The sequence below is a fragment of the Cornus florida genome, unplaced genomic scaffold, assembly GCF_030987335.1.
Source record: "Cornus florida cultivar Cherokee Brave unplaced genomic scaffold, ASM3098733v1 CherokeeBrave_3.0.0_Hap2_Chr08, whole genome shotgun sequence".
Lineage (NCBI taxonomy): Eukaryota > Viridiplantae > Streptophyta > Magnoliopsida > Cornales > Cornaceae > Cornus > Cornus florida.
Genome location: NW_026775578.1, coordinates 4,489,528 through 4,633,706, shown reverse-complemented (window position 1 = coordinate 4,633,706; position 144,179 = coordinate 4,489,528). Strand labels below are relative to the sequence as shown.

General features: G+C 34.5%; 12 protein-coding genes across 25 annotated transcripts; 3 read left to right on the top strand and 9 right to left on the bottom strand.

Moving 5' to 3' along the window:
* The first annotated feature begins 7,575 nt into the window (after positions 1 to 7,575).
* On the top strand, positions 7,576 to 11,108 carry LOC132269014 (uncharacterized). 2 transcript variants are annotated; one of them, XM_059769995.1, is made up of 3 exons: positions 7,576 to 7,707; positions 7,898 to 7,926; positions 8,614 to 11,108. In XM_059769995.1, exon 3 carries the CDS (start codon positions 8,713 to 8,715, stop codon positions 11,014 to 11,016), a length of 2,304 nt encoding a protein of 767 aa, XP_059625978.1. In that variant the 5' UTR covers positions 7,576 to 7,707; positions 7,898 to 7,926; positions 8,614 to 8,712; the 3' UTR covers positions 11,017 to 11,108. The 2 variants fall into 2 exon arrangements, with proteins under 2 accessions (XP_059625978.1, XP_059625979.1); XM_059769996.1 differs by lacking the exon at positions 7,576 to 7,707 and having other exon boundaries at positions 7,917 to 7,996.
* Positions 11,109 to 12,125: 1,017 nt separating this feature from the next.
* On the bottom strand, positions 12,126 to 22,412 carry LOC132269015 (flowering locus K homology domain-like). Of its 2 annotated transcripts, none has more exons than XM_059769997.1 (7): positions 22,301 to 22,412; positions 21,083 to 21,358; positions 18,355 to 18,604; positions 17,908 to 18,056; positions 15,883 to 16,167; positions 13,209 to 13,403; positions 12,126 to 12,676 (listed from the first exon to the last, which is right to left on the bottom strand). In XM_059769997.1, exons 2-7 carry the CDS (start codon positions 21,353 to 21,355, stop codon positions 12,491 to 12,493), a joined length of 1,338 nt encoding a protein of 445 aa, XP_059625980.1. In that variant the 5' UTR covers positions 21,356 to 21,358; positions 22,301 to 22,412; the 3' UTR covers positions 12,126 to 12,490. The 2 variants fall into 2 exon arrangements, with proteins under 2 accessions (XP_059625980.1, XP_059625981.1); XM_059769998.1 differs by lacking the exon at positions 22,301 to 22,412 and adding an exon at positions 19,987 to 20,164 and having other exon boundaries at positions 21,083 to 21,220.
* A 1,904-nt stretch (positions 22,413 to 24,316) lies between these two features.
* Positions 24,317 to 31,231, bottom strand: LOC132269013 (putative pentatricopeptide repeat-containing protein At1g12700, mitochondrial). Of its 5 annotated transcripts, XM_059769994.1 has the most exons (4): positions 28,543 to 28,940; positions 27,551 to 27,733; positions 26,208 to 26,456; positions 24,317 to 24,756 (listed from the first exon to the last, which is right to left on the bottom strand). In XM_059769994.1, the coding sequence occupies exons 2-4, from the start codon at positions 27,653 to 27,655 to the stop codon at positions 24,742 to 24,744; spliced, it is 369 nt and encodes a 122-aa protein (XP_059625977.1). In that variant the 5' UTR covers positions 27,656 to 27,733; positions 28,543 to 28,940; the 3' UTR covers positions 24,317 to 24,741. The 5 variants fall into 5 exon arrangements, with proteins under 5 accessions (XP_059625977.1, XP_059625976.1, XP_059625973.1 ...); XM_059769993.1 differs by adding an exon at positions 27,994 to 28,054 and having other exon boundaries at positions 24,317 to 27,733; positions 28,543 to 31,231; XM_059769990.1 differs by having other exon boundaries at positions 26,208 to 27,733; positions 28,543 to 31,231.
* Positions 31,232 to 39,346: 8,115 nt separating this feature from the next.
* On the bottom strand, positions 39,347 to 40,602 carry LOC132269012 (histone H1-like). The gene is made up of 2 exons (XM_059769987.1): positions 40,301 to 40,602; positions 39,347 to 40,184 (listed from the first exon to the last, which is right to left on the bottom strand). Exons 1-2 carry the CDS (start codon positions 40,484 to 40,486, stop codon positions 39,558 to 39,560), a joined length of 813 nt encoding a protein of 270 aa, XP_059625970.1. The 5' UTR covers positions 40,487 to 40,602; the 3' UTR covers positions 39,347 to 39,557.
* A 17,984-nt stretch (positions 40,603 to 58,586) lies between these two features.
* LOC132269010 (probable WRKY transcription factor 21) lies at positions 58,587 to 61,047 on the bottom strand. The gene is made up of 3 exons (XM_059769986.1): positions 59,665 to 61,047; positions 59,444 to 59,569; positions 58,587 to 59,102 (listed from the first exon to the last, which is right to left on the bottom strand). Exons 1-3 carry the CDS (start codon positions 60,438 to 60,440, stop codon positions 58,958 to 58,960), a joined length of 1,047 nt encoding a protein of 348 aa, XP_059625969.1. The 5' UTR covers positions 60,441 to 61,047; the 3' UTR covers positions 58,587 to 58,957.
* Positions 61,048 to 76,931: 15,884 nt separating this feature from the next.
* On the bottom strand, positions 76,932 to 88,230 carry LOC132269009 (signal recognition particle 9 kDa protein-like). Its single transcript, XM_059769985.1, has 4 exons — positions 87,972 to 88,230; positions 87,761 to 87,829; positions 77,827 to 77,920; positions 76,932 to 77,183 (listed from the first exon to the last, which is right to left on the bottom strand). Exons 1-4 carry the CDS (start codon positions 88,041 to 88,043, stop codon positions 77,107 to 77,109), a joined length of 312 nt encoding a protein of 103 aa, XP_059625968.1. The 5' UTR covers positions 88,044 to 88,230; the 3' UTR covers positions 76,932 to 77,106.
* A 3,456-nt stretch (positions 88,231 to 91,686) lies between these two features.
* On the bottom strand, positions 91,687 to 92,613 carry LOC132269008 (PRA1 family protein E-like). Its single transcript, XM_059769984.1, has one exon. The coding sequence runs from the start codon at positions 92,466 to 92,468 to the stop codon at positions 91,935 to 91,937; it is 534 nt and encodes a 177-aa protein (XP_059625967.1). The 5' UTR covers positions 92,469 to 92,613; the 3' UTR covers positions 91,687 to 91,934.
* A 726-nt stretch (positions 92,614 to 93,339) lies between these two features.
* Positions 93,340 to 97,680, top strand: LOC132268597 (uncharacterized). The gene is made up of 6 exons (XM_059769426.1): positions 93,340 to 93,445; positions 93,553 to 93,623; positions 95,100 to 96,002; positions 96,160 to 97,212; positions 97,501 to 97,560; positions 97,654 to 97,680. The coding sequence occupies exons 1-6, from the start codon at positions 93,340 to 93,342 to the stop codon at positions 97,678 to 97,680; spliced, it is 2,220 nt and encodes a 739-aa protein (XP_059625409.1).
* Positions 97,681 to 100,624: 2,944 nt separating this feature from the next.
* On the bottom strand, positions 100,625 to 114,356 carry LOC132269007 (E3 ubiquitin protein ligase DRIP2). 3 transcript variants are annotated; one of them, XM_059769983.1, is made up of 9 exons: positions 114,164 to 114,356; positions 113,820 to 114,053; positions 110,248 to 110,347; positions 106,939 to 107,140; positions 106,206 to 106,654; positions 106,041 to 106,091; positions 102,442 to 102,514; positions 101,088 to 101,246; positions 100,625 to 100,974 (listed from the first exon to the last, which is right to left on the bottom strand). In XM_059769983.1, the coding sequence occupies exons 2-9, from the start codon at positions 113,932 to 113,934 to the stop codon at positions 100,933 to 100,935; spliced, it is 1,191 nt and encodes a 396-aa protein (XP_059625966.1). In that variant the 5' UTR covers positions 113,935 to 114,053; positions 114,164 to 114,356; the 3' UTR covers positions 100,625 to 100,932. The 3 variants fall into 3 exon arrangements, with proteins under 3 accessions (XP_059625966.1, XP_059625965.1, XP_059625964.1); XM_059769982.1 differs by having other exon boundaries at positions 106,807 to 107,140; positions 113,820 to 114,077; positions 114,164 to 114,354; XM_059769981.1 differs by having other exon boundaries at positions 106,807 to 107,140; positions 114,164 to 114,354.
* A 1,873-nt stretch (positions 114,357 to 116,229) lies between these two features.
* Positions 116,230 to 122,238, bottom strand: LOC132269006 (magnesium transporter MRS2-I-like). Of its 3 annotated transcripts, none has more exons than XM_059769977.1 (11): positions 121,705 to 122,237; positions 121,580 to 121,609; positions 121,343 to 121,493; positions 121,105 to 121,226; positions 118,936 to 119,010; positions 117,791 to 118,012; positions 117,672 to 117,716; positions 117,419 to 117,463; positions 117,215 to 117,295; positions 116,825 to 116,944; positions 116,230 to 116,665 (listed from the first exon to the last, which is right to left on the bottom strand). In XM_059769977.1, the coding sequence occupies exons 1-11, from the start codon at positions 121,945 to 121,947 to the stop codon at positions 116,579 to 116,581; spliced, it is 1,221 nt and encodes a 406-aa protein (XP_059625960.1). In that variant the 5' UTR covers positions 121,948 to 122,237; the 3' UTR covers positions 116,230 to 116,578. The 3 variants fall into 3 exon arrangements, with proteins under 3 accessions (XP_059625960.1, XP_059625962.1, XP_059625963.1); XM_059769979.1 differs by having other exon boundaries at positions 117,215 to 117,244; positions 121,705 to 122,235; XM_059769980.1 differs by lacking the exon at positions 118,936 to 119,010 and having other exon boundaries at positions 121,705 to 122,238.
* A 12,813-nt stretch (positions 122,239 to 135,051) lies between these two features.
* On the top strand, positions 135,052 to 135,724 carry LOC132269005 (photosystem II reaction center W protein, chloroplastic-like). Its single transcript, XM_059769976.1, has 2 exons — positions 135,052 to 135,242; positions 135,330 to 135,724. The coding sequence occupies exons 1-2, from the start codon at positions 135,149 to 135,151 to the stop codon at positions 135,638 to 135,640; spliced, it is 405 nt and encodes a 134-aa protein (XP_059625959.1). The 5' UTR covers positions 135,052 to 135,148; the 3' UTR covers positions 135,641 to 135,724.
* A 905-nt stretch (positions 135,725 to 136,629) lies between these two features.
* On the bottom strand, positions 136,630 to 142,826 carry LOC132269003 (U3 small nucleolar RNA-associated protein 18 homolog). 4 transcript variants are annotated; one of them, XM_059769973.1, is made up of 3 exons: positions 142,657 to 142,826; positions 141,275 to 141,471; positions 136,630 to 138,582 (listed from the first exon to the last, which is right to left on the bottom strand). In XM_059769973.1, the coding sequence occupies exon 3, from the start codon at positions 138,571 to 138,573 to the stop codon at positions 136,867 to 136,869; it is 1,707 nt and encodes a 568-aa protein (XP_059625956.1). In that variant the 5' UTR covers positions 138,574 to 138,582; positions 141,275 to 141,471; positions 142,657 to 142,826; the 3' UTR covers positions 136,630 to 136,866. The 4 variants fall into 4 exon arrangements, with proteins under 4 accessions (XP_059625956.1, XP_059625957.1, XP_059625958.1 ...); XM_059769974.1 differs by having other exon boundaries at positions 141,275 to 141,464; XM_059769975.1 differs by having other exon boundaries at positions 141,275 to 141,405.
* Between the last annotated feature and the right edge of the window lie 1,353 nt (positions 142,827 to 144,179).

Sequence of the window (144,179 nt, the reverse complement as noted above, 5' to 3'; positions counted from 1 at the left end):
TAGTTGGTTTTGCCTGTGCTGATCTATGGTACATAAGCCTGCAAGCCAACAGAGCGTTATTTGCGTGTGAATATGAGATTCTCAACCAAAGTAGGTAGAATTCTACATGCCAAATTTCATTGGATAATGCATCAAGGAAATACAAGCTGTTGGTCCACATAAATTAGTCAAGTACCAACAATTGTGGACAACGGTGAAGGTATCCATCACTGTATATATATCATACGTGATAATCCTCGTGGTCAGGGCTCTCCACTTCCACTGGGATCTCAACCAAGTTTTGAGTCAAAACATCTAATAAGGGGAACAAAAATACGGGTTATTAAAAGAATGGGCAAAGTGAGAACACCACCCCTAATATTTACATTTTCATTTTCGGCAAATAACATCACCTCGTATATAAATTTGTTAAGTTTGAAATATGTGACAAAGAATGACTTAATATCTATATACAATAAGAAAATAACCTTTAAGAAATCACATGACTATTTTACATTATAAAATTCCTAAAACGCCCTTTTGCTCTCCCCAAGATGCCCTCTTATACCATTTTATATATAAATCACATTTTTCTCTCCTTTTGCAAACCCATAAAGGAACTTTAGGCTTTTTATATTTACTAGGTTATCACATTTTTTTTTTTTTTTTTAGTTTTTTAATCGTTCCACTAATAGCATGCCCTTATTCGCACCAAAAGTAATTATCAGAGATTTTTAAGAACCCTAAAAGAAAATTTGATAAAAACATTTTTTATCTTTTAGCTTAATAGAAATTATTTATTAAATTCCAGATTGAAACTGATCCACCCTTCTATTCATTGTAAAGTATTACCAGTGTAAAAGCACTATGGAAACAGCAAAGATCCTGGTAACAGCTCTATTATTAACATGAATTACAGTGAATTTCCGAATAAAAAACCAAAATTTAAAAGGACAATGAACAACTAACAGTAAAGTTTGAAAAGAAAAGACAATATAATGAAAAAGTCCACATGTAGTCATCATGTACACGTGTTTGTGTTTTTAAAAACTGATTCACCACCCTTCCATTTATTGTTAATTCTTACCAGAGTTGTGAAACAGCAAATATCCTGGTAACATCTCTATTATTAACAGGAATTACAGTGACCAGATATACATTTTTTTTTTGTTTTTAAAAATATACATGTGATTAATAAACCTTGCAACATTTCCATAAATATGTGGCATCAAAACAAAGAAATTCTTCATCCTTTTAACATCCCTCTGAACTCCAATCTGCATCAAGCAGCACAGGATATGCATGTCCCTCAGCACCGGAGCCCAGGATTGGTTAATACTTCCCCAACATATTCACACGCAACTGCACCATTTATCCTTCACAGAAAAAATTGGGTCGACAAGTTTGTAAGCTCTGAGGCATTTGTCCTCCACCAATTTCAAACTTCATCAAGACTAGGCATGTGAAAGTCAGGCTTACCTAGAGCAGAGTTACAAATTTTAACCTCCCCAAAAGACAAGCAAGCAATCTCTAAGTTAGCACAAGATTCATTGTTGATGTCTGTAAGCTCAGTTAGTCCTTGTTTCACTTGCTCATTTTTATCTTCAGATTGAGATACTAGGGTTTCAGGACCATCTAATTCTCTGATTGAATCATTTCCAATTGAAGAATTTCCTTTCCACGATGGCTCTCATAATTTTGAACAAAACAAAAACTGATCTTCACTCAGGGATAAATTAATATTTTATATTCAACAAAATTTATGTCAGAGCATTGCCTTCGAATTGCTATATATTATATGTAAGGACAACTCATGTTTCTCGCATAGGATTATTCAATGATTGAAACACACGGGGGATTTGAAAGTCAAAAATTGTTCTTAAAACTGAAATTTGGCTAAACTACGTGAGAATTAAAAAAGAAAGAGTCTCCTCTTACATGGTAAAAAAAAAAAAAAAAAAAATGGTGCTTTCTCTTTTCCCTCAAAAACAAGAAACTAAAAACTCTCCAAAATTGAATATTTACAACACTTCTTTTCAAGTGTCACCTTTCGTAAAATTACTCTCAACCCCTACTTTTTTCTTTAAAAGACAAACATATTTTTTGGAATTTTAATAGAATGAATAAATTATAGATTAAAAATTCCTTAATATAAATTTTAAAACAATAAATTTTGGTTTATACAAAGTATAGATAATACTGTATTTATAAATTTGAATTTATAGAACAGGGAACAAGTAATTTTCTTTTGTAATTATTTTCTTTTGCTCCCTCCATCTAATTTTGGAGAATTTTTTCTTTCCTTTTTATTTTTATTTTTATTTTTATTTTTAATTCTAACATGGCTAAGCCAAATCAAATTCGGGGGTTTTCACGTTGCCTATCATTAGTCGATTACGAACATTTTTTTTTGGTTTTTTCTTTTTTCTTTCCAGAAGGTAACAAATAGCAACATTTCAAACAAAACATACATGGAACAATCACCTGATTTGCTTTGAGCCCTAGGCCCATTAAGTGCAGTACATATTGGTCAAAAAATATAACTTAGGGGTGAACACGGTCTGATTTGGACTGGATTAGGAGTATTTTAGAACCAAATCATTTATAACGGTTCCATTATTTTTGAAACCAGACCGAATCATAATATTCATGAAACCAAATCAAACCAAATCACAAAAAACCAGTTCGGTTCGGTTCGGTTTGTCGATTTCAATTGATTTCTTTTTTATTTTATTTTAATTTAGAGGGGGCAAAGTTATATATATATATCATCAACTAACATTGATATAATATGCAAAAAAAAAAAAAAAAAAAATGAATTTTAAGAAGAAAAAAAGGAAAGAAAATTGAGATATATTTGAAAAGGGGAATTGGACTTTTTTTTTTAAAAAAAAATTTAAGAACAAAAGAAAGAAAGGGGGCACGTAAGAACTTTAATTGATTTAGGTTTAGGATATAATATACATATATAAATATATATTATATAACATGGTAACGGTTCAGTCTAGGCTGGTCCGGTCCAGCACGACCCTAAATCAGGACCAGACCGAAAAATTACAGTTTCATAATTTTGGGCCCAGGATCAGACCAAACCGCTATACAAGTAGCTCAAACCGCACAATTCAGTACGGTTTGATCCAATTTTTCGATTTACCGAATTTTTTGAACACCTCTAATATAATTGGCTTTTCTTTTCCTCTTTTTTGGTAAAATATTATTGGAAGAGATTGGGGAAACAAGGAAAGGAAAAACAAGTATTCCCTCCAAAAGGAAATTAGATTTACAAGCAGATGTTATGAGCATATATATATATATATATATATAATTAAAGTTGAAAACTGATTGATTGAGAAGTTGACAGGTGTTCTACAATAATTTTTTGTTCCCGTGGCTATAGACTTGAGTCTAACAGAGAATGATTCGTAACTACTAAACAAAACTATTACAGCCCATCAAACTAGACATTGCTTTCCCATTTACATTTCATTCATTTTGTTTTGTAATTCCCTAGCAACATTATTGATGATAAAAATAAAAAGAAAAAGAAAAGAAAAAACTAGTTACAACTTACTCCTTAAATTAAGAGGTCAAGTATTTATATAAATGCTCATGCAATTTGTGTGTGTGACACACAGAGAGAGACGTACTTCCTCCTTGGAGAAGCAATTTTTTACTCATAGTGAAGGCCGGTTTTAACAGATTCCTGGGCGAGGCAAGAAAATTAGGTCAAAAACTATAATATGAACCACAGCAAAAACAACTCACACAATCTTCAAGTATAAACATGGCCTAGTTTTGCATCCATCAGTTTTGAGATGATAAGAATCTAGCAAAAGGTTGTGATAATAGCTTAAAATTGCATAATATTCATAGGTTTAGTAGGCATTATTGCATATATCTTTCATTAATTTTTATGTTTTACAGAAAAATATAATAACTATTTTCTTGATTAAATTAGCATATTAATGCTTGAAAATATATATATTTAATTATCCATCATATTAAATCTTATCATATATTTTACTTTGTCGGATTTTTTTAAAGGATCAATCGACCAAATATCACTTTATTCCTAGAAAATCCAATTGCCTTCACTCTAAACCTGCAGTAGCCTCGATGGATCGATGGTGCATTACAGAAAGGAAAAACGACTAGTTCGCAGGAGGTCAAAGGTTCAAATGCATCCAATGGCCAAGATCATTCAAGAAGGATTTTGGAAAAAAATTTCAAAGAGGTTTCTGGAGGCAAAATTCGCAATTTATTTTGAAGAAATGAAATATCCATATTCAGATTTGGAAAGAAAGTTCTGCACCAGCCTCAATGTTTTTGTCATAACTTTTGACTCGGATATTGGAATGACGCATATTCAACGGCTCTTCAAAAAAAAAACTTGCCCATCATTTTTGTATCGAATAATAATTTCATGAATCGCACTCCAAGTATAGGTCAAAATAGGGATGCAAGTGGAAACAAATATGTAAGGCAAATTTTGGTAGATTTTATTTTCCTCGGAGAAAACCCTACCCCAACTCTATAATAGAGGGAGCCGTCCAGTAGAGATTATCATCTGTATTGTTATTATTTTTTAGTTTTATATTTTTCTTTTATGGGTAATTAAACTATTTGATAAAACTAGAACCGAAGACACAAAATTGATATGGTGTTTGCTTAACGACATTGTTCGTATGAATTTCAAATGAGTTATAAAATAAAATCATTGCCAAATACCATAGATTTGTAGTGTGTGAATTTCTGAAACCTTTGTGTTTTAAAAGTATTATATTTTATTTGAATCAATTCTATACTATTAACTTTACAAATATCCAAAGCCATTTAAATATTTTTTTTATCTGCTTTCACCATTAGTTATTGTTTCCCTTTTTCTGTGATTCAACCTCGCACTCACCAAGTATATATTACTTCGCAACATCATGCACTTAGGAGCATTTTTCATGTCGCAGCATAATGTTTTCAAAGGACTATGCAAATTGCATAAGACTTCAAATGGATCTCATATCAAGCTCATTCAAAATCGAAGTGTCATTGCTACCTCTTTATCCATAATTACAGAAAAAACAATAATCTAATATTTGACTCTATTTTTTTTTTTTTTTTTGTCTCCCCCGGAAAGTTATTTTATTTATTCTGGTGTTAAAGGATCAACACAAGTAGCATAATGAAAAGAAAGGTTTAAGCCAATTCTACTTCATGAAAGCAAAATTTGCCACTGGCTCTTTACCAATGGGTCGTTAAGTTGCCTTGGATTTGGTAAAATAGGGAGAGAGTGGGAATAAACCCTTGGATTGATCAAAATTCCCCATAAAACCATAAATGAAGCCGTTGAAAAGAGGTACTGGTACAGAATTACCCTTGTACTGAACTGCTGATGGAATTTACCTCTCTATTGGTTTTAATCATACACCCTTGCAAAAATATCTTCACTTGAATCGATCTTCTCTCTCAACTGCTTTCTTACATAGGTTTAAAAAAAAAAAAAAAAAAAAAAAAAAAAAAAAAAAAAAAAAAAAAAACTGCTTTCATAAATGGTTATGTAAAGAAATCTAAATGGTATGCTATATATTATTTTCTGAGACAAATTTGTAATTGTATTTTTTTTTAGATGTGAGTGGGATTATGGGAAGGTGATGACTTCGTAAGTATGATAATATCATATCATCGTTCGAGAATTTATTTGACTTTCACTCTGTATCACAGTTTGATGAACAAATAACAAGAATTTGTTATTTCATATAAATGTAGTGTGACAATCATTGTAGTTTCATAATTTAGTATAGACATTGCATGGATACGCCAAGTATTAATATACTTATAATTATCACATGATTACAACCATCACATATTTTTTTATTGATGGAATTTGATGGTTTTGTGCCTTTAAAAGTATTTTATTTTTATTTTTTTTGTAGTTTTATCTTTATTCTTTTAAAAACAATGTAGAATTTTAAATTAATACGATAAGTCAAGGAGATAATATAAAATAATACCTGTTAATAATAATAATAATAATAATAATAATAATAATAACATTGCTTATTAAATTGCGAACTTATAAGTTCACCCTAAATCACTTTAAACTTTAAACATTTCACAGCTATGTAATTTATAATAATAATTAATATATTTATATAGATAGGGCAGCAATATTGGCACTCCACTTTTGTCATATTTCACTACATTTACCTTTTTCTTTTAAAAGAAATGAAAAGAAGATCATTCAATTCATTAATATATTATCCCTTATTTTTTAATACCATAACTACCCTTTATACAATTTTAATTTTTTTTTTTTACCTTCTTTAGTTTCTTTAATATTTTTTTCCTTGTGTTATACTTTCTTTTCTTTTTCTTTTCAGAAGTCCTCTCAAAGAAAATAATTTATTCTGATAATTTAATTTTGGCAGTTAAAAGAGATAATTTATTCAATAGTTTTTTTTTTTTTTTTCGTCCAAACAAATAATTTATTCAACAAAGTTAACTTCTTTTTTCAGTTTTGTCGAAAGAAGTAACTTTTTTTAAAATCTTTTACATCCAATATTTAGAGATGATTTAAGAGGCCAATTAATAAATACGCATAACTCTAATGGCATCCAAAATTTTAAGATTTATCACCACCTATTGCAATCTGAAGCGAAATTAATTTCCTTAAACTCCATTGATAATTAGAGTCTTACAATTGTGGTTAATTTACCATGTTTGGACTAATTGTTTAGCGTTTTCTATAATGGAGGATTGCAATATAAAGGATTTTTGGAATAGAAAATATCAAACATATGAAGGAAAAAAAATCTTTCTTTTTGGATGATCGCAAAAAGATCCAAACAATTTTTATTAATTATTTTTTAAAAAAATTTGACACCATATTTTTATTGATCCATGTCAGCATCAAAAAGACATTCCTACTTATGCGACCTGAGACAAGCATTCTTCTTTTTTTATTGATGAAATTTGATGGTTTTGTACCTTTAAAAGTTTTTTTTTTTTTTTTTTTTTTGTAGTTTTATCTTTATTCTTTTAAAAACAATGTAAAATTTTAAATTAATATGATAAGTCAAGGAGATAATATAACAATAATACCTGTTAATAATAATAATAATAATAATAATAATAATAATAATAATAATAATAATAATAACAACAATGCTTATTAAATTGCGAACTTATATGTTCACCCTAATCACTTTAAACTTTAAACATTTCACAAGTATGTAACTTATAATAATAATTAATATATGTATATATTAAAACACTTTAGCAAGAAATACTCTTACATTTATGTAAAGAATTGAATCCTGAACCATTACTCTTACAAATGTTTTAAACTCGTATCAGTATATTTGTCTTGAATTCATGGCAATTTGTTGCAATTACAGGCAAACAATGACTTTTTCCCACCAAAATTAATGGGTAAAAAAACTATATATATTAATGGGTTAAAAAAACTATGTATAATATCAATAATGCCATGGTGAGCCCACGAGCCCACGAGATATGATCAAACGGTTAGGATAAATTAATAGTATACAAAGAGATATATATATATATATATATATATAGGGAGCAAAGGGATCAGTTGGGATGACCTAAATGCCCTCTTTTTTTGGTGTGAGCCCTAGCTTTTGACCTTCGAAACCTCCGATATCCATCGTTCTGCCCTTTTGCCCCTGCAATTTCTCAGCTCTTCCCCTTCTCTACCCTTCACTCTTTCAGGTATTTTCTATTTTCATCTATTTCTTTCTTTCTTTCTTTCTCTCTCTCTCTTACCCGCCAAAATCAAACTCTCTCTTTCTCTCCCTCAGTTTTATTCTTCATTCATATATATATAAACCCTAATTGAAGATAGGATCCCGCTTTTGATCATTATTCTGATGTTTCGTTTTGTTTTATCTCAATTTTGCAGGTTTCTTGGTGTCTTTGACGCTCCAAGTTGTAAGTTCTTCGAAACTTCAATTCGCATTCGGAATTAGGGTTTTCCGGTCCTTCAGATTTTTAGTTAGTAGTTGAGTACCGTAAAACGAATTGTGATTTTATGCAATTTTCTTTGATTCTATAATCTTGTGAGGATGCAATTTTTGAATCTAATGCTTAACTAAGATATAAGTTTTTGTATCGTTACGCTCTGTTGGATTTGGTTGCTCTGTTCCCGGGCTCCACATAATGAATACTGTCGGATTTTTATATTTCAGAATTCTTTTTCTGCAATCAAATGGAGACTGTTAATTCAAAGGTTTTTTCTGTGGTTTATCCATGTTATGCCGCTTTCATTGTATCTTTGTGGGTTGTTTAGCTTGATGGTAGAAACAATAGCGTTCTGTTAGACAGGAACAAATTGATCAATACTGATAAATCTAGATAGAGTATATCACGGCTGGGAGCAAGTGTAAATAGAAAAACTCCCATGTCCGTTGAAATCTAGGACCAATTTGGACTGTATTTTCTGTTAGAATTCCTTAATTCCCAAATAAAGTGATGGAAAAACTGGATGTAAAAAAAAAGAAAAAAAAAAAGGTAAACCTGTAAATTCTTTCACTCTTTTGTTCCTTTATAGTAATTTTTTGTAGGTTTGATGGACAGAGTTAACTTTGATTTATAGTTTTTTTTTTTGTATTTTAACAGGTTCTCTTTGGAACTCAGGAAGAGGAATTTTAAATTGCAAGTTGAGCATTTTTTTTGGGGATTGAGAGGTTGATTAATAGATATTTGACTGGATTATTCATGGCGAATCACGATATGATTCTTGGTCAAAGACAGGACCTATCGCTGGTTCAGAACCAACACCTCGGTCTAGGGCATAATCAAAGTCTGTTAGTTGGACAGAGTCAGAATTTAGGATTGGGACAGTCACGTGAACATGATCTGGATATAGGGCATACCCATGATCATGATTTAGGTTTAGCTCATGCCGATCATGAATTAGCAGTAGCTCAGGCCCACAACCATGAAATGGCTCTAAGACATGCTCATGTCCTTAGTGGTGATGAACATGATAATGGAATGAATCTGGGTGAAGATACTGAACCTGATGGTGATCAAAACAATACCGATGTTGACAACCATGATCATCAACTGCCTCTTACTGCCCAAAATCACGAGTTAGGTTTATCAGAGAATCACGAATTGTCCATTGTAGAGAACCACGACCTTGATGAAAACATGGAGCTTGTTGTGGACCAAAACCATGAAATGGGTATGGTACCTGCTGCGGATATGACTGGTCCTGATGGCGAGCTCCTAGTCAGTCCCCCTGTTATTCAAACTCGCACCCTAGTTCCTACTCCTACCCATGAATTGACTGTTGGGCAAGAGTTTCCTGATGTCCAGAGCTGTCGTAGGGCATTGAGGGACACCGCAATTGCTCTACACTTCGAGATACAGACAGTTAAGTCTGACAAGACTCGTTTCACTGCCAAGTGCGCAAGTGAAGGATGCCCTTGGCGAATCCATGCTGCTAAACTTCCTGGCGTTCCGACCTTCACAATTAGGACAATTCATGAGCAGCATTCTTGTGGTGGAATTACTCATCTTGGTCATCAGCAAGCCTCAGTCCAATGGGTTGCAAATTCTGTGGAACAACGCCTTAAGGAAAACCCGAATTGCAAGCCGAAGGAGATACTTGAAGAGATTCACCGTGTTCATGGGATCACCCTATCATACAAGCAAGCCTGGAGAGGAAAGGAACGGATCATGGCTGCTCTTCGTGGGTCATTTGAAGAAGACTATCGCCTTCTTCCACAGTACTGTGACCAAATTAGACAGAAAAACCCAGGAAGTATTGCATCAGTATATGTGAATCCAGTGGATAGTTGCTTCCAGCGCCTATTTGTTTCATTTCAAGCTTCAATCTATGGGTTTCTGAATGCATGTCGACCACTTCTCGGGCTTGATAGAACTGTTTTGAAAAGCAAGTACCTTGGGACCTTGCTTTTTGCTACTGGTTTTGATGGGGATGGTGCTCTGTTTCCTTTAGCATTTGGGGTGGTTGATGAGGAAAATGATGATAATTGGATGTGGTTCCTTTCTGAGCTACATAACCTGCTTGAGATTAATACAGAAAACATGCCAAGGCTTACAATTTTGTCTGATAGACAGAAGAGTATTGTGGATGGTGTGGAAGCCAACTTCCCAACTGCTTTTCATGGGTTCTGCTTACGACATCTTAGTGAAAGTTTCCGAAAGGAGTTCAACAATACTGTGCTTGTCAACCTTCTCTGGGAAGCTGCTAATGCTCTTACAGTCATCGAGTTTGAAGCAAAAATCCTTGAGATTGAAGAGATATCGCAGGAAGCTGCTTATTGGATTCGACGAGTTCCGCCTCGCTTGTGGGCCACAGCATATTTTGAGGGAACACGGTTCGGACATCTGACTGCCAACATAGTTGAATCGTTGAATGCTTGGATACTTGAAGCTTCTGCACTTCCAATAATTCAAATGATGGAGTCTATCCGTCGTCAACTAATGACTTGGTTCAACGAGCGACGCGAAGTAAGTATGCAGTGGACATCTATACTTGTTCCAAGTGCTGAAAGACATGTATCAGAGGCTCTTGAGCATGCACGTTCATATCAGGTGCTCCGAGCAAATGAAGCAGAATTTGAAGTTATATCCCACGAAGGAACAAACATTGTGGATATTCGAAATCGTTGCTGTCTGTGTCGAGGATGGCAGCTGTATGGGCTGCCCTGTGCCCATGCTGTGGCAGCTCTCCTTTCTTGTAGGCAGAATGTTCATCGCTTCACTGAGAGTTGTTTCACCGTGGCAACATATCGCAAAGCATACTCTCAAACAATACACCCAGTTCCAGATAGAACCCTTTGGAAGGAAATGTCGGATGGATCTCAAAATAATGAAGGCAATGGTGCTGAGATCATCATAAACCCACCAAAGTCGCTTCGTCCGCCAGGACGACCAAGGAAAAGGCGAGTTCGTGCCGAAGATAGGGGACGTGCGAAGCGGGTTGTGCATTGCAGTCGCTGCAATCAGACTGGGCATTTTAGAACAACATGTTCAGCGCCTATATAGATTATCAATTTCAATGTTAAGCTTTTTCTTTATTTCTATGTAAAGAATTTAGGTTTCTCTATATATTTTAAGCTTCTCTTATTGATGGACAAGTGACATTTAATTCTTGTGCGCGCACATTATGCTTAGATAAACTTTACCTATTTGCAAATGTTATAGGGAATCAAAACTGTCCCTTGAGTTTGATACTTGTAGTAGCATTCTTTTAATGATTCTCCGAGTTATTGTACCATTCTTTTTTCTTTTCTTTTTTTGGGAGGGTTGGTTGAAGATGTTCCAAAACTTTCAAGGAAGATATAGTTGATTGTTGTGGTGTTGACACTAATTCCATCTGATGCAAACAAGCCGACCTCCTCTCGGATGTTAGGTTGAAGTCATGCTATGCTCTTGGTGATGACTTCCATACGCAGAAAGTGTTGCCCAGGTCTAAAAAGTTTGCACTACGAATCTAAAATAATCATTACCATTTGATCAATAGCAAAACCCTGTTGATCCATGGCAATCCCCTGCTAAGGAATTCCGAAAAATACATTCTAGATCTGATCGAGGCACATAAAGCAACAGTGTAATTACAAATCAATCACCTCTTGATGATTTTCTGTGGCCAAAACCCTTATATAGGTTCCATGATACCCATAGCGTTCTTATGAGTTCATTTTCATATTTTGCGCGTCATCAGCACAAGAGAAAAACCATTGCATCTCTACCAACGCTTGGTCATAAATAACTAATGTTACATGCCAAGTTCTACAAATTAAGACCATCCATGCATCTTTTCCGTTTCTCAGTCATCAATTACTCTTGTTAAATGCCAAGTTCTACAAATTACGGGCTATCCATGCATCTTTTCCGATTCGTAGTCATCAATTACTCAGTTCCAAGTTCTACAAAATAGTCCTGTGTGATACCAAAACAAGAAATAAAATCCATGCTTCTTCCCAAAACGATTATATGGATTATATAAAATCAATGCATCAAAACAAGATAGCTCATCAGCTCATCCCTGCACTAAAACATAACTAGAACAGACACCGCATATACCCATCTTATATCAAATAATATGACACCTTAAAATACAATGCTGACGCCATGGCATATCAAAGGCATGATTAAAGAAAGCATTCATAGACTTGCACATTAAATCAAATGTTTGAAGAAGTTGCCAAATACTCTGGCACATAAAGCAGTCACATATCCTACAAGACAGATGAAAATAATCACAATAACTATGATGAACAAGCCGAGCAGCCATGGGACAAGTCAGGAGAACAAAGGGTTCAAACAGGTCCAACTAGCCAACTAATGTTTCACCTAGGGCGTTGAGAAAATTTAAACATCAAGAGCGTCTCTGATCAGAAAAATGTCAATACAACATCACTAACTTCCCTGCCAAGACTCATCTTGTACTTCCCTATGATAACTATCAAGTCCCAAATGTTGACGCCAATCTGACTACGACCAGAACTCAGCTGCTTTAATAACCATAATTGGTTCCATACACGGAACCATAGTCTCCAGTAGGCGCATGCCCGGGATGACCACTAGGGTTGGATGGTGGTGATCCATAAACAGGTCCATGACCCGGATAGGTATTATACCCTTGTCCAGTTGGCGCACCTGTAGGGTTCTGTGCAGTGCTTGCAGCTTCAGCAATGAAATTCTGTAAAAAAGAACAAGTTCTATTAAAAGATAATAATGGTGGTTGCCAGCTTCGACAAAGAGCAGTTCAAGCCCCACGTGCGGAATTGAAGAAAATGATATTACAAAACTTACTATGATATTACAAGACTTAATTGTGCAATTGAAAATATATATACATATTATCAGTATCCAAGAACAGTAAATAATCAACTATTTCATACATTAGTAGTAAATTAACAATAGTATTCACTATCCAAATGCACCCAAATAGTAGTGGAACTAGTAACTAACCACCAAATAATGATGTTACTATAGACACTAAAGGAGTTAAGCCCATACAAAATTCTCCAATGCTCCATTCCAATCTAATAAAAGTAATACTAGAGCAAAAAAAATGCAAGCATAACTCAGTTAAGAGTTAAGAAGACACTGAATGCTTGGGTCAGAAATATCAAAAAACAACTGCATGCTAGCACAACCTTAGCGATCCAAATAAATAGGAAAAAGGCAGAGCAGCAGAATTGAAATATGATAAAGGAAATTGTAGGTGCCTGTATCAATTGTTGAGCTGTTTGGACTTGTGATGCAGATCCATTTATCTCCACAGTCATCTCCCCAGGCACACCCCTGGTTTCCTGTATTGCAATACTAGCACCACTGGCCCGACGTATATAACTAATGTTCGCACCAGAGTTTCCAATTACTGCATCCGCATATGACAGAGGAATTTGCATGTTTTGCGTAACCTAAACAAGGAGTAAAAAATAAATTAAAAAAATACATTAATACCAGCAATAAAATGACAAAGAAATAATAAAATAAAATAAAGAGATGTTTGTAGGGTGGTCGTCAAAATTGAAAACAATATTAGCCAAGTATGGAAAAAACTATTGCCAATGATATGAAAGAACTGGTTGCAATTTACAAGTAAGCAGATATAATGGTATTATTGAGATTCAATAAAAATCCCTTCCATAGAATTATAATAGCCTGCAGTTTTAAGCAGAGATTCTAACATGCACTTCAGTATAAATACAACAGCTATTTGGAGAAAAGAGAAAAAGATAAAAAGGGAACCATCTCACATTTGTAAATATCCCTCTAGATAATTAATTTGGCAAAAAAAAAAAAAAAATCCTGAAATTTACTTAACTGTTGCAATTACCCCCTTGATGCCAGTCTGCTTTGAAATTGAACAGAGATAGTCAGGTGCATTGCATAACCACGAAGTAACACAATCGTTTGAAGGTTAGGTGGTTTTTTGTCATATCAATGGATAACTGCAAAATCAAGATAGTTATAGAGTGTTTTTGCAATTTACCACTTCTTCATTTTCTAAAAGGCAGCCTGTAATTCTTTTACTCCATCAATGGTTTGGTGACAATTGATCTGTGTAGGGATTGCAATTAGTCCCGATCCGGCAGGTTTCCGCCCCGTCCCAACGCTAATGGGACTGGTATGATAAATAGAAGGGGTGGGTTTGGGTTATGAAAACTAATCCTGACTAGGGATCGGGGCAGGTGCAGGGTTCATGAGTCTTCCGCCTGCCCACCCGGTGCCCACCCTGATGATATTACATACCCATACATATTTTCCCTTCCAAAATTTATATATTACATAATACCCTTGTATTTATATAGACATATATGGAGTAGGTAGGGTTTCACTATATTCCAAAGAAATCTCTTTATCTATCTCATCACTCTGCCCCTCACCCATCTCCCCACTACAATCGCAAAGTCCTCCAACAATTTTCACCATTCCTTCTGCCAGTGATTGGCACCAACTCTTCCTCGCTCTTCATTAGTTCCTCCATGAAGCTTTGCTGATACGTAGCAAGTGGCAATCACTGGCATCCTAATTGCACAGCACTGAACTCCACAAAGTTTTCCGATCTACATTTCGTCATATTTCTTTTGTTTGCCGAACAATATTTTGTTGTTCTCCATCTATTTTCACTTATTTTTTGTTCATTTATTTTCAATTGGTAGTTCTTCATCTATTATTATACTTATATGTACATCTGTGTATTTCTCTCAATTCAGATGTGCGAAACAAGTGTTTGTTTTTGTAAAACGGGACAGATTCTTACATTTTTTCCTTTTTTTAATGGTCGGGGATGGGATCAGAATATGAAACCCAACCTGGGTTGGGGAAATATGGGACACTCTGATCAAATGGGGCAGAATAGAGTTTAGTTTCAGGAAAAGGGGAAGAGGAAAGAGGAAAGAGAGTCGGGGGAAGGGCAGATTACTAAGCAGAACATGTAACACACTGGCTTTTGAAACGGGATGGCCTCCTCCAAGGCAGTCCATGTAAAACCTTTAGCAAAGAAATAGATTGCCATCCCTAGGTCTCTGCAAATCTTTTGCAGTTTTGGGTTTTTGGGGGGGGGGAGGGGGTTGTGGGGGGTGTTTAATCAGTATAGGGGGTTATTTTCAAATGTGTGATAGTCTATTGGAGCCTTTTGCATTTTGCCCTAGAAATGGTATCAACATTAGATTTACTGAATTTTCCAATTTCATCCCAGTTGTGGCTTCTCAACTGTTTATCCATAGATAATAATTCTCATCTCATTAATCTTATAAAACAACTAAATCAACACAACTTACTGTCACTTTTGGTCTGTAAGACTGTAAACTGCCTTAGACACATCAATACTGGAAGTATTTGCAGAACAGTGCCACCAGGAAAGGGGAGGAGGAAAGAAGGGAGGGGGAAAGGGCAGATTACTAGGCAGAACATGTAACACACTGCCTATTGAAACGGGATGGTCTCCTACAAGGCATTCCATGTAAATCCTTTAGCACAGAAATAGCTTAAAGAGCCTTTTTGATGAGCTACAATTTTGTAAAATCATACATCAGCCTCAAGCTCACAACCGCCTGGGCCTTGGGAATTTGTAAAGGACAGGTCTTATTTTAGCTTAAATAGGTATTGAAAATTAGGTCGTCATTTCAGTTGTAAAAAACAAAATGACAACTCAATCAACTGTCACGTGAAAATTTATTTAGTACCTTTTCACCATTGACTAATATTTGGATTTCCACTACTCATTTTATCATTTGGACAAGGTAAGATAGAAAAACGAAGTTGAGTTATCAAAAGGTTTAGCGCACCCATCCTCTAGGGAAATATTCCCGTCTTACATTTTTTCATAAGCAGGTAATATTCCCTTCTAAAATTATCTACAGCAAAAAATAAAGATGAGCAAAGAAATATCACCTTTGTAACCATCGACTGTTGTGGCTGTGCACTCATGTTAACACCCATAGACACATCTCTTCCGTAAGCAGGAGGACCCTGACGAGGCTGCTTGTCCATAGGAGGCAAGTCTGCTGGTGGATAATAATTGTCAAATTGACGTGGAGGGCCTGGAGGCGGCATGTATTGTGGATCAGGCGCAAAACCAGGTCCACCACCAGTGTTCATCGGAAAACCTTGGGGAGGGGGGCCCCAAGATTGTTGTGGGGGCATGGTCTGGTTTTCTCGGACATTTGGCATTTGCATCTGAGCAAAACAATTTATAAGCATTATAGATACACTAAAAAACAACAAAACTATAAATGTGGTGAAACTAGTGAGTTCTCCATAAATGTAGGATTGCACCAAGGATTGGTACTAAGCCCTTATCTATTTGCTATAATCTTAGATGAAATAACAGAAGAGTTCCAAAACAAGAGTCATTGGTGCAAGATGTTTGCGGATGATATAGTGTTCTTAGACACTTCTAAAGAGAACCTTTGCAAAAAAACAAAAAATGTGGAGAAATGCATTAGCATCGGAAGGATTGAGAATTAGTTAACTAAAACTGAGTATATGGAGTTCGAATTTAATAGTGACTCGTCATTGATAATACTTCAAAACAACCATTTTCGATATCTAGGATCGATAATACAAAAGAATGGAAAGATAGATACTGATATAACTAGTAGAATTGGAGCGAGTTGGACCAAGTGGAGACAAGCTAGTGGAATTTTATGTGATAAAAGAATAACACAAAGGATCAAAGGAAAATTATATAGGACCGTTATTAGACCAACTATGTTGTATAGAGCATAGTGTTGGGCCATAAAAAAGAAACAAGAGCAAAGCCTTGATGTAGCGAAAATGAAAATGCCAAGATGGATGAGTGGAGTGACTAGGAGGGATGGGGTCACTAATGAGAGAAAATTTAGGGGTGGCTCCAATTAATAAGAAATTTATAGAGGGTAGACTTAGATGGTTTGGACACACCTACATCGGAGACCTAGAAGCACACCAGTCAAACGAGGAAGATTAGTTATAATAGAAGGTAAGAGACACAGAGAGCGACCAAAAATAACATGGGATGAGGTTATTAAAAATAAATTTAAAAAGCTAATTATAGTAGGTGAAATGGTATGCAATAGGATGGATTGGAGAAACAGAATTAATGTGGCCAAACCCATTCATATGGGATTAAGGCGATGATGAAAATGAAAAGTACACTAAAAAACACACTGACTGACGTGCTTTGGAAATTAGATGAAGCTATTAGACAAATATCTGTTATTTCAGGGTAACGTACCATGCTAAACAAGTTATGGAGCATCATCTCTTAAAAAGGAGTAAGGTCAAATAAATATATATATATTCCAACTGCAATTTGAATCTGGAAAAGCGGAACTTCATATTATCCAGTTTTTCTCTTTTCTTTTCCGGTTTGAGGTAAGTAGGGTGGGTAAATGTTTCAACAACCCACCTCAGCTTTGCCTAGCCGTTGGCTTAGAATTGAAGCCTAATTCTGAATGAAACAATACATCCCCCAAAGCCGAAATTGGTACTCCACATAACTACATTAAATTTTTGATATTGTGTTTGTAATATATTATATCAGCATGGCTTAATTAGAAAGAAATTTAACACCTAACCCTAATGGAGTAGGGCAAGCCACCATTTTATTAATTTGTAAATATGTTTGTTCTGATAAGTATTAATTTGTAAATATGTTACAACAATAAACGTACCAAGTTATTCAAAATAAATGGTGGAAGACATCTTTTCCCCCACCTTTTGTGCATTAGCACCTTATACACATGACCCAATCTCCAACATACCATTATACCCACTCGCACCAAGCCCACTAATGCATCAGTAATCATTAACAAGAGCAGGAAAGTATTGTAAAAGTACAATAAGGGTATATTAACCTCGCATTCATATGCGCCCATCTAATTAGCACTCTTAATAGCCTACACTGTTCTAAGAATATACGAGGAGCAAACTTACTTGCATCTCAAATACTGCAATAACACTGCGATCAACTAAAAACTTCCTGAGATGGTTTGCAATCAGTTCAACTGCTTTATGCACACCTCCAGGCTCCCCTTGTATCTCAACAATGCTGTCATCTGGCAGAGCAAAGGGTGGCAGGTTTTCTGCAGTAATGAGGACCATATACATCATTCAGAAACTATGAAAATAATGTCCCTTTAAAATTTCTAACTCTTGCAGCAAATATGAGAAAACAAACTATAAATATTTGAACAGGTAAGAATGGTATGGGTGAAGTAAATATAAAATAGGAAAATTCACAAACAGAAGTTCTTAGCAACATTAAGAAACAGAAGAAACAAAGACAAAAGAAAGACATTCCATAGCAGATAAATGCAATTTTTTAAAATACAAACAAACTTCAAACGATATTGGATGCAATTGAATAATCTGTTAAACTACCTGCTCCAAGAACACGAATAGTACAACCAGAAGTTTCTTGAATAGACTTTATAGTGCCACCCTGCTTTCCAATCAAGCTTCCAGCTTGTGTGGCTGCCACTAGTAGCCTTGTAAAAACCATCCCACCTGCACCAGGTGGAGCATGAGCTGGATCACTGTCCACATCAATAATGCGTTTATGAACCCTCAGCAAACCATCCAAGGCAGGAGGAATAGGAACATCTGGCTCTTCCTTTGCAGAAACCATTACCTAATAAAAGAGCAAAAATCCCAAAAAAAATAGTCAGCAAACTAAATTTCGTATTCAAACGCTAACCTGACCAGAACCATTGCACTACAAAGTAAAGAAATTAAGCAGTATATATTCCACTTAGGATGCATTACTAAAATTAAACATTAAACAAACAAACAAACAAGAACATTGCAGATACAAAAGGAAGAGCACAAAACAGTGAACAACGAAAAATTCAAACTCAACTTTTATTTAACCTTTTCAAACATTTTAACCAAGCTAAAAGGGCTTCCAAGAAATTCTCTCAAGTCCCAAATCCTAAGGTCCGGTAGAATTCAATGGCTTATTTGCAGGCAGAAATCAACACACTCATCACAACCATGACTTATGCCCCCAACTCAGTAGAGCGAAGGCCTAGTGAGTTGCATGTGTGTGGATGAGTGCTATGTGAAAGAGAATGAAAGATACACAGTGGCTGAGAAAGATGGTCGATATCATAATAGATGATGGTGGTGAATAAAGGATAACTTATTGTCACTGCAGCCAAAGAACACAAACTCATCTTTTCTAGGCCGCCTCCAACTAAGATTACAAGGAAGGTGCACAACGGGGAAACAAAGAGACATACAAAAATGCTGCCGTGAGATGTAAAATTGCATTTTACTGAAAATGATTCTCTACTAACATTCACCAAGAAACAAATTGAAAGTAACTTTTTCAAAATAATATTGTAAATGATCCTACATTTAGGATAAATAAAAAGTATTCCCTACAAGGTTCTGGGAGGGAAAGACTAGAGATAGACCTAACTTTGTATTTGTTTGCACAAAAAGGCTGCCAACTGACTATTTAAATAGAAAATCAATTATTAGTGCCTTTCAGATAGAATTTTTGCTTCTTATCCTACTCCCAAGTCTATACAGTAATCAAGGACATATTAAAGGAAATCCACTATTAACTTCCTCAATATTCTTAATTTTTTTTCTTGAATACCTAGTTCCATATACGCTTGTATGCTCGAGTCTTTTAGTATTTTAGATAGATGTATCTGTAAGCATTCATTCCATTTTACATTTTAGTTACTTTAACCTGTACAAATATTCTATTTACAGGAAATAAGGGGACAATAATTTCCAAATGACATTTAAAAAATCTATGAAGAATGTTGCTCGTATAGTATAAAGATAAAATATTTATATCACCTATAGATTTTAGTCAACTTTTAATCGCGCTATATTAGGGGGTTTTATACTGATTGTTTCTACTAATTAAATAATCTAAAACAAATCTGATTTGACATTTAGGATACTGCATCTTATTATTACCAATTATGGTTTTTTTTCTTGTATTAAGTTCAACAATGTGTGGCACGACACCAATCGACCAAGTTCTGAAGTTACCAGATATAATGCAAAGCTTCTTGGTACCAATGTCCGCACAATGTATTTCTGACAGTCAAGTCAGAAGAACTTTTCAGGAGTTGTAATGCTCAACGCTGATCCCTGCAATCTGGATCTTTGGCTCTTCTAAATTGAAGCCACATTGGTGATTGAAAGTTGCCTTAAATTTGCGGAGAACCTGCACACATTCATTTTGGTTATTCGGATGAATAAACTCTACTTTAACCTGCTCGTTAAATTTGATATTTCCATTTCTTTTCTCTCGTTGTTCATCTTACTACTTTTCATCTTTTCCATAACCAATTCATCTTGAAGGGAATGTGTCTTATTATTATATAATAATACTTAATAGTTGACAGTTGTTTTGATACTCCTAAACAACAAATTTTCAGCTTTTGTGGTCAATTATTAAGTACCAATTGACAATGTAAAAAATCCTTTTTCCTTCCTTAACAGCTGAAGCTAAACAATGATAGGCGAAACAAAAGGTACTAAAAGGTTCCACCAACATGTAGCTAAAGTTATAAAAAGTAATATAACATTTAACAAAAGAACATTGTTAAAATGTGAAAGGTAATACTCCAATGGTTACCTTTCATCGCATTATAATGGTTAGATCAAGATGAAGTTTCGTGCATCTTACATATGTTCATAAAGATACAAATTTGAAACAATATAATCAAAGTAACAATCTTTCTAGCCACCGTCAAAATATTGACTACATAAAACCAATTCAGTAGACAGTTTGTACAATATCATGGCAATATACTAATAGACAACTCAACAATATACATTGATATGTATATATCTACAGAGGGAGATGGAGAGAAAAGGGGAGAGATGAAAGGGTAAAAGAAAAGAAAAAATGTAAAGGGACAAAAAATAAACTCTGAGAATGCATCGCAACCAGATTAAACATAAGTAAGCACCATTTGATTGACTAATATCCATGACACCATCAGCTCATCACTCTACAAAATGACCAACAAGAAGACATACTAAGATCTTTACACTATCAAATAGTACTTTATCCATAATATTCCCATATGGGATACGTAACACCAAATAAGAGATATATATGTGTGTATAAACTCACAGTTCTTTCTGTAGTCCCAGGAGGACCATCAAGAATTTTAATGCGAGCCTTCGTCTCCTCACAGATTTTCTTAATGAACTCTCCCTTGCGGCCAATGATACCACCAACCTTCTGTACAGGAACCATCATCCTGAAAACGTTCTCTCCAGGCCATCCAGGCCATTTCTTTTCTCCACCTACCCCTGAATCATTTTCAGAACCTTGTACATCTGGAGGTTGCGAGTTCTCAGGTATACTTCCCACGTCATGTTCATCGAAATTTTCCTCTGCCATTTGCTGAACAAGCAAGCAAGTAGAAATAATCAATATAAATGTACCAAATAATATACAAAACAAACAATTATCATCTACATTTTCATTCGGAAGGCTAGAAGTGACCATATTCTCGAGTTATAGGGAACAAACAATACAAAAAGATTAAGACGAAATGTATGCATGTGTGTGTATATATACATGTCCAGTCATTCTTCATCAAAGAACCAAGTTCGAAATTGTTTTACCTTCTAATATAAATCTATATATAAAGAAAGCAAAAACCTATCAAGTGTCATCAACAAAATAATCTAACCATGAGAAAAGGAGATCAATACTAGTGCATGGAATTACAACTTAACAGATGATAAAACACTCCAATTAGTTGCTGAAAAAAGGGAAGTGATGAACCACTATTTTATGCTTTTGGCTTTCAATTTCTCAAGGGAAGAAAGAAACCTAATGAAAAATGATAGTTGCATTATTTTCAAACTCACAGGTGCCAACAAATGGAGTTCGTAAATCCAAGGGAAAAAAAACCCCAAAATTTAAGATTAATACAAATACTTCGGAGCTCCGACCTATAAGCACAAAACAACCCATCACTTTCTAGTATATGGAGAATTGTTTTGTGTTTCTTTTCTTTTCCAATCCTTTTCTCATCAATAAAACAGATAATCACATATCCAGGAAGGGGACAATAAAATAAAAAGAATATAAGAAACAAAGAATGAAATTATCACCCAACGACGTTCCCACCAACACTTGCATCAAATATATAACAGAAATCCCAACAGAGCTCTCAAATCTAAATGCGTATATATACATGTAACGAAACCCTAGAAACATCTTGAGCATACAAATGAACAAAACCTAAAGACGTAAGAAGTAATGATATAAGTATTGTGTAAAGCCTAATTGAGTTTCGATGCATGATCATATATAGATATAGATGTGAACACTTACAGAAAAAAAGATTGTTTAGAGGCCACGAACAGAGAGAGAAGCGGCAAGCGAGCGGGAGAGAAGTGGAGGGAGGCTATACGTGACGATAAATCGAATAGGTTTATGGAGAGGGATCGGGCATGTTTGGATAATTGCCTTTCAGTCCTTCTTACATGTTTTATTACTGGATTTGCCCCAGCTTTCATGAGTTCTAATCCACAATAAGTCAACGAAAATAAAAATAAAAAAATAAAAAGGAAAAATTTCACCTAGTCCTACTTTTCAAGACAAATAAATCCTAAAAAAAAAATTATAGAATAAAGAAGTCCAATACTGCATAAATATTTCCAATTAAGTTCTAAATTAAGTAGAATTCCTATTTTACCCTTTCCATATCTCTCAACCCCTTTCTCCCTTAAGCAATCGGTACGTCAAGCTTGCGAACCCAGAGCCAAATAGAGACGTCCAAGCAATCTGCCCCCACTACCTCGAGCCATCTTTGCAAAACGCGACGGTGAGCTCCATTACAACTTCACATTTTTACATATTGATTCGCCAATAAAGACAATCTGTAGTTGTTTCCAAACCCAACCCTACGACCTCGCCCACCAAAGTCAATTCGTTCCTCCACAAACACACTGTAGATTGCCGCCGGAATCAATGGATGCCTTGGTCACCGGAATCCATAAAGCCCCATAGTTGAATATATGTTTTGAATTTAGCTTTTGTCCTTTTTAAGCGGCTATGAAATAAACATCTGTTACTATAGCATAGAGGAGGAAAGGGGCTACTGAATCAAACTGGGTTCGCAAGCTTGAACTAGTTAAATGTGTGTGTTTTCCTTTTTAAGCGGCCATGAAATAAACATCTGTTTGATATTTATGTATTACTTTTCTTAAAACCTTTTTATGTTGCTATAGCAAAGGGGCTAGTGGGCTACTGAATCAAACTAGTTCAAAAAGATTTTTAATTGCAAATGTAAAAACAGCAAAACATCATAGCGTAGAGGAGGAAAGGGGCTACTGAATCAAACTGGGTTCGCAAGCGTGCGTCGGGAGAAAGGGGTTGAAAAGGTAAAATGAAAAGGGTAACATAGAAATTTTATTTAGTTTAGAACTCAATTGGAAATATTTATATGAAGTATGATTTTTTTGTCCTATAAATTCTTTTTTAGGACTTCTATGTTTTTGGAATTGAAACGGAGGAGTGAATACTCTTTCTTTTGCACTATATCAACCATATATGGGTTTGAGGCCTAAACAAAGCTTCAATACGAATCAACTCTATGGTTTTTATGTAAAATCCTTTTTTTGTACTTTTTTATGTGTAAAAAATAAAAAATTGAAATGTATCAAGACATAGGACCTTTTAAGAACAATCAATCTTTTTTCAAATGGGGATCTAGAAAAAAGAAATAATTAATTCTGAAGTACATTATATAATAGTAATAAATAATAATAAAACCTTAAAGTTGTCCTACTTTTGGTAAATATAATAGGCATTTTTCAAATGCACATTACATTCTACATGAACCTTTGCAAATGATACATATGTGCGCATATATAATATTTTTTAATCAACACATATATATTTTTTTTAATGCGTAATCATTATAATGCCACTTGTGCATTTGATATTGGTCAAACCAATTAAACCAAAATTTGAACTTAATTAAATATTTAATATACAAAGATCTAGTTAAAAAAACAAACAAACAAACCACAAATAGAAAGGATAAATTATCACAAATTCATATCATGTTTTGCCAACTTTTTGATGGTGAGATAAAGGGCAAAAAGAATATTAAGGGCCGAATATACCCAAGTGAACTAAAATCAGTTTTGACCATGTATAATTTAGGCTTAATATGTTAATAAAATATGTATGGATATTTTTGTGTCGGTATGTTGTACCATGCAAATTTTATTAAAATATGTTAATAAAATTGATGAGCTAACCAAAGAACTATAAGTCACTGATCTTCATATGGCTGGCTTGTATGGTCAACCTCTAATTCTAGAGTTAGAGGAATTGGTAGAGAGGAGAAAATAATAATAATAATTGATTTTTTCAACCGCAAATTATTCCAAATAAGTCATGTACCGTTCCTAATACATGACTCTAAACTCTAAAGTTTGCCCAAATAAGTTACCTCCTTGGGTAGCTTCTCATTATGTCACTTTCGGTGCGCCATGGCAATACAAGTGACTGATCACCTTGCTGCCTTCAATTTTTGCTATCCAACAAAATCCATCCACTTCCAACAGAATCAGCATACTGTTCACTTTTCAAATGGCAGCATTTGCCCCTTGAATCATCACATCACTTCCGTTTATAACTAATGGAGTTTTTAACATCTCACACCATTTTATGTCGTTTCTACAATTGTGGTCACGCGGAAGCTCCAGACAAATGCCCCATGGTTGGGATAAATACATACCACTACCAATTGCTGTTGGGCTTCATGTCTTGTTTACCTACAGCAAACTCACATAATACACCACACTTAATAATATATCAGCAGTCAGTTCACTCATTGCCTGTTTTTCCTACAGCATTTGAACTACATGGCATGGTTAGATTCCAACATAAAGTACAAAACCATAAGGTAAGAGATCAATAGTGAGATTACACCAAATTTGTAGAGATTGGTTGTACTACTATATGCAATTCTAGCTGATGCAAATGCAATTTGAGTATGACAGATAGAGCAGCTCAAAGGCCGATAAAAGTGCAACATGCAGTAGTTTTGAGATCAGAATCTTGTGTTTTTTTCATTTTTAAATGGTCGGGGATGGGATCTAACTATGAAACCCGACCCAGTTTCAGGACGGGTATGGGAAACTCTCTGATCAAATGTGGCAGGGTAGGGTTTAGGTCAACCTGTCCCAAACCCACCCCATTGCCATCCCTAGGTCTCTGCAAATCTTTTGTAGTTTAGTTTTCTTTTTTCTTTTATTTTTTGTTAAAAAGAAAATATATATATATATATACACACACACACTATAGGGAGTTATTTGCAAATGTGTGATATAGTCTAGCAGAACATTTTGCATTTGCCCCAGAAATAATATCAACATTAGATTTACTAAATTTCCAATTTCATCCAGTTGTGGGCTTTCTCAACTATTTATACATAGATAATAATTCTCAAATCATAAATCTTTTAATACAAGTATATCAACACAACCTACTGTCAGTTTTGGTGTGTAAGACTGTAAACTGCTTTAGACACATAAATACTGGAAGTACTTGCATAATTGTGCCACCAGGAAAAGGGGAAAGGGGAAAGAAGGGAGTGGGGAAGGGCAGATTACTAATTGAACATGTAACACGCTGCCTTGTGAAACAGGATGGTCTCCCCCAAGGCAGTCCATATAAAAGCATATATATATATATTTTTTTATCAGGTAAGTACTCACACACACATTTCCCACGCCCCTCTTTTTTTGAGGGTAGGGAAGTTATACCATTGGGCGTGTAAAACCTTTACCAAATAAATAGTTTAAAGAACCTTTTTTGGTACGGTATAATTTTGAAAAATCATACCTTGGCCTCAAGCTCACACCCACCTGGGAATTTGTAAAGGACAGTCTTATTTAGCATAAAATAGGTAATGAAATTAGGTCATCATTTCACTAGTAAAAATCAAAATGACAACTCAATCAACTGTGACGTGAAAAATAATTTAGTAACTTTCCACTGTTGATTAATATTTGGATTTCCATTACTCATTTTAGCATTTGGACTAGGTAAGATAGAAAAATGAAGTACTTATATCATTTTTAATAAATAAATAAAATGAGGAAAAAAAAAAAAAAAGTGAGTTATCAAGAGGGAAAAAAAGTTTAGTGCACCCATCCCATTGGGAAATATTCCCTTCTTACACTATCTACAGCAAAAAATAAAGATAAGCAAAGAATATCACCTTTGTTGTGGCTGTACTCATGTTAACACCCATAAACACACCTCTTCCATAAGCAGGAGGACACTGATGAGGCTGCTTGTCCATAGGAGGCAAGTCTGCTGGTGGATAGTCAAATAGACGTGGAGGCTGCATGTATTGAGGATCAGGCGCAAAACCAGATCCACCACCAGTGTTCATCGAAAAACCTTGGGAAGAGGGGCCCCAAGATTGGGGTGGGGGCATGGTCTGATTAACATTTGCCGTTTGCATCTGACCAAAATAATTTACAAGCATTATAGATAAAACTAAAAAGCACATGACCGAGGTAAGTGAAACTTCATGTAATCCAGCTTTTCTTTTTTCTTTTCGGTTTGAGGCAAGGAGGGTGGGTTAACATTTCAACAACCCGCCTAAGATTGCCTAGCTCAACTTAAGCTTAGAACTCAAGCCCGATTCTGAATGAAACAACACACAGCCCCAAAAGCCAAATTGGTACTTCACATTACTACATTAAGTTTTGATATTGTGTTTATCAAATATTATTTGCCCCAAGGGAGTAGGGCAAACAACCATTTTAGTAATTTGCCAATATGTTACACCAATATAAGTAGTAAGTCATTCAAAATAAATGATGGGAGACTTATTTTCCCCCATCTTTTGTGCATTAGCACCTTGTATGCTTGACCCATTTTCCAGTATACACCAAGCCCGCCATTCATCAGTAATCATTAAGAAGAGCGGGAAAGTATTGTAAAAGTACAATAATGGCATATTAACCTCTCATTCATATGCACCCATCTAGTTAGCACTCTTAATAGCCTACAATGTTCTAAGAATATATGAGGAGCAAACTTATTTACATCTCAAATACTGCAATGACACTGCGAACAACTAAAAATTTCCTAAGATGGTTTGCAATCAGTTCAACTGTTTTATGCACACCTGCAGGCTCCCTTGTATCTCAACAGTGCTGTCATCTGGCGGAGGAAAGGGTGGCAGGTTTTCTGAAGTAATGAGGACCATATACTTTACTCAGATACCATGAAATAATAAGTTGGATATTGAAAACACCTAATTGCAGCAAGAGCTAAAATGAGTTTCAATGATTATAAATGCTCCTTTCACACATATAACTCTAGCAGCAAAAGATGAGAAAACAAACTATAAATATTTGGACAGGTAAAAGGAATGTATGGGATGAAGTAAATATAAACAAGGAAAATTCACAACCAGAAGAAAAAGACAACATTAAGGAATAGAAACAACAAGGACAAAAGAAAGACATCTCATAGCAGATAAATGCTTATTTTGTAAATACAAACAAGATTCAAATGATACTGGATGGAATTGAACTGATAAACTACCTGCTCCAAGAACACGAATTGTACAAGTAGAAGTTTCTTAAATAGATTTTGTACAAACCATCCCACCAGCACCAGATGGAGTATGAGCTGGATCACTGTCCCCATTAATAATGCTATTACGAACCCTCAGCAAACCATCCAAGGCATGAGGAATATGAACATCTGGCTCTTCCTTTGCAGAATCTAATAATAAAAAGAGAAAAAAAAATCCCAAAAAGTATTGTCAGCAAACTAATTTCCGTATTCAAATGCTAACCTAACCAGGACTGTTGTACTAAATGGCAAAGAAATCATGCAGTATATATTCCGCTGCTTTGGATGCATAAAGATTAAAAGTCAATTTACTAAAATTAAATAAATAAACAAACAAGAACATTGCAAATAAAAAAGGAAGAGCACGAAACAGTGAACAGCCAAAAATTCAAACTCAACTTTTATTCAACCTTTTTTGTCCTTTCAACCAAGCTAAAAAGGCTTCCAGGAAGTTTTCTCAAGTCCCAAATCCTGAAATACGGTAAAATTCAATGGTCTATTTGCAGGCAGAAACCAACACACTTATCAAAACCATGATTTATGCCCCCAACTCAATACAGCAATAGCCTAGTGAGTTGCATGTGCGTACATGAGTGCTATGTGAGAGACAAAGAAAGATACACAGTGGCTGAGAAAGATTGTGGATATCATAATAGATGATGATAGGAGATAAATGATAACTTATTGTCATTGAAGCCAAAGAACACAAACTCATCTTTTCTAGGCTGCCTCCGAGTAAGATTACAAGGAAGGTACACAACAGGGAAACAAAGAGTCAGAGAGACATACAAAAATGCTGCCATGAGATATAAAATTGCATTTTACTGTAAATGATTCTCTACTAACATTCACCAAGGAACAAATTGAAAGTAATTAACTAGGAAAAAAAAATGAAAGTAATTTACATTCAAAATAATATTGCAAATGATTCTACATTTAGGATAAATAAAAAGTATTACCTGCAAGGTACTGGGAGGGAAAGACCTGTCAAACCTAACTTTGTATCTGTTTATCACCCTTGTTTGATAAACCATTTGTTTTTACCGCTTTCTCAGTTCATGAGAGCAAGAGGAAATATTCGACACGTACTGTGTTCCATGCCCATGTTTCTGAACAAACATCTTGATTCATGGAGTTTCACATTACATTGCAGATGTATAACTAGTCATCTCAAAAGATTGCCCATATCAGAACATCGTTAGATTGACCCATCAAGGTATTCTTCAAAATTAAATATGATTTCCTTTGGGACTTTGGTAATGCACTTTCATGCTGCCATACTTCTGGTATGACCTTAATCCAGAAATTCTTTCAAATTAGGGTCGTTAACGAAAGCCCATGTTAGTGACTGCGTTAAACATGTCATCTGTCTTTTGGCCCCTCAGCAGGAAATGTCGGAAGCATATTCAAATATTCATGGTATTTTTCATCCTTTGACAGTAAGTCCACTACTATGGAGACTGTGGATGTATCTGGTGTGACTTCTCTCTCTACCATTTTTTGAAGAAGTTCTACCACTTTTGGTGCCTCATTATTCTCACAAAAACAACGCATAAGAGTATTAAATGTGACTATGTTTGGAGCACAACCCTTGTCTTCCATTTCCAGAAACAAATCATTTGCCTTTTCCAACTGCCCTTGTTTACAAAGTCCATTAATTATGATGGAATATGTTACAACAGTTGGCACCAAACTTTTTTGAGACAATCTGCTAAATAGCTCCATGGCAATATCAAGCTTTCCTGCTTTGCACAACCCATCAATAATGCAGTTAAAGATTATAATGCTCGGTTCAAACCCTCTACTATCAAGCGTCTGAAACAATTCCATTGCCTCCACAAGGCAGCCATTCTTGCAAAGCCCATCCAAGAATATATTATATGTAGATGAATTTGGTATCATGTGTTGGACTTGCATTTTAGCAAAAAGCTCTCGTGCGTTCCTAACATTACCTTGCTGAAAAAGACCAGCTAATAAAGTGTTGCAAGTAATAATGGTAGGTCTGATTCCCTTACTAAGCATTTCCCTGTAGAGCCCCATTGCTTCCCCTGTCCTCCAACTCTTGCAATACCCATTGATCAACACATTGTAACTAATAACATCAAGCCCATGGCTCTTAGTCTCCATCACAACAAACAACTCCCTGGCGTCATCAACTCTACCCTCCAAACAGAACCCATCCATCAAAGTGTTATATGTAAAAGTATCGGGCTCCTCACCTCTCTGAATCATTAAGTCTAACAACCTTTGTGCTTCTTGGATCTTCCCCTCCTTACAAAGTGCACCTATCAACACATTAAACGTTATTACATTAGGACGAATGCCTTGATCCAACATCTCATTGAAGAAACTTTTGGCCTCTTCCCACTTATCTGCATAACACAAACCATGAATTAGGGAGCTAAAAACAACTACATCTGACGAAATTCCCCTATCCTTCATCTCCAAGAAGAGTTGTTTAGCCCTATCTATCAACCCATCTTTACAAAGACCATCAATAATGGTACTATAGCAAACTAAATTCGGTTCATACTTGAAACGGAGACCACCATTCCCATTCAACATTTCGTCATGCAACTGAAGTGCAAAGCTTGTGTTGCCCGATTGACACAATCCTTTAATCAAAGTCCCATACGTAATTATATTGGGTCGACAACCCAATCCCACCATTTTCTTCAACAACCCAACCGCCTCACCAATCTCACCCTCCATACAGAACCCCTTCATCAGTGATGTATAAGTTACAGTATTCGGGGCATAACCCCTCTTCAGAATTCCACCCAAAACCCCGAAACCAAAACCAACCCGACTCAAATTGCAATAACAATTAAGCAAAATGTTGAGCGTAATGAAATTAGGCAATACACCGACTGATATGATTTGATTATATAACAACAAGACATGGTGATGGTTCTTGATTTTGGCAACTGCAGCTAACAATAGATTGAAGGATGAAGTAGGAGGAATGGGTTGCATGAGAAGCATCTGATCAAAGAAGCTTAATGCATCGTTGAGATTGATGTTGCCTGATTTACAGTTTGATTTTAAGAAATTGTCAAGAGGGAGATCTGGGTTGGAAAGTGAGGCATTGAATTTTGTGTTCGTTAGTTTGATATCGGAGTTATTAGTGTGTCTTAGTGGTGGGTATGAAAGCTTACCTCTTGGAGTGCTTCTTGCTAAAAGAGAAGCGCAAGTTCTGAAAACCATCTGTACAGTAACGACGACTCTGAGAGGGAAAGACTGTGTCTCGATATTTATTTGTAGGGGTTTTTTTTTTTTTCGTGTAAATATTTTTTGGGGGCAATAAAATCCTATCAATGTCTAAAATGAATAATGAAATTCATAAATTCTCTTTTTCTATACTTTTTTTCTCTTTTTAAATTTAAGTTTTTTTAAATCATTTTTAATAAATCCTAAAGGCGGGTAAATTTTTTTTTTTCCTGGACAAAAAATCATGAGAGGGTGTGTCTACATTTGAATAAACTTCTTAAAAAGATTAAATAAAATAAAAGTCATAAAGTCTCTTTGAATTAATGCAACCTAATACCCATATAATCCTGGTTGATTTAATGACTTCTTCATATAACCCAATGACCAGTTTGACACTACCTAGTTAAGCTGCTAAACCAAGCATGGTGTTACGCGCCGCAACCAAGAAGTTACGCCACGCAAACGTTATGCAGACGCCCAACAGACGATGACATCATTTTCAACTGTCTCACTCTACATCATTTTTCTCAGAAATTTATATCACTTATCCAAGCATGCTAGACCTCGCCATCTTTCACCATAGCTCTTAATGGAGAGTTTCAGGGATACTTCAAAGGGAAAAGAGGATTGAGGCAAGGGGACCCCCTTTCCCCCTTTTTCTTTGTCATTGCAATGGATGCCCTCTCTTCCATTATCAAGAATTATGTGGACAGGGTTCACACCTTCAAGTACCATTGGAGATGCAAGGATCCAAAGATCACACACCTGTCATATGCTGATAACTTGTTCCTGTTTTGTCATGGGGACATTTCTTCAGTCTCAGTTCTTAAATGTGCCCTTGACCATTTCTATTGCATGTCAGGTCTTGAGGTAAATTTGAATAAAAGCTCAGTTTTTCTCTCTCGAGTTGAGGCTCACACCCAGGAAGCCATTATCTCATTACTGGGTATTGAACAAGCTGACCTCCGAGTGAAATACTTAGGAGTGCCACTGATTACAACATGCCTAAAAGCCTCACATTACAACTTGCTTATCAACAAAATCACCCAAAGAATCTCCCACTGGACTTCAAGGTCTCTCTCATATGCAGGCAGGTTACAATTAATCAAAGTTGTTTTGGTATCAACACAATTATATTGGAGCAATATTTTCATCTTACCAAAAGGAGTCATTGAAGAGCTCAACAGAGTCTTTAGATCCTTTCTTTGGTTTAGGGTTAAGATGAAAGCTTCCAGTTCTAAGGTTGCCTGGCACAAGGTTTGCAAACCTAAAAAAGCTGGAGTGCTTGGCATTCCAAACTTAGAGCAGGCAAACAAAGCAGGAATCATGAGGCACATTTGGGATATACAATGTGGAAACATGGATAGAATTTGGATTAGATGGTGCAACTCTCACTCTATCAAATCCAAAAACTTGTGGTCACTAAAAATTCCACACAATTGCTCATGGAGCTGGAGGAAACTACTGCAATTAAGGCATCCAACTAGGCTCTTAATCAAGCACAAGGTTGGTAATGGAACTGGCACATCATTTTGGTTGGACAATTGGGCTCCAGGAGGTCCACTTTGCACTAGGTTTGCATCTTATGTTCTCACTGCAGCTGGCATAAATGAAACCGCCACTCTTGACTCATTCATTGACAGAAACAACACATGGTCATTCCCACAGTCACTCGCAACTCTTATCCCAGAGCTACTGCATATTCAACCTCCATGTCCAGCTAACACTGATAAGAAGATTTGGACTGCCTCTCCTACTGGACGCTACAGCTTCAAGCATACAACAGCTCACTTAGCAGGGCATCTTGATAAAGTTCCTTGGTTTAATTTGGTATGGAGTTCCCCTATCATACCTCGGATGAAATTCAACTTGTGGTTGGCAGTCCAATCTAGATTGCCAACACTTGACTGCAAATCCATGAGCAAATTCCAAAACCTGTGTCCACTCTGCTCTAATGCAATGGAATCACATAACCACTTGTTTTTCACCTGCTCATTCATCTCGCCAATTTGGAGGTTCATCAAGGACAAGGGTCATTTCTCAACAGTGATCTCTAACTGGAGTATGTTGGTGCAGCTGGTAAGCTTCATGTGGAAGTCCAATTCTCCACAAAATCTAGTTAAAAAAATATGTCTCTCTTCAATTGTCTATCACACTTGGGAAGAACGCAATAGTAGAATCTTCAAGAAGGGAAGATACTCACAAAGAACTCTTATAGCCAAAATCACTTACTCCATCACCTCAATTATGAGAATAGGAATTCTAAAGGATTGCACAGCTTCGAGATCAATCCTCTTAGAATGGGATCTTCCTCCGTCGTGCTGCAGACCACCTCCTCGACCTCCTGATAGCTAGACATAGCTGTTACTTCAGCTACAAACGCTTACCGGAAAAGTTTCTAGTGTTCTCATTGCTATGGTTTCAATACAGCTAGTATGAGTCATTTTGTTATCGAAATGGGCCTATGCCTTGTTTCCCCTTTGGGGCTGTCTTATCCTATGTATTTGGGCTTCGGCCTCAAACCTTGTAAATTTTTTTTATATCAATGTCAGTTGCTTTATTTTCTAAAAAAAAACTTTCTGGAATTCTTTAGATTAATGTGGAGTTATCTAATCTTTTCTAGACTTGTCTAGAGTTGTATAGAATTCTCTAGACTTGTCTTGTACATTGTAAATAGTTCTAGAATTGTATAGATATATCTTTGGAGGATCCTAGATACATATTTTAGGCCAAACATTTGTACATATCTAGAATGTTCTTGTAAGGACCAAAAGCCTATAAATAGGAGGTGAGAGTTCATTTACTCATCACCAAGCAACCTAAGTTGTAATCTCCTCTCAAGTAATACAAGTGTTCATACATTCCCAAACTCTATTGTTCACTTGCCTAAATCTCTTCCTACATACCTAAGTAAGCAAAGCACTTGTCTAGCCTTAGTCTTCACTAAGCTAACACACTCGGGTAGGCTGACTTAGGCTTAAAATGATCTAAGGCCACACGGGAGCTTGGAAAGGTCCAAGTCCGTGACATTGGGCTTAGGCCCTCATGCATGACTCCGACTAATAGCCCAACCCGAGTAAGCATTCATTTTTTTTTTCTTTCAAATATTTATTTATTATTTATCTAATTTTGTCTCATCAATTGAACAAACTCTTCTAATTATTTTTTTCCCCTTAGAGCACGTATATCGGCCTCACAATACACACACTATTCAAGTTAGGAATGATTTGAAAACGTACGACTATTCAAGTCAGGAGTGATTTGAAAACGCATGATGATAATTCAAATTTTTTTAGAAAAAATATGTAATAAAAAATCGACTGAAAAAAACGGAAATGTAAAATTTCAAATACAAATACGTACGTATATAATACGTTACATGGATTAAAAATTCAGGATTAAAAATTCACTATTATATACATTTTTTATTTTATTATGTATAATATCCTCATAAAGACATTAAAAGAAAATGCAACAAATAATAAAATAAATAATAAAATGTTAGAAATAATAAAATAAATTTTCATTTTATACAAATTGACACTATCACAATAACCATGAAATAAATAAACTAATTAAATATAATTAATCAATATTATCATCATAAATTCATCACAAATACTAAAAAAATATAAATAATTCAAATAATCAACTAAGTTTATCTAAAAATAAATAAATAAATCATCCCTTTTTCAAATCTTTTCTTGATAAACCTCTCTCTCTCTCTCTCTATATAATTAGTACATAAGCATAATTAATTACAATTAAATTAGATTAGAATATCACATAATACATTAACAAGCTTAAATCTTAGAAGTGTTTTCCATTCATTTTATCACTAAAAAGTCAATAAACTTCCAAAAACAAAATAAATATCTCCCATTACAAACAAAATTTAGAATATATATATATATTCCATTACTTAATTGAAGACCATCCATTTGGAGTTCTAAATTCAATTTATTTAGTAAAAAAAAAAAATGTATTTTAGAAAAATATAGAATTAGAATTTTACTGATGGTGCTAAATGCATTGAATTTGGTATATAAATATTTTTGATAAAAATAGGAAAGCAAAATAGTGGGGATATGGGATATTAAAAAAAAAAGTGTAGGGACTGACTAGTATCAAAATGTTTGAAATCATTTTATTTGGAAGTGACGATAAAATTAACGTATTTTACAGTATCTTTGAAACCTAAACGGCCAAATGAGAGTACTTTTTAAAAAATCGTCATATGCAAAGGTAAGGTAAAAAAACTATTTATAATACACAAATGGTACTATAATTTTTTTTTTTTTTTTTCCTCCCTTAAAATCAACGGATAATGATATAAAATCAGTAAAAAATTAGCAACAACAATATTCTAAAAACGCGGCCTTCAAGTTAGGGCTTAATCAATGTGAAGCAATGGAACTATCATCGCGGATCTTTGACTTCATTTCATAAGAAACTATCATTGTAGTCTCAACAACTCCTGTCATTTCCTCCCCACCCGAGGTAGTCTCAACGACTTCTGTTATTTCCTCCCCACCCGAGAGTTAGTCTACTTCTCCAATCTTTAGTTTGCTTATAATGGTAAAACAATCTTAAAATTCTTCGCTTGAATCTTGCCCATACCGTTATAAACTTCAAAAATATGTCAGCACTTTCGGACCAGTTGGAAGGGAGAGAATGAGGAAGAGGAAAAGGGAAGGGCTGGAAGGCCTTTCTTTGTTCGGTAGGGAAGAAAAAGAAGATGGAAGTGAGGAAGCCAGGCATACAACAGTATCCCCTCCTCCCAAAAGTGGGAGGAAAGGAAGGAGGCCAGTCATATAATTTTGCCCTTCCATAAAGTCTTTTCTTTATTATGGAACATTGTAATGACCAAATCATGCAATACCTCTTTTATTTTTCTCAGGGATACCTCTTTTACATCTTCCTACCTTCTCTTCAAAATTTTCATCATGGTACAAAAAAGACCACTGTTTCTAGGCCTCATTACCGCACTGATTATCTCTACCCCTCCTGCTGTATTCCAGAAAACAGATTTATCCGTGAAAAGCAAATAGCATTAGCTGGACATCTCTTAATCTGCAAGAAAATTAAGTAAAAACCACACTCAAGCCTTAGCGACAAATAGCTTGGGTAATGAATATAGAAAATAAAAGAAATTAATGAAAAAGAACATGCGGAATGGGATTTATAGGGTGAAAAAAGATAACTAGAAGATCAATTAACAGTTATCTAAATTTTCCACAAAAGTATAGGTTTCAAATCCACAAGATAGAATTTCAACTTAATTCAGCTCATTGAGTACCCCCAATGCGATCTAGCCCAAATGACCAAAAAAACTAACTAAATACTCAACTCTAAGTTGGAGTCCGTGGTCGAACATTTTCTAATCCAAATTTCTACGGTAGGAAAATAATAAGCTTCCAAATCTAAAAGCTACTACTCCCTAGCAAACCATATTATACTACTCCCTAGCAATCCATGTGAAAAATATAAGATAAATTTCAACTTCACAGAAAATGTTTACAGTTGGGGCCCTTCTGTTTCATGTTTCAAGTTTCAACTTCTAGATAATGAGAACTCGGATGGAGAAACAAAATGATTCTTGTACTGCCAAACTAATTTTGTAGAATCCTCGAGCTCGCCTAGTTTTGTTCATGTATGGAATAATCACCAGCTAATGTATAATTGGATTATGAACCAAGCTTTGGCGCTTGTTGGAAACTGATCAAGGTTGGTCCGGTAAGAGAGAGAATCAAAACTGAGAAAAGCCTAGGCTTCACCTCTCATACAAAACTATAATCCAGGTTGTTCCAGTAGAAAATCATAACTGATTATAGACAAGAACAAACTATCTAGAAGGAGAAGAATCAAACCTTTTAGTTTCTATATTACATGAAATCTTTACAGTAGGTGAATTGCCTCACAGAACACTAGGACATGGGTAAGGGATATGTGTAACACACTTTTGATTGAAATGCAACTACAAAGCATATCCAATAATCCAATACTATTATTCTACCATTGCTTCAAAATGAGTGAACATCCTATATTGAACACTCCGTTACATAGAAACGGTATTGTACTCTAAAATAAAATAAAAATATTAAATAATAACACTATTTGTAATAGGGAATTTGGCATATCTAACACATGGATACAAACCTACTCCCTACGCTCGTAATCAATACTACAAGACATGCATTTCAAATTGGTTACGAGGCATTCCCATTAGATGGAGATTTAACAAGGTAGCAAGCATGCTAAAAAGGAAGAAGAAAAATGGGAAAAACGCTGCTTTTCTTAACCATGTATTGATGTGAAGTGGATCAATCACGCCAATAGATTTAAGACCACACCATTAAAGGGATTTGCAAGTTAATCCCACTGATGAACTCACAATCACTATATTGTGACCAGCAAAACATATGCCTCACAAGCAAGCCCATCTCCAACAAGTTTATCTTATCTAGAACACGCACCTATTATCAAATTTATCTCTGCCTCTTTTTACAGGCTTATTGCCTATCACTTTTTTCCACTTTTATGGTCTTCAATAGAATTTTATATTGCAGTTCTCCCGCTGTACAATCTCTCTCTCAACAACAAGTCCCCAATTTTATTATTACCGTAATCTACACGAATCTGCAAAGATCTCGCAGCCTTCTACACAGGCATTTACATGATATTGTGATGATCTCTCCTCAAATAAGTCTTGTTAACCTTTTCCTTAGTTCTTTGACACGTACATAGCATAATTTTATTTTGGAGAATTGCAAGGGAAGTCAGACTGAGAATTAATTCAATTTCCTCTTAAAATCCATTTCTTTTTACTTCTACTGGAATATGATGACCAAAGTCCTTTTCCGTTGAGACCGCAGACCGCAGTTTCAATGGCTCCCAAATTTCCTGTCCAAGTCCTCGACAAAATTACAAGATCCTCTTCCCATGTAAGCTTTCCTATGAGGATCTCTTACTACTTCTTCTCATCCATCTTTTAGACAAAAACCATTGTCCTTCGCGACACAACATGCACTGCTTGATTAAAAAAGCAAGTCTCATGGAGACTCTATAACTTGATAGACAAACATGTCAGATCCCTCTATACAATTGTCAAAATATAACTGGTAACTACAATCCAAGGATCTACCAAGTGACCTCCTCTTAAGATCTACACATCACGTCATGTATTGAAAAGAAAAATACGTAACTCTTGGATTGCGTATACACTTTGTGATATAGCAACACTATATAAGACCAAACCCACAAGTAGTCACACTACCCAAGAGTGAATTGCATCATGATGGAGGGCTTTCACAACACTCAATTACAGTGAGGCTTGCCGGAGATGTTCACCATCTTGGTACCATCCAAGTGTCTCACTGGACCGCAATAGCCAAGGGTGGTATGACTACGTGAGACCGCCACATTATTGTGAGCATCACAGCACTCTAACCCATGAACAATAGGTAAACCTCCATTCCAAAACTGAAAGAGAATTCAAAATTAGCTAAGGCCCTAGGGTGAAACCCCATTAACTCTATGCTACTTCTTAGATCCAAATCAACCCCTGCCAAGTGCCAATGTTATAACCTCAATGAGTCTACTGTGAGTCTGTGACCTAATAACCTTCAATACAACCACTCTCTTTTAGAAGTAAGCCACAACTTCCGATAACCTAGCCCACTAAAAACCTCAACCAGATTACGTATAATACAATTATATCTTACCCATCAACAGGAAACCCATATTAAAGGATGATTCCAACAAGTATCCGATGATATAGCAAATAAAGAATCCATATATAGCCACTCTCATTGGAGTGCTGCCACCAATCTATCATATAATTCATCTATGAGGCACAATATAAATCCATATGAAAAGAAGAATTCAAGTCACCATTTAAAACACAATACCTATTGAGCCCCAAAACTTAATCTAAACCGAAGAAGCAGTCAATGACAAATGAAATTTTTAAATAGCGACCGTATTAGCAGCTCTCATTGGTGTGCTACCACAGCTAGAACACATATATGATGATGAAGGTAATCCTTATTATTGAAACAGAAAACTAATAATGAAATAAAATGTAAGTTGTGGGTTATTGAAACTATCAATGTACAAGAAGTTAATACCACCAATCGATCATAATTCATCTTCAATGCACATAATAAATCCATATAAAAAATTATCAAGTCACCATTTTAACAGCACAAACTATATGGATTTGAATTCTCAAAATGAATCTACACAGAAGCAGCAGTCACTGACTCACCTCTCTAGCATTAGTACTTTGTCCCCCAATTGGTATGATTCAGAAATTCTCCTCTGGCTTCTCCTTCACAGTCAGTAAAGGCATAATTAATTCAGACCAACCAATTCATAATACAAGCATTTCAAAAAGGAATTATTTGTTTACCTCTCATTAACCAAGTGTGTAGCCATATCTCCTTTCTGAACACAAACCAATGGAAAATAGATCCAACAAAATTTTGAAGTGCTCACCAAGGATGATAAAGGAGAGATGCATCTTTGATACAACATAAGCGCAAACACATCTAATTCTAATTCACCTCAGATAGATTAAACTGATTAAAACATTTACCACTGTTTCAAATCCCTTGAAAGAAAGAGAAATGTGGGGAGGAAGAGAGAGAAAAATTACAGAAAATTAGAAAACAAACAAAAGACAAGCAAAAATCCGATGCTATTACTTTGATCAGCATACAGCCAAATTTACAGTACTACCCTACAGAAAACTCTCTCAACCTCACTTCTTTCCCTTCTTTGCCGCTGCCTTCTTGGTCGGAGACTTCACTGTCTTCAGCTTGGCCACTGCCTTCTTAGCCGGAGTTCTCTTTGGTGCCGGCTTGGGAGCTGCGACTTTCTTCCCCGGAGTTGTTCTAGTCGATGTCCTTGAGGCCTTAGCCGGAGGCTCCTTAGTCTTTGGCTTCGTAGCAGCTTTAGTCTTCTTCACAGTAGCCTTGGGCTTCGGGGCAGCTTTAGGCTTTGCAGCAGTCTTCGGCTTGGTCTCAGCGGCTTTGGGCTTCGCAGCCGGCTTGGCCTTAACAGCCGGTTTTGGCTTCGCAGCGGCTTTAGGTTTCGCCGGTGCTTTCTTTCCCTTTGCGGGTTTGGCAGTCTTCGGCTTCACCGTAGCAACCGGTTTCTTCTTCGCAGGAGCAGTAGCCGCTGGCTTTGGTGCAGCAGACGATGGAAGCTTAAACGAGCCCTTGACCTTCACAAGCTTACCGGAAGCCACAAACTTCTTCAAATTGTGCAGCAACAGCTTCTTGAAGTTCGCCGGAAGTGACTTCTGCTTTTCCTCAATGAACTTTGTGATCGCGTACTGGCTCGATCCACTCTTCTCTTTCAAGGTCACGATCGCCTCTGTAATCATCTGTAAAATAATCAATCAAGAGAGATCAGATCATCAGATCCAAAAATTAAAACAACGAATTAAAACTTCAAAGGCCAATAAGACAAATCGACGGTAACGCATAATGTTTACAGTACCTCAATGTATGGAGGATGCGAAGGAGGGTTTCTAGGTTTCTTTGGGGCGGCTGGCTTCTTAGCTTTTGGCTCCTTCGCTTTCTTCGACTTTCCGGTTTTCGCCTCTGGTACTTCCTCCGCCGCCGGCTCAGTCACCTCAGGTTCAGGTGCGCAGTCGACCGCCACAACCGGTTCTTCTGTGGCCATCTGATAATAAGCGAAATTGAATCGCACTAACTAGGGTTAGGGTTTGGTGTTGGACAGAGAATGAAACTGAGAGAGAGAGCAAATGTATCTACTGGTATTTCCGTTGGAGTCGATGACGGAAATGAACGATTTAAATAGTGAGCGTATTCGAGGTCATATTCCAAAACTGGGCTTTGATTGGTTGAAAACTGAGCAGGAGGATCGCTCCAAATGGAAAATTTTAAATGTAAACCACCCGATTAAAGAGTTATCGACGGTTGGGAACGCTGGAGTGTTGAGACTTGGATGTTGTTCTAAGAAAGTGGGCTTTGTAGGTGACTTTAGGTGTGTTTTTAAGCTCAATTGATTTGGGCATAACTTGAGCTACAAAGGATGGATTTCGATGAAATTTTGACGTCCCTCTAGGGTTTTCTATTAGCTTTCTAATGAGTATTTACATGGGTCATAAAGGTAAGTAATTTTGGACAAATTTGGATTTGAAGCTACAATGGTCAGAATGAGGGTTTACTTGGAGTTTGTTGAGGTTTCAACACATTTTATTAAAATGCTTGTTAAAAAAACCAAATTTTGGCAACGGATTAGATAATAGATTAGTAAACGAATCTATCGGATCAAGAATCGTGAAAATCCGACCAAATTTGAGTGCAAAATTATTGGTTCCAATGTCACTAAAGATGAACACATTCAACAAGGGTCACAACATTTTGCATCGGATTATATAATAGATTAGTAAAACCCTAATTTTTGCATTGAATTATATAATAGATTAGTAAACGAATCTATCGGATCAAGAATCGCAAAAATCCGACCAAATTTGAATGCAAAATGATTGGTTCCAATGTCACTAAACATGAACACATTCAACAAGGGTGCAAAATGTGTCACAACATTTTGCATGGGATTATATAATAGGTTAGTAAAACCCCAATTTTGGCATCGGATTATATAATAGATTAATAAACGAATCTATCAGATCAAGAATTGCAAAAATTCAACCAAATTTAAATGCAAAATTATTGGTTCCAATGTCACTAAGGATGAACACATTCAACAAGGTGCAAAATGTGTCACAGCATTTTGTGATATGTATCCTTTCGCAAAGAAAATAGTTAGGCAAATTATCTCCTTAGTTGTGCACTTGTGCCTATTTATCAGTGGAAATCATAGAATCTTCATTCACAAATATAACAAGGTGATTATCATTTTAGCATACGACAAATTTTCAATTATAAGTGTAATTGTGTGATATGTATCTACACATAACATGTGGTGTCACAAGTGAATAGAATTGATCCATCCATTATCTTTTCTTCACCTCTTCATTGATCAAAATATATACATACGAATGAAACATGTGGTGTTAAAGTGAGGTTGTGATTGAATTATAATGCTGAGAATTTTAGTACAATACATGGAAGATTATTCATTAGCCCCACCCATGGTTTATAAATGTGTTTGAGAAAGAAACCTATGATATGAAAAAGTTGTGCAATACTAACAACTCTGGCAATTTTTTCTTTTCTTTTTTTCCTTTTAGATAAGTTAAAAAATGCTCATCCAACTAATTAATCAGTAGCATAATGAATTTTTTGGGCATAGTTCTATATTTTATGCATACCATATGTAAATTGTTTTTATGGATAGGTGTATAAGCCACTCATATGATCAAATGGCTACTCATGAGCAACACTTATTTAGCCAGTTTTAGATTGTTAGCCAGATAAACTAGATAAAAGTTTAATTCCAACTATCTTGTTCGACTATATGAATCATGTTTTTCGTTTCAATCTATATGATGTTGTACGTTTTCTTGGTATCATAATTCATATTATTTTCCATCATTTTCTTTTCCCATCTGCATTTTTACAAGTCGTTGTTGCACTTGGTGAGCCATTTTAGATGATTGTCTATCACTTTTCTCATAACTCATGTCTTAACTCAAAATTAAAATCATCCACACATCCCATCACAATGGAAAGGAACACATATTTAATCTAACTCAAAATTAAATTACATGTGATAAATAAAAAATATACAAAAATGAAACATTTAAAAGTAAATATAGGTTACAAGATTCGAAACTTATTTTATGGAGGTGAGATATATTCAGATGGAAGAAAATTGATAGATTTTACTGAAACGATAACCAAAACGTTATGAACATGAAATAGAATTGCAACAAGACTTTTTTTTGTTTTTTTTAAATGAAAATTCTTATAGAAGTTGAAGTAGAAAAATTAAATTCGAATTGTTACTCGAAAATCAAATTTGATCAGGAGGTTAAAAGTGGCTACACTGCAAAACTCCTCTTTTGTTGCATCACCAAGCTGACGCACCTCGATTTTAATTGAAAAGCTTTTGTGAAACTCATCATTACCATTGCCTAATCCTGTATTGGATGGGTTTAATTCGCTCCCAAAGTTACATGTCATTTCACTTATAGTATTTAAATTTTTAACATTTTTAATAACCTCTGTCTTATAGTATTATTTTGTCTTCTATTACAATTATTTTTCATAGACAATTATGAAAATATATATAAACTAGTTTTCTTAGTGTAAGCTTCAGCAAATTTTGTTAGGAATAGACATTGAATAACATTATACTGTATCGAATGAGATGATGAATATAAGAATACAAAATGATTTATATAGGAGAGATTAGGGACGAAGCAAGAAAAAAATTTCAGGGGCACATTTGTTTGCACCCTAAAAATAAATTATAATTCGACCACACAACATATTTTTCATTTTTTGCAATTTACTTAAGTCTTTTCATTGTATTACACTTCTTTTGCTTATGATTTTTCATTTCTGCAATTTTCATACAGTGTTTTCCTTGTACTTTACTTCTTTTCATAGGATTAGCCTAGTGTTAGATTTACAATTCTTGTACTTTGTATGAGAATTTTACTTATGAAATAAAAGTCGACATTTAGCTTCAGTCCCCTCTACTTTTATTTTCTAAGTCTCTTGGAATTAATGAATGCTTGTGTAATTTGTTTTATAGTACTGAAAGTCCTCTTTATTGAGGTGTCGAAGAACCTGAAGGAAGGAATCATCCTTGCCTTCCAGCAGTCGTCTGATTCATAAAAAGGCCGATTACTAATTCGGTCAGCACCAATGATAGTTTGGCTATCCAATCCCTTGGGTCGAAAGACTCTGGCACGCCCCTAAAAAAAAAAGCCAAACAATTTGGCATGCCCGGTGGGACACCGAAAAGGCCTAAATTTAACATTTATCTATGGCATTTACTCGGTCTCAGTCACAAAATTTGCCTGAGAAATAGCCTCAACATCAAGAATAAAGGGCTGAAATCGAAGTAAATCAACAGCCAAGTAATCAAATGTTGGCTGAGGATATTAATAACTTAGTGCAATGGATGGAAATTTCCAACCGTACTTTTCATGGAGAACTAGAGCCAATCCATAACATATTGGCTAATTTGAATAATTCTTTGACCGTCCTATCAACAAGGTTTGATCAACACCTTATGACACGATCAAATACTATAAACACTTTGTTGCATGCACAGCAACAAGTTCCAGCGCCTGTTGGGGTTCAACATAATTACTACCAACAACAGCGATAAGAGTTTCAACCCCTTCTGCAGCCGTTGCATGGACAGTATTAACCCCAGGCTAATCAACTGTTGTAATACCCCAATATTTTAAAGGATTTATTAATTAAAATTAATTATTTTTATTTCATTTAAAAAATGAATTGTTTGATTTAATTGGGTTTAAATTGTTTTTATGTTATTTTTAAATGAGTTATTTTGTTTAATTGAGTACTTAGATTAATTATCTTATTTTTAATTAGATTATATTTCGTGATTATATTTGTTGAATTGATATGGTGTTTTGCTTTGTGAAATGTTATGATTGAATTGTTTATTTAATTTGTGTGTATTTATACTTATGTGAATTAATTATTTGTAATTATTATATTTAATTTAATTATTTTATTTTAATTGGATTGGGCTTAAGGGAAGTTGGACCAAAGGATGTGGTATTGGGCTTGGATGAGCCTTATTGGGTTAATTAATAAGGCCCATGGTTACAAAAATATTTAAATAATTATCTTTGCATAATTATATATATAATTATATATATATATATGTAATTAATTAATTAATTATTATGGAAGGATATATCTGTATATATTTATTGATTTATATATATATGTGGATATGATTTAATTAATTAATTATTATTATGGAAGGATATATCTGTATATATTTATTGATTTATATATATATATGTGGATATGATTTAATTAATTAATAATTAATTATGAAAGGTAATGTACATACATATTATATAATATGTGTATATATTTTATATTATTTGATAATTATTATTTATTAGTTTTCTTCAGCGTATTTCTTATTCTTTTATTTCATTTTGTAATCTGTACTTGCTTAAAATACTTTAATTGTTTTGATATCCCCTGATTTTGTACGTGAACTTGATCAACCCGTATTCCAAAATTAGGGGGTATCACAGTTGATATCAGAGTACTCCAGGTTCAAGTGTCCATAGGGTGTTTTTCGTTATGTGACTTCCGCATTGTGTACTCTTTTACTTAGAGCTTAAGGTTAGGATTCATTGTATTCTATATTCGGTCTGTTAGTGCATCCTAATGGTAAATCGTTGAGTCTTATCAGAAAATGGTAGGACACCAATTTGGAAGGTATTTGAAGAGGTAAGAACATAGGTGCTAAGATCGTATACTAAATCAGTATGTTATGAGATAATATTTATTGTGAAAACTGATTGAATGACATAGACTACGACGGTCGATAGTTTACGTTCACACACTAAACGTAAATGCGAGATAGAGTAGATAACTGAATTATGAGAAGCTATTACTTTTACACTCAGTATTGTTCAGGGAGGATGAATGTAGTTTCAAGATATTCTCGAACATTAACACGATACAAAATGGTTTGTATGTTTAGAAGTAATCTGGTTTAGGGGTTTGATCAAGATCGATTGAGAGTATTAAATAAAGCTTTCAGGGTTGCACGTTGGGATGACATTGCTTAAGGATTTGTATGGATGATTTTTTAAGATTTTTTATTCGTGGATCGTTGTTTAAAAGGAGTTGAATTATGAGTCCTACATTAATTAAAGACATATTTATAGAAGTTACTCTTATTAGAGATCTTTTGTGCGCTTCCAGAATGGACGAAAATAGCTAGGTTATCGTAAACTCGTATATTAGAGTTCGATAATGGGAAGTGGGTTATTTTCTAAAGCATTTTCCGTGAAGGGTATAACAATAAAGAGGAGGTTATTACCTCATTATGTGAGTTATTCATATTTTGTTTGATTAGGCAATTTCTTATTGTTGGCGATATTATATTTTTCGCGTCATGTGTGTAAAGAGGTTTTATTTGTTTTGCTACAAGAAAATAATGGGGATAATTCCCAACACATGTAAGTTGGTAAGGTTAGGTTCAAAATAAATGCAACAAGTATGTGTTAGCTTAACATAGTCTTAATAAATTACGAGATATGTCTGTTAATTATGAGTAGATGTGGATGGGTTAATTACACACAGAAAAAAGAAGAATGAAAATTTGGATTAAATAACCAGAGTTTCATGTCATGGATTCGTGAATTCCGATGACGGAATTCCTTTTGTTAAGGGGGAAGAATGTAATACCCCGATATTTTACAGGATTTATTAACTAGAATTAATTATTTTTATTTCATTTAAAAATGAATTGTTTGATTTAATTGGGTTTAAATTGTTTTTATGTTATTTTTAAATGAGTTGTCTTGTTTAATTGAATGCTTAGATTAATTGTCTTATTTTTAATTCAATTATATTTCGTGATTATATTTGTTGAATTGATATGGTGTTTTGCTTTGTGAAATGTTATAATTGAATTGTTTATTTAATTTGTGTGTATTTATGCTTGTGTGAATTGTTTGTTAATTATTTGTAATTATTATATTTAATTTAATTATTTTATTTTAATTGGATTGGGCTTAGGGGAAGTTGGACCAAAGAATGTGGTCTTAGGCTTAGATGAAGCCTTATTGGGTTAATTAATAAGGTCCATGGTTACAAAGATATTTAAATAATTATCTTTGCATAATTATATATATAAATGTAATTAATTAATAATTATTATGGAAGGATATATCTGTATATATTTATTGATATATATATGTGGATATGATTTAATTAATTGATGATTAATTATGAAAGGTAATGTACATATATATAATATAATATGTGTATATATTTTATATTATTTGATAATTATTATTTATTAGTTTTTTTCAGCATATTTCTTATTCTTTTATTTCATTTTGTAATCTGTACTTGTTTGAAATACTTTAATTATTTTGATATCCCCTAGTTTTATGCGCGGACTTGATCAACCCGTGTTCTAAAATTAGAGGGTATCAAAACCGCAGGCTAATAAGCCGTAACATCAGATACCAGCGGAATATCAACCAATCAGAGGGGCCAATCAGAATATGAATTAGCGCCCACTTAATCCGATTTATCAACACCAACCGCAGGTATATCAGCCCAAAGAGGAGCAAGATAATTTTAATGTTGGTTTTAATTTTCCAGCGCTTCATCCTAAGGCGCCATATGTGCCTTAGGCTCAGGTACCAAACATGCCTCAGCCTCAAGTACCGTATGCGCCTCAGTTTCAGGCATCTTATATGCATCAGCCTCTAGCACAACAGCCAAATCATCGACCCCTTATGGTTGATAGAAATCAATTAGCTAATTTAATTCAAGAAACTTATGGACCAGCCCCAAAAAGAATTGGTCACCTTACATATAGGAAGCCATATCCGGGTTATATAGACCGATGTACGTTTCCAAGATGCTATAAAGTTCCCGATTTCGGTACCTTTTCGGGAGAAGACTCCACTTCGACCATCGAACATATTGGTGGGTTTACCATTCAATGTGGTGAGACTGGAGCAAATGAATTCTTAAAATTAAGGTTATTTGTTAATTCCCTTAAAGGGACTACATTTTCTTGGTATATAAGTTTACCGGTAAATTCAGTCTATACTTAGCAACAATTGGAAGAAATGTTTCATACCCAATTTTATAAGACCGAACTAAAGGTGTCGATGACTGACTTATTTAGGCTGTCCCAAATGCCTGGAGAGACTGCTGAACCCTTTATTGATAGGTTTAAAAAGGCGAAACACAAATGCCAAGTAACCCTTCCAGAAACTGAATATATGAGTATAGCCTTGAATGGTTTAGACTTTGAATTACGAAAGAAATTTGAGGGAATGCAATTTCAAGAATTATTCCAACTAGCCTTTAGTGTTACAAGATATGAAAAGATCCTGAAAGAAGAACAAGATAGAAGGAATGCCTTTAGGGGTACCTATTATAGGAACCCAAACTATGAAATCCATGTGATAGAGGCATCGAATAATAACTATGTCAAAGATCCTACTTATGAGATTCATTTGACAAAGGGTGAAATTGGCATTGAAGTTGACACTGTAGAACTGATAAATATCAAGTTTTACATATGTTAAGCATCGAAAAAACCTCTAGAAATGGTTAATGGTGTTTAGGTGTTGAATTCAATAACTAAAAGGACACCAAAAGAGGCTGAAAAATAATATAATTTTGAACCAAGGCTTAGTTGGCCTTGGGGGGCAACTCGTTCAACTCTAAGAAATCCGAAAATGCCGAAAGAATTTCCTTTCGATTCGGGATGACCCATTAGGTTGTTCAACCACTTGGGGTACCAAAGAAGAATCAATTATTGTGATCGATTTAAATTATGAGTCATTGATTGACAGCCAAATATGCACGTTTTGGTTATAAATGTCAACAATTTAGTGCTAAGAGTGAAAATTACTCGGGGGCTAAACACAATTAGCCTTTACATAATTCAATCCTGCACCTAGACCATTTACTTGTCACTTTGGTGGCAAGATTTAATCAGCACCTTAATTGATTAAGTGCTCAAAACGATTTTATGGTGAATGTGCCATAGTTAGGATGTGGCTGAAAGATTGCTGATAAGCAAAATAAAAAAAGGGGCTGACGGCAATAAGGTGCTGATCGGAAAAGCAATCAAAGAATTGTCAGAAGATGTAGGGACTTCTTAGCTATGTGAAGGACCAAATAAAAATGACTGATTTAAATTGTGATCCATCAGTTCAACTCTTTAAAATTTTGGTCTGCCCTTATTTCAAAGAGCTGGGGGGCATTGTTTGCACCCTAAAAATAAATTTTAATTCGACCACACAACACATTTTTCATTCTCTACAATTTACTTAAGTCTTTTCATTGTATTACACTTCTTTTGCTTAGGATTTTTCATTTCTGCAATTTTCATACAGTCTTTTACTTGTACTTTACTTTTGTTCATAGGAGTAGCTTAGTGTTAGATTTATAATTCTTGTACTCTGTATGAGAATTTTACTTATGAAATAAAAGTCGACGCTTGGCTTCAGTCCCCTTTACTTTTATTTTCTAAGTCTCTTGGAATTGATGAATGCTCGTGTAGTTTGCTTTACTCCTTTCATCTATTCTACTTATAATACTGAAAGTTTTCTTTATTGAGGCGTCGAAGAACTTGAAGGAATGGGTCATCCTTGCCTTCCAACAGTCGTCTGGTTCACAAAAAGGCCGATTGCTAATTCGGTCAACACCAAGAATAGTTTAGCTATCCAACCCCTTGGGTCGAAAGACTCTAGCATGCCCTTAAAAAATAAAAATAAATAAATAAATAAATAACATTATAAGTATAATATACGGTAACATATATTTACAATATAATGTACATGCATATAAGTATGTATATATATATATATATATATATAGAAAGAGATAGTGATATTTTTTGAATTATATTAATTTACAGATATAGAATATAAGTATTAAGGAAACAATTTAGGACAAAAAATATGAAGCATTTATAGAATTTTATGAAAATTGAGAAAATTCAGGGAGGGCATTTTCCATATTTTCATTAAAAAACATATATATTATTATTATAATATATATATAGAATATAAGAGAGAGAGAAAATCCAGGGGCATCCCCTGGTCCTTAACTGCCTCCGTCCCTGGGAGAAATTATACATAAAATAATAAATTTATCTTAAAAAAAAAAAAAAAAAAAATTGGCTTTTTAAAAGGAGGTTTCAAAAGTAACATTTTCTTACTTCTTTGAAATGGGCTTCTTGGCCATTTGCTTTTCGAGAAAGTCTTTTACATATGTGTAACCAAATATTACAATTTTTTTCAAATGTATTTTTCAAGCTTGAAATGACTTTTTGAGGCTCTAGGAAGCTCCCCCAAACAAAGCAAGTTAATTTTGTTAGAAATAGAGAGAGAATAATATTATATTGTATTGACTGAGATGATGAATATAAGAATACAAAGTGATTTATATAGGTGAGGTTATATATGGAGAACAAGTAAATCCTATATGGTAATGTTATATATGGTAATGAGGGTAGATGAAGATAGCTAACCGTAACCCTATACAATATTCTCTAACAGCACCCCTAAAATTCAAGGTGGGTTAAATAAAGTCATCTTGAGTTTGGAAACAAAATTCTTGAAGCGGTCTGGCAGAAGAGATTTAGGGAAAATATCTGCTATCTGATCATGAGAAGTAATAGACCGCAACTGTAAAGTTTTTTGAAGTAGATAATGATGAACAAAATGGCAATCAATCTTAATTTGTTTGGTGCGCTCATGAAAGACATTATTGTGAATAATAGATGAGAATGGCAGCGGATGAAGAAACTCTCATGTCTCGAATGAGCCAATGTAACCACAAAAACTCAAAAGTAGTAATTGCAAGTGCCTTGTATTTAGCTTTTGTGCTAGATCGAGCAATCACATTATGTTTCTTACCGCGCCAAGAAATAAGTGAATCATTAAAAAAGATTCAATAGCTTGTGGTGGAACGACGATATGTAAGATTTCCTGCCCAGTCGGCAGCTGAATAGGCACAAAAAACAAGTAATGACTGAAAAGAAAAATAAAGCTGATGAAAGATAGTGCCTTTGAGATAGCGAAGGATGCGAAGAACTGTAACAAAATGAGTAGATTTAGGGGCAACCATGAACTGACTAATTGTGTGGACGATATAAGAGATGTTTAGACGGGTGACAGTGAGATAAACCAGACTACCAACCAATTGTCAATACAAAGTACCATCCCGAAGAGATTCGTCGTCATGTAGATTAAGTATTGTATTGTGTTCAAGTGGTGTATCAACAATCTTGTTATCAGTTAATCTAGCTTTCGAAAGAATACCTGATATGTATTTTGACTGAATGAGGTAGTAACAATCTGTTGCTATAGTGATCTCACAACCAGTAAAATAACTAAGGGGTCTAAGGTCCTTCATCTCAATCTAACGACTGAGAAACTTTTTGAGCTCCTGAATTCCCGTCAAATCATATCTAGTGATGATCTTATCATCAACATAAAGTAAAAGAGGAACAATACCCCGATCTGTGCGTCGGGTGAATAATCTGAGTCATAATAGCTAGCAGAGTATCTAGGATGAGAAATAGTCTCGCTGAATTTAGCAAACTAAGCTCGAGGTGCCTGTTTGAGGCCATACAGAGCACGTCTGAGTATACACACCTTATTTGGAAGATGATGATAACCTGGAGGAGGCTGCATGTAAATTTCCTCATGTAAATCACCATTAAGAAATACATTTTTAACATCCATCTGAAAAAATTCCCCAATGATGGGAAACAACCACAACAATAAGGATGTGAATAGAAGGAAGATGTGCAATATAAGCAAATGAATCCTTAAAATCAATGTCATACTCCTATGTGAATCCTCTGGCTACAAGTCGGGTATTGTAACGCTCAACAGACCCATCTGAATGAGTTTTTATCTTGTACACCCATTTACATCCTACTGTAGACTTTCCAAAAGACAAATCAACCAGATCCCATGTCTGAGTTTTCGTCAGTGCATCTAACTCGTCTTTCATTTCTTGTTGTCACAAAGGGTTAGAAAATGACTCACGAAAAGTGTAAGGTTTATATAAGGTTGCAAAGGCATGATAATAATGAAAATTATTAAGATGTGCAGGTGGAGCTTTTACTCTAGTGGAATGACGAAGACCTGAAATAGTTATGCTGTGAGGTGCCTCGGATTGGGCAAATAACTGGGACTCGGTCGAAGGAGGATTGATTGTCTCTGAAGGTTGAAAATCAGGAAAAAAAATCTGTAAAGTATGTTAATGGAGGAACATGAAATGAATTTCATAGACATTAAATTTGGACAGTGTATGTGTAACGACCCAAATTTGAGGATCCGGATCGCTAGTTGGGTCCTCAACCGAACCCGATGACATAAGGGCAATATGGTCATTTCACCTTACATTAATACTTTAAGACCCATCAAGAGTAAAACAATAATTTAATCTTAACTACAATGGTTCAATACCCCAAAAGGGTAGAACAGACATTTGTTAAGGTCATCCAATGAAAAAAATAAAGTGCAGGGGTGACATGGTCATTTTATGCCATTATAGCAGGTCTAAAGTCCGTAAGGATATAATGGTCATTTGACATGGTCAAATAATACTTTAGAACTCAAAAAGGTAAAATAGTCTTTAAGTACATTCTTATAACTTCTAAACTCATCAGGGATAAAATTGTTATTTTTTATGGTCATTTTATGCTTTGGTTGAAGTCTAGGGGTAATTAGGTAATTATACTAAAATATGGGGTCAAAATGCAAGTACAAGATAATCTAACCGGTTACATTAAATCATCTAACCGGTTAGATGACTTAGCCCAATGAATATGCATTCTACCCAACCAACTAATTGAAACCATTTAACTGGTTACTTGACTCCATCTAACTGGTTACTTAGCTTGGGCTAGTGAACATGCAAATCTGGAGATTTCCTCCCCTTTGACCAACTAACCGGTTAGATGGGCGGTTACTTGGCTTACGCCAGAAAAAGTGAATTTTGGAATTTTTGCAAAATCATTTATAACCGTTTCCCAACACAATCTAACATGTTAAATGGCCCGTATATGAAATCATACACATAATTTCGTCAAAGAAACATTATACAAACATCAAAATGAAGCATTTATACATTATTTGAAGATCAAAATCATACGAATCATTTTTATACAACTTCTAAAGAATCAAATACAAAGAATAAGGCCACTATGGCCATGATTACAAAGCTTTAATAAAAGTGAATATCCTAACTACGTACATCAATGTCCATGGATGCATATCTTTCACCAGATCATCTCCGAAAATCTTGAAAAAGTTAATAATAAAAGTGTGAGCTCAACAACTTAGTAGAGTAAGCCTAAAATACATTCCTAAAAATCTCATGAGTCACAACCAAAGAAGATGTGAACAAGAATAAGGGATCATGGGAACATCATTAATATCACCATACACAAATTTCACAAATTCATAACCATTTCATCACACATGAAATGCAAATGCCATTTTTTTCCCTTCCAACCCAAATCTTACTACAACCTTCAACGCAAGGTCACCACAACCATCACTCATTTCTTATCCTTCTTTTCCCCCATCATGACCTCATTTTCTCAAACCCATCCCCCATGATAAGCATGTGAAAATCATACAATTATTCATTAAAATACCATCCATAAAATACATCAAAATTAACACATCATGATATCTAAAATATAAAATTAACCATACAACTCATACATCAACGTTACATCTCATCATAATTGCATGCTTTGCACTATTAGCATAAAATCATCTTAACCACATTGCAAATCAAATAGATCAACAATATATCATGCTTGAATATCACAACTCAATACTCTACAAAACTAAGCATGCTACACATTATCAAGATTCTATGTAAGAAAATACATATAAACTCACTAAAACCATAGAAACCCAAGCTCCAAATTCGAACCTCACCAAAAGCTTGTAAGACCGGTACCAAAATGAAGCCCTTGAGACGATCTATAACTTTGCTAGCAATGGCTTAAACCAAATCTTCCTCTAGCTTGTAGAATTTTTATAGAGAATGAAGAAAGAAATATATAGAGACAAATATGTGTAGAGAGAAAGAGATAGGAGAAGTCCGAAAATGGGAGGAAAAGAAAGAAAAAACCAAATGAAACCAATCACTTTTAATGCTCCCCACCATATTAAAAGCATCATCTACCTCTTTTTGGTGATTGTATTTATCATTCCCAAGTTAAATTCATTACCTCCTACTTCTTCTCCAGAGTATTGTTCACTTAATGGATTTTGAAAATATTTTTTTCATATATTTAATATATTGTTTTCTTTAACTAATTTGATGTTATTTAGATATTTGACTAATTTGTTGTTTTGTTTTGACCGAAGGATCAATAGCTAATTATTAAATATTAAAACTTGAACAATACTTATGCTGTGTTCGGTAGAAAGTAAAAAAAATGTGTGGAGAGAAAATAATAAGGAAATGGCAAATTTCTTTTGTTTGGTAGAGATGATATAAGGAAAGAAATGAAAATAGGAAGGATGACTTAGTCATCCTTCCTTCTTTACAAATTTTCATCTGCCCAAAATTGGCGGAAGAAAGGAGGAAAGACAAATAGATTATTATAGAAATTTTAAATTAAATAATATCTTAATTTATACAAGTTTTAAATTACAGTACTATTCTCTATAAATTACAATATTATAAATATGATTAGATATAATGACAAAAACAATTAAAATTTTATCTTTCCTTCTCTCCTAACAAATATAGTAAATTATAAGTTTATTCTCTTCTTTTTTATCCAACCGAACAAAAAGAAATAAATATATTATCTATTCCCTAGGAGTACTACTATTTAGCCCAATAAATAAAAACCTACCACTCTACCGAGTCTATGTGGCTACCTATGTGTCAAATATAACGGGATCCATTTTAAAATATAAGGTAATTAACTATTTAGAAAGTTGTAATCCATTTTTTAGGTTTTATCTTTGTTGGCTATTAAAGTTTCAATCACCATGTATATCAAATTGTATATGTGCTATATATATATAGGAAAATGATTATTGCACCAAATAGTTACAGTGAATTGTTAGGCCTACCTCTTAATTGGTCAATTATGTAACAAATAAGGAAGTGGAGCCCTCCACTTAGTTGTATTTGATATAAATAATAAATTAAAAATTATTCGGCTAGACAATTCACTGCAAGTGTTCGGTGTGAGTATCACCTACTCATATATATATATATATATATATATATATCACATTGCATCTCGATCTCTAATGCATAGATACTTAAGATTGTATCCCCTATATATAATTAGATAGGCATTTGTTCATTGATATAATGATCAAAACTAATGATCTATGTGACTTCAGAAACAAAAACAAAGAGAGGAATTTAAAGAAAAATTGCAAAGCATTGAAAAATATTACAGTTTTTGTTCTAGATTTTGTACCAATCAAATTATTCTATTTTGAGTACCATGAAAGATGCTGTGAAAACGAAAAAGAAGATGATACGGTTATGGAAAACTGAAAAGATAAGGAAATGAGTTATGAAAAATTGAGTAGATAAAGAAAGAACAATTGACATATTTTATGGAAACAAACACGAATGGTAATGATGCTTATTTAAGTTGAAATTTTATAATAACGTGTCATATTTTTATCTAGGTCGGTTTTAAGTCGGAGTATTAAAGTCGTCAAAAATATCATTTCCCCTTCTTTACTGATGTTTCATGCATCTCTTCTTCTCTCCCTTCCATTCAAAATTTTTTTTCCTACCAAACTGACCAATAGTTTTGAAGTCCCTTCAAATAAATAAATAAATATTTTGAAAGAAATAGGAGTGTGCAAAAAAACCCGTCAACCCGAAAAACCATGCCGGATCAAACAGAATCGAACGGTCTAGGCCAGTTCCATAGCGGTTCGGTTCGATCATGGTTTCAAAATAATGGAACTGTGAATTTTTTGTTCAGTCCCGAATTAGGGTCCTACAAGTCCGGACCGGTTACCGAACCGTTATAATATGTAAATAAATATATCGTGTGTATATATGTACATACTCTTAACTTTGCAAGGAATTTCTGCACAACTATTAAATGGGTGCAAACATTCATCATTATCTAATGTTTTTTTTTTTTTTTTAATTTATTTTTGTTTCTCCCAATTTTTTGATTTTTGGGTGCGTGCCAACATTTCTTCATTATCTCAAATTTTTTTTTGCTCACGCCGTCTTATTTACTTCTTAATTCTCATCGCGCGCGGGATCCAGTTGTTGATCAATCTCTCTCAAGTAACCTTCGAAGTTTGCAGGGGCAGAGCCAGGAATTTGTTTCAGAGGGGGTACCGTATTATATTTTTTTCAAACGAATAGTGATGCAAAACAATAAAACAAAAAATAGAATTGTAATAATGGTGGAATAATACCATTTAATAATTTGAAAAATAATTATTTAAAAAAAATGGAAACATAAAATACCAATCTTAAGAGTCCGTTTAGCAACAAATTTAATTACCAAACTTTGAAGAGAAAAAAAAAATAGTTTGAATACAGGAATGCAACTTTTCTGTTTTTTAAGAGAATATAAAAAAGAAGAAGAAGAAGAAAAAGAAGAAGTGGAGGAGGAGGAGTAAGAATGAAAAGAAAGGAAAAATTAAAGATATTTTTAAAAAATAATTATTTTAGTGGGTATTTTTGTCAAATTTTATAAATTATAGGCCTATTTGCAATAAAAATTAATTGGCACAAGGGTAAATAATTATTTCACGGGGCATTTTTCACTTTTTTATAAATTATTGGCATGTGTGTAATAAAAATTAATGGCCATTTTCTAGAAAAAAAATTATTTTAGTGGGGGCATTTTGAAAACTTTTTATAAATCATAGGTCATTTTGTAATTAAAACTAATGGGCCAGCATGGGCCCCCCCCGGGCCTATGCTAGCTCCGCCCTTGGAAGTTTGGTCATCGCCGTTGATCTTTTATCGCTGCTGTCAGTGACATCTTCTTTCTCGTCCTCTTTCTCACACTTTCTCCCCCTCTCTCTCACTTTCAGTTTACAGATCTCTGAGTCACACGACGTGTTTGCGCCTCAAGCACAACCAACGACAACGAATCAAGTTTCGTTTTCAACCACGAATTTGTCATCCTTTTCAGTTTCAGCAAGATTCGACCTTATTTTAATTTATAGGGTTTAACTTTTGAGTCTATTTCACCCACTTTCCCCTCTCTTTTTCTTTTTCTATTTTAGATTTCGATTCGGGAATGTGAATGTTTTTATTAATATTTTTGTTGTATATACAATTCAAGAGAAAGAAATAAAAAAATAAAATTCAACTAGAACTGTGGAACCGGATCATTTTTTTACAATTTGGGCCAGTTTGATTCTATGGCTCAAATGATCTGGTTCGATTTTAAATTTTCTGACACAGTAGGAACCGATTTGATTCCAAAAATCTTCAAAACCGGACAGAATGTGAAAAAAGATCAACAGACTATTACCACATTAAAAAAATGCACCTGAGTCAAATTTCTCTAAAATTAATAAATTTCATTGACAGAGACTTGAGAGCTCAATTATGCTTGTAATGAGCTACAGCCCAAGAGCATTATAGCCTGTGGGCTCGGGCCTGTTCCTGATGGCGAATCTAACGTATTCGTTTAGCTTATCAATCCATGTGACAAGAGTACAAAAAAGAGGAATTTTTTTGTCAATTAAAAGATGTAACGTCAAAGATACAACCTTGTTACCCACATGATTAAGAAAAGTACTTGCTGATAATTAATTAGTATTGTCAGCTGGTATCAAAGTTTAATTATTTGTGGCCAACATAAAACATGTGTTCAACAAGAGAGACCCTAGAACAATTCTCTCTATATATACTGGAATAAAAATTCTATAGTCCAATTTCACAATACAACTATAGGGAAGTCAGAGAATCGAAAAATGCTATGATGGGAATAAAAGAATAATAGCACAAGATATGAAGCATGATTGGCCCCATGTTGGTCCAGTTATATAGCTCACATGCCTTGTTGTTGTCCAGCACCCTAAAGCTGCTTAGATTACTTGAATAATGCCACCATTTCACACCCCCAAACAGGAAAAAGGAAAAAGATAACAGATTCCATGAAGGTGGACGAGTTAGTTAACAACTGCGCTAATAAGATGCAGGTCTCTCCTTTACCTACGCTAACAAGATGGAGGTCCTGAGTTCGATTTTCCTCCCGTAATACACTAGCCTCAAAATCTCACCCAATGGACAACCAAATAATAATAATAATAATAATAATAAGGGATAACAAAACAAAAAATGTTTAACTACAAGATTCAAGCACAGCATGTGTGTGCGTACCAACTATGAAAAAAAAAATTCAAGCAAAAAGGACACAAACAGTTCTCAACAAGAATGGCACCTCACAGTTCCTCTTAACATAGTAAGCTAACAAAAACAGACATTTAAGTAAATTCGACTTCAAGTTCAAACAAACTATCAAGTCAAATAAGGTGTTTACCAATCAATAAGACTATGAAAATTGGAGATTAAAATAAAATAAAATAAAAATAAAAAAAAAATACCCATAAATGATGAGAACTATCTTACCTTTAAAATTCAAATCATGACATTCAAGTCCTAAATAAAACCATTAGGATACCAAAACTTTGTTTTAATTCAAAGCTCTTTTAGGTCATACTAAATACAACACAACCAAAAATTTCCTTGTGTTCTTAAATGATACGATACAATCACAATTTTTAAATGCGAGCTAATAATTTAAATAACTTGCCTATCCTTGACTATATTATTAGCCATAATCAAACATTGAATTCTTTCCAACTACAAAACCCCACGTCATCAACTATCTTTTGCTTATACCGTTCAATCTGCCTAAGTCATAGTGTATTAGTAGGAGGTGAGTAAATGCTACACATGAGACATCTAGCACATTTGTCTTTGCAGTTTTATAGCCTAGGTTTCTTCAACATTTCATACTAACAAAAACCCTACCGCTGTAACTTGTAGTCCATCTATATCAATATACAATTCTCTAAATTCTTTAACTATTCTTGCATCTAGATAAAGACTTTAAAACCCAACACCAAAAGACACAGTAAATCTAAGTTAATTGAAACAAATAATGCCACAAAAAAGGTAATGCTTTCATGCAAAATCCCTTTATCTGTTAACTAAAATATCGGCCAGTTACGATGGCGGATTGTTCTTACATCAAATATCCCAATTCCACAGAGTTCTGTGCAGCAGTCCTCCTCCTGGCTTATGTCTGCCAGCTCACTATCTTCAACTCTTGAGGCCCAGAAAGTGAAAATTCAAAAGCCAGAAAGTTTGCTCCATATAAGCCTTGAGCTTAAACCATGCAAACTATACACTGGATCATTTCAAGCCAACCGAAAACAAAGTTTCTGTGGAACGAACACGAGGGGCTTGAAGAGATATTGGTGAAGTATACCATGAGGTTTCATGTGTTGGCCGATTGCGATGGTAACCTAGGGTGATTATGCTCCCCTTCATAAGTCACTATAAGCATTGCGGGATCTTCCAAGCACCTCTCCACATGTTTCCTTGCAGGGCAACCTCTCATACTGCTACACTTATAGTATCCCCTGCACAAACCAAAGAAGTAATTTTCAGTTGAATCATGACTCAAATTTACACTTGAAGTTCAGGAACTTCTTAAAACATAGTTATTAAATGCCCTGGAAATAGGCAAATAAGTATCATAGATAACAGTTGAGAATTTAAAACATCTTTGACAAGGAGAAGGGGAGCACATTGGTTAATCTGATATAAACTTTCAATATCCAGAACACATACCAAACCACAAATCACATCTAAGAATGGAAATATGATTAGAAAAAACAAAAACTACATCTAAAAATCAACAAAGGCAACTGTACACATTGCTTCCAATTTAGTTGCCTATCGTAAATCAAATTTAATGTACCTGGGGTGAGGAGAACCCTTGATTGGCTTCTGGCCGTACTTTCTCCATGAATACTCATCAGGAGGAATATCTGCAAGCTTGTTACTTATAGCAGGTACCTTGATTGATCTCTTAACCCTATGTTTCCTTTTGAACCAATAAAAAGAACAGAAACAATTACAAGCTATTAATATCAAAGAGCATAATAAATTGAGAGGAAACAGGTGGAACTAAAAGCTAACCTCTTTTTTGAGCAATGACATCTACCACTGCTTCCGCATTTCACGCTCCCATCATCTCCCCTCCCAGAACACTTTCGCTTATGCTGATGCGAATTCTGATCTGAAGAGCGAGCAGCCCCAATTAAATGGAAGGCATTTCCATCCAAATTAGCTACACTCCCATCAATACTCAACGAAGAGATAAAAGACCTAGTGGATGACATGGTGGGCGTGCAGGTAGAGCTATCAAAATTCAGATTAATGCCGCTATTGCTCCGATGGTAAATCATTTCCATTTGCTGTTTCATCTGTTGCTGATGAAGTTGAACCCTCTGCTGCTGCTGCTGCTGCTGCTGCTGGAGGAAGTGATGGTAATCCGTGTGTGATGTTTTTGGGGCATGTTGAAGAGGGTTTTCCCCATTCGAACACACTTGCATTGATGAATTTCCCAAACTAAGAGAAATTTTAACATCTGAACCCATTTCTTTAATTGGGTTTTCAAGAAAATCGGTCCGAGTAGGCCGAAGAGGCTTGGGTTGATGATCTACCCTACACACTGAATTGTCCAACAGGATGTCTTGGGGAAAAGGGGTTTGAATATCCTTGAGCTTTTTCACTCTTGCATGACCCAAACCAGTATGTAGAAGAGAAACAACTCTCTTAAACCTAGATACAGCCTCCCTAGTTTGTACCATTAAATTCCCATACTGAATCTGATCTTGGGGCTGAGATAACAGACTAAGAACTCTATGGCTACACTCTACTGCTGCTTTATTAGCTTCTTCAACCTCCTCCATCTAAACCTCCCTCAATCCAACTAAAGAGAGGAACTAAAAAAACTAACGCCCAGGAACCAAGACACCTAGATCAAACCACACCATGAGGACTTCAAAATCTCTAAAATCCACTAATTTGATAGATCTTCAATCATCCATAAACTGATAAATTAAAAACCCAAGTAGTGAAATAACCCATTTTGATAAAACTAAATTCCAAATAGGGCTTCTTGGTTGAGATTTCAAGAATTTCGACAAATCAAAGAACAAAACCTTTTTTATAATCAGATTCGACTATCTGGTATGTGAAAATATATCAAAGAAGACTAACTGGGCACAGATTAACGTTTAAATAGAAATTCCATTGAATAAAAAAAAGAAGAAAAAGAGATCATTATGAGAACAAGAAACAACAACAAAGAACAGACCTTTGTTGGACTCGTCCGCTGTCAAACCCTAGATTCTTCAATCTCAGACAAAAGGTGTGAAAGAGAAGACTTTGCTTCTCCAAAGAGTTTCACACGCCCGAAAGAATACAAAGACACAATCTTCTTCTACTAGTACAGTAGTAATATTTATTTTAGAGAGAGAAACTCCAAAGCTTGTTCCAAGAGAGAGAAGAGAGGAGACAGAGGGAGCGCATTTAAATAACCTGTGAACCGGAGAAGCTCAGAAGCGAAACAGCCGTCTCTGTCACAGATTTCAAGGTGGGACCCACATTAGACCTCGTTATTCTTCTCCGTTTCATCTTTATTTAATCTTAAAATGACTCCTTGTAAACAAATCTGCTATTTCCAAAATTGTGTGTCCCGTCTCGCAAAAAACTGGTAATTTTTCCAGAACAGTGTGACGCGTGTCTTCTCTTGCAAAATTTATTTATTGGATAATAATTTAAAGTCTTAAAGTTTGGAAACAAAATAAATGGTGAGCCAAAGGGGGTTCATTAAAGAGTGTTACTATTTGGCCTGATAAATAAAGTCGTATTACTATTACTTTATCAAATTTATGTGGTTATTATATGTTAAATATGATAGAATTTATTTTTAAAAATAAGGTAAATTATTTTTTTCTCTTAAAATATAACATAATTGTCTATTTGAAAAGTTGTAATTTTTTTTCTAAATTTATCTTAATGTAACATTTTTGTTGGGGATTAAAATTTGGAAAAATTATATATAAATGGAATCAAAGTTCCATATTTACTTAGAGGCTGAGTCAAAGTTCCATATTTCTCTAAAATGGATTGCTGAGGTGGCACATGGTTTTTTACTGTTTAGAAATTGTGGTGCCTAAAATACCCTTCCGCGAAGGTACTACTTTTTTTTCGAAGGTACTACTTTTTTTTAACTGAATGTACTACTTTTTGGCGTCCAGATACCATGTTTTTTAAACACCCGCGAAGATACTACTTTTTCTCTGAAGGTACTACTTTTTTAAACTGAAGGTACTACTTTTTTGTTAGGGAAGGGCATTTTAGGCACCACAATTTTTTAAATAGTAAAAAACCATGTGCCACCTCAGTAATCCATTTTAGAAAAATATGGAATTTTGACTCAGTCTCTAAGTAAATATGGAACTTTGACTCCATTTATATGTAATTTTTCCTTAAAATTTTAACCACCATGTATATTTGTTTTATATTTTAAATTGCATCTCGGTAAAGACCATTGAGATACTTCATATTGTGTTTTTGATTATTAATATCAATCTATTACTTTGATAAATATTTATTAATTATTATAATGATCAAAGTTAATGATTTATCTAACTCCCCAAAAAAAAGACAAAAGGATAACTTTTTTTAAAAAAAATATTACAAATGTATGGAAAAATTATAAAACATTACAGTTTTTGCTCTAAATTTTGTACAAATCAAATTATTAAATTTGACTATCACGAAACTTAATGTGAGAAAGAAAAAGAATATAATATGGCTATAGAAAACTAAAAAGATTAAGGAAATAAGCTATAGAAAACTGAAAAGATAAGAAATAGAAAGGGAGTCTTTTATGAAAACAAATAATAAAAGCAATGATGCATATTTAAGTTAAAATTTTAAAAAACCGCAGCATATTTTTTTGTCTGTCGATCGGGTATTAAAGAATCAATAATATCATTTTCTTTCATTAAATTCTCGAGAGTATTCTATTGAGTGACCTCAATTTCATTCAAATTATTCGTACTAAAATATATATTTTAGATACTGTGTTTTGGCCGATCATTGACAGTTAAGAATGTGTAATGTCAATGTTAGTTAAATTACTCACTATGTATGATTCATGGCACAATTTAATTATAACAAAAATAATGAAATGACACAACTCTTAAAATTACAGTGATTGATAATAGTAATTCTAAATATCTATATATATATAATATGTTATGTTTGAAAACACGAGTTCGAGTTAAAAAAGATTATTTTAAAATTTGAACTATATTTTTTAAATTTTCATTTGGTAAATATTTTATTTTCTTATTTAAAAATAAAAAAAATTATTCTGAAGGAAATTGCCTATTTTAGTCAATGTGACTCAGCACGATTAGATGTTAAAAACTACTGAGGCTCAGTTTGGTAGAGTGGAAATGGGAGGAAAGGGAAGGAAAGGTGTTGGAGGGTGAGTAAAATGGGTGGAAGAAAAGGAAAAGAGAGGGAAGGCTTTATAGGGTTAAGTATAACTTTGCACAGTAATTTGCTTATCCTCTCAAAAATGGGAGGAAATGGAAGGACAGGGAAGGCAATGACTGAAATAATATTTATGATGCCAATTTTACCCTCAAGATTATATATACATACAAGTTAGCCGCTGCAGAGAGAGTGAGAGACGACGGGCCAACGGTTGAAGCTTGCGAACGGTGAACCCGAACTGGAACAGGGGCGATGGAAATTGAAAGATATGAGTTTTGATTTTCTGAACAATCTAAAATGATATACCGATAGGGGTTTTGAACTTTTGACTCTTGCAAATAGATAGATAAATTGAAATATATGGGTTTTGAACTTGAGATTCTTGTAGTGCAGAGAGAGAGAGAGGGGGGGAAATTTCAGACTGGAGAACGAGAATGGAGATGGAGGCGAGATTGGGGAGGCTGAAATGGGTTGCTCTAATTTTTTTTTTTTCTTTTCTTTTCTTGTGGGCCCGAGGAGACAATATAAATATATATATATATATATATATATATATATATAGTCGAGATTGGGGAGGCTGAAATGAGTTGCCCTAAAAAAAAATTTTCTTTTCTTGTGGGCTGAGGAGACAATATAAATATACACACACACACACATATATATATATCAGAGTTGAGAACGAGAATATGGAGGCTAAAATGATTTGCCCTAAATTTTTTTTTTTCTTTTTTTGTGGGCTTAGAGACAATATATATATATATATATATATATATATTAAAATATAGAAGGGTATAATAGTCAATTTATTAAAATAATTACCTTTCTTTTCTTTTTCATTATTTTCCCAAACATGATTATTGTCCTTCCCTTTCTTTTTCTTCATTAATTAACCAAATATAATACCAAATTAAAATTATCCTTCTCTTCCTTTTTCTTTCATTTCCCTCGTAATTAATATTGTCCTTCCCTTTCAAACTCACCCTACCAAACATAGCCTAAATAAAACCTCAGGATGCCACTGCTACAATCATTGAAGTCTTCTTATTAACTGATTTGATAATTGATATATACGAAGTGTATAAATATATAGAGAGACAGTTTGACACACACGGTAGTATATGATATGATAATCTCGGGCTTACTACTTTATGTTCAATCATGAATTTTAATTAATGCCCATGTACCTACCTTCCATATATATAAATATTACAGAGTAGATTTTTTCTCATAGTTTACTTTCACCGAGTTTACTTTTACCTACCAAGGCTACACACACACACACATATATTATAGGTTAGACCCCCCCTCCATTTTTTTTTTTTTTTCATGAAAATTAGGAGAAAAATCGTCTCCATTCGCTTCTCACTGGAACCGGTCCAGTGGTGGGCTCCGTAGCTGATGTGGCAAAGCAGGTAAAATACTGAAGAACTGTAGTTTTGCTTATACCTGCTTATACCATTTCTCTACCCTTTCTGTACGCCCTCCCTTTCTGTATTTCATTTTAAACTTAAAATTCGCCCCAAAACCAAAATTAAGGTTGGAGCCAAAACTGATCTGATATATATATACAGATATATGCCTCTGCTCTGCTCTGATCTATAAACCAAAAACACATAATCGAAGCCTCTGCTTTGTAAACCAATACATAAAATCAAAGCCTCTGCTATGTAAACCAACACATAAAGATGAAGATTTATGAAGAGAAGATCAAGGATTTAGGCATATAAAGATTTTCGAAGAGAAGGACCCTATTCAGAAGCTCGATTCGGAAAAATCACCATACATTTCGGTGAGAAGCTGAACTTCCGATCATTCCTTCCGACGAGAAGCTGAAGCTGCGATCATCAATTCCGGCAAGAAGGTGAAGGATTCCGGCAAGGCATGCTTGTTCTGCTCCTTCTCGATCTTAGACAAGTAAGATCTCAGTCAAGCAGAATCAGTTGCTGCGCGAACGCTGAACGGAATCTGACCCATAACCCCTGAATCCCTCCCGGATTTGCCAAAGCTCCACCTTTTATTCTCCTTGCGATCGCCAGAACTTGAATTATCCACTATTTCCTTCTCTTTCTTCATACCCAACAAGCCTCTAAACCACCTGGTAGCTTTCCCCATCTTCTCTCTAAAAAAAAAGGAGGAGAGAGGAGGAGGTAGAGAGAGAAAGAGAAGGAGATGAAGGCGAAGAAGAAGAATAAGAAGGTAGGAAGAAGTAGTGGGTGATGATAAAGCACCTTTTATAAAAGGTTTCAGTGCCATCATCAGCTCTTGATCTAAGAAATCCAAGAAAATCTATAGCTGCTGCCATTTTCTTCTCAACCAAAGGTTAACAATAACAAAATTATATATATATATATATATATATATATATATAAAGCAAAAACTCTTAAAAATAGACCCGTTTCTTGTATCAAAACTAAAAGAAAACAATTTTTTTTTTTCCTACAAACAAGGATCAAAGAGGTGTTAAAATAAAGAACCCTTTAAAATCCTTAAAGATCTGAAACTAAAAACACCAAAATCAACCTTAGAAACAGAAAAACAAGCCCTCTTAGTTGTTTTAATCAAATTAAAACTAGTATAGAGCTATATACCAAAAAAAAAAAAAAAAAAAGATCTCTATTCTGAATCAACTGACTTTCAAAAACACCATTTTGGGTTGATTTCTTTTGGGATTAAAATGAATTCGAAATCGAGAAAATAAACCCTGAAATTGAAATTTTGAAAGACAGATTAATTACAGAAAGGGATCGAAGAAGCGGGGATGTTGAGAGAGGGGGGAGAGAGAAGATGATTAGTAGTCACTTAGTATTTTGTGGCCTCACTTTGTGTTTTTCACTCTTGCATTTTTTCGATCACCCATCTGTGTGCTTAAACGAAATAGGATATTGTTATCTTCATAACTCACGAAGGGTGAGATGAGTCTGAATCACCTTTTCATCTCACATACATATATTTGTCGGTGTATCTATACATTTTGTATATACAAAATACACATCTCTCCAATTAGATTGATCTCCAATAATTAAGAACCATAGCAGGCTTAACAGCAGCTCTCTAACGCGACGAAGAACAGTGGAGATTAAGGTTCTGTAATTTTATCCCAAAGGTAAAGTTGAAGGTAATTTTTAACCAAAAAAAATATTAAATATAATTGTAAATTATGTATTCTGATTTCGTATAATATATATGTATGATGTATTAGTATAAATGTATGAAGTATTCGTACATGTGATAAATGAAAATAATACATTAATAACTTTTTTGTGTAAATGCTGACTGGATGTTGACTGAGTGCTGATTGGACGATGACGTAGCAAAATGGGCTGAGGTGGTTTCATCTCAGCCCTTGGATCTGCACTGGATCTGCTCCAGTGATAGGTGTACTGGAGCAAATTCGGATCTTGAAAATTATGGTAAGAGTACTTTCACAGAATTTTAACATAATAGAATCATGCAACCGAGGACATGCTTTTTTAATCAAATGATTGAGATTGAGTAATGATAGAGTTGCCGAATTCTTAAACTGAATTGGAGGCAAAACTCATCTCCTTTTTGGAGGCTAAACTCATCTTCTTTCTCTGCAATAGAAGTTCAAATAGAAGTTCTTCACTCTGCAATTAATGCTTTATATTTTGTTAGTTTATAAAAAACCTTTCATTTTATAAAAGTTACTACATAAGCCATTTAACTTATAAAGCATTAAGGGAAAATTATATGTTGGTGACCAAAATTAAACATAATTACTATATAGTGACCTTAAAGTCAAGAAAAGGTGAATAGTGACCAATCTTGAAACTTAATTGATATTAAGTGACTATTTAAGGATAATTTGGTCAAAAATACTTAAAAGTTTAATAAACATTTTAAAAATAAATTTTAGATGACAAAATTGTCATCTAATATAAATAATAAGTCATTAAATTCATCCTCCTCCTACTCTCTCTCTCTCTCTCTAATCCAACGTTTTCTTTTTTTCCTTTTTAGTTTATAATTTACCAATTTAAAAAATTAAGATTTCTTTACCAACATTATCTTTTTTTCACCCTTTATCTATTTTTCAAGGCTCTCAACCATCTAATATTTTCCTTTTTAGTTTACAATTTACCAATTTAAAAAATTAAAATTTCTTTATTAACATTATCTCTTTTCCATCCTTTATTTATTTTTCAAGGCTCTCCAGCATGAACGCTCATAACATTTACAGTGGCAAATCATACTTTTGAAACACCCTTTAACAGTTAGTAAAATTATGAAAGTAATCAACAATAGTCATTATTTCTTGAACTATAACTAAGTAGTATTAAAAATTCCTAAAAATTACAATCTTATATCTTAAGGAAGATCTCTCAGACAAATCAACTTGTAAAGTATAATAACTATACATTGAAAATAATGAATAAGACGAAAATTTACAATTTTCTCGTCATTTCTCTTAGAATCTTGAAGAAAATGATGTATAATATCCATCATCAGTTCTCTCCCATCTTGATCTTCTCTTCAGAGACTCATCCTAATAATCTGTTATCTTTTTGTTAGTCAATTTAAGCAAGTGTTTATTTAGGTTAATGTAGAGGGTAAATTTATCTACTTACATAATAATATATTATAAGAAGGCTATTTAAGTAATAAACCATCAAATGGTCACTTAATATCAATTAAGTTTCAAAATTGGTCACTATTCACCTTTTCTTGACTTTAAGGTCACTATATAGCAATTATGTTTAATTTTGGTCACCAAAATATAATTTTCCCAAGCATTAATTGCTATACTTTTACTTATTTATCTAAGACATCACTTTTAAAATAATTATTGTAAAAAAAAAAAAAAAAGAATCTACTTCAACCAAAACATTATAAATCTGGTAAACAAAATTGAAAACACGAGCTTCTTTCTCTAAATAATAAAAGTAATTCATTCATAATTTATTATTATTATTGTTGTTGTTGTTGTTGTTGTTGTTTTTGTTTTTGTTGTTGTTGTTTTTGTTATTATTATTATTATTGATGTCTCATTTATAAGTTTTTAGTTAAATTACAACTTGTATCAATCAATTTCATTTGATATTGGTATAATTAATTTTTTTCCTAGACATTTTGGTATTTTTTTTAGTTAATTCTTTAGTTTTATCTATCCTTTTTTTCAGTTTATTATTTAAACATTATTTTCTTTTAAAAAATTTACTTTATAATTTTTTTTAAAGTTGTCATTCTATTTTATTAATTTCGAGTGTAATTAAATCCAATTAGAAAGTTTAAGTGTAAACTTACAAAAAAGAAGAAAATAAGAAAAAGAAAAAATCTGCGACATTCTTTTGCAAAGTTAGATGCAATATGTAGTAAATTTTATAAAAGTGAAAAGTTTTTTTATAAACTAACAAAATATAAAGTATTAATTGCAGAAAGAAGAATTCCTATTTGAATCACCCCACCCACGTGGAGAAAGAAGATGGGTTCGGCTAGGGTCGGAGCCTGGGGGTAATAGTGTAATTTTTAAATATTTTAGTGGGGTAATTTTGTAGGTAGGAGAAAGAAGATGGGTTTGGCTAGGAACGAAGCCTGAAATTTGGTTTGGCTAGGGATGAAGTTGAAAGTTGGTTGGGGGTATAGGGGTAATAGTGTAATTTTCTAATAATTTTAGTGGGGACGTAGTGTAATTTTGTAGGTATATATATCAAAAATGTAAATTAATAGAGTATATTACTAAAAGAAAAATTTTAAGTATGGCTCCACCTTGGGTTTGGCCTCCAATTCAGATTTAAGAATTCGGCAATTCTATCATTACTCATTGCGAACTTGAGTTCACCGCATGATAAATTTATTACTTATCTCATTGTTTTGTCATATTTATATTTATGACACTAAAAAAATATTTTCAAAGTCTCTTTATGAGGAGAATAGAATAAAAAAAGAATTATGAAAGGTTTGCTTTCACGATTTCAATTATTACTTTATGTTGGTTTTGATAGAAAGGTTGAAAATTTTGGAGGAACGATAAAAAAAAGTTACTAAATGTTTGGATAAATTATATCTAAAAATATATTATATATATATATATATATATATATATATATATATATATATATATATATATTCAGGATAAAAATATATTATATTGACTTTCTCTAAAATACTGGGTAATAGGTTGAAATGCCTAATAAAATATAGGGTAAAATATATTGACTTTTTCTGAAATTTGAGTAAATTATATCTATATAGAATGTTTGACCTTTATTATTTTAATTTCTCTTAAGATGTGACGTGTGTACTCAACGACACGACAACCCATGTCCCTAATGAAAATTCAAAAAATAATTAAAATATTACTTTTTTTTTGTTATAAGCCCTCAATAACCTTATATTTTGACATTAAATGACAAAAAAACCATGAAATGCCATTAAATGCAAAGTATCAATTTTCATATTATTATATTTCATATATATATATTTGTTTTATTTTGACATTGATGTTGATTTCACTAGTTGTGTATATATATATATATATATATATTTGTTAATGGCATTTGATTACGTGTTTATTTATTTTTTTAATAAACAAAAGAGGTAGGGTAATTTAGTATTTACAAGAAGGGAAAAAGGGTAATACAATCTTTTTATTTGACATAAATATTTTTCATTAAATTAGATAAAGCTATGAAAGACAGTTCACACTTCTAAGAAATGATAAAATAATAAAGATCAAATGCTCTATTAACATATAATTTGTCCAAAACTTTAGTTTATAATTTGTCAAAAAATTTAGGGGAGGGCAATACAATTTACCCTAAAAATGTATGTTTTGATAGTGAAAGGATATTTCGCAAGAATAACTAAAGTCAACACTTTTTCATATTTAACCATTCAATCAATATATTTAAATGTTGGGAAAAGTCAAATAAATAATTGAATATATATTTTTTAATATATTAATTGAATATAGAGAGCAAAATAAAATAAAAGGATATATACTTTACTTTTTTTTGTGTGTGTAAATCTTCTTTTATCAAAGTAATAAATAATTATTTTTGGTACTTACTTTTATGATAAGTGAAACATCCAATTTCTTTACTCTAATTGGCTAGTTTTGTCATAATCTTTAGCGTTTGGATGTTGATCAGGAAAATGAGTCAACCAGTATTCAATAATACAACGGTTAGAACTTAGATTAGATAAGTCCAAATGAAGGGAGTGGAAATATCAAGGACAGAGAGCGGCTGTCTTAACTTTGCTGTGAAGTGAATTCCCTCTCATCGGCGCAATTTATCAAAATGTCCGCCAAAAGTGGGTCCCACACATGTACTGGGATATAAATGTAATAACCGGTTACAATTCGCCACGTGTAAAACTACTCATTAAAGATGACACATAGAACGAGGTTGGATTTGACTGGAGAAAACACTGCGACCTATTACTGTGATGCCAATGGTGGTGAGTGGACCGGTTGCGGGACCCACTGGTTAGGAAACGTTTGACTTTACGAAACGCCTCTCTCCCCGCTAATCCATAATTCCATATATGGAGTATATAGACTACTACGTATATAATAGTATATGATATGGGCAATGTATGGGTACTCTATCTATGAGTTCATCCTCCATCTGACATCGTCCAATATTATTGAATATGTGTCTAAAAATTAAAGATAAGCATTACCTTCTTTTTTTTTATATAGGTTAAACCCTTTTTTTTTTGTTACAACACGATCAATTTGTCTTCCTTTTCTGTTCATGACAAAGCAAATATCTCTCCATCTTGGTATTAGACCACCATCCAAAACTCTAATCCGCATCTGGCACTGCTTGTGGGTGTCTATCTTAAAACCTTAAATATATAACTTTCAATAAGTGTAAAATCTTTATAATTTCATGCGGAACGCTATATAATAGAAAATTATATATATTTACATTTTAAAAACCTAAAAGTTTTAGTTAAGAAAGGGTGTGTATCTAATGTATAATTTATATATTTATTACTCTTTTTGTCATAGAAAAAATGTTCGATTTGGGAACCGTGACTCATCACAATTTCTTAAACAAGACATGTTTTAGTCAAGAACGGGTGTGTATCTAATGTATAATTTGTATATTTATTATTTTCTTTGTTCCAGAAAAGATGTTCGGTTTGGGAACCGTAACTCATAACAGTTTCCTAACGGAGACATGTTTGTTTTGAACATGATAGTACTCGGTTAACAGGTCTTTAACTGAGGAGATATTTGAATACGCCGGCGTCTATTACAGTTTACCAGCTCTCGGTTGAGTAAACCATACACAAGATTTTAGCTTCATTATTACTATAATTTTCAGGTTATGCCCCATTCCTTTCTCTTTACCGTTGCTATCATCTGAAATTTTTTATCTTTATTTGTGATACCCCCGAAATTCCGAATGCGGGTTGGCCAGACCCACGCCCGAATACCCGAGGATATCAAAAACAAATCTGCAATAAACGAACACAGAGTACAAAAGAATAAAGAAGAATAAATAAAATGCTGACAAGAAACTAAAATGATAATCTAATAATAAACCTCAGAATATAATTTCATAAATTAATAAACTCTTCTGATACAACTGATCCTCCAAAATATAACTCGGGAATCCATACTATGTGGACCCCTATAAAATCCAAACTAAACAAATGACAGCAATAACTGTCTAAACCAGGAAACTGAATCATAAAGGAACTCCTATGTAGCACCGGAAGAATGAAGTAGACTGATCCCCGCTTAACACGAATAACCTCTACTCCTGACGAACACCTGAAAAATAATGGTGGGTCAGGCCCACAAACAAGTTATACTCTACTACAGTCCAAGCAGAAATCCGATACATGTATACATTCTAGTCAATCCAACAGTAACTAGTAGTCCGTATATATATACACACACAGTAAAGGAACCTCAGTAGACTATACGGTTGTCTCAACCTGAATAGTAGGCAACATGCAAAACACACATATAGTGGGCATGAGTACCTAGACCTACCAAGGTACACAACTACACTATATCTAGCTATACATCCCTGGTGATATACGCGCCCTAACCACTGATCCTGAGACTCAAACTCATATCATGACACCATACTTATATATATAAAATCTGGTAACTATCATATCCAGTATAAATTAATCCTCCATAAGTCATTCAACTTGTTCAGCTGACCTGATTTGAATATAATTAGGACTTAACATTTTAGTTAATCCATTCCTTTATATAATAAATTAATCCTCCGTAAGTCAATCAACTTGTTCAGCTGACCTGACTCTAATATAAGTAGGATTTAACATTTTAGTTAATCAATTCCCCTTATATAAAATAGGTAGGACTTAACTGACAAGTTAATCCGTCCCTAGAATGCTACCGTCCCATACCGGTGCATTAAACCACACAATCCAACAATTGATGTCACGATTAAGGAAATACATCAAACAATCTAGAAATAACTATGATAATATAATATCAAATTATCACAAAATAGGAATGATTATTTAAGCCTCCTATATCATATGTCCTACACAAACTGAATCTTATACATGATGATATTTTATTATACCGTCAAATAAGCATTCTCCATATCAAATTCATCCTACACATTTAATCTTAATTGTTAACATTTTACAAGATTAAATCCATTCGTTTGTTTAAAACATTCAAATAGCAAGCATTATTATGATTGAGTCTATTTAAATTTATTTAAACCCAAACCTAATTCCTATTTAATGTTCAGGAATCCTAGGCATGTTTCTACGTTCCATCATTTCACAGATATGAAAAATGCATAATGTAAACATATAAAAATTCACACCGAAAATCAAATCAAAATCATGCATTTATCAATTCATAACACAAGAATAAATATAAACCAATTTCATAAAACCTATATTCTAATCCAATTAAACATGCATAATTATTTAATTTTATGTGTTTAATAAATCCTGGAATTTCCTAGGCATGCATAGAAACACGAATCAAAGGGAAAAGATAGAAGAAGAACTTGCCTTAAACTTTCGGATCGAAAGTTAAACTTCTTCTTCCTTGATCTTCTCTCTACAGGGTTTTTCTTATCATTCCTTCCTTTTCCTCCTTCCCTCTCTAACTCTCTCTTTATAATATATTACATAAATATTTCTAACCCCTTTTTACAACCTATAGCTATATATTTATAGGCTAAATAAAATAATCCTAACTTTTTTTCCAATCCAAGTCAACTTAAAAAAATATATATTAAAATATTAAAAAGGTAAGTAAAATATGTTACGTATATAATTTATGTATATATTTATTAAATAAATAAATTATACGCATCCCATTATTTATTAATGGATTATCCAATGATACCTAAGTTACCATAATATTATAAAGTAACTTAAAACATAATACATATCAAATCTATGTATATTTTTATTATTTAAATATAAAACATATACATTGAATATTACTACCCAAGTTACCATAAAAGTAATTAATAAATTACTTTTCCTTTTATATATATTAAAAAGGTAAGTAAAATAGGTTACGTATATAATTTACGTATATCTTTATTAAATAAATAAATTATACACATTTCATTATTTATTAATGGATTATCCAATAATACTTAAGTTACCATAATATTATAAAGTAACTTAAAACATAACACATATCAAATCTATGTATATTTTTATTATTTAAATATAAAATATATACATAAGATTAAATATTACTACCCAAGTTACCATAAAAGTAATTAATAAATTACTTTTCTTTTTATATATATATATAATATATATCTATATATGTACATATACAACTATCCATGGGTAATAATCCATACACATCTAACCTCCTATCCAAGTAGTCCATGGGACCCAATTGGTTGGCTCATCACTACTAACCATAACCATAAAAGAAAAATAAAATAAAATAATAAAATAAAAGAAAAGAAAACATTTAATTTACAATTAATCAAAACACCATTTAAGCACATAATCTAATTAAACAATTAACACATAGACAAATACAAATAATACATAGACACGTAATCAAATAACCAAGTAATACTTAATTCAATTAAACACATAAGCAATTAGTCAAATAATCAATTAAATAATTAAAAATACAATTAAAATAAATAAATAAATACCGAGACTATCATTTTAAAATTAGGGGTATTACATTATTTCCATCACTTTCAATTTGATTACTCAAGGAATCTTATGAATTCACGTGACACTGTGCTTAGCAATCCAATATTACATATAGACAATCATAAATACAAAAACTAATTATGTAAAAATAAATAAACACAAAAACTAATAGAATTCATGCAAAACATGATAATGGCAAAAAAAAAAAAAAAAAAAAAAAAAGAAAAAAAGAAAAAGAAAAAGAAAAAGAATAATATTTCTTATATGATTTCTTTAAATTTTAATATTTTTTTCTCCTTACTATAAAGTGAATGATTATTTTGTTTTGGAGTTGAAAATAATTATTTATTTATGGAGCAAAATTGGACAATGAATGACTATTTATTTACTCTTTTTTCCAGAGATTTTAGTTTTAGATTTTTCTCTTTGTTTAATTAATTAAGATTTGCATTGTTGTGAGATCAAGAGAAGAAGAAGAGGAAGAATTGTTTTGTTGTGGAGAGAGAATGGAAGATAGAGGAGGGCATCTTGTTTTAAGAAGGAAAGAAGAAAAAACAGAAAAGAAAAGAAAAATGGTTTAACTTGTAACATATGGATAATACCCATTTGTAACTTTTGTTTATTTTTTAAACACATGTTTCAATGATACTGGACCACATCAGATAGAAAATTCTCCAAGGTGGAGGACCCAAGCAAGTATCCTATATATATATATATAAAGAGTAATATATTATTGTGAGACTGACTTCATAATAATTGTTGCGAACTCTCTATTAATTCACCACATTTTTAAGACAAAAATTTATGCACAAGTTTACCCCCTAGGCATGTAAAAGTTTAATTTTGTCAAATTAAATATGTAAGACAGTCAAATTTGAAAATTTAATTTGATGAGATTAATTTTTTTTTTTTTTAAATGAGAATGTAAAAGTTTAATTAAATAATATCATATATTGTAAATGAAATGCAATACACACAATCCTCCTTCAAGTTTCAACGGCTAATTTATATATACTGATAAATATTTATATTTAGGACAAAATGAATAGAGAATTCATAATAACTGTAAAAACACATATTTTCAAGCAAAACCCGACTTCATAACACAAAACCACTCATAATTGATATGACCTAACTCTGGTGCTTAGAAGGCATTTTATAATATTTACCTTAAGATGTTCTCAACAAGATTCATTACTTTTTAATTGAATACGTAATCTTTAGAGTAGAGACGAAATATATATATATATATATATATATATCAAGAATGCTTTTGATAGGTAAGGTGCATCTTCATGCATGACAGTGAGAAATATCCCATCCAACATTTCAAATATGCCAATAGTGACTTTCAACAAAATGTTTTTAATACTATAGCGAAAGAATATGATAAAGCATTTTTCTCATCCTAAACTCACACATTCTCTAATATACAGTCGTGAATGAGACGTGACAACATCTTATAATTACATATTATCATTAGCTGTTATGGGCCTTTGGGTATGAATTTTAGATTTCAAGTCCAACATATGTTTTAAATTCCAATGACATAAAAAAAAAAAAAAACACATTAATATCATTAGGTTAAAATGTCCATCATTCATAAACGAAATATCATTAGGTTAAATCGAGGCAATAATTGCATCCGGATCTAATCAAATCATCATGACATTCACGTCAATATAATCTTTAAATTTTTGAAAGGACATGTGATATATATATATATATATATATATATATATATATATATATTCGTTATTCATACATATATATTTATTTGGAGAGGAGTGGATGGAGGAGGATAGAGATAACCCACGAGGTGATTAGTGATATCAACCCTCTAATGCGTTGGAGAAGATCCAACCCTACATTTGTCCAATTTATAACAGCCTACACCATGTACCTTAAGAATTTTGAAAGAAGCGAATTAGATATATCCACAATCTTTAAATACATGCATGGAAGTACGTATTTAGATTCTCACTGTTATCGAGAAGTATTAAAAAATTTACACCCAAAGTAAAGGGTGGCTTTTTTTCTTATCTATGAAAATAAAAGTGGAGAATCTCCTTGATACATAATTAAACTAAAATTGAGACTTTGATCTTACTCTCCTAACATAATTAAGATAAATTTGAGCCTTTTTTTTCATAGGACCGAATGCCGAGTCTTTTAATGCTGGTTGATATTTTAAGAACGTATAGTTGATATAAAGAGAGAATCGCACTTTATCGGTTTGTCCTAATCTAAGCTCACCAGGGACAATCTGTCCCTTGGTTTAAGAATATTTTATAAAATACATACAATCATTTAATCAAGGAAAGGGGACATTTTTTCATGCCTTTGAGGCACATGGAAATAAACAAACACCTTTACTTTTTGTTTTTTTGCTTAAAAGTGGGAAATTAAAGCAAAAGTAATAAAAATGGTACGTAGTACATTGGGATCCGATGAGACACAATACTGCTTTTCAGGTAGGGGCATGATTACAACTTGAGATGTGCGTGCATGAATATATATATATATATATATATATACATATGTCTTTACAACTAGAGAAGATTTTTTACAACTAGTTTTATTCAAGTTCTTTCCCTCACTAAATCAGCAAACCAAACAAGCCTATATATTATTAATCACCTATAATTTAACCCATTGACTGAATGAGAGATTAAGAAAAATTAGGAAAGTACTTTTTTCAAGTGAGATAAAATCAATATCACTATACCCATTGTGATCGATGGGATTGAGTGTGCAAATTCAGCCAGTGAAACACAATCACTATAATTCATTCACTAATCAGAAAACTAAAATGATTAACACATTGATGTTAGCAAAAAATCCATTGGAATTGAGTTTTAACTGGCATAACAAACAAAATCTTTTATATTCCCAACTAATGTAATATTTGTTAAAAACCTATTTCACAAGTATCAAACAATGTTATTGTTTTCTTCCCCTTCCTTTCTTGCCTGGTTGTGATTCCATCTGCTCTTTTCCAGTGACTTCTGATATATCGGCTGCGTAAAGAGAGGCAAAAGAAACGTTCCTCATTAAAACAATTTTGAGGACATCAAATAATAACCCGAATAATCTGTTTGTTGTGACAACTAATAAAAACACAATCATAAAACCAGACTCCATAAAATAAACTTCTGATTACTTAGACCTTAAACATGTATTAGTGAGTATTAAACGTATATATTCCCTAATTTACTATATTCACACATATATGCTTATTTACATACATGTGTATTTCACTCACAGAAATCAATGCAGGAGCAACAATCTGTAACTTCAGATGGAAGGTGATGCTTTAGCTCTAAATCACTTCTTTAACATTTCATAACAAGAGAACAGATTTTTTTTAACAAAAACATCAGTCAAGGTATTATACTATGATGCATTCCATGTAAGTCAGTTTTCCTTTTTGAAGCATTTATGACATAATAATTTCAGCTGCTTGCTTAAGATTGTTTTCGAATTTCATAGAGATGCACTTCAATTTTTGCCAGCATCTGGGGGAGATGTGCATTGTAATTAAGAAGATTATATTATAGAAAGGATGATGCCTTCAGATAACAGGGAAAACAATATAGAAATCATTCCATTTTAATGTGCCATAAGCAAAAGGAACTTTCAGAGGAAGAGGAAGAACAATACCTTCAGGACCACGGGCCATCAAAGTAAAGAATATGTTGCTCAGCTTCTCCATCTTTTTTGCATCCTGTGCCTGGTCTGTCTTAAACTTGAGGCACTAGCAAGAACCAAGGGGGGAGGGAATATAAAAAAAAAAAAATGGGTCAGGTGTAAAGTCACCAGAGTCGTAAGATTTCAGAAACTTAACCCCAATAAAAGATAACATGGCCAGTAACCAACAAGTAATTCGCAATGGTTTTTGTTCCTCAAAAGCTTAAACCAAAATCATGTGTATCAAAACATTTCAACAGAAAAGGAAGGACATTCATTATGCTAAGAAAACAGAAAATATGCACACCTAAAATCGTTCTCTTTTATGCTTCGTTCGGTAGAAAAGAAAAAAATTGGATGGAAGGGATAGAAGAAGGGATGGATGAGACATCCCTAGGGAAGAGATTACAACCTTCCATTTTTTTGTACGGTTTGATGGAAGAAAAGAGAATAAACTCACAATTTATTCCGTTTTTTAGGAGATGAGGAAAGAGAGAGTTTTAAATTGTTTTTATCATTATACCCATCACTATCTATAGTGTGGTAAGTTAAAAGTTGTATAATTTAGGATAATATTGTAATTCAAAACTTCCATAAAAGCACCAATTGTCTTCCCTTCTCTATTCTGCCCCTATTTGGAGGGATGAAAATTTGTGAAGGAGCAAGGATGACTTATCCTTCCTATTATCCTTTCTCTTTACCGAACGAAGAAAGTTTGTTCCTTCCTTCCTATTTTCCCTCCATCCCTCCTCTAGTCCTCCTTCCTTCCTACCAAACAAAGCATTAATGAGTACGCCTCCGGTCGTTACTGAAAATTTAGACTACACAGCTATGTCCAACAAAGCTATAAAAGGTCAGTTTCTTAACCTAATATCTAGAACCACTGAAAACCAAGAGGTTTTCCAACAAACTTTACCCAGACTCCAGAGTCATTTATGACTACAATAGCTGTAATGTATCTACGACCACAACTCAAATGCCAGGTAAACAGGTTCTCAAATTACATTATACCCACTTAGTTATCCAATAATCACATTGATCTTTCATTAATCAGTCTACTCAGAGTCTCAGATACTATTATTAAGGGTGCTCAGGGATTTCCTTTCTCTGAAACACTTTCTGAGCTTTAAAAGATTTCAATACACAGAATATAGAAGATTTAACAAATGCACTGCAGAGAATTTTGCATCATGGTACCAGCAAGTCAAACCCTCCCAAAAAATTCTTGACATAATCCAAAAGATAATTAAACGTGCAGATTTCAGCTTGCAGGCATAGATTAGGTATTTAGTCTTGATCAAAAGTACATAGACAGAAGTTTCATGTTTCAATGACAGAGCGTCCGACACAGCAACTCTCTGGAATCCAGACACGGGCATGGCTAAAAATGTGTGTTTGTAAATTTACTATACTGCACATATATATTTATAAGTTTACTTGTGTGTGCACACAGAACCAGTTAAATAGTGATGAAAAGAATAACTATTTATTATAGACATATTTTAAATGAAAAAACATGGAATGTTTTGTATGTGTATAAATGAGTTGCAAACATGGTTCAACACAAGTCTTTGAAATGACAATTATAAATAGATAGAAATGTCCAACATATTAATAATATTTAAGGCAGAAAAATATTGTAGTCAAAGTTCTAGCAAACTTGAGTCGTGGTCTTGTAATTATTCACTAAACAATAAATTGCTCTGCAAGTTGGTCAAGTGAAAGGGAAGACCGCATTGGGAGAATTCAACCCATATCTATAGACTTCTTTTTTCTTTGTTGTAAACATTGTTTCTTCAAACACCCAAACCCTCACCTTCTCTCAAATAAGGTAAAAAAGAATATTATGTAAAAGGCCATTCCCTAAGTTTGGTCTTGCCGGTGCAAGATGCATGGACGGACGGACGGACAGGGTATAGATCTAGCCCCCAACACTATTTACACTAAGTGGCTACCCTCAAACTTAAAACAGCATTCTCATATTTAACACCTAGCTTTTACCACGTAACAAGCAACAACCCTTATCCTCAAACTTTAAGCATATCAATAATTTATCAGCATATCAATAATTTATCTTCCTGCCACATAACTTTGATGTATCTCACTCATCACTAATTTTAGAGTGATTATCAAGTTGGAACAAATGATAGGAGACAACCTTTAAAAAAAAATTATTCCAACCATTTATAAGGTACCACCAAGTATAAATAGAGACTCCCAAAGATAATACAAACTAAAAAATGCATGTTGAGTTTTTATCCATTCACTTTTGCCCAAGGCAAATAAAGAACTATAGGCTTTTGCCAAATCCTTAAACCTTCCATCCGAAACTCTATTCTTTTCCTTTCTATATATGAACTAAATTTTCCTACTCCTCAAGGTGATTTTCCATCTTAGTATCTTACGTAGCAGGAAACAGTGACTATATAGATTACAAATAATTTCTGAAACAACTTATCCGCACTTTTCTTCATCAATATGAAGGTTGTACAAGAGGAGCAGATACCTGGAAATACAGAAACATGTGATAACCAAAAAAAATTTCCTTGCAAACACGAACAAGAGATGTACAAGTAGAAAACAACACCATTTATTCTCATCCGTCAACTCACTGAATATAAACGTCATCCAAATTAAATCCACTGAGAAACCTAACAAAAATTTAATGCAACTATGCTAGCTACAGAAAATGACATCACAGGATGATATTTCACATCTGAATCAATAGGCGATTTCAAGATTGAAAGAAAATCTGTATATTGCCTTCCTTTGAATGGTTTACAATGCTTTAGTTAAATAGGACATACAAGGGGCTAAAAAGAGGAAACTACAAGCTGACTACAAGCTGTGACAGCAAACTACAGGCTGTACACTAACAGAAGTTACAGGCTGTGCACTAATAGAAGCTATAGGTTATACACTAAAATATCCCCTAAAATCTGGTCATTGACTATCTATATTTACACGCCTATCATATCCCCTAAAATATGGTCTTATTAAAACCAAATATCTCTTTTTCAACACTCCCCCTCAAGCTGGCTTGTAGATGTCTTCCATAGCTAGCTTGCTTCTTAAAACTTCAAACTGTTTCTTGTGTAGTCCTTTGGTAAGGATGTCTGCAGCTTGTTCAGTAGTAGAGACATAAGGAATGCAAATCATACCACAGTTAAGCTTTTCCTTGATAAAGTGTTTGTCAACTTCCACATGTTTGGTTCTGTCGTGGAGGACTGGATTATGAGCAATTGAAATGGCAGCTTTGTTGTCACAGTAGACTCTCATTGGAGGAGAAACAATAACCTTCAAATCTTCAAGGAGTCTTTTTAACCATATAGCTTCGCAAATCCCATGGGCGAGTGCTCTGAACTCGGCTTCTGCACTACTCCTCGCTACTACATTTTGTTTCTTGCTTCGCCACGTGACTAAGTTTCCTCCAACGAAGGTGCAATATCCTGAGGTAGATCGTCTATCAACTATACTGCCTGCCCAATCAGCATCTGTGTACACCTCCACTTGTAAATGACCTTGTTTCTTGAACATAAGTCCTTTACCTGGTGAGCCCTTTAAGTACCTCAGAATCCTGTACACTGCTTCAAAGTGTTCCTGTCCAGGAGAGTGCATGAACTGACTCACCATACTGACTGCAAATGCTATATCTGGGCGTGTGTGAGATAAGTAAATTAGTCTTCCCACCAATCTCTGATATCTTTCACGATCAACCATATTCTCGGGTTCGACAGCTTCTAACTTCAGGTTGACTTCAATTGGAGTGTCAGCAGCTTTACACCCGAGTAGTCCTGTCTCATTAAGCAAATCAAGTACATATTTTCGTTGATTCACGAAAATTCCTTCTCTTGACTTGGCAAATTCCATTCCAAGGAAGTATTTTAATGCTCCCAGATCTTTGACTTCAAAATCTTTAGCAAGTTTCTTCTTCAGTCTGGTCAACTCTTCAATGTCATCACCTATCAAAATTATATCATCCACATACACAATTCAAATGGCAATTTTCCCTTCCTCACCGTGTTTGTAGAACATGGTATGGTCTGCCTGACTCTGATGATACCCATGACTCTTCACAGCCTTTCCAAAACGTTCAAACCACGCTCTTGGAGACTATTTCAAACCGTACAGGGATTTTTTGAGTTTACAGACTTTGCTTTGACTGTGTTTTCCTTCGAACCCAGGTGGCAAGCTCATAAACACTTCTTCTTCCAAGTCTCCATTTAAAAAGGCATTTTTTATGTCCAATTGATGTAATGGCCAATTAGAATTGACTGCCAACGACAATAAGACTCGGATAGAATTTATTTTTGCTACAGGAGCAAACGTCTCTTGGTAATCAATGCCATACGTTTGCGTAAAACCTTTCGCCACAAGTCTTGCCTTGTACCTTTCCACACTACCATCAGCTTTACACTTAATAGTGAAAACCCATTTACACCCAATAGTTTTCTTTCCTTTGGGTAAGTCAACTATCTCCCACGTTCCACTCCTTTTAAGAGCATTCATCTCCTCTAACACTGCTGATTTCCAATTCGGATCATCTAGTGCTTCCTGAATGTTTCTTGGAACAAACAAGTGAGAAATATTTGAAGTAAAGGCCCTATGTTTATGGGAAAGTTTATCATAAGACAAGTATTTGGCAATGGGATGCTGGGTACAGGTTCGGATTCCTTTTCTAACAGCTATAGGGATATCAAGGTCTACAGGAACTTGGCTAGGTGTCTCTGTACGATTAGAAATAGTAGGGACAACTGTAGACAAGTTAGGATTTAGAGTACCTTGAGTGTTCAGGGAGTCATTGCTCGGGACCTCTGATTGGCCTTGCTCAGGTACAATAGTAGGTTCTCTACTCTTTTGATGAGTCTTTTTTCTGTTATAAACTAGAAGCTCAGGATTCAGTTTTTTTGGAACCGTTGGTAGGATTTCTCCCCCTGTTGGAGATACAGTAAGGCTCGGCAGATTAGGACTAGGAGGCCCCGGGTTTCCTGATTCTAGAACATCATTTTCTTGTTTAAAAAGATCAGTGTTTGGAGTAGAGTGTGAGACAATAGTTTTAGATAAGGGAATATTAGTAGAAATCTCCCAAAAATTTTCTTCACTCTCTTTCTCCCCCTGAAGAAAAGTTTTCTGAAAATAAGGATGATTTTCTAGAAAAAAAAAACATCCATACTGATAAACATTTTTTTTGTTGTCGGATTGAAGCATTTGTACCCCTTTTTATTCGGGGCATACCCAACAAATACACATTTTTCAGCCCGAGGATCCAATTTAGATCGAAGTCTACTAGGTAAATGGACAAAGACAGTGCACCCAAATACTTTCAAAGGCAGGTTTGAATAAATCCGAGTTTCAGGAAAAGATTTTTTAAGGCTTTCAAGGGGTGTAAAATAGTTAAAAACACGAGTAGGCATCCTGTTAATCAAATATGTTGCTGTTAAAACGGCTTCACCCCACAAATACTTAGGAACATTCATTGAAAACATGATGGCACGAGAAACTTCAAGTAAATGTTTATTCTTTCTTTCAGCAATTCCGTTTTGTTGGGGTGTGTCAACACAAGTGGATTGGTGAAAAATTCCTTTTTTCTGTTAAAAAACTTCCTAAAACTTCATTAAAGTATTCGGTGCCGTTATCAGTATAAAGAATGCCAATTTTTGTTTGAAATTGATTTTCAATCATCATATAAAAATCCTTGAATAATTTTTCAACTTCAGATTTTTCATTCATTAAATACACCCAACACAAATGTGTATGATCATCAATAAAAGTCATAAACCATTTTTTTCCAGAAAGAGTTGTGATCCTAGAAGGGCCCCAAACATCACTATGGATTAAATAAAATGGTTTTGATGTTTGGTAAGGTTTAGGAGAATACGTAGTACGATGACTCTTTGATAAAAAACAATTCTCACAATAAAAAGATGAACAATCCAATCCTTTAAACAAAGAAGGAAATAATTTTTTAAGATAATGGAAACTAGGATGCCCTAGTCTAAAATGTCATAGCATTATTTGTTCTCTAACAGGGATAGAACGAAAACTACTCAAACCTTGAGCCTTTTTATTACTTGAAATATCATCTTCAAAATAGTAGAGACCATCTATCATCTTAGCACTGCCAATCGTCTTCCCCAAGCTCTGGTCCTGAAATTCACAATAGGATTCAAAAAAGATAACACGACAATTAGAGTCTTTGGACAATTTACTAACTGATAAAAGGTTACAAGCAAGCTTAGGGACATGAAGGACAGACTTAAGATCAATAATTTTTGAAAGTTTCACTAAACCTTTGCCTACAATAGGAGAATAAGAACCATCAGCTATTCTGATTTTTTTTTCAGAGCCAGAACAGGGTGAATAAGTTTGAAATAAATGAGAACAACTTGTCATATGGTCAGAAGCCCCTGAATCAATGATCCATGGGGTAACACTGGAATTTGAACGACAAGATAAGGCCTTCGGGTTGTTACCTGTTTGAGCAAGAGAAACATTAGGAGTACCAGATGAGGAATTGAATTTCAACAATTTTAGAAAATGATCCATCTGTTCTTTGCTGAAGGGAAGTGCCTCGGCTTCATGAGCTGATGGGGCTCGGTTGAATCTGCCTTCCTGGTTGAATCTGCCTTCCTGCTTACTCTTCCAATTCGCTGGTTTACCATGAATTTTCCAGCAGGTTTCACGGGTATGGTGAGGCTTGTTGCAGTGGTCACACCAAAGACGGGGCTTTTCATTATGTTTCCTGCCAATATTCGCTTCAGATGCGACCAAGGCAGAGGTCTCAACAGCACCATTTGATAACTTTTTTCCAAGCATGACCAGCCTGCGACTTTCCTCTCTTCGAACCTCGGAGAAGACTTCACCGATTAAAGGCAAGGGTTGTCGTCCAATTATTCTGCCTCTCACTTCATCAAACTCGACATTGAGTCCAATGAGAAACTTGAAGATGCGGTTGTCTTCCACCTTCTTTTTGTAATGGTTGCAATCTTCAGGCAATTTCCACTCATAATCGCTGAACAAATCAAGGTCCTGCCACAAACGTTTCAGAGAGTTGAAATATTTTGTAACACTGTTATCTCCTTGATGGATCTCTCCGAGTTTCAGCGTCAGTTCATAGACTTGAGACTGATTTCCTAGGTCTGAATACATTTGGTTGACATTGTCCCAAAGTTCTTTTGCTGTGTGGTAACACATATAATTAGAACTGATGTCCTCCTCCATAGAATTCACCAACCAGGTCATCACCATCGAATTCTCTGCATCCCAGGTCGAGTAGGATGGATCTTCAGGTTTTGGTTCCTTCTTTTCTCCTGTTAGGTAGCTGATTTTGCCTCTGCCTCGGATATACATCCGCACGAACTGGGACCAGCGAAGGAAGTTTTCACCATTTAGCCGAATTGTGGTAATCTGGACCGAGTGTGTCTGAGAGTTTTGGACTTGGGACTCAAAGGTCTTGGTCTTGGACTCAGGTATGTCATCAGACATGGTGATTAGAGTTGTTTGGAAGAGAAAAAAAAAGGAACAGCTAGGGGTTTTTTTTCCAGAAGAATCGGTAAGATGCTCTGATACCAAATAGGCGATTTCAAGATTGAAAGAAAATCTGTATATTGCCTTCCTTTGAATGGTTTACAATGCTTTAGTTAAATAGGACATACAAGGGGCTAAAAAAAGGAAACTACAAGCTGACTACAAGCTGTGACAGCAAACTACAGGCTGTAATTACAGGCTGTACACTAACAGAAGCTACAGACTGTAAAATATCCCCTAAAATCTGGTCATTGACTATCTATATTTACACGCCTATCATATCCCCTAAAATATGGTCTTATTAAAACCAAATATCTATTTTTCAACAGAATCCCTTGCCCCCAGCCATTCCTTGGAATTCCTGAACATAATCTTGCAAAACATAATAACCAAAAGAATCCTCTTGCAAACTTGACCATCTTCCACGTCCCATCACACAAACTAATTGGAGAAATGTTTGTATAATATAACTATACTAAAAATACTATTCCAGACCACCTCATGACAAACTAATAATTTTGCCTAATATCACATTGACCAGATTGACCAAACATAACCAAGAAGCACGCCTGGATGCGAACTATTAATGCCATCTAGCTATTCCAGAACTCACTCAACTGAACATCATGCTGACCTTGTTTCTGGTTTAGAGTTGAATGTTAAAATTAGAATACCAATAAGGCAGTTCAACTTGTGCCAGAGAAACAAGGTTTATCGGATTTTTATTTTTCAACAGATCAACATCACTTGCTTTGACTATGTGTGTGACAAATTGTAAGCCCAACCTGGTTAAAAGCTACAAGTCAACTGGGATAAAGAGTTTGTGAGGTTGTAAACCAACGCTAATCTCTTTAATGAACTTAATGTGAAAACATTCCAATAAAAAAGAACAGATCCAACCAACTCAACACTGAGTCTAAGAATCGATAATTGGTTTGACAAAATAAAATGAAATAAAATAATAAAAACCTTGCCCTGATAAGGGTTTGAAGAAGTTTCTTAAGTAACGAAACAACCCTGGTGATGGTGCATAGCAAAAACGCAACCACCCTGGTGATGGTTCACAACCACCTTGAGCGAGTATGTTTTTCATTCGAAGCGTTGAGATTCCAATGAATAGTAGGAAAACTCATCTACTTAAAAAATTTGATAGTCAAGGCTTCCCTCTTTTGTTTATTTCTCATATTGCAATTACTATTTGGTAATTTAATCGAAACTTGAAATAATAAAAAAAAAGATCCCCAAACAAGGTGAGGATCCTCTATGCACCATCTTCATAATAAACCTAGGGTCAATACAACTATGGTTGAATTCAACAATCCATCTCTGGATGGGCCAGCATGGAGCTCCTAGTTTGTTCACTGTAATAAGGGAAAAAAATAAGCACCAAAAAAACAAATATAATAATAATAATAATGATAAGCCTGCTTCTCTCATCTGAGAGAGGGCTTCTAAAAGAGATCTGTTAATTACTCAGAGCATTGTAGCTCTTAACAATTTTTTTTTTCACAAGGCCATAAACGCTCTTTTAACCCATGTACGGCATCCTTTCCAAAGGTGCCCAATTGCCAAAAAGTATTGTGTACAAAAGAGTAGGGGAATTACCAATTTTTTTAACAGAATGATGTGGCTCTATTTCAAGTAAAAAACTGTCATGTCATGTCATTCTCCATCCAGAGAATCACTGTCTTCATGGTATGTCACATCAGACTTTCAGAGAGATGCTCTTTTCCATGTAGACATATAAAAATACCAGTGCGAGAGTAAAGTCGATTAAGGGCAATTGTTTTTCCCCAACCAAACCCCAGACTAACTGTGTTTTAAGCCTGATCTTGTGGATTACATACAACTCAAATTACGGCAATTTTAACTTTGGAAAGAAAAAAACTCTTATATCTTATATGTTAGGACCATCCTTCCGGATGCCAACAAAGAATATGTCATAGTTCCAAGTTTAAGCATGCACTCCTGAGAAAACCAGTTGAATTTTGTTCCTTGAATTAAAAATAAATTGGTCTTAAGCAAATACAAACTTCTCCTGAAATTTTTAAACCCTATTCAAGTCCCTAAAACTTCACACAACCAAATCAGAGACCTACTGAGTCAATTTACTCACTACAAATCACATGCTCATATTCACTAAGGACACTATACAAATTTTATGCATATGCATACAAAAATAACAACGATTGCAAATAATGATATCAAACATTTACTAACCCAATAAGAATGATTCGGCGACATGAATAGTAATATCAGAATTCAACAAAACAGCACTAAAAAAAAATGATATATATATATATATATATATATATATATATATATATATATATATATAAAATAGGAGACAGTGAACAGGAAATTGAGAAGTAATTCGCACCTCACGATTATTGGTGACCTTGAGAACCAATTTGCCGTCACAATGTCTGTATTTCATCACATAACGCGTCTATGTCGTATTAAACCGATCAAAATTGGAAAAAGAAGTAAAAAGAAAACAAAACAATTAGTTAAAGAAAAGGAAGAAAGATAGGTCAAGGGTAAAAATAAACAAAACATTATTTCAAGAACTATAAGATAGACGAGTTTACAGATTCGGGATCAGCACGAAACAACTGGACGGATCTCTCCACGAAATCGTCCCACGATGTGATATAAACCATTCTGTAGTTTGATTTTGTGTGTGCGTGTGTGAAGGGATAATTCGGGAGTTCCCAGAGGCCGTCGGTCGTCGATATCTGGGATAACTGAGAATTTCAGTCTTGGGGTTTACGGATGATGGGTCTTGTATAACTTTTAATATGGGGTTGGGGGCGAGGGCAACATTGTACATGCATTATTCAAATGAAGCAAAATTCAAGTGCCGTGCCACTCACATAATACGAGTACTATTTATTTAATTTTAATTGGTTACCCTCTCCTCCATTCGATTAGAAGTATTTCCACTCTAAAAAGAATTTTTTATTACAAATTAAAATTTTATTAATTACTTTGATTTTAAAAATATTTTCATATTTAATACCAACGATGACATCATTTTTTTTTTTTGGGGTCAATCTTCTTTTGAATGGTAACAAACAATCAATTATATTACATCAAATACCGTCTACTTATGAATACAAATATATGGGGGTATGGTACTCGAATTTATCCCACCACTTGGATGTGGTGGGGTCACTCTTCTTTTGGATGGTAACAAACAATCAATTGTATTACATCAAATACCGTCTACTTATGAATACAAATATTTGGTGGGGTGCGATACTCGAATTCATCCCACCACTTGGATGTGGTGGGATTTATCGTTATATTCATAATTTAATCTTCCATTATCTCCGGGTATCATACTCGTGAGGTATTTAATACTTTTTCGTTGTTATGGTCACTCTTCTTTTGGATGGTAACAAATAATTAATTGTATCACATCAAATACCGTCTACTTATGAATACAAATATCTGGAGGTATGGTACTCGAATTCATCCCACCACTTGGATGTGGTGGGATTTATCATTACATTCATAATTTAATCTTTCATTATCTCGAAGTATCATACTCGTGGGGTATTTAATACTTTTTCCTTGTTATGATAATAATATTGTTCACTCTTGCAGTTAAGGCAACAACTTCGGATATGACTAGCTCGGGTAATGTGTACAAGGCCAACAAATTCACCCTTGTATGGTTGATCAGTGAATGCTAGTGATTCAGATTTCATCCAAGCGAGTTGCAACTTGCAATTAAAATTAAGGATGAATTTTTTAAATTAGCTCACTTTCATGGGATTGCGACCCTTTGTCCCATCTACTATATCACTGTGTGTCACTCAGGGCACAAGGGTCATGATGACTAACGTGTTCTCCTCCTTAGGGTTGTTTATTATCAATAGTCAGTTTCAAACTCAACGATGGCAATATCCTTCTTAATACTTTGGTCATCTACTTCTTTTACTAGGAATGTTACAAAAAAGAAAATCTATAAAGACTCGATCTAAAATAGATTCGAGTAAAATTGAAGTTGTCCAACACCTTAATTTTGAGTTAAAGTTAGATTTTATCTAACAAAACTTAACTCTAATTGTAAAAATAATTATCCTATTGAAAAATTAAATTGAGATTCGAGTGGGGTGGCTGCCCCTAAGAACCATTACCTGAAACGGTTTAAAGTAGCTTCACCAGTGATGTTTTTAACGATTTTGGGTCCAGAATAACGATTTGGGTAGTCCACTGGGGTCGCTGAAAAGTGGGCCAGGAATTATGAATCGTGGAATGGATCGCCAAAAAGGGTGACCCATTTGGCAATCATGGGCCCACAGGTACTGTTTAACAGACACATACAATGCCTTGAAAAAAAAATTTTGGACCAAAAATAAAAAATAGAGTTTTTTTTTTTTTTTTTTTTTCAAGATTCCCATATGATTGTTCTTTTTTTAAGCTTTTCATATGATTGTTCTTTTTTCTTAGTTAATTTTAATAATGGTATTGTATTTAATTTTTCTTTTCAAGATTCCCATATGATTGTTCTTTTTTTGTATTTAATTTTTTTTATAAATTCATATCAGTGTCTTGTGTCTTGTCTTTCTTTAATTCGACCCCAGATGATTTTTTTATTTTTTATATAAAATTTTTATAAGGTGGCAAAACAGTAAATTAAATTTCTTATAATGGACGGCATGAGAAACTTTGGGTAAGTGGCATAATCATAATTCTAAATCCGGACCTAAACCAGAAATTAAAGGGAAATGGTACAAGTATTATAATCCCACAACAATTATCAAAGGGCTCATTAGTATAAACCTCTCTCCATCCTCAAAGAAGAGGAAGGAATTCGAGCCCCGAAATGGATAAAAAAAAAAAAAAAAAAAAGTGTGTGAGGTAGCGTTTCTTGGCATTGTAAAAAAAAAATAATAATAATAATCCCACAACAATTGGTAAAACCATGAGAACTCGTCTTGTATCAAGTCAACCAGGTAAGTGGGTCAGACTTGGGGCAAACTCAGGGATTTACACCTATAAAAGCCGAGAAAATGTAAGAGTACAACCGTACAATATATACTTGCCCAATATATTTATATATATATATTGTATCAATGGCATCCTCTCATCATCCATCTAATATAGGTAAAAAATTTCAAACATTGAATATTAGAAAATGGCTCGAATATATTTTATACGTCTTCTCCACAGCTTGCTAGCTATCAGCATATTTAAAGCCAGTAACTGGAGGAGAATATGTCGTGTAGAATTGAACAGGCCAAATATACATAATCAAACCAACCAGAAATTTGCTATAGATTCTTAAAACTAGCAAAGAGTTATGATATATTAATGTCTTAAAGTAATGCTTTTTATCTCACCGCTGTGTTCATAGCCATAATGTTCCCATTACATAAATCTGTTGATTGTATACAGTTGCATCAAGGCATCATCAATCTGTCAGATGGAAATCAGTAGATCAAATTGCTTGACAATTCCACTCTCTCCCCCATAAACATAAAGTCCTTGATCAAAACAATGTGTCAGTCAAAATGTGGTTAATTTAAGTAAAATCTCAGTGGGAACCATAAATTAGAACAAATATCTCTCTTCCATTTCTGCCAGTTCTAGAGGAGTAGAAAGTTCGACATCCGGGAAGGAGGGAGCTGTTTCTGGTTCATCTCCTAGTTACATGATTACAGTTTCATAGCTGAAAAAATAAGAAAATTATTCCTGTAGAAACTAACGAGAACTAAGCAGCCAACCTTTTGCCGCACTCATCTGAAATAAACAATGTCTTCTACTCCTACAACATATTTAATATAACTGGTGTTTCATGATGATGGTTTCCTGTGCTACCCTATGGAAGATCCATGTTCTACCTCCACTTAGAAATCTATATCTATATAGATAGCCAAACACCTAAATCAATACTGCATCGAATGACTGGAAACCTAACATGTATGTGATAGCCATTCTCCTGTTAAACCTTTGCACTTATTAGCTGCCTTCATATTCAAACCATGACAGACTCAAAAGCCCACTTTTTCACACTTGCCATCTCGAATTATTACCACTACTACACCAAGCAATAGCTACTACGTGACAAATCTTCGCCATTAACTCTAGGAAAACATTGATTCTTAATTTCTAACATACAATTCCACCAGAAAAGATTGTTTCATCAGATCTTCTAGATCTTTGCTACTAGACTTAATGGTCAAATCGAATGAAAACTATGATAACTTCAGGGCAAGCTAGATCATATTAACAAACAGTTGGTGAACTAAAACAAATAATAACAGCAACCAACAACACAAATAAGGCACATCATTGGAAAAATAAAAACTAATCCTTTGAAATCAAGTTCAATATACACTCAAAAGAGCAGAGTTCATATAATATGCAAAACATTGTAATTCCTTTCTTGAATAATTACACTTGAATAAGATGACGACCATATGCAATACAAAATTTACAATTAAAAATATGGATACTGACCCAACACTATCAAAGAATACAATCAACTGTGATCTGATCTGATCTGACCTGATTGCAGGAATCAAACCTCATGAAGCTATTCAAATGCGAGTATAAGGGGCTACTCGCGGGGGACTACCGACAACCGAAACCAAGCCACCGTCAGCGGCTTCTTCCTCATCGAGAAATAAATCCTCAGTAACCCTAAACGCGCCGTGCAAACCAATTATGACGGTTCCAATCAAAATTGAAACCAATACATTCAACCACACATTAGTCAAAACCAACGCAACAATTGTAATCACACCAAGCACGATTAACACAAACCGATCGTTTACCGTCCGATTCAAGAGGACCAGAGGCTCGTCGCGGAAGAAGTAAAGGAAGAACCAAGCGACGAACACGATCAGGAACACGATCAGCGAGGTGGGGTGCCACAAAAGGCTTAGAGACAGTATGAACAACATGATCATTGCGTAGTTGACGCGGAAGTAACTGAGGTTTCGTTTCATGCGACCTTTGGCTTCCCCGAAGGAGAACGGAAAAGAAAATGAAGATGGGTGGGCGAGGAACTCCCGCCACGGGCGACGCGCGGCGAAGAAGAATTGGGTCGAGGTTCCGCCGCGAGGGTGCATTTCCGGCGACGGAAGTTGAGGATGAGGAAAGAATAAATTTTAACCCTAACCTATTCTGAGATTTCGATTAGGTTTTGATGAAGATGGAGTAGCAGGAGAGAGATTAGAAACCCTAGTTTGCAGATCGATGAGTAAAAAAAAAAATGGGTAAATTTCACTCAGACACCCCTAAAATTAGGTTATTTTTTTGGTTTTAACTTTCACTTACTCTCTAATTTACCTAGCATCTGACACATGTAAATTGACCATTTTATCCTTAATTTTTTTAATATAAAATATATATAATCTTAAATGACAAAAAGACCCATATATATATATTCAACTGCCGCCCCACCCTTAAGACCTCCGGCGAATCAGAGTTGCGGAGATCCGACGAAATCAACGCCGGCGTCCTCTCAGGTCTCCTCTACACTATCGTATCCGCCCGCCGACGCTGCTCTCCCATTTCGGTGATGAAGCTCGATTGGTTCAGCGGTGGCTTTGACTGTGATGAAGCTCGGCTGGACTGATGGTGATGCAACGACGGTCTGGTTCAGCCGGTGTAGACGGGCTCGGCCGTGGACGCCGGTGGAGACGGACTCGGCCGTGGACGGCGGAGGAGATAGGCTCGGTTGGTGGTTAGCGGCGGAGGTGGGCGAAGAGGATGCTGGTTTGAAACTTAGCCTTGAAGAAGAAGATCGGTGGATGGAGAAGAACCCACTGGCGGCGATGGATCCGGCGATGGGCGGGGGGCCAACGAGATCTCACGGCGGTTATGAGCAAGGGCGGTGGAATTGGCTGGACTGAACTCAGCCATGATGAAGTCGGCGGCTCGCGGTGTTATGGCAGCGATGATTGATGACAATGATGGATGTGCACGGCTAGGAAGGTGATGGCAGTGAGTAGGCCTGGAGAAGCCAAGCTTCTGGAGGCGATGTGGATGATGCTACAGCAGGAGAGCCTCGACTACTACGTGGTGGCAACGAAGTGGCGTTTGGGTACGTTGGGTTGAATTGGAAGGATCATATAGTGATTGACAAGAGGTATTTCAAGCCTGTCAAAACGGCAAATCGAATCGGTGATAGATAGGATTTGGGTATTTCAGGCACTGTGCTTCTTCTCGGTGGAGGAGTGGCGTCAGTGGTGTTAGGTCTTGAGATCGACGTCGGCTGGGAGGCAAATTAAATAGGGTTGGGAGGTCGGCGAGTTGAGTGTCGCCACCTACACCTCTTTGACCTCGCCTAGCCACCGCCACCTCCAATCCACAACCCAAATCCTCATCATCGATCGGGCCGACTGGCTCCCGTCTGTTTTGTATGTGTGTATATATCTATTATTCTATATATGTTAATAATTTTTTGTGTATATATCTATATATTTACTATTTGTGTGTGTGTGTGTGTGTGTGTATATATATAAATATATGTTTCTATATAGATATATATATGTGTAATTCTGAGGAGTGGTGCGGTGGTTTTGTCCGGCGGGAATTGGGAATGATGATGGTATATGGAGGAAGAAGATGAAGGTGTATGTTTGGGGTATTTTGGTCACAAAAATAGTTAACGGAAGGTCAAAGGGTAACATAGTCATTTAACACTTCAAAAGTATTATGACCTCACCAAAAATTGACATTTGGAATGTAAGTGAAATGTTAAACACTGATTCAAATATAAGTGAAATCTAAATTCTCATCTAGTTAAAAAATAGGGTTAATTTCACTTAGACCCCCTGAGGTTGGCGCATATTTCACCTAGATGAAGATTTGTTTTTTAGCGACCACTTAGACCCCAATTTGTTTTTTGGACTTTGACACAAGGGAATTGACCTATTTACCCTCAAATTTTTAATACAATTTAATACCAAAAAATTTATAATTTTAAAAGGCAAAACTACCCTGACATTGTACACCTAATGACATTGTACACAAAAAAACCCAAAATAGGCGAACCAAACGGCAAACACAAAACCACACTCTCCTCTGCATCTAACACCCTCAATCGTCTCTGCATCTAACACCCAACACCCATATCTCCGAACCAAACCTAGCCTCCGCCGCCGTTCCATCTCGCCATCAACCTTAATGATGTAGCTTCCGCCCGTACGAGGAGGTTTCGCCGCTTTTCTGAAATCTCAGTGATTCTCCTACAGAGGCCGCCCGTTCGAGAGATGGTTTCGCCGCTTTTCTGAAATCTCAGTGATTCTCCTACAGAGGCCGCCCGTTCAAGAGATCCTCTTTGCCGAAGCTCCTGAGTAGATTCTCGTGACCAAATTTTAAGGCGAAACCAAGTAATTCACTGTGGTAGATCAAACCCTAATTTTCAGAGGCCATTCGTTGAAGAACCTTAATTTCAAGTACGATCCTAATCAAACCCTATGTTTCTGTCTCGCTGTTCTCCTCTTATATTGTAGAAACTATTTAGAGAGAGAAGAGAGAGAGAAAGGGGTCTTGTCATGGCAGCTTACTGGTCATGTCTCTGCAAAAAACAGCAGATAGTCACTGAATTCGAGTTAAGTGTGTCTACAATTTACTGGGGCTTCAATGTCTCACCATTTCGATTCTTTTCTATATATATATTTGATTTTTTTTTTTTTGTCTTGTGAGTTCTCTGATTTTGCATTTCATTTCATTTTTGTTGTGTGTTATTCAAGTTTGAAATGGCATATGACATATTTCATGATGTTGATGAGGTGATAGAAGTAGTGGTGAGGCAAGAAGAGAATGTTAGTGAAGAGGTCAGTGAAGAAGGAAATGTCGGTGAAGAGATGAGTGAAGAAGAGAACAGTGCGAATGATGTTGGTGGATCTGAGTATAGTTTTTGTGATAGTGATGATGAAGATTGGACTGGTGTTCATGAAGGAGTTGAGAATTTGGGAGATCATAATCTTCAAAACATTGGCTTGGAAAATGAAATTCCAGATGTGAGCAGTGATGGGTTATCTAATTACAGTGAGAATCAAGATTTGACTGGAGAAAGTGAGGATGAAATAGAGAGTAATGTAACGAAAGGGAAAGGAAAAAAGCAAACAAGGACCGTGGATTATTTATATAAATCATTGAAGGGGAAGTTGTTCAAATATGCTGAAGGGGGAAAAATTGAATTTGAGAAGGGCCATATTTTTGATGACATCCGCCATTTCAGAGAGGTTTTGGTGGAGTATTCAGTCCAAAAAGGTTTTAACCTTGTTAGGGAAAAAAATGAGACCGGTAGAATTACTTGTCACTGTGCTAACCAAGGCTGCAGTTGGAGAATTCATGCAACTATATTGGCTGATCAGTTGACATATAAGGTGAAGTCTGTAGGCCCAGAGCACACTTGCATCAGAATAAGTAAGCTCAAGAGTGTGACTGCACCTTTTATAGCAAAAAAGCTTATGGAGAAGTTTAAAAGGAATCCTGAAATTAATGTCAAATATGTGAAAGAAGAAGTTAGAGAAAAACTTCTTGCAATTGTAAGTACTAGTGCTTGTTGGAGGGCTAGAAATATAGCAAGAGATCAGATTCTAGGGAACCATTCTACTTCATATAAAAAGCTGTGGAAAAATGTAGCTGAGGTAGTTAAAACTAATCCTGGGAGTTTAATTTTTATAAAACCAAGTATAGATGACCCTCCCAAGTTCAAGAGACTTTTTTTTATCATTTGCAGCATGTCAAAATGGTTTTATTAATGGTTGCAGACCATTTATTGGTATTGATGGTTGTTTTTTGAAGGGGCCATTTGGGGGTATTTTGATGAGTGCAATAGGACTTGATGGGAATAATGGATTATATCCATTTGTAGTAGCTGTAGTTGAGTCTGAAACTAAAGACAGTTGGAAATGGTTTCTGGATCACTTGCATAAATTCCTAGGTGATACAACAACAACTAATATACCATGGACTTTTATGTCAGATGGTCAAAAGGGCATTTTAACTGCTCTCTCTGAAATTTTTCCACAAGCAATAACTAGAAGATGTTGCAGGCATATATATGCTAACTTTAGGACACGGTGGCCAGGTGTGAAGTACAAGAAACTATTCTGGGAAGCTGTAAATGCATATAATGAAGAAGATTTCAAAATTGCAATGAGGCAGATTGAGTTAATTAGTCAGGATGCCTCAATTTGGTTGATGGAGCATCCTTTGGAGACATGGACAAGACACAAATTTGATGATAGGGTGAAATGTGACTATGTCACCAATAATCATGTGGAGTCATTTAATTCTTGGCTTGAGAATGTTAGAGCAAAACCAATCACTGCTGTTTTTGAATGTATAAGAACAAAGGTGATGTCCAAATTCAACAAAAGGTTTCGAAGGACAGCAGATTGGACAACCACGGTAGTGCCAAAAATTAAGAAAAGATTAAACTCCAATATATCCAAAGCTGGTACATGTGAATTGACATGGCCCGCTGAAGGTGTGTATGAGGTAACTGATAATGCAAAACTGAAGAGTTATATTGTTATGTTTGGGGAGAGGACTTCTTGTTGTAGGGAATGGCAGGTGAGTGGAGTTCCTTGTATGCATGCATGTGCAGCCATTACTACCACAAGGGTGGATATTGAGAAGTTATGTTCAGATTTCTACAATAAGGATACATATACAAAGACTTACACTCCTTTCATCCACCCCATGCACGATGAAAGTATGTGGACTGAGGTTGACAAACCTGAATTGGATCCACCAAAGCTCAAAAGACCCTGTGGTAGACCAAGAGTGTCAAGGAAGAGGGAGGATGGTGAAGCAGAAGCAAAGAAAAGGTCAACTATTGTGCGGTGCAGTGTATGTGGACATTTTGGACACAACAAGAGGGGATGTCAAAAAGTTCCTACTGCAAAATAGGCAAGAGCAGCATCATTAGGCCCATCATCATCATCAGCAATAGCAGGCCCAAAAGTAGGAGGAAGAAGACATCCACCAAAAAGATCAAAAAGGAATAGAGCAGTAACAGCAGCAACACAAGGCTCTGAGGTACTAAATTCATTGAATAAAGATTTCTTCATTTCAATTTTTTTTTCTTTTTTTTTTCACATTTCAATAAAGATTTCTTCATTTCAATTTTCATATTAGGTTTCCGGTAGGGCAGCAGCAACAAGAGCAACTCAAGCCACATCAACACAAGGCTCTCAGGTATGTAATTCATTTATTGATCCTAATAACAACAAAACACAAAGCTCTCAGGAATATAATTGTATTGTAATAAATATTTTTGTTTCATTTCAGCCTTCATGTTGCACCAGCAGGAAGTAGGAGCTTAACACCATTGAGATGGAATGAATTTGATGGCATTTTCTATTTGTGGCAGTTATTTAGTACATTAAGTTTGGTATTTGGTATTTATGATATTCTGTACTTTAAGTTGGGAGTGTATTGATGTATTTTGAGACTTTATGTTGGGAATGTATTGATATATTTTGAAACTTTAATAGGTATTGATATATTTTAGGAATGTAACAGGTTTTAAAATTTTGCAATCCTCTAACAGGTTCTGATTTAGAGGTTTAAAAAAAAATTTGCAGCAGCAGTATATGCAATTGGATTGTATCAGCATCTAATTTTGCAATCTTCTAACAGGTTCTGATTTAGAGGTTTAAAAAAAAATCTGCAGTAGCAGTATATGCAATTGGACTGTATCAGCATCTGATTTTTAGAGGCTTAAAAAAATTACAATTCTTTTACAGGTTTTAAATTTAAATTAAAATTTGTTGACTAATTACTTTACATGATTGTAACAGTTGCTTTAAAGGCTTTTTAAAAAAAGAAACGGGCTTTTTTTTTTAACAGGTGTTTTACATGTTAATATTCAAGTAATTAAGAAAGAAATAGGACTGAAAATTTTGAAATTCACTTTTTTGGCAATTAATAAATTAAGAAAGAAATAAGAGTGAAAAATTTGAAATTTACTTTTTTAAATTCACTTTTTTGGCAATTAATAAATTAAGAAAGAAATAAGAGTGAAAATTTTGAAATTTACTTTTTTATTAGCAATGGTCATTGTGGAGAAAAAAAAAATTTATAGCAAAGGCAACTGTGGTAAGCTCATTTGGGGGTATTTTTGTGATGAAAAACTTGAAGGGTATTTTTGTCATGAAAAATTTGAAATACACTTTTTTTAAGTCAACATATGGTCAAAAGGGTAAAATTGTCATTTTATACCTAAAAAGTACTACAAATTGACATTTGGGGTGTAAGTGAAATACAAACTCACAAATTGGGGTCTAAGTGGTCATTAAAAACCAAATCTTCATCTAGGTGAAATATGCGCCAACCTTAGGGGGTCTAGGTGAAATTAACCCTAAAAAATAACCTAACATCAGGAGTCGTTTCTGAATTTGCTGAGCAGTGTGGTCTGTCTGCAGGGTTATACAAGGAAAATAGAAACGATACAATACAACGCCGTTCTCTCGAGAATTTTCAATAATTTTCCTAATTTTCAAATTTCACCCACCTGTCACGAAGTGATTCCTAAGACGCTTGGAGGATGGAAGACACGCATGCTGGTTGGCAAAGAGCAGAGTTTGACTGGGAATGGTTCCAGGGAAAGGGCGTGCAGGAGCACAGGATGGTACCTCTTCAGAGTTCAGGCAGGTCGACTCGGTTCAGTTCGAGGTGCTTGTCGCTGGTCGTGGACTTGACTATGAAGAAGGGAGTTGGCCATCCCTGCACAAACTGGTCGGGAGCTGGAGCCGTTCCCCTGACGAGGCCATGGCAGGCCGAAACCAGTCAGCATGTATCCTTGGGAGGGCAGGTCGTGGTGGCTGACCAGGGCGCTTGCGCGAGATGAAGCAACGCCTTGGTGCCGCACGGGCCGTGCCGCTGCGCCAAATCTCTAGGCCCGTGACAAATGGTATCAGAGCAGGACTTGGGGTAAAGCACGGTGGGGTGCCCCCTTGTCGGTCCGGGAGGGGTCAGAGAATGAAGACGGTGCATTGAAGTTGCGTCGATGTGGAGGAATCAATGCAGTTGGGGGGGAGAGCCTCCATCTCCCCAGGAAGAGGCGTCCGTTGAAGTTGCGCATTGAAGGGCCGGAGGGCCGCGCGCACCAAAGTTCGTGCTTAGTCCTTGGGTGATGCAAACCATGGTGAAGGGCGAGCATCAAGTCGGCAGAAGGCCATTGCTTGCTCGGGATGTCGCGGAGGCGGCATGACGGAGAAGAGTCACGTCCTTGAGGAGTGGACGTCCCCTTGGTCCGAGGCCTGTCATTGGGCGAGTGCAGTGCAGGGAGCTGCACAAGGAAGCGATGGTGGGAAGGCGAGCATACCGCATGGAGGCAGACTTTGGAAGGGAGTGGACGCAGTAGTGAAGCGCCGCACTGCGACGAGGACGTCGCAGGATTTGGGTGGGGGAGAATGTCACGAAGTGATTCCTAAGACGCTTGGAGGATGGAAGACACGCATGCTGGTTGGCAAAGAGCAGAGTTTGACTGGGAATGGTTCCAGGGAAAGGGCGTGCAGGAGCACAGGATGGTACCTCTTCAGAGTTCAGGCAGGTCGACTCGGTTCAGTTCGAGGTGCTTGTCGCTGGTCGTGGACTTGACTATGAAGAAGGGAGTTGGCCATCCCTGCACAAACTGGTCGGGAGCTGGAGCCGTTCCCCTGACGAGGCCATGGCAGGCCGAAACCAGTCAGCATGTATCCTTGGGAGGGCAGGTCGTGGTGGCTGATCAGGGCGCTTGCGCGAGATGAAGCAACGCCTTGGTGCCGCACGGGCCGTGCCGCTGCGCCAAATCTCTAGGCCCGTGACACACCGCTGTGGTATGTTTCACATTGCACCTGTTGGGACCCGTGTTATCCAAAACCGGTTACCAAACAAAGGAAAAAGAAATCAAATTTTCCTGTTTTGGTTCTTTAATATATCCACATAAAACTTTTGTCAAATAATATTTTAAAATAAATTTAATTTTTTAAAGTTTTATTTCTCATTAATATGACTCATTGTCGCAAGTTGTTTCACATCGAATCCGGATTGAAAGTAAAATGAGTATAAATGAATTAGGTGTCAGTCTTATCTAATAATTTAATTTTTTGTGTCGGATCGTGAAGCACTCGATTCGTTACAATTGGCATCAAAACTAACTCAATCCTTGATTCGGTGCCACGCCAAATGTATAGTCCGAATATATTCAGGTTTGTCACCCTAGGTAGCCAGGGTGGACTCAACGACCACAATGGCAATAATTGAGGATTTGAGGGCGTTGCAAGAAGAGCTCAAGAATGCTTCTTTTTCAGATTAGTGGACACTACACGAGTTTTACTTTTATGGTTGTAATAATAAGGTATATAGTGAAAGTTCACCTCGTAGCACATGGTCATGTGCAATCAAGGTATAAAATTACAAAACACACCTATGCATTTAAGTAATTGACATCTCAACAACAATTACAAATAGCCAACTCTTTACCAATCACAGAATGCCACACTAAGGTGTAGACATTAGACAACGCTGCTGTGAACCCAATTACTACAATGTACTGTGATTTCCAACATGGCGATTGCAGTAGTTTCAAGCAACAGCATTATGCAAAGGCATGCCCAAAAGAGATTCCTGCTGAATCAGAAAGTGTTACTACTACACTAATGAAATCCAGAGGATATAGATTATTGAAGATGTGAGGAAGCATAAAAGAATGGAATGAAGCATGTTTAAGGGGCCGGAACCTTGCGGGCATACGCTAACACCATCACAAATTCCTTTGCTGAGGAGCCAATTGTTGCCGGTATTTTTTCTGTCGTTGATGCAGTTTTTAGCCACAAATCAACTAAATTATTCAGTTGCAATGTTGGCAACACCGATTGACCCATGCATCTGATCTCAACCTGTAAAAAAATCAACTGAACAATCACCAGCCGGACGTAGAACTAGGGTGCGAACCCGTCTGTAGGAAGATATACCCAGACAACATTTGTCCATTGCATTTAAAGATTTTGAGACACCAAGAATCTAACATAGGAAGATATATAAAGGGTTTTCTTGGTTCAATTTTCCAAAAAGCATTCTCAAGAACTCAGAAAACTACAAAAGATAGTTTATTTAAAAACAAATCTTTTTTTTTAACTGAGTTTTCAGAATCTGTCAACCAAACAAATTTTTGTACAGTTTTATGATTCTCAGTTCTCACGAAACAGAAAACTGTTCATAGAAAAATGAATCAAGCAAGTGCAAGTCCATAGTTTCTCCCTCAATGTTTTTCTAGAAAACATCAAAGGCAGGCAGCAATTTTTTGGCAACCAGGCTCTCATGATGGAGTAGACACAATCTAATTCTCCAACTTCAAACTGTTCAAGGTTAGCAGTCTCAAGAATGATTTCAGTTACTATTTTTTTTATAAGAGATGTGATCATAGTTGTTTCTGAAAGATGGATTCAAGGGTATTTAAATTTCCTTCCAATGCGTGCAACATTCTCAGGTATTGGCAAGTTGGGAGGGGCAATTTGTTTGAGATAACACCCACCATTTGAAGGGCCTGAGATATTGCTACCAATTTGCATATATTTTGATTAAATTCATTAATCAGCATCATCCTTGCCTTTATCCTCTATATGGATGGGGTTGGTGACTAGGCCACATGAATTCTCTTTTTCCATTCCTTCCTATTGTATACCATGTCTTTTCTTAAATTTAATTCTTAAAAATTGTTTTAATTAAATGCAATCTATCAATTTGGCTGTTTATTAATTTTTAATATTGTGCTCGTAATTAAATGTGAAAAATATATTGACTGTATATAATTCTGAATGTGTTAGTAATTGGTGGGTGTGTCCTAACCACTCTTTATATGTAGAAAAATAAAATTGATCTCATAACAACCATTAATGTTACAAGATTTCCATAAAACCTGTCCAAGTTGTGAGACAGGCTTCTAGGAAAGCAAGAAGACGAGATAGTTTTAGATTCAGTCCAGAAACTAAACAAATGTTGGTTCATTTTGTTTTTGAGAACAACATATTGATCATGATAAATTAACAAAAAATAGTATACTAATTAGAGACTTGACAAGGATGAATCACTTACCTCATCTTCACTTGTAAGATTTAATTTTCTCATCAGGTACTTTTGTATAAAAGAAACAGGTACATTCCCATCCCTGTGACAGAATGACATAAATATGACAAAGAATCTCCTGGCAATTAAAGGATCTTTCCTTTGAAGTCGATAAGAAAAAATTTCACCATTTGAAATTCTAAAAAAAACAACATTTCAAGCAACATTAGCATCAAAACCAAAAATACATGCATGAGAAAATACCTAAGTAGAAATAGGCTTGATGCAGTTATTTATCAGACTAACATTTGTAGAGAAATTCGAATTAAACAAAGAGGGATTGTTGATTGTAAAAATTACTTTCATGCTACTGATACAATTGTCAATCAGGGAGAGCAGAGAAGTGCATTATTAAAACTCAGAATGCAGTCCAGGTGAAAATCACTAGTAATGTAATAACTAATAACCGACTTCTTTCACCTTAAATCAAAATGATCTATTAGTGCCCAACAAGTATCATTTGTGACTATGTAAAAGCAGCCTAGACACGCAAGCAAAGAGAAACTCGTACCCATTAAAACTTGAGTTGGCAGCTGAGCAGAACTTCAGAATCTCATCTTCTGTAGCTAAAGAGAAGTCTCAATAGTGAAGACATTTCTCAACGAAATTAAAAGTATAACCACTACTAGAAAGATTCCCATAAGCAGAGCCACACTTAATAAGAACATAGGCCAAAAAGGGTTATGGTTCAGGTGAAACCTCCAATATATATATATATTTTTCCGGTACGTAAATCACACGCACCCAATTTTGTCCCACTGGGGACTCAAACCCTCAACCTTCCATTTGAAGGAGGAGGAGATACCACTTGGGCTAAGAACTTGGTGGTTGAAACCTCCGTTATTAAATAAAGAAACCATCAAATGAAAGTGATATTAAACATATAAGCCAACCACTAAATGCTGTTTTACCTCATTAAAAAAAAAAAATGCTGTTTTACTACCAACCAATAAAATTCTATGGCATGTGTTTGATAGCCTTTTGAACAACAAAATTCTCATTGCAAACTGAAAAGGCTTTTCATACATTTACCACCAGTTTATTTTCAGCTAATATTTGCTACACCTTTTCGCTGTACTTCGTTTTGGGTAAATAAAACATAGAAAGAGCTTTAGAAACTATTTGTGCAGCCCATGAAGATTTCTTTATTTGTGGCAGAAAGAAAAACTTGTCCTTAAAAATCTGAAGGATGTGGGTTTCCACAAGACTGGAAGGAAACCACAGAATTAAAACACCTCATTCTTTTTATATTATGCAAATAAAATGACACAAGATACAGAAATTAGAAACCAGCGATGATCATTCAACAGCATGACTATTCTCCTTTCCCTCCTCCTCCATAGTTCATTTAATGAAGATAATTGGAACAGCAAAAAATGCATGCATTTAAGACAAGCATCCTGTAATAACTTGTCCTGCTTATAAGACATTATTAATTTGGGGCGACAGAGAAGACACGAGTTCATACCATATGCATATATATTGACCCATCGTACCAATGTTAGAGAAGTGATGATATTCCTTCAACAAAAAAACTGCACTCCTCTTCCTTGTTGCATCACCCGTAATTCACCATTCAATGCGATAACTAAAACATTGAAGCAAATGCATTGAGGACCAACATGCCCGTAACAAGTTGTGCTACATGAAGGAAGACCCATCCATTGGTGGAAAAGACATTATTACTTTGTGGCAAAAAAGAGAAGGTAGGGTTTCAAACCACAAAGTGAAATTTACTGCCCAAATGACCAAAACCATTGTACTTCTACTACAATTTTGATTGCAGTTGAAGGTTTCAGCTAGCCTAACTGGTAATGTCTCTAGGTAGCAAAAGTAGAGACCTATAATTAAATCCCACCCTTACCCAGGTTGGGAGGGCTTATGAGTAGGACGAGGGCTACTCAACGGGTGGCTCACCATTCCCAATGGACCCAATATAAATAAATAAATGGAGCATAGAAATAATTTTTCCCCATTTTGAAGACTTAATCAACACTGAGATAACACACATGTTGAGGAGGTAGTCAACAACTGGACGCTAGGGATACAGCCTCTCTCATTTTAGCAAAAGAGTGAAGTGGGGAACAAATAAAGATGATGCTGGTGATGGCATTTTTTGTGCAACATTAAGAAACTAAAAACAGGTACAAGAATACACCAGAGTAAGGAAATACCATGACTGGATGCTAGAGATATAGCCTTCCTATCATTTTAGCTAAAAGAATGAAGTCGTGAACAAATAAAGATGATGCTGTAATGGCATTTTTTGTGCAAAATTAAGAAACTAAAATCAAGTACAAGAACAGACCGGAGCGAAGAAAGGCATACAAATGTATCCGTAAGCATGAGCTTGGTTGGCACTCAAGGCATCAAAAGGATGCCTGCATTTGTAATAGAAGTTCAGTCCAACAAAGAACAATGACTTCAAACAGAAAAATGAAATCTAGAAGTTTAGATCAGAAATTTGCAACCTACTAGAGGAACTAGTTTATTTTCCAGAGATTCCTTTTCCTGGTGTATCTAAGCATGCCAAAAGTTACTTCCTCAGACAGCTTTGTGGGATGTTTCTGTTGGATACAATTTTTCAAGATCCCTCAGGTTGACATGCACTAAATTTTTTCCAGTTGAACCTCAGTACCTAATTCATGTTACTAAGCAAGTAGAAGTGGGTACAGCTTATGAACTCTATTAGGATTCAAATCCATTAATTAAGACCAATCAAATTTATGATTGTGTGTCTAAGGGGATTCAACTTCAGTGCTGATATGTTTGAGAAATTGAACAGATCTGTGGCAAACATAAGCAAAAACGACAGACCATAAAATAGATTTGGGAGAAAATGCCATTGATATTTTCTTAAAGTAAAAATAGGTATCCTGATAGAGTCATTTAAGAAAAAAATTAGACTTATCAAACCGAGTTCATGATATATGATTTATGGAGTTAGTAGTCCAGAAGGGAAACAATCACAACTGCAAATTTGTACAAGAAACGATAATGTTAATTTGTCCAGGAACTTGTGAGATGCATTCCCTAGTATGTCTAACAAACTCAAAGAATAGCAATACCACAAAGAATGTGCACTTATTTTCTATCATTTCCTCATAGGTACTAGTTATGCCCTAATGCTTTATCTTATGAATGCTTCATATAACAAATATGACAATATAATATGCATAGAAGAAATAACATTTTTTTCCCTGGAGAAGATTATCTCCTGCATGCTATGGATGATAGCACTAGAACTTACTGACTAATGAATGGACACAATAAGGTGCCAATTCTTTACCCTTTACAGAAACTAAATATGAAAAACTATTTAACCTTGGAAAAGAATCCACATGACACCCTAATAACAAAATAACAATCATAAAAAATATGAAATAGTATTGAACTATAGAAGCTTTTATGAAGTCATATCTAATTCATTATGATATACGGAGTATATTATTTAGTGACACTACCACAATTGAAAATTTAGAAAGCGAAAGGACCACATAAAAATGAATAAATATATAAATAAAAATTTGGAACAGTAACAAAATTAATGAAGTTTAATAGGAACTCACTTTATTCTCAAGTAACCTGCAGATATCTGGGGCAAGGGTACATCTCCTTCCCTGAAACCACATTATGGAACTCATAAACTGAACATGGGCAAAAGTAATTGGTAACTAAATAAATTTCCCTAAAAAAGAATCCTTAAAATTTTAAAACTTAAAGTAGATTCTCACTGGTCTTCCGAAGCCACTAGCGAGAACCAAATTGGACCGATTCTTTTTTCTTGTTTTCCAGTGGCAGCATCCACCACAGCTTGGAGTGAAATGCCAAGTTCTCCAAAAGCAGTCGCCCTCTTTCGGCGAATCCGACGCAACTTTTTAGGTTTCACTGAATCTGGAGATACAGGATTGGTAATATTTTTTTCGGCTTGGACTTTTGATTTGTGCCCATGTTCCTTAGCTTTACTTTTACGAACATGTTCTTCACTTTCAGGGGCATGTAGAAGTTCTGATTTAGCAGCAGGCCCTTGTGAATTATACTTCGAAGACTTGCTCCTGTTTGCAACTTCCACCAAATAATTTAAAGGTTTCCAGAGATCGACTTTCCCTTCCCATGGTTCAGCAACACTCTCCATTTCTTTCTCAGGCCCAGCATGGCCAGATGGTTCAGCAGTGGAAGAATTCTGCACCACTTAAGTAATTTAGCATGAAAACTAGAAGTATAAGAAACACAGGCAACAATAATTTAAGGTTAGCAGCCATCAAAATTGTACTGGAAGCCTAATGATGTAGTAACATTGCAGTCACCATAAAACAACATAATTGGCCCCTTTACCTGCCTTATATTCTGAGTGAATTTGTTCATAGTCTCGAGTGAGCTAGAGCTCTTTAGACAATCTTCTACAGAATATTCCTCTTTAATAGCCGGTTTCTCAATGGAAAAACTGGGACTTCGTAAAGCGGATACCTTTCTTGCAACAGCTTTTGATCTTCTTCCAGTCATGGCAGTCTGTGTTGATACTCTGGGAGTGCTCACCACTAGTGATGAGAGTGATCTCTCTTTTCTCCTCACTGGTAATGAAACTGAAGATGCAACTTCAGGTGCCTTAACCTTTCTTCTTTTGTAAGGGAAGATCTTTGCTCTTACATCTTGCAAATTGTGGTCTGGCCTGAAAACAAAAAATTAATGAATACAATTTAATGAAGCCTCTATTTTTACCAAACACATACTTCATAAACATAATGAGTGCATGTGCATGCACGCTATAAAATGAGGAAAATAGTATGTTTCTGTAATGACTCACTCCACCATATGGTATGATATTGCCCACTTTGGGCCCGAGCACGCACGGTTTTGTTCTTGGGTTTTACCCGGTGTACAAATCCTACCCCTTTCCACACCCAGGCGATGTGGGATTGTGCACTTGTAGCTCGCTTAGTGTGGTAGCTTGCCAGTGCCTCTTGCACCCACCCACGGCACACCCCCCACATAGGTCGCCACAAACACCCCCTTTTAGGGGCCCAACTCTCTCGTTGACCACACTTCCGGTTGGGTCAGGCTCTAATACCATTTGTAACGACCCACTCCACCACATGGTATGATATTATCTGTTTTGGCCCCAATCCACAAGGTTTTGTTCTTGAGTTTTACCCCAAAATGCCTCATACCAATTGAAGTGTACAAATCCTACATATATAGGACTTCCCCTTTCCACATCCAGGCGATGTGGGATTGTGCATATGTAGCTTGCCCAGTGTGGTAGCCTACCAATGCCTCTTGCACCTGCCCACGGCACCCGCCCACTTAGGTCGCCACAGTTCCACACATTTTTAATGAACATGCTCTGAGAGAGAATGCAGGAATTAGAGATGAATGAAGGCTCACATGCATGCATGAATTCGAGCATGTGCACACCCGTGCACAGGAAGCAATAAAGTGAACTTCCAACAGTGCCTTGTACTGACTACAAAACAACCAATATCAAAAAGCCAGAATGCAAGAAGCAAGAACCTAATAATCTCATCTATAAACCACCTATAACATTGCAAAAGCAAGAAGATGGATGGATGCTATGTAATAGCACCAACAATCTTGAAACAATAATGGGTTCCACCATCGCAACAGACCACTAGTAATACATACAATGTAGTCATATAAAATGGATTTAAAATTTTAAACCAATAGTCTTCATGCTTTATGTAATAATGTGTTCCACCACCCCAGTAGGCCAGTTAGTCATTACTCATCATCAGGGGCGGAGCTAGGATTGAATTTTAGGGTGGGCGTAGTGTATTTGACGAAAAACAAAAAAATCCAACTAACATCAGATTTTTCTTTTTTTTTTTTTTTTACAAATCAAAAGGCAAACAAAAATATCATTCAATGCCAATATTGATTTTTTGAACTGAAAAGGACAGTTAAAATACTTGGCAAATATAAGAACCAAATATATATTTTGATAATATTTCCATTGAATACCAAGAAAAACATTTGCAAATTATAGTATAAAATAGTTAGTACAGCTGTGCAGATCAAATTGCTGAATATTTTGATAGGTAAATGACTGAATCACCATCAATATATCATTAAATATTTTTTTGAGGGGGGGCATATTTGAACTTTCAAAAAAAAAAAAAAAAATACACATAATAGTACTAATTTTTGTTTTTCTAGGGGGGCACACACCCCCCCCTAGGCACACGGTCCCTCCGCCCCTGCTCATCATTAGTGCCAAATTCAACATGTTACATGTCCAGGTTTCTACTTAGAAGTTACAGACTTCCTTTTCAAGCATAAATTTCCCATTGAGTGGAAACCGAAGCACCAATGAGAAATAACTAAAATCAACAAGGATTGACAAAGCATTAAACTTACTTGTTGAAAATGCAATTAAATGCAGCTAATAATCTTCATTATGAACTACTAAATGCCATATTTTCCCACAGCCAATTGCCAGTTATATGTGCTCTTGCAGGTGCACCCAGAGTTCAAAGAAATGAATTTCTAGCATTAATAAATATAACCTAATTTTTTTTATAAGTATTAATAAATATAAACTCGTTTAAAATGGTCGATTGCCTCACCTTGTTTTCTAGTTTTCAAGTCCCTATCTTGTCCGTTCTTCTATAGTAAATGATGCGTACCTAGCTTTTCCGTTCTTCTTTAGTTATATGAATTGTCTGTGTGATTGATGTAAGGAAAATAACAGAAATTTGAGGAGGAAGTTGGTGTGAAAATTTATAGTGAAGCCTCTTCCTTATTGGTAAAACCAAGTGATATAAAGCACCAAACAACCGGTTCCATATGGTCAAAAGAAGGAAATTAGTAACTTCTACTTTTTAGGTTACATATGTCTAGGAAGAGAAATGAATTTAGTAGGACCACATTCCCTATTTGTATCTTTTTTTTCTTTCTCATTTTCTTTTTGTTTTTCTTTATCAGTGGTGGGAAATGGTATGTGCGACAAATTATACTTTGAAGACCTTATTTGAGAATGTCACTTTTATTTTGTCATCTTAATTATTAACATCAGTCTAGGAGCCTTTTACTATGTCTATGGATGATAAATGGATCAGTATTAAGCCTTAAAGTTGCCAATAATGTGGTTGAACAAAATTTATGAGATTTTCGTTAGGAAGTTTTGTTTTGCTTCATCCCAGTTCACTCTACACGACACCAGCATCCTCTTTGACTTTCTCTCATTAAACTCAATAGCTCTAATGAGTGTTCAGCTTCTATTACTTATGGAATACAAATATTGGCACTTGCCAATTATAGAACAAAATTACAAATTTACCATATGCCATTCAATAACTAAATCAAACAGACTCGTGCATGGGCATAAAAAAATGTCCAATGGTTAACCTCAAAACCAATGTAATCAGATATCATGAATATATGCTCTGTCACATTTTTTGAAACAAAAATTACAGTCAAATTTTGGATCTTACCCGTATTCCTATACGAACGACAAGTGAACAAATTATTGTTTTTTCTGGAATCAACAGGATTCAAAAACTATTCACCAATTAAATTGTACTTACATCTCGCCATGCAGATAACAACTATTAGTCAAGTGATGTATATATTGACACATGTGTGACGCTGTCAATTGTGTAACATACACATCTCTCTAATTCTCTCACTGCTTCCCTCTAGTACGATATAGACTTGGAAACTTAGAGCACATTTAACAAAATTAAAAGAAGAAGAAGAAGAAAAAGAAAGGGAGAGAGAGAGAGAGAGCAAAACAACAAGTTGGAACAAATATCAAACCTCAGCTTCTCCAATGGTACACAACCCAAATCGATATTACATATTGGACAACATTCTAATTCCTCATCTGAGAGCTTCTCATATATGCATTTCCTGCAAACTGGATTAAGTTCAAAAGATGAAACCATTAAAAAATGTCTCATCCATAGAGTTGAGAGAGTACTTAATGGAAAAATAGAATTGTAAAAAATGTTTTTAGCAAATTTAATTAAACATGAGAAAATAAGTCTTTAAAGTGATTTACACTTTTCACCAAAAGATGAAAATAAAAGGAGAAGAGCAAAAAAGAAAAGGTAGTTTTGTACCGCATGAGCATTAAAAGGTAATAGAGAGGTTCATTTATGATTATACTCTTGCCTCTTAATTAGGAGTAAAACTGATGAAAAAACAAACCTACAGTATTGGAAAGCGATGTGTTAGTGGCATCTGCACTAACAAAGGTGAAACTGCTATCATGGAAGAATAATGAGTGGGATTATAAACTTAACCTTTAAAGTATTTTACCATAATTCATGCTTACTTATAACACTATTTCAAACACTTCAGCAACTCAGTTCAACTCACAAAGTGTTGTCCTATTTGGGATTAATTATATTATTTAGTTTAGCCATTTAGTTTTGTCTTCCCTTTTCCCTAAAATTAACCATGTCACTCGACCGAACTAGTTCGGTTATTGGAGTTATTACACGTGGCTAAACCATCTTAGTTTTCTCTCATTTTATCTTCAACAAACAGTCGTATAAAATGTAATAATTTCTGATTTTATCATTTCTTGTCTTGCTACACGGCCATCTAAACAACCTTCCGGCATGTTACATTTAATGAACTTGTTACTTCTTAATCGCACAACATTCTATCCTATAAAGCATTATTAGTCTGATAGTTGTTTTTTACTTCTATATAATTTATAACATCATCACCTTTCTGTAAATAACTGAACCTAGATAACAAAACTGTCTATTTTATTAATATCTCTTGACCCTTGAGCCGCAATAAATCATTGTTTGTATTCCTAGATTGCTAAAGTTGCATCCCACGTATTCAATTTTAGTGCTACTTTATCTTAAATCCACTTGATTGTAGAGTTTTCTTCAGGCCTCTAATTCAACATTTATTCCTACTTTACTTTTATAACTAAATCATCAACAAATAACACAAACCATATCACGTCATTCAAAATGTGTGTTACTATTATTTTTATAAGTAAAGTTGTCTAATTTATCCATAACTGATGGGGTAAGGATCGGAACCCAAGGCTCTAATGGAGAGTCGCACAAGGTTCGTGACCGAGACCTAACTAAGTACTGAATCTAAACAGCCCATTGAACTTAAAACTAACTTAATATAAGTTCAAATTCGAAACACAATAGATAATAAAAATCATCAATCCATAGCAATTTTAAGCAAATAAATAACAAAGCAATGGACACAATTTTTATGTGGAAACCCCAAGGGAAAAAACCACGGGACCTAAAATAGGCAAATCAAAATTCACAATGTGAGAAAGAAAGTACAACTTAGATTAATAGACTACCCCTAAAATCCCCTAGTCAGAAGACTCCAAACTTTTCCCCGAAAGTCTCCAAGCAGTCCATCCCCTCGTCAATAGCATCTAATCCTCACGAATCTACTTCTCTAGTGATTTCGGTCACAGCCACTAGTCGTCCATTCTTCAAAATGGAAGTTTGAATGAATGATTGTGGTGAACTCTTCGTTGAAGTAGCAAATGATGTCCACACATGAATTTATACTCACCAACACTCGAATGATGAAATGCAAAAACAAAAACAAGGATACACTCTAGAACTCACAAAATATGCCCTCTTTATGAATTTCTTTGCGTATATGAATTTTTTCATATTCTGCCCCAGTACAATAATAGTATAGAGAGAATAAGTTTTGTACAGTTTTAAACCAACTTAAAAACTTACTTTTGAACAACTCGATCGATATCAAAATTACCTCTGAATTGATCCCTCAATAGATCTAAGTCTACTGCAGTTTAATACTGTACTTGGAAAATTTTCAATTTAAGAAGTTTCCAAATTTATTTTGATGCATAATTTAAAAGGTTTGTACAGTTTTAAACCAACTTAAAAACTAACTTTTGAACAACCCGATAGATTTATCAAAATTACCTCAGAATTGATCCCTCAATAGATCGAAGTCTACTGCAGTTTAATACTGTACTTGGAAAATTTTCAATTCAAGAAGTTTCCAAATTTATTTTGATGCATAATTTAAAAGGTTTGTACAGTTTTAAACCAAATTAAAAACTAACTTTTGAACAACTCGATAGATTTATCAAAATTACCTCAGAATTGATCCCTCAATAGATCGAAGTCTACTGCAGTTTAATACTGTACTTGGAAAATTTTCAATTCAAGAAGTTTCCAAATTTACTTTGATGCATAATTTAAAAGATTTAAGAAATCGAAACAGATTAAAAGGTAACAATTAGATATCCTAATTATGCATGGATGAACCATAATTTGGTGAGTACATCAATGTGTCAATTTGCCTTTATATCCTTAAAGACGAAATACCCTTGAATGTAGCATGAATTTCCTTCTTCCATTGAAGGAAGTAATAACTAACACAAACTAACTTCTGAAAATTTTCTAAACTAAGCTAGCAACTAAATCAAACGCTACAGACTATAGTTTTGTTCTACGGAACATGTTAACCTAAGTTCTATTGACCTAACAATAACAAAAACTAAAAGATATGGGCTTAATGTTGAATCCATATAATGAACCACAATAATTGAAAATTCACTTGTTTGCCCCATAATTGTTCATACTATAGTTAATAGTTTCATTAAGCCTGCCCTTTATAATGACATATGTACTTGTAACTCACTCCTTTTTCTAAAAATTCACCATGTTATAACTTGTATCTTTAGACCCTATGATAGGATTTCTTCAAATTTATAAAAAAAAAAAAAAAATGGAAGTAGATGTCTTATATTTGATGACCTCCTCAACTTAAATCTCAAGTCATAATTATTGCCCAATCACTCTCGCCCGTAGTTTCATAATATGCTTATTTGTGCAGTTCTATTTATTGCCCAATCACCACCCTCTCTTCATAATATTAATTTAATATCCCAATAAATTTGTGCAGGTCTATAATTTCTTTTTATTAACCTTATTTTCATCAATACCCCAATAAAAACTCCTTTTCCAAATAATTTCTGGTCTATATATTACCAAAATTATACCTTATTGTAATTGTATGCTCCTACATGGGGTGAATAAGACTAATTGCCCAACTATATTGAAAAGTAAAAATCTAAAGTTTGTATGACTAATCAGATCAATGCATATGTAATAGTTACCAAAATGCATAAAAGTATGAAACACCCAGATCATACAAACAAGGTAGGCCAAGCCAAACGCAGATGAGACGATGCAAAACAATAGAAACCCAGATCATAAAGAATGCGATATGATACAAAGGCTTCCAGAAACATTCATAAATTCGAATAATTGAGATCAAAATATAGTGAAATGAAGAATATTCAAACCATTAGAAAGAAAATAAGACAGCTGATAGAGAAAGAGACTCACACGTATGAAGACATTCGGATATGGTAGTGGCGTCTCTAAAGAGCTTGTTGCAGAGAGGGCATGTCATGCATGCCACAATCGTCTCTCTCTTGACTTTCACCACCAGATTCGACATCTCCCAATCCTCTCTCTCAAGTTTCGGCCCTCCTCCAAACTTCTACGCACGTACCCGTACGGTGCATGTTAGCAGCACTCCGCAACACATGAAATTTACGTCCATTTCCCAGTATTTATCTGCATTAAACAGAAATACAAAATCTACAACTATCACATACATACCATATATATGTAATAATATATCGTTATATATAATAACAAGATATGCATAGCGATGTGGAAGATACCTCTGAATCTGTGAACAAAATATTGAGTTATTGAGTGAGATTAAGAGATGGGTCTGGGTGATTTTGTGAAGAACTGACGTGGGTTGGTGCTGGATTTGGACAAGAGCGTCGCGGATGATCCGTTTGGGAGTCGAAATCGAGAGAGAGGCTAGTTCGAAATGTCATTGACCGAACAGTACTTGAGTTCAATAAAGCAAGGTCCAGGGATAAAATGCGCCGCTAGTGTATTAGGGGAAACCTGCGCACGATATCTCGCGTACGCGACGGAGTGTTTGCGGGCCCCGGGTACTGGACCACGCGCATGTTAGCCCTTGCTGCAAGCCAAGGGAAGATAAATGCTTGATGTGTTGTTATTTATGGCGTGCCTAAGATAGTATTTTTGAGAGTTGTAGGCTTGTAGCTATATAGATAATGCTTTTTTTTTTTTTTTTTTTTTTTTTTTGTCAAATATGAGACAAATAATAATATTCTTAAACATTTTTAATAATTGGCAATTCGATAGAGTGGGTGCGTCAACTAAAATGATGGAGAAATTTTTTAAAAATAAAAGCAATCACTAGAATGACTAATATATATATTTTTAAAATTATTATATCAAATAATTTTGAAAAAAAAAAATCATATCAAACACAATATCACTGTTTTAACTGTAGTGTGGCAGGGTAATCAGGGGCCAGCAGACGCATTGGTCCCTTGCTCAATGTCTATTTATTTTGATCTTATATTTTTCAAATATATAATTTTCAGTAATTCTAACATTATATTGGTCACAAACGACCTTATTCAGTAGTTCTAAAATTGCTCTTCTTTAATTTTTTTTAATAGATTATATATTCTTTATCTTATTTAGTCTCTTTTTATATATATATATATGGTCGGGAGTCTCCTAAATCCCATTTTTTCAAGTAACTTGTTCTTTTATTCAAATAGTGATTTAATTTTTATTATAAAAAAAAAGGTACATATGTTAGACCTTGTGATTGTTTGTCTCAGAAAGTATACAAAATAATGAAGGACAAAATCCATCAATTTATTTCTGTTATGAGTTATTTTAAGGGGCTGAATATTTTAATCATCTATCTTGAAATTTCTATCTTATTTAACAGATCTCTATTTTCGCCTTTGTATTATTCTATACACGCCATGCAGGTGGAAGTCAAGATTTAATTTGAGGTAGGCACTTTCGGTAATTTTCAAGATGCACTTTATAAAATTAAATATATATATATATATATATCCGAAATTGTTTAAGAAATACAAAAAACACAATTTTCAGGGGGCAAAGGAATAGCTCAATCATTTACCTATCGTTCCCTCTTTCGGCCTTCTCAATGGACCCAACGACAACACTCATTTTATATCCGAAATTGTCCCCACTAAAATAAAATTCTACCTTTTCACGTAGAATTTATCAAATAGATTGTCATAATTACTATTATTTTTTTATTTATTGGAAACTCCCACATTAAGAAAATTTTAAAGTAAAGAAGTTACAAGAAGACTGAAGACTACGAATATTACCATAGTTATCGTAATTTTCTGGAGTCAAATATATATATATATATATATATATATATATATTACTCCTATGTGGCAAAAGGGGAGAGGTAAATTAGGCATTCTCATTCCGTTCAGACGAAGGAAACGTGTTTGTTGTTTGGGAAATTTTTATGAAGTCAAAAAAAGAGGGTGAAGTAAGAGGGCATTAAAGATCTGTCTGGTGTTTTAAAAATAAAATAAAATAAAATAAAATAAAAAATCAATCTTATTTCAAGAAAAGGCGTGTCCAGGGCTTACAACAAGAAGGTCAAGCATTTGACATCTGGAACCTACATTCCACAGTGGCCGGGTTCATGCATTTTGGTTAACTTCAACTCTGTTTACTAGGAATGTTTAAGAAGAATAATGAAAATCAAACTGATATCTTCTCAACTTCTCAATGTAAAAACTCAAGACAAAATGAACAACTATTTACCGGAAAATAAAAAAACACAGCGATCTTGCCAAAATTCAAAACACATAAATCATATGCTACGAACACAATCCCCATTATGCAACACTGAACATACTAAAAGTCTACGTAATTTATTTATTCAAGGAAATATTGCCAAAAACTAGCATTGAGGGAGGGAGGAGGACCTTTCCCTTTTAACAACTACTCTACTAAATTACATATATTATTTGACGTTATAACAATCTTATACAAGCATATATATATATATATATATATATATATATATATATATATTATTAGAAAATCAGATACTAACACCTGAATTAAATAAATCTAAGTTGTAATTAATATATAATCGCCTGAAGCCATGAAACCTTAAATACCTTTAACAAATAATTACTGCTTGCTTCATGCAATCATCATCATTGTGTTTCTCTCCAAATGGATTAAATAAGCTAGCATCAAGATCCAACAAGCCCCTTATGCCGAGCATATGAAATTATTGACAAGAAAATGGATCCACAAACCATTCCCGCGAGGATGACCACCTGCAGATTTTTGGTAATAAACATCATCTTTTAGGTGTATTGGGAAAGACTTAGCCAAATACCAAGTGCATGTATACATCCATTTAAATGCATCTATATTCTAAGTTCCTGACCTACTTAGAAATTATGTAAAATTAATGTATATACATACATACGTACCCATTTAAATAGATACCCATGGCCTTCCTTCCATGTATACGGGATATTCATGCCAAATATTGCAGCCACCAAAGAATATACAGATAAGCAAACTGTGCCAGAACTTAGGAATAGCTCCAGCTGTGGGAAAATAGGAGCATTGAAAGTCGATGATTCAAGAAAATAAATAAGAACTAAATGAATGCAGATCCACTTAACATATAAAAATAATAATAAGAATGCACAAGCACAACAACTACTTATCAAAAATAAATAAATAAATACATAAAAAGAATTCACAACAACAATAAAAAGAAGCAATTTAATAACAAAACAGATGCAGATGATGAAATATTAATGGGCAAAGCAACAAATTTATTTAGATATCGAATGCATCCATATATAGATCACCTGAATCAGCTGATTTCGATGATTGTCCAGCTGCAACAAGGGAAGCGAGATCATCAAACATAAATTATCATGTCCAAGTACCTTACAGAATAATCTGAGTGTTTTATTGCCACGGAAAATTGATATTACAGAAAAAAAATTCACGTTAAGCAATATTATAACTCCTTTACATTTGGCTCAATATTTGGTAATCCAAATGGTTACCTGAATATTAATGTAATCCTCTGTATCATCAATGTATTCCCGCAACTGGAAAGAAAAGAATATTGAGTGTTCAAATCAATTTTCCAGCATGAAATAGTATTAAGCTATAAAACTATCTTGAGAAAATCCATTTAATGCTGCTTGTTCCAGATAATTTAACTTCTGAACATGGATACCTCCTAGTTAATTTCCTTGCTTGTATTGCCATATATAAAACACAAGTTTATGCTTTAAATCTAAATATGGCGCATACCGTGGTCAATTTGTTCAAAGTGCCTCCTATTTGCATAAAATAAGCCTGCAAATATTACTCAAGCTTAGAATTCAATTCCGATCCTACAAGACCAAATACCATTAATTTATAGTTATAACCTCAAGCAACATTTCAAGTTCGTCAACGTCATTTTCCCCATGAATTGTTGCCGCACTTGCCCTACTTGCTCTGGATACCTTTGAGCCCATAGTAGGTGAGATAGGGAACCAATTGGGAACACCAGAACTGCTGACAGGTGAAACCCCAAACAATTTCCTTGATAAATAAAGGTCTGCCATGTCGTCATCATCATCCAGAAGTTGCTCGAGTTCATCCTTTACCTGGACACACCAGCGTGCTTTTGAGAAAAATAAATCTACAAAGTTACCAAAGTCACTCAATTTACAAATTTCACTCACTTGAATGCCCTAATGTGTGCACTTCTATACGTTGCATATTGGCATAAGTAAAATACGAGAAGATAATTGAGATAGTCAAGTTGATTATGCAGCAACAAAGATTGAAGTCAGTCCAAAGGAAATGTATTTTCAGATCTGTATAGTGCAGTGTTGATGCATTAGCTCAAAATTCCTTATCCAGCATACCATATCATCCAAAAATATTAACAACATATCATTTAATATATGCAGCTAAAGTCTCATAAAGAGAAACTTGAACTATCAGTACCAGAATACTCTGAACATGCATATAATAGGGTTATAATTGTCAGCTGTGATGTAACTGTTATGCTTATAGTTTAAGACATGTATTATGCATGAACTATACCTTACACAGACGCGCGCACACATATATATACATGAGACATGCATCAGTTTGTGGCCCAGTGCTGGCAATTATATATATATATATATATGTATTTATTTATTTATTAAAAAAAAAAAAACTAGAAATGGCAGACTTTCTCGCATGGAAGCTTACTTTTTTAGGGGTTCTCCACAAAAAATCTGTTGTAGGCTTTGATGTAACCATAATACCTTCACAAAAATTCTATTATGGCACAAAATTGCATTCACAGGCTAACATGACAAACTAGGACAACATGTGACAAATTGCTCAAATATCCAATTGTCATAAATTCACCTCTGTCAAGAAGGGCCACACCCAAATCCAACACTATTTTCCTTTATGTATAGGATCCCAGCATCTATCTAGGGATTAGCAATATTTTGCATGCACCACCACATGCTTATACAAGTTAATGTTTGCAGTTGGTGGGTGAGGAGTGGATAGCTAGATAGCATACTTTTTGAACCCGATTAGTCAACCTTGTCATTGCACTCTTCAATTTACGCACCCGGTCCAAATTACGGCTGCTAATCTGCACATAATCGTAATTATTTCACAAACAACATAAATTATAATGATTTCAGAATTAAAATGGCACGTGAAACCATATGTTAATTTTTAATTGAAAATTGGACATTAAATACTAGCAAAAAACCTTATACTGCAACAAGTTCATTCTTTTTCCTTTTTTGCATACTACAATATTTGATTGAACTAATAAACATGAAACACGGTAGCTATAATAATATGCAATATAGATTTCTTAAATGCGCAAAAGGTCACATCCTGAAAAATTCTTATTTGAGAATAAAAGGAGATCGTTGAAGTTTAGACAGTTAAAATGGTCACAGAACCAGCAGCATTGAACATAGTTTCTATTCTCCAAGATGGAAAAAGTCATTTTTCTAGCATATCCACTTTTTTCATTCACTCAATCTTTCTTTTTCTATTCTCTCTCTCTCTCTCTCTCTTGCCTGTGTTATATTGGTATTGACAGGTTTGTGGGTTACAAATAAAGACAGAGGGTAGAAAATTCTAAAGCGAACTGTCAGATGAGAGGCAAGCAAAAAAATGTATAACAATGAATTCCCTTGTCAGTCATTCTTTTCGAATGGTTAAAAATATATCAAATTTCTATGAGAAATGATAGGTATTTCAATAGTTATTTTAAAAAATGCCTGTACCTAGTTATCAATATGACAATAAATCTCTCTTGCCTGTGTTACTTGTGGCCAAAGGCTCAAGTTCGAATCCCCACTCCATCAATAAATTAAAACCAACAGGCCAGTGGCCTAGTGGTATCAAGTCCCTACTTCTCAAAGAGAGGTCAGGGGTTCGAGTGTCAGTGGAGACATGTGTGTGTGAGTACCAACTAGGAAAAAAAAATATGACAATAATATTTTTGATAGGATAAAATATGATAAATACCACTGAATTTTTTTCAAAACCCTAAGTAGCCATTCTGCTTAAGAACCATATAAATTCCAAACAGCCTATATTTAATTGCAAAACTAGTTGTCCAGAGGAACCATTAAAGCATTCGACCTAAATTTTGAACACCAGCATTAAAGGGCTTCCTGGCTATTCTTCTGCCAACAATTTCTCACTGAAAGAACTCATAACAAAAGAACTAGAATTCAACCACACAGAACTACTTGCAATTCTCACTGATGATAGAAAATTGGCTTAGATAGGTACAACAATGGGAGCTGGAGATTCTATGGTTTTTGAAGGAAAGAAAACAATTTGCAAACAAAACAGAAGCCTTGGAGAACGCCAGATAGTTAAATTGGGCTCAGATGAGTGCAAATTTATTCTATTGGATCTCAACTAGCGAAAATTCTGAGATTAAAAGTTTTAAATTTCTTTTATCTTCCTTGTTTTCTATTCAACGAAACAGAGCATTAGTTAAAAACAGAATCATTAATAGATGAGAAAATTAGGAGGGAAAAAAAAAAAAAAAAATCAATTTCACCATATTGTATTAGGACCCGAGTAAACGAAGAGTCCATCAAATACACCCATTAGATTTAGTTTAATTGAGGTTGTCATCATTAGAAACAGAAATAAATAAATTCAGAAAGAAATAAGGGGAAAAAAAATCCTCAAATATCTATCCTGATATCTGCTTTCCCAACAACCAAACATAGGGTAAATTAACCACGAAACAGATCAGCAACTGAAAAAAATAAAAATAAAACTCTGAACATATGACCAAAACCAAATCTTCAATCACTAAAAGGAACGAACATGAATTACAAAAAAACAAGACAGGAAGTATATTATTATTTAATATAATGTATATATATTGGTATTATAACAAAGGATGGGATCTCAATGTTGTGTGATCGATTAAATTGGACATAATATATAAAGTCAGAAAGGATTATATATCTGTGTATTTTATAATATAACATAATATATAATATACAGAATCCGTTCCAACTGCGCAGAAGCCATTAAGGACGTCAACAACGAGACCAGTGTTGACATCTCCTATATCTATATGTATGGTTATGAATGTGCATTAAAGAAAGAAAGCAGATATGAGCCGGAGATTATATGGCTTCGAAAGTATGAATCGAATAGAAGAGGGAAAAAGGAAGATTCTAGAACAGCCCCTTACCTTAGAGGTCAATTCATCTAAAGCCGGGTAAGCAGCAGTCTCCAGTTCTCTTGTACGCGCATCAAGAAAACTACAAATGGCCTCCAATGCTACCTCTAGAGCCCGAAATTCAAATGGGAAATCTACATGAATTACTCAAAATCATAAATCAATATATCAAAAAATAAAACCTAACATCAAGAACAAATTGAACATACTAAATAGAATATTATAATTCTCTTCAAATGCAATGGCATACCATTTGGTTCACTTTCAGCATCATTCTGCACCCCTGGCTGCTCTTCATCCTCTCCCTGACCTTGGCAAATTGCATTTAGGGGCGGCAATCTTCTTTGAAGTTCTTCGACAATAGGGATAACATCATCATCCATTGGGTCTCTAAGCAATACCTAAGCAACTCATTGGTGGATCAGAAATTAAAATAGGGAAACTATGAAAGATTGATTCTGGAATTTGAGAAAGAGAAAGAGGATACCTCTTCAGTTGTAATAATTGCTTTGATGTGCTGAAACATAATTGAAACAAAAACAGTTTAAGCAACAAACAGAGGAATGATAAAGGCAAAGATGGAAATGGAGACCAGGTGTTCTAGAAATTGACCTCCAAATTGAGAACGATTGCTCTTTCTCGGGCAAGAATTGTAGAAGGATAAGAGAGGAGAGGATCAAGAATTCGAAGATCTCTGGCATTAATCGACACACGTCGCATTATGGCATACTTGTCCAAATCAAGAATCGTACCATGCCCACTTTGGTCTAGCAACATCCAACTCCTAGAAACAGCCGTCTTCTTCATCAGAGACGATTGAATCTCTGCCGCCACAATGAATCCATCTCGTGCCATCACTACTCCTTCAAGAAAATCACATCTCCAGTAAAGAAATCAATCCTTCTCTGCATATATGTGTGTGTCGGTATATGTATACGTGTATATGTGATGTGTGTATATGAGCGTACGGAGAAACAGAGGATTTGGATGAGTTATATTATGTGTTGGTTGAATTCGAGAAAGGGTGAATTGTGGGGACGATGGGTTAGGGTTTGGAAGGTAAAAGGATAAAATGATTGGAAGAGGAAGGGAGAAGTTACTTGCAGTAGGTGTTGCATGGGCTAAATGGCAGACAGTGGAGTGAAGTGTTGGATTGGAGTTTTACCGATGGGGAGGGAAAGGGTTTCAAAAAGGACAATTGGCGTTATTCACGCTCGCTTGTGGGAGCGTGTTTTGCACGCAACGATTTTCCGTAGCCTGCTATGTGGAATGTCGGTTTCAGACTTGATAAGACATGCGCCTTCCAAGTAACCTGTTTAATTTTGGTGTTGCAAAAAACAAACGGGTAGTGATAGATGCGCGGATTAGTTGGCCAGAATATACCTGGCAAGTTCAGGTAAATATTTTTAATAATTAAAAAAAATAAAAATAAAAATAATATACACATTCTCAAATTTATTTTTCTTTAGCTGTCAAATCGTAGGCTAAGTTTTTCTCGTTATCAAAACTCTCCCTCTTCATTTCGTTTTTTCAAACAATATTTCGTATCATTTTAACTTTAAGAAAAAAATAACCTTTGATTTTTAAGGTATAGTTACAATTTCATATCATATTCATATATATTTATATATATTGTATCATTTTTTATTTTTATTTTTGAAGGTAAATATGTGTATTTATTTGTTTGATTTTATTGTTCTTCACAGTCTTTAAATTTTTTTCAAAGAGATAAATTGAAATATATGCATTCCATGTGTTTGATATGTGGTTTGAAATGGATTTATTTTTTTTCTTCAAAAAAATAAACAGAATGTCTTTGATGTTGTCTGGGTTTGTTTGTGTTAATTTTGGTGTAAATTATTTATACTGATATCAAATACATTTAGACAAAAGAATGCAATACAGCGTATTATAAAAGCAGGAAATGAAAAAAATTAATGATAGTTTTTAATTTTTTTCATCAATGCTATGCTTTTCATCGTTAGTGCTTAACTTTGTTGTTCATCATAAATGTTTAACTTTGTTGTTTTACTTTCATAAGTGTTTACTATAATTTTTTTAATTTTTTTTTTTTTGGAAATTCTGTTTACTATAATTTTTATTTTATTAGAAATGGAAGAAAATCCCCATTTGCAAGATGCTAAAATGTCTTATGACTATGAGATTAGTAGTGATGATAAAGGAACCGAGCAAGAGTTGGATGAAATGGAAACACCCAAGGCTAGGATGATTTTTCCATCTGAAAAAGAAGTACGTAGTTATTATAACAACTATACTAAATGTCAAGGTTTTGGTATAAAAAAAACTAGCGTAAAGAACGGAAGTAACAGTAAATCAAGATACTTTTCACTTGCATGCTCTCGAAATGGTAAGTCAATATCAATTGCAAAAAACTCTTTTAACCCAAGGCCTTCGACTAAGACAAATTGTAAGGCAAAAATCAATATAAAAGTTAAAGAGAATGGGAATTTCATTATTACTCGTGTTTATCTTGATCACAATCATGCATTAAGTCCGACTAAGGCACGACACTTCCGATGTAACAAGGCACTAGATTCTCATGTTAAGAGAATATTGGAATTAAATGACTTAGTAAGAATAAAGTTGAATAAAAAATTTCACGCATTTGTTATTGAAGTTGGTAACTATGAAAATTTATCGTTCAGTGAGTGGGATTGTAGAAATTATATAGCAAAAGCAAGACAATTGAGACTTGGGATTGGAGATGCTGAAGCCCTTCGCAAGTATTTTTATTGCATGAAAAATCAGAATTCAAATATATATTATATGATTGATATAGATGATGAAGGGCGTTTAAAGAATGTATTTTGGGCGGATGCAAGATGTAGGGCCGTTTATCAGTCATTTGGAGATGTTATTGTTGGGAAACGTGCTAGTTTTAAAAACTTTTTGAGAGATTTTGATTCATAGATCTTGATTCATCACATAGAGACAAGTTTTATGCAAAAATAAAATATGATGTCTCATTCAATAAAACTAGATTGAATACTTACATCAAAGGTCTGAGTAAACTTTTAAATCTTTCCTCTAAAGTGAATGTTCTCACTTATTGTAGATTCCTTAGCAAGATGCCTTCTCCTTGGATCTCCATCTTCTTGGTAATTGTTTTGCCTTTAGGAATCACTCATAAGCCTCCATGAATGACCTTGGAAAACTAAGCTTGTGGGAGCCTCCATTAGATGAGAACATAAACCCTAATTTTCTAGAGAGAGAAAATATATTCATTTTTCCTTCTACTAAAAATCACTCCTAAAATATACATAGACCATGTATATTTATAGGCAACATAAAAATAAAGAAAATGAAACAACTAATCCTTCTCAATCTCTAATTCACATGTCTCAAATCTAATATGATTCCAATATCAAGTTGGGCTATGAGTGAGAATCCTTTGGGCTTATTATTTTATTGGCTACAATGAATTAATAATTGGCCCGGTCCATGGACCCAACTCAATCAATTCATAAATTAATTTATGCTCCACTAAAAGAAATTAATTGAACTCCAATTAAATAATAAATAACCTCTAAGTCAATATCGCACTCTGACCCCTCAATGCATAATTAGATATCGGATAAATAAAGTCATCAATCCGACTACTTAATTGTGATACCCCTCGGATCCGAGACACGGGTTGATCAGGCCCAGGCCCAAACCCGAGGGAATATCAAACAATTAATATGTTATAGCGAACATGGAATACAAAATGAATTAAGAAATGAAAGTTTAAAGCTGGAAAGAAACTAAAAGATACTCCTTAAATAATTAAATACTTAAAGTTGATAAACCAAATATCCATAGTTTGAACAACTCGGGAATCCATCTCTAGTGGACCCCTAATAAAAATCTCACATTAAATGAAAGTAAAAAGAAAGATAAAACCCAAATCCAAGATCTGGAAAGAAATCCTACATCGTCGGTAGAATGGAAGATCGTCCCTGCCCAGCACGAACAAGCTCAAGCCTGGAACTGACGTACACCTGAAAAATAGGAGTGGGTCAGGCCCACGAACAAGTTCTATCCTACTACAATCCAAGCAGAGACTCGATACACATGTACATTCTAACCAACTCAACAATAGCTAATAGTCTGTATGTATATATATATAATCACACTAAAGGACTCTCACTGGACTACAGGCCGGTCTCAACCTGAATAGAGGCAACATGCAAAACGCACACAGAGTGGGCATGTGTACCTAAGCCTAACAGGGTACACCTCCAACCATCATAGCCAGCTATGCATCCCAATGCATATACGCTCCCTAACCGTCGATCCTGAGACTCAAGCTCATATCGAGGTACCATAAAAATATATCTAAAATCTATCCAGAATCCATTGACACTACAAACCCATAGGATTTCACCTTTAGTCAATCCATTTCTTTAATCCCAGAATAGGTAGGACTTAGCGGTTTTTGAGCTAATCCCCCTTGTATGCCCCCCGTCCCATACCGGTGCATACATTCCATCCATCCAGTAGTTGACAATACAAGTATATATGTAAATACCAACTAATCCATAAATTCCACAATTGATAATAATATATTACATGTAGGCATCAATTGTTCCATAATAATTGGAAAAATCTAAATAACTGTTTACATTAATTAATTCCATACGAGGCATAATAGAACTTTGTAAACTAACATGCTTGTCTTATACCACCGTTGCCTGATTCTCTCATAATTTATTGCACAGAGAATAAGTATAGACATCCTTTAATCCGTGCTAATCATAATCAAAATATATATTTGAACATGCTTAGTTTATACCGCTACATAATTATCCAAGAATTGATATTACATTTATCACATGTATAAATCAATTTATCCTCTATAAGCATATACTAAATTCTGTAATCTGACATGCTTATATTTCACCACTGGAACATGATTTAAATCTATAAAATCAATCTCGACAAAATTGCTAAAACCATGTTGAACAATTTTGTACCTTCACATTTAAACAGTATACTAACTTGTGCAAAAATTCTATAATGTTCAAACTATAATACAAGGTGATTAATTATGCATTAACAAGGCTCTTGGGTGATTTAATTTGCTCTTAGACACCTATGAAAACCCCCATTAAGGCTTTGAATTAAACTGGAACCTTTAAAATCCAAGTACCTAAGCAAAACTCTCGCTGAAACTTAAAAAAAAATGGAAAAACCACATTGGAGCCGGCTCCAAAAATAAGTGGAGCCGCCTCCACCCTATTGGAGCCGCCTCCAATAACATATGGAGCCGGCTCCACTTCAATGGAGCCGCCTCCATTGAAGGGTGGAGCCGCCTCCACTCCTCCCAGCCTCCGTCTTCTCCGACGCCGGTTATTTTCTGACATTTTGCTCGTCTGCCCTCCATTCTTAAAGCTCCTAGGTGTCTAATACTAGGTCTAGTGTGTTCCAGAATTAGTTAAACTCTTAATTCATCAACCAACATCAATTAGACTACAACTTATGCAAGAAGGACCCAAACCGGAACAACTACTCACTCATGATCATACTGTTTCAAGTGATCACCCATGCGAACCAGATTAAGTTTAATATTTTCCCAAGGTGTTCCAGCGTTGATTAAATCCTTAACTATTTAATTAAAATCAATTAAAACATAGAGTAAAACATGGGTTTCACAAGAAAGAGTTCAAAGTAAACAATAACCAACTTATAAACACATTTAGGTTTAGCTATTTCAGACATGCAAACCCAGTTTAATTTTAAACCTTTATATATCCCTGGAATTGTATTAGAGATGCAAAGAACACGAGCCTAAGGGAGAGAGTTAGGATTAGAACTTGCCTTTGAGATTTCGGTTAAAAATCCCAACGTCGTCTTCGTAAATTTCTCCGGCAAACGGCCGTAATCCTCCTATGTTCCTTCTCTGCCTCCACTGTCGTGAATAGGGTTTCCTAAAAACCCTAGGCAGAACTTAATACGTATATTTATAAGTTTATATAAAACCTAAATTCAATCCAAACCCTACAGTGAACCTAGCCGGCCCATAGAAAATCCTAATTAAATCTACGTCGGCTACCAAGACTTGACTTCTAAAACAAAACCCTAAAGTAAACGTTAACTAAACCCTAATGTAAATCAATTAAGCATTTAAAAGAATTAAAATACAAAAATACAATTAACTAATCAATTAAATAAATTAAAACACCATAATTCAAACAAGTCACAATTAAGTCAAATCCTTAAAAAGTCAATTAAACATAATTCAAAAACAATATGAACAGAAAACAAGTAATTAACAGAAAGCGATTAAACAAAATACCGAGACTATCCTTTTGAAAATTAGGGGTATTACATTAATTAATATATTTATTTTGGTACCATTGATTATTTATGGCTCGATCACAATAAAACATTTGTTTGACAAAAATAATAATTTAAATAAATAAATATATAATGAATCATTTTGTCTAAAAACACACGAAGGTCTTCGAATTTACTTTGTGATCAACCATAATCAATACAAAATAAATACAAGTAGCAATGATACATATATCGAAAATATAACCCTCTAACTATTAATTACATAACTACCCAAAGTATCGGTCTAAGAATCCCGAAGAATCCGCCGAACAAATCAAAGTAATTATTAATTAATAAAAGAGTTTATACTTTTCTCATGCTTAAGAGTCAAATGCCATGACAGTGATAGGAAACAATTGCATACGACGGCTTTCACAATATATCTCAACCTAACGCGGATTCAGTTTAAGTCTTAATTAAATATGAGTCCATCCATAATTACCGACTCTGAACAATTTATGATTACTATTTATAATCATGTATTGATCGCCATCACATACATATATAAATATCTCTTGTAATCAAGTGGACACTTTCAATTCTGTAATGAATCGAAACATAATACATTGAATTCACCAATTGTATAAAGCATAAATATTTCAGAAACGTTAGGAACATATGTCACTATAATCCAGATAGGAATTAGCTATGCCAGGGCATATAAATCCCAACAGTTATCACATTTGATATTACATACCTTACAATAGTTATGACATGCCGTTTGATCCATTTGTCGGGGTGAACCAACTAGAGGTTTCATATATTTAAGTCAAGGGCTGCTGAACCGAACTACAGTACCCAATCGACGACTTTCGTATACAAAGTTCCAGTTAGCTTCAAAACAGATCCAACCGAAGGCGAACTCTCTGACGACGAACCAGCTTTAGAACAAACCCACTTATTGCTTCTTTCCCGAGTAAATGAGATATAAGAAAGAGAAATAGAATGAGAAAAAGAAAGAGAGAGAGAGAGAGAGAGAGAAAGAGAGTGAAGTAGTCTTTGGCGCCGACAAACCAGCCTCAGAACTAACTCACTTCTTGCTTCTTTCTCGGTGAGTAAGATATTAGAAATAGAAATAGAATAAGAAAAAGAAAGAAAGGAGAGAGAGAGAAAGAGATGGAAGTGGCCTAGCTGGACAAGTCACGTAATTTCTGCTAAAGTAATCGGTCAGATACTTCAGTTGAAATATCATTTTCCATATACTATATATACACTACTATAAACACACACGTCATGCTTTAATTTCCTTCTTGCCCTTGATAACTGAAATTATTTCTCCATAAAGTAAGTCGGTATTAATGTACTAATTTAACATCGGAAAAGGTTTTAATTTCTAAATAACTCAAAATTAAACATTTTTTTTTTTTTTCGGAAAATAATATTTCAACCGAAGTATCTGACCAATTACTTTGGCAGAAACTACGTGGCCTGTCGAGCAAGGGCACTTCCATCTCTTTCTCTCTCATTTCTTTCTTTTTCTCATTCTATTTCTCTCGCTAATATCTCACTCACCGAGAAAGAAGCAAGAAGTGGTTTTGTTCTTAAGCTAGTTCATCGGCGCCGAAGACTACTTCCCTCTATTTCTTTCTCTTCTCTTTCTTTTTCTCATTCTATTTCTCTTACTTATATCTCACTCACCTGAGAAAGAAGCAAGAAATGGGTTTGTTCTGGAGCTACTTTGTCAGCGCCGATTGGGTATTGTACTTCGATTTATTAGCCATCTGACCTAAATCTATGAAATCTTTAGTTGGTGTTGCGTTTTTCGGCCGTCAAAGAGTTCACCTTCAGTTGGATCTGTTTTGAAGCTCACCGGAAATTTGTATACGAAAGTCATCGATTGGGTACTGTAGTTCGATTCAGCAGCCCTTGACCTAAATATATGAAATCTCTAGTTGGTTCACCCTGACAAATGAAGCAAACGGCATGTCATACCTCTTTGTAAGGTATGTACTATCAAATGCGATAACATCTCCAAATGACTAATAAATGCCCTACATATTGCATCCGCCTAAAATACATTCCTTAAACGCCCTTCATCATCTATATCAATCATGTACTAGAAATTTGAATTCCGATTTTTCATGCAATAAAAATACTTGCGAAGGGCTTCAGCATCTCCATCCCAAGTCTTAATTGTCTTACTTTTGCTATATAATTTCTACAATCCCTCTCACTAAACGATAAATTTTCATAGTTACCAACTTCAATAATAAGTGCATGAATTTTTTTTTTTTTTTTTATTCAACTTTATTCTTGCTAAGTCATTTAATTTCAATATTCTCTTAACATGAGAGTCTAGTGCCTTGTTACATCAGAAGTGTCGTGTCTTAGTCAGACTTAATGCATTATTGTGATCAAGATAAACACAAGTAATAATGAAATTCTCTCTTTAACTGTTACATTGATTTTTGCCTTACAATTTGTCTAGTTGAAGGCCTTGGGTTAAAAGAGTTTTTTGCAATTGATATTAACTTACCACTCCGAGAGCATGCAAGTGAAAAAGTATCTTGATTTACTATTACTTCCGTTCTTTACGCTAGTTTTTGCTATACCAAAACCTTGACATTTAGTATAGTTGTTATAATAACTACGTAGTGTTAGTACATCATGTCCAGTGATCCCGTGAATTATGGTTCCCTATGAAGTCGCGAAGAGTGTTTTAATGAGTACAGATTGAATCACTTTCTAGTACTCCGCCTATTCCTTCTTTAAAGCCTCCACTTAAGCTTGAACTTAAGTCATTACTGGACAAGCTCAAGTATGTTTTCTTGAGTTTAAATGACACCCTCCTGGACTAAAAATTCATCCCAGCCTTTGATGTTTCTACTTTATCTAACTCTTGCTCGGTTCCTTTATCATCACTACTAATCTCATGGTCATAAGGCATTTCAGCATCTTGCAAATGGGGATTTTCTAATATATAAATTGTAGTAAACAGAATTTCCCAATATATATATATATATATATATATATATATATATATATATATTTGAATTAAACACTTATGAAAGTAAAGCAACAAATTTAAACATTTATAATGAAAAACATAACAACAAAGCCGAGCACTAATGATGAAAAGCCGAGCACTGATGATAAAAATTATCATCAATTTTTTTTATAATTTTTTTCATTTCCTGCTTTTATACTACACTTTATTGCATTTTTTTTGTCTAAATGCATCTGATATCAGTATAAATAATTCACATCAAAATTAACCCAAACAAACCCATCCCAAACAACATCAAAGACATTCTATTTATTTTTTTTGAAGAAAGAAAATAAATCCATCTCAAACCATATATCAAACACATGGAATGCATATACTTCAATCTATCTCTTTGAAAAAAATTTAAAGACTATGAAGAATAATATAATCAAACAAATAGATACACATATTTACCTTCCAAAAAAAAAAAAAAAAAACACATATGATTCAATATATATGAATATGATATATGATATGAAGTCGTAACCATACCTTAAAAATCAAAGGTTCTTTCTTTCTTGAAGTTAATATGGTAAGAAATATTGTTTGAAGAGACTAAAAGCATCTCCAGTGGTATGTTAAAATATTCTTTTGTGTAAAATATACACTGCCACCTATGATGTGTAAATTTTTTCTATCTCCAGCAGTCTGTTAACCTACATTGCCACATCACCAATGTGTAAAAGGATTGTGTAAAATGTATAACCTTTTTACACGGCCAAATCAACATATTTCTTTTTCCATCCCTTTTTCTCATTCCATTAAAGAATCAACCATATATTAAGTAAATTTGTAAAAATTATGTAGGCCCTGGCATGACACATGGTTGATTATTATTGGGAGATATATTTTTACACAAATGGTATAAAACAACCGTTTGAGTTAAAATTAAATAATTCAAAATTTTTGTGTAAATTCATCATGACACATCAGATTTACAAGGGAAGAACTAGTAATGGGCTAACATGGGCTATAGCCTAGGTCCAATTGAAAAAAAAAATTATTACTATTGTTTTTATTAGTCCATATACTACTCTTTCTTTTCCTATCAACCTAGCCTAATCCATTGGATTTCTATAAATAAAAGGAATTATAAAATTTACAAAGACCAAGCCTTAAATATAAGCAAATCCACCAACCATGGACAAATCAATCACAAAATAAACCATAATAAAACATAACAGAGCCTAGCCCGCTAAATAAAACACATTGTTAGTCTACGGAAAAATACCTAAACTCTTCGTGTGTAAGACACTAAGGCGTAGGTGGATGGATATTATAGATTATTATTGTTAATCCAGTGAAATATTGAATTTTATTTTTGTTAAAAAACGGGGGTGGGGCCGCCGGGGGGGGGGGGGGGGGGGTTATTGTTAAATTGGGTAATTTACTATATAATGGATGAATAACTAGTCAAGGGAGAAGCACATAGGTCTGAGTTTTTAATGTGAATTTATTGATAAGGAACATATATATCTTGTATTCTTGTAAGTGTTTGTTTTAATACTTGTATGAAGCAGACTTAAGTGAATTCTTGACTGTGAAAATACATTAGAGTTTAAAAGTATAAATGTGTTAGAAGGTTGTAAATTATTGGATCTAATTAAATGACTAATGCATGAGAATTTTGTATTTAGAGTATGAATAACACACTAAGTAATCATAGATTTAATTATTTTTAATCCCCCTACTTTGCAATCCTAGTTCCACCCCTAGATTTACACAAAAAAAAATATACACAACGGTTGGAGATGCTCTAAACAAAGAGAGAGAGATTTAATAACTATCAGAAGAGAAAAACTTAGTCTAGAACTTAACAATCTGGGAAAGATAAATATGCGGAAGCGTATATTGTTTCTCCTTTTATTTTATTTTATTTTATTTTTTCCTTTTTTGAATTGTTAAAGTTGCTTATCTGGACTGTCACGTATATTCTGCCAAACTAATCGGTCAAAATCATTGGCCCATCTATCACCACCCATATTATATATATACTAGTTCTTGAAAAATTACAATCTATTTTGTTTATAAAGAAGAATAAAAAGAGTTGTTATTGAAGCTTTAAAATTATAGTTAGCTGTTACACTTCAATGAATGCTCTATAATTGAATATTCTTTAACTTGCTCTTTCTGCCATCTCTTCTGAGATTATTTTTGTTTCATTCTAACGTAAAATTTCGAATAACAATTTTTTTTTTTTTTTTTTTTTTCCATTTCCCTTATTATTTTACTCATTTCTCTCTTGAGTCGATGTTCTATCTCACACCTCACTCCCAACCTTCTTCCCTCTTTTGCTAGCATAGGGATCACCCTCAAAACATCAGTTCCGCTTGACCATTTTCATTCCACAGCTGAGAGCAACTGCAAGTCAAGTGAATTTGATCAAGATCAGCACATTTTGACAATTTAAATTTCGATTCACCTTCGGATCTGGATCTTGATATATCTAATCATAATATCTTGCTTTGGAAGCCATCCTGATTCAGCTATTCTATCTTTTGTGATCCAAATAGACGAAGTATTTATGATTTGGGAGATGTTATGATATAGTTAACTAAAAATAAATAGGAAAATAGTGGTGATTATATAACTTATTTAATGAGTTTCAAGAATGAATTACTACGTTAATTGGCTTTCATACGATTCTCTTGTTCAGATATTTTTAACAGTATCGAGGATACTGATTTTTGGTATATTTACCGGCGCTGAAGTTAAAAAGGAGGTTTTTTTTTATATTAAAAAAAAAAAAGAAAAAAGAAAAAAAAAAACGGGAATATTGTGGGAGAAAAGTTTGAGGGTCCATATCTAGTTCAACAGTTAAGCATTTAAGCATCAGCCATTTTTGTTTTGTTTTTTTTCATCAGTGTTATTGGTGCGGGTTTAAATTTTAAAACCACCACCTCTTTATGAAGAGCGATGCTATAGACCCGACACTGAACCAGTGGGGCGTCGTTGTCAATCCATAATTTATCCTTTGTAAAATATCAAAAAGTTAAGGGCATGTTTGGCTAGGCTTTCTGTAGCCTCAAAAGGGTTTCTAAGTCCATAAAGTCCTTTGCCAATAATAAAGAGTTTTTGGTAAAATTTCTAAAATCGGACTTATAAAAAGTCTCATTGATTTAAAATTCTGATTGACCAAAGCCAATAAAATATGCTTTTTGATCGACTTTTCATAAGCTACACACTTTTTTAAGTAATAAATATAAAATTCTTATATTGTCTATTATTTAAACTATTTCTATTTCTCTAAATTTCATTACAAACTTTTATGTTTCTATTTCTTTATCATCTTCTTCGTTGGTTTTCCACCCAACAAATAAAATAATAATAATAATAATAATAATGTTATGCAAAATTTCACAGAATTTTATTGAAAAAAATATTGTTGAAAAACGATTCAACAAAAGAAGAACAAAGAGATCGGGGAGTTACAGAAAAAAACTTCTATTGACTCCTTTTTGGCTTCAAAGTCTGAAAGAATTCCAAGATTTAAGAACTTTCATCCAAAATTCAACCCTTTGTAAAATTCTAAATAACATTTCTCTCTCAAAAAAAATATATATATATATATAATTTTTATATTTTTTTTGAAGGCTACCCGTTCGCTGTGAAAGTAATTTATAGTTATAAATAAGAATAAAAATGAGATATTTTTGCTATCATATCCCTCTTTCATTTATTTTCTTTCTTTTTCTATCTCTTTCAACGTTTAGTCGAGGGAAAAAAAAAAACGTCTACCATATAAATCGGGTAAATTTGTATACCTGAATCTTCGTTATGCCAATTAATCCTTGATGCATCATCGATAATTTCACTCCATCACTTTAATTATGTTTTTTTTTTCCTTCCTGTACTTCCACATCCCAATTAAACTCTTTGGTATTTTCATGATTTATTAAAGATATAATTGTCAACTTAAATTATGTTAATAGTCAAAAGAACTTCAAAAAATTTATTCACCAAACAATTTTTTTGATTTAACTTTCTTTCATCAAAATGCATTTTTTAGAGCCGATTCAATTGAAGGAATTTCATAAACTAAAAACTCCCCCAATACAGGACCTAAATTTGTGTGGAATGCTCCTCACCAAAATTTCTACCATGGCAATACCAATTTTTAACCTATTTTAGACATTAACCTGGCTTCAAGTTTCCTGTCGAGGCTTCTGAATTTTCTTTGTTTCTATCGGATTAATAATCAGATGTGGGTCCAACTGCTTTGGTTGTGTACCTTGTGCCGTTGCCTTCTGTCATACGAGGCTGTGCATAATTGACTAGCAAACAAAACTGCTTTATGTTAATTTATAATAGTTGGAAAATTCTTTATCACATAGGTTGATAGCGTTGGTTGCAAGATTAACTTAAATACCTCCACTAGTCTATTTGCTTTATCACATAGATTAATAGTGTTTGGCTGCAAGGTAAAACTCAAATACTCCACTAGTCTAGTTTTCATGGCCAATGATGTGTTTTGAGGGCCCCTCTGAGTTTCACCAGGTTAACAAGCTAGGGATTTCAGGTCCAAATAGACCCTAAGCATTGATAGGGGGATGATATGACACGTGGAAGAAACTGGTTGGGTTGTTCTAGATGAGGTGCAATCTATCAATCCCAACTATCCACCACTCTGAACCAAGTAGTATCAATCTGCATATACATTACCTCTCCATGTAAATGAAACAAACTGATCCACTTGGCTACAACTTCCAGCATCCTAATCAGTAAAAAAAAATGGCCACCATAACTGCTTGCACTACTGCCTCTATCGCACTCACCGGCATCGTGCACAAGGGATCACAAGTGCTTTCATCCTCACCTGTTCTTGGTAAGAATTCTTGAAAACTGTTTTAAGAAAACTGAACCAAACAGTTGAATATGATTTTTTAATTGTAATAATGAGAATTTGTTTCAGGGTTGCCAGCATTGGCAAAGAAGGGAAGAGTGAGGTGTTCCATGGAGGGGAAGGGGTCAGTGGAAGAAGGTAGTTCAAATATGGGCATGGGTGCATCGATGATTGCGGCAGCTTGTGCGGCAACCATGTCGAGCCCAGCCATGGCTTTGGTGGATGAGAGGATGAGCACAGAAGGGACAGGACTTCCGTTTGGTTTGAGCAACAACGTGCTGGGTTGGATCCTCTTGGGTGTGTTTGCTATAATTTGGGCTCTCTACTTTGTCTACACTTCCAGCCTTGAAGAGGATGACGAGTCTGGATTATCCCTATAAATATATGTATCACAAGGCCATTGTTGTTGTTGTTGAAACAATTGATTTAGACCTCTTTCTATGATCTAGTAGATTATCTCTTAATCCATGCGTCTCCGGTGTAGTCAATTCCCAACTTCGGATACAAATTTAGCATCTGGTTTACCAACATCAGATGCCTAGTTAAATAGCTGTGAAACCAAGTTATGCCATAATTTCTTGAGATAACGCAATGCTTGTTAATTTTTAAAAAAAAAAAAGTTTTAGTAGAAGAAAAAATACTCTAACTTCAAAAAAAAAAAAAATGAAACGTCCCACACCAACCAAAGGCAAATGCCTCAAAGTAATAAGTGAAATTTGTATTATAAACCAGCTATACAAGAGTTAAGGAGCACAAACCTCGTATACAGATAACAAGTGAAAACCTGAATTAAAAGCTAAAGAGCCATCATCTATAATACAAAGAGAGGACATTCTCAACAAAATGTTGTGAACGCCTAACTAAAAATCACATTATCCACAACTAGGTTCAAAACAAACAGGTCTATAGTCCAACGAATTCTGTGAGAATAGATTCCCTTTAAGGTTGCAGAACTCAAATGTAATAAAACATTTCAAGGATAGGCTATGGCAGAACCGAAATTTTTCATTCAAGGTTCCTCCCTTGTCAAGAATGGGGTGTCAATTTGTATCCACTGCAGCGTACAGAACGTAATACAAGTATACAACATGGGCAAGACCCTTCTGTCACCTTGATTTTTCACAATAAACACTTTGAACCAGACAACAAAATAAGGAGCCTTAGGTATAATGAATGGAGCAAACAGAATTTTCCGGACCCAAGGTTTAAGGCATTAATCTTGAAAGGAAAACCTTAAAAGGAATTAATAGAAAATTGAGAACCTAATATTCAGGGACCCTTGGAGTTGAGGCAAGTCACCAAAGGGATTTGGTTGATCATAAATTTTATATATATATATCTATATATATATATATATCAGTAGAGACGGTAGCACAAAATCAAGATTGAATCATAAAAAGAAGTACCCAAACAATTGAAGCTAGCTATACCACTGGATCATTAACTAGTCATTACACATCAAAATTACTGTAGGAACCAATGACAATGATACACCAACAACGGAAAAGATAGAAGGAAAGAAACAGGGAAACAATGGCGTTTCACATTAGCGGGGGAAAGTACCAGGACAATGTGATCAAAAATGGTGGAATTGGTCCCGTTCTCCCTATGCATGAGGGTAATGGTTCAGCTTGTATAGCAAAACTTTTCCGGCTGCATTCCCCATAGCCATGAAACCTCCACCAGGACTAAAATCCAAACAGCGAGGATAATTTAAGGCCCGATTTGGAGGGGGCCAATTTGAAAACACGGTAAATGATGGAACGTGAATAAGCTTTAGACTGTTTTTCTTCATGCTGGAACTGATCGCCAATATCTGAGCATCATTATTGAATTTCATAAAATCCACTTTAGTTGTAAGATTCTCGATCGTTTTTATTGGTTTTCTCTTGCCTCCTAAAAACTCTTGCCTATTGTAAACATTCACAATCCCACTGTCTGAACCTGCTGCAAAAAAAGTTCCAGTTGGGGAAGTACAAAGAGCCGTACCATTTATACAACCTTCATCAACAGCCTTGTGGAAGCAAGCCCTTGTTCTCAAATCCCAGTGGTAAATGTGCCCATCACCCCCAGAGCTCAGCAATTGCTGTCCATCACTAGAAAAGGCCAATGAACGAGCAGTCCCATTCATCTTGAGTGTTCCAATCAGTTCCTTTGTTTTTGATGAAACCAGCAAGATATACCCTTCACTGCCCACAAAAGCTATTGTATTAGAATCAGGGGAAACCTCAAAAACTTCCAAGCTTTTTTCCTCCCTACCAATTAAGGGACCTACCTTATCGACCTTCGCTTTCACTAGATCAAAGCTGTAGAAGAACTTTCTCCTTCCTGCTATTATAACCTGAGATCCATCAGGTAAGAAAGAAGCCTTTCGAATAGGACAATCATCAAGGAAGATGCTTTGTATTTTGGTGTTCCTTTTGCCATCTATCTGAAAAAATCTCAGCTTTTTATCTAATCCACCAGCAAGGAGCAACTGCGCATTTCTATGGAACTGAATAGAATTTATTGGACCATTCGAAGGATCTTCCGCATTTGCATCAACCAACCTTGAGAACTCAAGGAGTCCAGGCAACAGCTTCGCACTGCCCTTCACAACAAGGTCTTCATTTGTTCGAAGGATGTCATCAATACCTTCAACATTTTTGTAACCTCGTGCAAGTTCTGCACCATTTTCTTCTTCAGAATATTCCTCATCAGAACTGTAATTCCTCAACCGTGAATCAAGTTGGGCCCACTCTGTGCCTGGGTTCAACTTTACATGCTGAGCTCTCAATCTTGACACATATGCTGAACCAGATATCAAGCTCTCACCCTCTTCCTTCCTCAGCTTTCTCAACCTGTTAACTTTAGCTATATTAACATTGGTTCTTTCCTCCTCCTCATCCAACCATACAGGTTTCCTTTGCCTAGTCTCCTCCTCATTAGTTTCCTCACCAGATTCTGCATCCTCTTCGTATACAGACACTACGCTGTTCGCAGACTTGTCTGTAAAGAATAAAGCAGAACTTTTGTCGACCCCATCTCTCACTTCTCCCTCATCATCATTCCCAAATTCTACAGGGGCGTACAAAGACCCGAATAGAAAGTTCTCCAACTTCTTCATTTCCCTTTCCTGCTCAATTTCAAACTTCTTGTCATCTTCCTTACGTTCCCTCTTTCTCTTTTTCAATTTTAAATTATCTGAATCATGTTCTTTTCCATCTTCCAACTCTTCATTCTCTACCAAAAGTGCAAGCTCGTTAGAAGCCTTCCTTTTAATCTTCTCGCCTTGGTCTTTAGGAAGTATACTTTGAGAAATTAAACTCATCATTCACAAAGGCTACAGCAAAAATAAACAGATAATTACAATCACGCACTATATAGACAGGTAAAGTATGCAACCAAAGCTAGATTGCAGCATAATCTACGCATTAATATTGCAGCCCTTAATGATCATAATTCCATGAAAAAATAATGAACAAAAAGAAACTTCCCTGAACTTGTCAACCCCATTCCACTCGAGTATTGGGGCCAAAAAAAACAAAAGAAAAAGTTATGATGATAAACACTGAACAAGTAAAGAATCAATAGTCCACAAACTATGGATAAACTTATGAAATGAGAATGAAAAGCTAAGTCCCAATTTTTCAGATAAGCAATCAAACAAACCCAGAACATTCACGGCAATAGAGGCAGTCATACAAAATGGAAAAAAATAAATTTCTCTCGCTACAAAATTGAAAGAAAAAAGGGCACTCAGAAAAGAGTATTTGCTAGTGTGATCTATAACATACAAGAAGGGTAAAAGAATGTATCAATCAACTCCAATAAAATATTAACATGACCATAATAAAAGCGGGGATCTTAGTAAATATGACATTTATATTTAAATCAAGATTGTTAAAATCGGGATTCTACGTAGAATCGTTTTGGGTTCCGTAGAATCGGATCGTAAATCGTAAAATTCTACCAATTTGTAAAAAAAAAAAATTCAAAATACTTTTTTAAACAATATTGTTTGTAAAATATAGCAAGAATAAGGCCAAAACACAAAAAATTGAGACATAAACAGAACAGAAAATAACACAAAATATAAATCCTCAAAATCATCATCACCAAGTAGTCACAGACTCAGGTATGGACTATGGAGTATGGACCAAGTAGTTATTAATATGTTTACGATTCGAAACAAATCACAACACAACAATAGAATACTGCTTCTGAAATTTCAATTGATATGAAATTGAAAACTCCAAACATAAATTATTGCAAATCACATTATTTAACCTCCTCAGCCAAATCAGATTCAAAGCTCTCTAACATAATTCTCAAAACAATACACCCTAGAATATGATGCTTGGATTGCGATTATGGAAACAATTTTCAAGAACAGTTTTCAGAGAATCATAATAGAAAACGGTTTTCAGTTTTTTCAGGTTTCCAACCTGCTTGGTTGGAAAAATTATAAAATAGTTTTTGGAGAACAAAAACTCATAAAACTGCTTGGTTGAAAATAGTTTTCTGAAAATAAAGAATATTGCATATAATTCATTTTTTTTTTTTCTTAAATTTATTATACATATTAGATGTGGATTACTCTTAAAGTCTTAAATATTTTTAAAATTAACAAAAATTGCACTAAAAATGAAAAGGAGATTTAAATTAACAAAAATTGCACTAAAGATGCTATTATTTATATAAGTTCTTTCAAATTCTCACTGCCTTTTTAATTTATGTGCCAGTGTATGAGTTGGAAGTCTACACCATGTTGCAGACAAAGGATAGACTTCTAGATTAAAAAAAATTTGATCAGATTGCTTCTATACTATACAAACACCAACAGCCCTGTGGCCTAGCGGTACAAGGCTCCTACTTCCCAAAGGGAGGTCAGGGGTTCGAACCTGAGTGGAGGCAGTGTGTGTGAGTCCCAACTAGGAAAAAAAATATACTATACAAACACATCCACCTCTGTTTTCCAGTTGAAATTACCAATATCATTGAAATCCATCTTCAAGAGGACTGTCCTAGCAACAGCGCAATCACACAAAAAGTGGACAATTGTCTCTCCACCATTCCCACAAACCAAGAACCATGAGACAATTCTTTTATTATATAAAGATTCAAATTAATCAAGTCAAGAATAAAACCCAATAATCTGAAATATAAATATACTGTATATACCAATCTGGACCATCTAATCTAATTTTCTGGTTTTCACATCAACAAGTCAATCTCCAAAATAATTTATTGGTTACCAAATCAATATACCACCCAATTTTTTTTATTTTTTATTTTTAGCAAATACCACCCAATTGCAAGACCCAATTTAATGTTTCAGTAAAAGGAATTAAACACAGTTTCCATCTTCCCCAAGAATGATCCGTGAGAGAAAATGAAATCTTAGAGAGAAGGTTTGAAGATTATACCGATCTGCGACACTAAAGAAGTTTTTTGAGAAGATCTGCAAAACACGAATGAATGAAACAAAACTGTCATTTTCCCAAGAATGGTTATGAGAGAGGCCAAAATCTTAGAGAGAGAACGATCAAGGATACAAAGATGGTACCGATCTGAGACCTGAAGAAGTTTTATGAGATGATTTAGGCGTGGGGCTGGAAAGGGAGAAGATAGGGCTATGATGGCGGCTTATAAACAAGAAACCTTTTAAGTGAGATAAGTGGTCCTCCGTGTCTCCACACAAATGAGAACAGTTTTAGAAACTCTGAGAACACTTTTAATTGTTCTCTAAAAACCCATACTCTCAAAACTCAATTTTTCAAGAACTGTTCTCCAAAAACAGTTCCAAGCAGACAACAAAATTGTTTTCTGAATTTTTGAAACTTTGAAAACAGTCCAAGCAAGGCCGCCACTTGATTAGTTTCTCTGTAAATAAATTTGCACAGAATATAGAATGGAAGCAGAACCAAAAAAAATAAAAACCAACAAAATAACCTTGAGTTTGTAACTTTGCTGAGTAATCTGAGAAGTGAAAACTTAGAAGGTTAGAGGAGTGAGGATTGAGGACTTCAAACCTGTTGAATTTGAGAAGGCTTGATGCGTTTGCAATTGACCGTGTCTGAGACTCTCTGTTCGCGACTGTCGAAGAGCAAGTTGAGCAACCAATCTTCGATCAACAGTGTCATTATCAGGCTTGGTGTGTTCGCTGAATGTCGAAGAAGCAGTGAGAAGGCTCAAAGTTGCTTGTCAAAGAGAAGCAGCTGTCTGAAATCTGAACTCGATTGATTTAGTGTTTTTTTGTGCCTTTTTTTCCTTTTTTCATCCTTATATTTTATTGTATTTTCTGTTTTGGGCACAAAAATGGTTGGGCTTTCTTATTAAAAAGATCCAACCCCTCAATAAAGGCCGAACAAGGTGTATCAGCCCCAAAAAAAGGCCCAGGCAAGGTGATACAACAGAATCATTCAGAATCGGTAAAATCCTAAGATTCTAAGACCTTGATTCCATGAACGATTCCACCAATTCTACTACTCCAGGAACAATTTTCGTGCGATTCTAATCATTTTGGGTACTTAGGATCGTAGAATCATGCAATTCTACGACCTAGAATCGCGATTTTGATAACCATGATTTAAATACAACACATTTAAGCACAAAACAACAATACAAATATATAATAACGGAGAATAATTAGTGGAATTCAAAAGGTGTTCAAAACAACAGAAAATACTGAACATAACAGCACCCAAAATGAGTGAATTGCTGTACCCACCTGCCCGGCCCCTGTTTAAACTCCCACTAAACTTTTTTTCACTTAATTTTTCTGTTTGTTCCCAAAACATATAAATCAAGCATCAGTACACTGCTGCTCCACAAAAGACATCAAATATAATTACTTATTACTTCTGCATCAAATTTAAACATAAGTAGGTACATATATGGGGACACAATTTAGATATGAGGATCTAGCATCAAGATTTATGCGGACCATGCAAAAATCAACACATATTATAAACATAATCACTATATTGGGAACATGATCAAAATTAGAAGGATGAAATCATCAAAAAAAAATTTAAAGTCTGAAATCATCAACCAGTTAACAAGAAAAGGGGAGGAAATAAAAAAACAAAAAATCAATATGATTCAATCTTAAATTTTCCACCACTCACTAATTGAAAAACTCCACTCATTTGGTCATAATGCAAATAATTGTTTTGGAACAGAGCAATAGATTACATTAAGCTCAAAATCCCTCAGTTCTTTCTTTTCATCCATTTCTAGGGAACCAAACAAAATATACAACAAAAAAACACAGAGAGTTTTTCAATTTTGAATATTAAATCATATGTCAAAATAGACAGTAAAAACTAAAAAGAACAAATACATTCAACAAAACTTCCACATGGAGTTCAGGAATCAAGGAGTAAGAAGGAGAGAGAGAGAAAGAACTGACCGGAACGCGCTGGGTCTGTGAGACTAACGGAACGCGCGGGGGTCGGCGACGGTGACGGACAACGGTGGCAAAGGTGAGGACTGAACGACGACGTTGCAAAGAGAGACAGTCTTGACGGCAGAATGGGTGATGAACATTTTAAGAGACTAGGGTTTCGGTGTTAAATATATGGGGAGGGTAAATTAGTAAATTAGTAATATAAACCGGGCGGACCCGCCCAAACCCGCACATGTTTTCTTCTCTAAAATCCGTCCCCCCTCCCAAACTCTCTAATAAATGATGGGGAAGATGAAACCTCAAAACAGATTTTAAACAAGATGGCGCGGATAAATTGCCATACTTAGAGGCATGTTAACAGAAATCGAATAGGTTTATGATAGGTTTATGAATCTAAATGCAATATTGACATAATATATGAAGTTACATTCCAATATTCAAAACATATTAAAATTATATTACGAAATATATTAGAAATATCAAATAAGTGTTCAAAGTACATGAGAAATATCTGTGTTAAAAATAAAAATATATATATTTTAAATTTGAAATATTGAATACGCACAAACGAGTATTTAAGGATATCATTGATGAGATAATATGTATGACTACAAAATCAATTTAATTCTGTGGGACTAAAAATTCATATTAATTCGGTCTTGGTGTTAAAAACAATTTAAAAAATAAAAAAACATGGTTCTCTTTATTAATATTTTTTCCCCCTCTGAGGCAGTATTAAAACTGGAAAAAATCCTAAAAAACACGGTTATATTTTTACTGTAATATTACACAAAACTAATGTTAATATTTTTATAGGTAAGGAGCAATTATGCAGGTAGACTGAATCAGTGAATCGCAAAAGCAATCTGCCTTGAATTGTTTGGACAAATTGCTTTAGACTGGACTAAATTTTATTTCATCAACTTGTCTCGGTGGAAATAAATAGATCCGGACCAACTTGGGTGAGTGGAAATAAATGCATTTGGAACTACTAAGTACACAACGACCGTCGGCAGCACACCCATGTTGACCCAGCCTCACTCTCTGGAATTCAAATCCTCTATTGTGATAGTCTTTTAGTGTCACGTGATGTCTTTTTATACATTTAAATCATGTTTTAACATATTTGTTTTATACTTTAACACAATTTCAATATATAGAGTAAATGTGTCAAAATATAATTAAAGTGTGTTAAAAGTATAAATAATGATGTTAAAAAGAGACTGTAAGAAAATTAAAAGGTATTTCAACAATTGTAAAACAATTGTGATAAAAATAGATTGAAGTGTCTTAAAAAAATTTACAGCACACTGAAATATCTAGATATCACCTTTTGAAGCTGTCTTTTCTTTTTTTACCTTGGCAATAATACACAATGACAAAGACAACTATTTTGTTGAACTATTTTTCATCTTAACTCACAATTACAACAACACCCATGTAAAATACTCATTGCCAATGAATTTGACAATTACTACTTTTCAACGAAAGCGAAATAATCTTTGAATCCGGTGGATTTTAGTTGG

Bases quoted from the DNA above. Each gene is read 5' to 3' on its own strand.
- LOC132269014 (XM_059769995.1), top strand. From the start codon at position 8,713: ATGGCGAATCACGATATGATTCTTGGTCAAAGACAGGACCTATCGCTG.
- LOC132269015 (XM_059769997.1), bottom strand. From the start codon at position 21,355: ATGGCAGAGGAAAATTTCGATGAACATGACGTGGGAAGTATACCTGAG. The intron at 13,404-15,882 runs GTGATATTTCTT...CTCCTTGTTTAG, and splicing joins AACAGTCGATGGTTACAAAG to GTTACGCAAAACATGCAAAT. The intron at 12,677-13,208 runs GCACCTACAATT...TCTTTTTTACAG, and splicing joins CAGCTCAACAATTGATACAG to AATTTCATTGCTGAAGCTGC.
- LOC132269013 (XM_059769993.1), bottom strand. From the start codon at position 30,790: ATGGTTTTCAGAACTTGCGCTTCTCTTTTAGCAAGAAGCACTCCAAGA.
- LOC132269012 (XM_059769987.1), bottom strand. From the start codon at position 40,486: ATGGCCACAGAAGAACCGGTTGTGGCGGTCGACTGCGCACCTGAACCT. The intron at 40,185-40,300 runs GTACTGTAAACA...ATTATTTTACAG, and splicing joins CGCATCCTCCATACATTGAG to ATGATTACAGAGGCGATCGT.
- LOC132269010 (XM_059769986.1), bottom strand. From the start codon at position 60,440: ATGGAGGAGGTTGAAGAAGCTAATAAAGCAGCAGTAGAGTGTAGCCAT. The intron at 59,570-59,664 runs GTTAGCTTTTAG...TTGGTTCAAAAG, and splicing joins TGTCATTGCTCAAAAAAGAG to GAAACATAGGGTTAAGAGAT. The intron at 59,103-59,443 runs GTACATTAAATT...TGGTTTGTGCAG, and splicing joins AAGGGTTCTCCTCACCCCAG to GGGATACTATAAGTGTAGCA.
- LOC132269009 (XM_059769985.1), bottom strand. From the start codon at position 88,043: ATGGTTTATATCACATCGTGGGACGATTTCGTGGAGAGATCCGTCCAG. The intron at 87,830-87,971 runs GTAAACTCGTCT...AATACGACATAG, and splicing joins TTCGTGCTGATCCCGAATCT to ACGCGTTATGTGATGAAATA. The intron at 77,184-77,826 runs GTATTGTTCTTC...CTCTTTACGCAG, and splicing joins GATGGCCCGTGGTCCTGAAG to CCGATATATCAGAAGTCACT.
- LOC132269008 (XM_059769984.1), bottom strand. From the start codon at position 92,468: ATGCACCCTCGCGGCGGAACCTCGACCCAATTCTTCTTCGCCGCGCGT.
- LOC132268597 (XM_059769426.1), top strand. From the start codon at position 93,340: ATGGCAGTGAGTAGGCCTGGAGAAGCCAAGCTTCTGGAGGCGATGTGG. The intron at 93,446-93,552 runs GTACGTTGGGTT...TGGGTATTTCAG, and splicing joins GGCAACGAAGTGGCGTTTGG to GCACTGTGCTTCTTCTCGGT. The intron at 93,624-95,099 runs GCAAATTAAATA...GTGTTATTCAAG, and splicing joins AGATCGACGTCGGCTGGGAG to TTTGAAATGGCATATGACAT.
- LOC132269007 (XM_059769982.1), bottom strand. From the start codon at position 113,934: ATGTCGAATCTGGTGGTGAAAGTCAAGAGAGAGACGATTGTGGCATGC. The intron at 101,247-102,441 runs GTAAGTGATTCA...ATTTTTTTACAG, and splicing joins ATCTTACAAGTGAAGATGAG to GTTGAGATCAGATGCATGGG. The intron at 100,975-101,087 runs GTTCCGGCCCCT...CTGATTCAGCAG, and splicing joins TGTTAGCGTATGCCCGCAAG to GAATCTCTTTTGGGCATGCC.
- LOC132269006 (XM_059769977.1), bottom strand. From the start codon at position 121,947: ATGGCACGAGATGGATTCATTGTGGCGGCAGAGATTCAATCGTCTCTG. The intron at 116,945-117,214 runs GTGATCTATATA...ATTTTCCCACAG, and splicing joins ATCGAAATCAGCTGATTCAG to CTGGAGCTATTCCTAAGTTC. The intron at 116,666-116,824 runs GTACGTATGTAT...AAAAATCTGCAG, and splicing joins ATGGGTATCTATTTAAATGG to GTGGTCATCCTCGCGGGAAT.
- LOC132269005 (XM_059769976.1), top strand. From the start codon at position 135,149: ATGGCCACCATAACTGCTTGCACTACTGCCTCTATCGCACTCACCGGC. The intron at 135,243-135,329 runs GTAAGAATTCTT...AATTTGTTTCAG, and splicing joins TTCATCCTCACCTGTTCTTG to GGTTGCCAGCATTGGCAAAG.
- LOC132269003 (XM_059769973.1), bottom strand. From the start codon at position 138,573: ATGATGAGTTTAATTTCTCAAAGTATACTTCCTAAAGACCAAGGCGAG.